At 38.5% G+C, this 135402-nt stretch overlaps 3 protein-coding genes across 9 annotated transcripts; all 3 read right to left on the bottom strand.

The window, feature by feature from the left end:
* Positions 1–7680: 7680 nt before the first annotated feature.
* MDM2 (MDM2 proto-oncogene) lies at positions 7681–32061 on the bottom strand. Of its 4 annotated transcripts, none has more exons than XM_059936444.1 (12): positions 31700–32061; positions 31129–31370; positions 30911–30995; positions 28126–28200; positions 25873–26006; positions 23793–23842; positions 20480–20547; positions 20256–20352; positions 16247–16407; positions 12391–12546; positions 11274–11351; positions 7681–9592 (listed from the first exon to the last, which is right to left on the bottom strand). In XM_059936444.1, the coding sequence occupies exons 3-12, from the start codon at positions 30989–30991 to the stop codon at positions 9017–9019; spliced, it is 1476 nt and encodes a 491-aa protein (XP_059792427.1). In that variant the 5' UTR covers positions 30992–30995; positions 31129–31370; positions 31700–32061; the 3' UTR covers positions 7681–9016. The 4 variants fall into 4 exon arrangements, with proteins under 4 accessions (XP_059792427.1, XP_059792429.1, XP_059792430.1 ...); XM_059936446.1 differs by having other exon boundaries at positions 31129–31197; XM_059936447.1 differs by lacking the exon at positions 31129–31370 and having other exon boundaries at positions 30911–31046.
* Positions 32062–64853: 32792 nt separating this feature from the next.
* On the bottom strand, positions 64854–80778 carry SLC35E3 (solute carrier family 35 member E3). 2 transcript variants are annotated; one of them, XM_059934688.1, is made up of 5 exons: positions 80163–80778; positions 79215–79325; positions 75141–75299; positions 71391–71473; positions 64854–67064 (listed from the first exon to the last, which is right to left on the bottom strand). In XM_059934688.1, exons 1-5 carry the CDS (start codon positions 80562–80564, stop codon positions 66878–66880), a joined length of 942 nt encoding a protein of 313 aa, XP_059790671.1. In that variant the 5' UTR covers positions 80565–80778; the 3' UTR covers positions 64854–66877. The 2 variants fall into 2 exon arrangements, with proteins under 2 accessions (XP_059790671.1, XP_059790672.1); XM_059934689.1 differs by lacking the exon at positions 79215–79325.
* A 2264-nt stretch (positions 80779–83042) lies between these two features.
* Positions 83043–126257, bottom strand: NUP107 (nucleoporin 107). Of its 3 annotated transcripts, none has more exons than XM_059934686.1 (28): positions 126130–126257; positions 124301–124392; positions 123709–123795; positions 122932–123047; positions 119340–119484; positions 114747–114850; positions 112229–112356; positions 111487–111535; positions 108771–108842; positions 108282–108370; positions 106158–106236; positions 104290–104403; positions 100663–100753; positions 100438–100514; positions 98485–98544; positions 97285–97430; positions 97109–97157; positions 94421–94490; positions 93982–94100; positions 93230–93268; positions 92778–92928; positions 91920–92032; positions 90882–90984; positions 90264–90424; positions 89477–89602; positions 88976–89089; positions 83746–83913; positions 83043–83377 (listed from the first exon to the last, which is right to left on the bottom strand). In XM_059934686.1, exons 1-28 carry the CDS (start codon positions 126135–126137, stop codon positions 83270–83272), a joined length of 2778 nt encoding a protein of 925 aa, XP_059790669.1. In that variant the 5' UTR covers positions 126138–126257; the 3' UTR covers positions 83043–83269. The 3 variants fall into 3 exon arrangements, with proteins under 3 accessions (XP_059790669.1, XP_059790668.1, XP_059790670.1); XM_059934685.1 differs by having other exon boundaries at positions 122932–123050; positions 126130–126256; XM_059934687.1 differs by lacking the exons at positions 124301–124392; positions 126130–126257 and having other exon boundaries at positions 122932–123090; positions 123709–123780.
* Between the last annotated feature and the right edge of the window lie 9145 nt (positions 126258–135402).

Below are 135402 nucleotides of genomic sequence, written 5' to 3'. Positions count from 1 at the left end.
AACAATTAAGAAAATGGTCATAGGAACATACATATCAATAATTACCTTAAACGTGAATGGATTAAATGCTCCAACCAAAAGACACAGGCTTGCTGAATGGATACAAAAACAAGACCCCTCTATATGCTGTCTACAAGAGACCCACTTAAGACCTAGGGACACATACAGACTGAAAGTGAGGGGATGGAAAAAGATATTCCATGAAAATGGAAATCAAAGGAAAGCTGCAGTAACAATACTCATATCAGATAAAATAGACTTTAAAATAAAGAATGTTACTAGAGACAAGGAAGGACACTACATAATGATCAAGGGATCAATCCAAGAAGATATAACAATTATAAATATATATGCACCCAACACAGGAGCACCTCAATACATAAGGCAACTGCTAACAGCTATAAAAGAGGAAATCGACAGTAACACAATAATAGCGGGGGGCTTTAACACCTCACTTACACCAATGGACAGATCATCCAAACAGAAAATTAATAAGGAAAAACAAGCTTCAAATGACACAACAGACCAGATAGATTTAACTGATATTTATAGGACATTCCATCCAAAAACAGTAGATTTCACTCTCTTCTCAAGTGCGCATGGAACATTCTCCAGGATAGATCACAACTGGGTCACAAATCAAGCCTCAGTAAAGTTAAGAAAACTGAAATCATATCCAGCATCTTTTCTGACCACAACGCTATGAGATTAGAAATGAATTACAGGAGAAAAAACGTAACAAACACAAACACATGGAGGCTAAACAATACGTTACTAAATAACCAAGAGATCACTGAAGAAGTCAAAGAGGAAATCAAAAAATACCTAGAGACAAATGACAATGAAAACACGATGATCCAAAACCTCTGGGATACAGCAAAAGCAGTTCTAAGAGGGAACTTTATAGCCACACAAGCCAACCTCAAGAAACAAGAAAAATCTCAAATAAACAATCTAAAGTTACACCTAAAGGAACTAGAGAAAGAAGAACAAACAAAACCCAAGGTTAGCAGAAGGAAAGAAATCATAAAAATCAGAGCAGAAATAAATGAAATAGAATCAAAGAAAACAAGAGCAAAGATCAATAAAACTAAAAGCTGGTTCTTTGAGAAGATAAAATTGATAAACCATTAACCAGACTCATCAAGAAAAAGAGGGAGAGGACTCAAATCAAAAAAATTAGAAATGAAAAAGGAGAAGTTACAACAGACACCGCAGAAAATATAAAGCATCCTAAGAGACTATTACAAGCAACTCTATGCCAATTAAATGGACAACCTGGAAGAAATGGACAAATTCTTAGAAAGGTATAACCTTCCAAGACTGAACCAGGAAGAAATAGAAAATATGAACAGACCAACCACAAGTAATGAAAATGAAACTGCGACTAAAAATCTTCCAACAAACAAAAGTCCAGGACCAGATGGCTTCACAGGTGAATTCTATCAAACATTTAGAGAAGAGCTAACACCCATCCTTCTCAAACTCTTCCAAAAAATTGCAGAGGAAGGAACACTCCCAAACTCATTCTATGAGGCCACCATCACCCTGATACCAAAACCAGACAAAGATACTACAAAAAAAGAAAATTACAGACCAATATCACTGATAAATATAGATGCAAAAAACCTCAACAAAATACTAGCAAACAGAATCCAACAACACATTAAAAGGATCATACGCCATGATCAAGTGGGATTTATGCCAGGGATGCAAGGATTCAATATACGCAAATCAATCAATGTGATATACCATATTAACAAATTGAAGAAAAACTGTATGATCATCTCAATAGATGCAGAAAAAGCTTTTGACAAAATTCAACACCCATTTATGATAAAAACTCTCCAGAAAGTGGGCATAGAGGGAACCTACCCCAACATAATAAAGACCATATATGACAAACCCACAGCAAACATCATTCTCAATGGTGAAAAACTGAAAGCATTTCCTCTAACATCAGGAAAAAGACAAGGATGTCCACTCTCACCACTAGTATTCAACATAGTTCTGGAAGTCCTAGCCACGGCAATCAGAGAAGAAAAATAAATAAATGGAATACAAATTGGAAAAGAAGAAGTAAAACTGTCACTGTTTGCAGATGACATGATACTGTACATAGAGAATCCTAAAGATGCCACCAGAAAACTACTCGAGCTAATCAATGAATTTGGTAAAGTTGCAGGATACAAAATTAATGCACAGAAATCTCTTGCATTCCTATACACTAATGATGAAAAGTCTGAAAGAGAAATTAAGGAAACACTCCCATTTACCATTGCAACAAAAAGAATAAAATACCTAGGAATAAACCTACTTAGGGAGACAAAAGACCTGTATGCAGGAAACTATAAGACACTGATGAAATAAATTAAAGATGATACAAACAGATGGAGAGATATACCATGTTCTTGGACTGGAAGAATCAATATTGTGAAAATGACTATACCACCCAAAGCAATCTACAGATTCAATGCAATCCCTATCAAATTACCAATGACATTTTTTACGCAACTAGAACAAATCATCTTAAATTTGTCTGGAGACACAAAAGACCCCGAATAGCCAAAGCAGTCTTGAGGGGAAAAAATGGGAGATGGAGCAATCAGAATCCCTGAGTTCAGACTCTACTACAAAGCTACAGTAACCAAGGCAACATGGTACTGACACAAAATCAGAAATATAGATCAATGGAACAGGATAGAAAGCCCAGAGATAAACCCACACACCTATGGTCAACTAATCTATGACAAAGGAGACAAGGATATACAATGGAGAAGACAGTCTCTTCAATAAGTGGTGCTGGGAAAACTGGACAGCTACATGTTAAAGAATGAAATTAGAACACTCCCTAACACCATACACAAAAATAAACTCAAAATGGATTAGAGACCTAAATATAAGACCAGACACTACAAAACTCTTAGAGGAAAACACAGGAAGAACACTCTTTGACATAAATCACAGCAAGATCTTTTTTGATCCACCTCCTAGAGTAATGGAAATAAAAACAAAAATAAACAAATGGGGCCTAATGAAACTTCAAAGCTTTTGCAAAGCAAAGGAAACTACAAACAAGACGAAAAGACAACCCTCAGAATGGGAGAAAATATTTGCAAATGAATCATCAGACAAAGGATTAATCTCCAAAATATATAAACAGCACATGCAGCTCAATATTTAAAAAACAAACCACCCAATCCAAAAATGGGCAGAAGACCTAAATAGACATTTCTCCAAAGAAGACATACAGATGGCCAAGAAGCACATGAAAAGCTGCTCAACATCACTAATTATTAGAGAATTGCAAATCAAAACTACAATGAGGTATCACCTCACACCAGTTAGAATGGGCATCATCAGAAAATCTACAAACAACAAATGCTGGAGAGGGTGTGGAGAAAAGGGAAGCCTCTTGCACTGTTGGTGGGAATGTAAAGTGATACAGCCACTATGGAGAATAGTATGGAGGTTCCTTAAAAAAAAATAGAATTACCATATGACCCAGCAATCCCACTACTGGGCATATACCCAGAGAAAACCATATTTCAAAAAGACACATGCACCCCAATGTTCATTGCAGCACTATTTACAATAGCCAGGTCATGGAAGCAACCTAAATGCCCATCTACAGATGAACAGATAAAGGAGACGTGGTACATATATACGATGGAATATTACTCAGCCATAAAAAGGAATGAAATTGGGTCATTCATAGAGACGGGGATGAATCTAGAGACTGTCATACAGAGTGAAGTAAGTCAGAAAAACAAATATCATATATTAATGCATGTATGTGGAACCTAGAGAAATGGTACAGATGAACCAGTTTGCAGGGCAGAAATTGAGACACAGATGTAGAGAACAAACGTATGGACACCAAGGGGGGAAAGCTGCAGGGGGGTGGGGGTGGGGGTGTGATGAAATGCAAGATTGGAATTGACATATATACACTAATATGTATAAAATGGATAACTAATAAGAACCTGCTGTATAAAAAAATAAAATAAAATTCAAAAATTAAAAAAAAAAAAACTATAGGACATCGATGAAAGAAATTGAATATGACACAGACAGAAAGGTATGCTGTATTCATGGACTGGAAGAATTAACATTATTAAAATGACCATACTACCCAAGGAAATCTACATATCAATCTAATCCTTATCAAAATATCAATGGTATTTTTCACAGAACTAGAATTCTAAAATTTGTATGGAAACACACACACACACAAAACCCTGAATAGCCAAAACAATCTTTAGAAAAAAGAACAAAGCTGGAGGTCTCACGCTCCCTGGTTCAAACTATACTACAAAGCTAGTCATCAAAATAGTATGGTACTGCCACAAAAACAGACACATGGATCAATGGAACAGAATACAGAGTCCAGAAACAAACCCACACACTTATGGTCAATTAATCTGTGACAAAGGAGGCAAGAATATACAATGGGAAAAAGACAGCCTCTTCAATAAGTGGTGTTGAGAAATCGAGACAACTATATGCAAAAGAAACTGGACTAGGCTCTCACACTATTCACAAAAATAAATTCAAAATAGATTAAGGACTTAAATGTAAGACCTGAAACCATAAAACTTCTAGAAGAAAACAGGTAGTTTGCTGTTTGACATTGGTCTTAGTGATTATTATTTTTTTTTTTTTTTGGATATGTGTCCTCAGGCAAGGGAAACAAAAGCAAAAAATAAACAAATGGGACTACATCAAACTGAAAAGCTTTTGCACAGCTAAAGAAACTATCAACAAAATGAAAAGACAACCTACTGAATGGGAGAAGATACTTGCAAATGATATATTTGACACAGGATTAAAACCTAAAATATACTGGTATAAAGAAGTCATACAACTAAGCATCAAAAAGACAATCCTATTAAAAAATGGGCAGAAGACCTTAACAGATAATTCTCCAGAGAAGACATACAGATGGCCAACAGGTACATGAAAAGACGCTCAACATCCTTAATCATCAGGGAAAAACAAATCAAAATCACAATGAGATATGCCTCACACCTGTCAGAATGGCTATTATCAAGACAACAAATAAGTGTTGGTGAGGAATCCTAGTACACTGTTGATGGGCATGTAAATTGCTGCAGCCATTACAGAACACAGTATGGAGTTTCCTCAAAAAACTAAAAACAGAGCTACCATATGCTCCAGCAATCCCACTCCAGGGCATATATCTAGAAAAAACCAAAGGCACTAATTCAAAAATTTACATGCAGCAGGACTTCGCTGGTGGTCCAGTGGTTAAGACTCCGCACTTCCAACGCAGGGGTCACAGGTTCAATCCCTCGTCAGAGAACTAAAATCCCACATGCCTCGTGGTGCAGCCAAAAAAAAAAAAAAGTACATGCACCCCAACGTTCACGGCGGCACTGTTTACAACGGGAAATATATGGAAACAACCCAAGTGTCCATTAGCAAACAATGGGTAAAGAAGGTGTAGTATACACACACACACGGAATATTAGCCATAAAAAATAAAATCCTGCCATTTGCAACAACATGTATGGACCTAGAGAGTATTATGCTAAGTGAGAAGTCAGACAGAGAAAGAAAAACACTGTATGCTTTTACTTATAAGTAGAATCTATAAAACAAACACAACAAAACAGAAAGAGTTATAGATACAGAGAACAAACAGGTGGTTGCCAGAGAGAAGGGAGGTGAAAGGAGGAAAGAAGTAAGTGAGGGATATTAAGAGGTACAAACCTTCAGTTGCAAAGTATTTAAATGAGTCATGGTGTAAAATTTACACTGTGTGGATTATAGGCAATAACTATGTAATACCTTTGCATAGCAACATATCATAATGAGACTTACTGTGGTAATCATTTGAAAATGTATAGCAATACCAAACCACTCCTGTGTAACATGAACTAACATATTGATAGTACTGCAGGTCTTTATACTTACAAAAAAACCAAATAAATAGAAGAGATCAGGTTTTTGGTTACCAAAGGTGGGGAGTGGGGGGAGAGGGAAATGGATAAAGGCAATAAAACGGTACAAACTTCCAGTTATAAGTACTAAAGATATAATGTACAACATGATATATATAATTAACAGGTGGTATGTTATATATGAAAGTTAAGAGAATAAACCCTGAGTTGTCATCACAACAAAAATTTTGTCTTTAGTGTTGTATCTATGAAATAATGGATGTTCACTAAACTAATTGTAATAATCATTTCATGAATGTAAACAAGTCAAATTATGCTGTACACCTTAAAACTTATACAGTACTGTATGTCAATTACCTCAATAATACTGGAAGAAAAAACTCATTATTATGGGAAAATTGCCTATAAGATCCAATAATCACATTTTTTAAACAATTCTTAAACATTTAATCTTTTATTTGTAAATCAATAAAACGTATGCTACACCTAAAAATTTAGACAATCAAGACTGCATTAGTAATGCATATATATGGTGAATGAAACTCTATTTGCACCAATTTGAATGTTTTGTAAACAGCAGAATCACTGAATAATATACAGTTGCCCCTCAGTATCCATGGTGAATTGGTTCCAAGATGCCCCCCCCCGCACCCCGGGACACCAAAATCTTCGATGCTCAAGTCCCTTAGATAAAATGGTATGGTATTTGCATATAACCTATGCACATCCTCCCATATACTTTAAATCTCTAGATTTAAATACCTGACACAATGCAAATGCTATGTAGCTGCCAGTGCACAGCAAATTCAAGTGTTCTTTCTGAAACTTTCTGGAATCTTTTTCCTGAATATTTCCAAACCAATGGTTGGTTAAATCCATGGATGCTGAATCCACAGGTATGGAGGGCTGACTGTACAATGTTTATAATCTCATCTTTATTTCTCTGTCCTCAGAGAGGATCAATTCTACTTAGTTCTAGTTGAAGTATTATAAATCCCAAATTAATAAAGCTTTACTGTATTTGAGGACCACTCTTTGGCTAAGGTGCTGATCCTTCAGCCATTACTTACATATCCATACATGGGTAAGTCATATGTGTGTGTGGTTTTTGTTTTTAAAGTTTAATACAATGTTCTGTAACTGGCACACAAACTTGCTGTGCAAAATTATCCCTCAGTTCTATTCTAAACTCACAGCTCAGTTAATTTTATTGTCCTCACCTGAGTATGTACGACTGACATATATGGGAGAAATACACTGGGACCTTAAATCAAAGTTGTTATTTTCCACTATTTCGTTGAAGATTTAATATAAATCAAGATGTTAATCTATGCAGTTTGAGAGTTATTTCAGAATTTTATGTTCTGATCCTGTCATTCTTATAGGATGTCATTCTTATAATTTTTGGACAATTTAGAGAGAAGTTAGGACAATTTCAGCTAGTATAAAAACAAACAGTCCTTCTGTTTATTATATCCCTTACCATATCAAAGAGACTGGAGAATGAGAAATATGTAAGTGCTACTTACATAGCACCAAAACGATCTACCTATTTCTTTTATCTAGAAAGAATACAGTAAGTCCCCTGCAACAAACGAGTTCAGTTCCGACAGCCCGTTCCTAAGTCCAATCTGTTTGTAAGTCCAACAAAATTAGCCCTAACACAACTAACACAATCGGCTATATAGTACTGTACTGTAATAGGTTTATAATCTTTTCACACAAATAACACATAAAAAACAAACACAAAAAATAAAGAAAACATTTTTAATCTTACAGTACAGTACCTTGTAAAGTACAGTAGTACAGTACAACAGCTGGCATACAGGGGCTAGCATCAAGTGAACAGGCAAGAAGAGTTACTGACTGGAGGAGGGAGAGGAGGTGGGAGATGACAGAGCTGAAGGATTGTCAGCAACAGGAGATGAGGGCAAGCTGCAATTTCACTCACACCAGACGCTGATGGCACAGGTTCTGGTTCCTTGCTGGATTCAATTCTACCTACCCTCTTGAAAAAACGATCCCATGATGTCTGGGTAGTAGCTCTTTTTTTCTCCTCATAGGTAACACGGTAGCACTGGACTGCATTCTGAATGGCTGCTGCAACCTTCGTGTACCATTCTACGTTCGGGTCCTGTGCCTCAAAAACTAACAGTGCCTCCTCAAATAAAGAAAAAACCCTTGCCATTTTCTGCGTCGTGAATCTCTGTGGTTCTTCTGTTACTTCTTCCTCTTGTCACTCCACTCTCTCAATTATTTTCACTTTTGTTTCCATCAGCAGTACCAGCTACATCACTGCTGCTTTTATGCTTGCTTCCGGACATCCTGGGCTTGAAATAAAGATACTATACTACTGTACTCTATAAAGTACACAAAAGCACAACCATTTGTAGAGGATGCACGCACGTGACAATGTACTCCACTCACGTGACCTTTCGTGACTGGACATGCCAGCTCACGTTCACATCTTTGAAAGTTGGCAATTTGAAGGTTTGTATGTAGAGGACTTATATTTTAAGAGGCTCTGAAAGACTAGAGAAACTAAGGATTGGAAAGTTTAAGAGTATGTAAAATTTAAATATTAAATCTTTCACACGAACTTTTCCTCCTTACATGAAAGGTACTGAATAAGTTACATTTAAATGTCCTACTTATATATTTTTTAAAAGGTAAGATACTTCTCATTTAAGAGAAAGTGGAAATTATTTAAAATAATGAGCGGTAGGAATTTCCCTGACGGTACAGTGGTTAAGACTCTGCACTACCACTGCAGGGGGCGCGGGTTTGATCCCTGGTTGGGGAACTAAGATCCACATGTGGAGCAGTGCAGCCCAAAAAAAAAAAAGGGGTAGAGGGGCAAAGGATGAACTCTATATCCAATCCAAATTACATTAAAACCCAAATATAAAATATCAACAGAAGGGGCATTTTCCTAAAAGGAAGTAACTATTCACTACTGGGAGAAATCTACATGTAGTAAGATACTTTCTTGCTTTGATACAGCTAAAAAAATAAAAATAAATTTCATGTCTAAATTTTGGGGTTTATATAGTTAGAAATATATAATTCTACTTTTATAGGTAGTTCAACTAGGGGAAATAAGTTAGCACAATCATTTGAATTGGTTGTCTGCATACGGGGCAGGGCTTATTCCTTTTTTTTAGCTTCTTTGCACATGTAAAGCATGCCATAAGATGTCCTGTTTTGCCATGGACGATGCAACCGTTTTTAGGTCGACCTTGGCAAATCACACAAGGTTCAATGGCATTAAGAGGAAAACTAGATTCCACACTTTCTTCTTTGTCTTGTGTTTCTTCCCTCTCAAACTCTTTGACATCTTCTTGGCTACTATAAATGATACTATTAGAAGTTGATGGCTGAGAATAGTCCTCACTTTCTTGGGATAGGGAGGCTTGTGTGATCTTATCATCATTTTCCTCAACACATGATTCTTTGGAATCATTCACTGTAGATTTCTTACAGTCAGGGACATCAAAGCCCTCTTCTACTTGTGCTGAGTTTTCTAGTTTGGCTTTCTCAGACATTTTCCCTTTATCTTTCCCTTTATCTTCAGGAAGCCAATTTTCACGAAGGGCCCAACATCTGTTGCAATGAGGTGGAAGGGGAGGATTCATTTCACTGCATGAAGTACACTTCCAATAGTCCTTCAAGGAAACAAGACAGTTAGCTTCTGTAACCCTTCAATAACCAGTCACAGCAACGCTAGCAACTTGTTCAATATGTCTAAGGTAAAATGTATCATACAGCTCAATTTTCAGCATTCCATGTCTTATATAAAGCACTCAACAGTCTTTCCTCAAGCATGAGCTTGTAAATACATTTTTTTCCCAGCCAAACTATGCTAAGAATTCTAAAATGAAAAACGTATTCACCATGACCTTAACCATGTACCTGTAAAGTTATCTGTTCAAGGACAGCGTTGGTTCATTTCACTGAAGCAAGTGCTATGGGATCTTCTCTGTAATGAGGCCTGTACCCACTCCACTGCCTTAAAGGCTCAAACCTGATACGGTGCCCAGTCCACCAAATCAATCTAGACAAAACTATCAACAAGTCTGCCATTGACTAAGACTCTCTTAGAAGTGCTCTAAAACCAGGGCTCAACTGGGTGTTCCCTAACTTCACCCACAAAGGAAATGCTAAAACATTCTTTTCAGCAATCACGGCCAGCTAAACTCTGCCATCCTTGTCACTATCCAAAATGTATGCCCCTTACTTGTCTATCCTTTTCTGTGTTCTCGTCTCTGTAACTGCTCATTGCTTCATCCTTATTCCAACTTATTTCCCAAACCTTTCCACCCACTATGCAATCTGGATAACAAACTCCCCCACATTCCAAGCCTCTTTACTGAACATATCCTTATCTCCCTGCCTTACGAGAAGCATGGTTTTTGCCTGAGGACACTGTACATGTAAAACTTGCCATAAGAGGTCCTTCCAAACTTGCCATGAATAATGTAACCATTTTTAAGTTGCCTGACAAATGACATAAGATATTAGCAATAAGGGTGGAAACTATTCATTCTCCCACAATGGTTCTCTCAAGTTGTAAAAGCAGGTTATCTACTAAATGATAAAACCAAAGACAAAGGTCTTGTAATACGGGAAGAAAGTGCTTCAAGAGTCCGATAAATTACAAGATCTATGTCTAAAACATTTCACTCAGCCTGACATCAAATGACTCAACTAGTTACTTGAATTATTTTCTAATATAGCAAAATATTTTCCTAAGATTTTACAATTTCTCCTCCTTTTTAGTATTTGGATAATTAATAATTGTTTCTATCTCAGAAAGAGAAAAATGAGATTTCCTATCCAAATATAACAAAAGGCAGTATTAAGAACAAAAATTAAAGCAATGATATTTAGTTAAAAAAACACACATCCAATACCTGAGGAACCCTGTGAAGCATGCAATGTAAATGTTTAAGTCCAGATTTCTTTAATAGAAAATCCCACCACATTTTCTAATACAAATCAATATGATATTCATATTTGATAAGATTGGCAAAATGTTGGTAACTGTTAGACCTGAGTGATAAGTACAATGGAGATACATTATACTATTCTCTATGCTGTACATACCCAAAATTTTCCATAATGAAGTTCTTCAAAAGTTCAAATTCCAACACAAAAAAACTAAAAAGTATAGCAACAGATCCCAACCCAATAAAAGAACAAAAATATTTTAAATCATTAAAACTTAAAAAAAAAATGTTAACTTTATAAAAACTACCTCATGTCAAGTAGTAGACTAGACATATTTTTCTAATCTTGACTTCAATGTTATTGTTTGATTCCTTGAAAAAGTAAATGTATACTTACAGCTAAGGAAATTTCAGGATCTTCTTCAAATGAATCTGTATCACTCTCCCCTGCCTGATACACAGTAACTCGATATACCTAAGAAAAAGAAAAAGAAAAACAAACAAAAAAAAACCATTAGCATCAATTCATCACCTTTTTTCTTCAACCAGTAAGGCTTCTTAGTGATAAGTCCTAAACAAACAACATGTACTCAGTCATCCCTCTGTATCTGTGGGCAGACTGGTTCCAGGACCCCCAAGGATACCTAAATCTGCAGATGCCCAAGTCCCTTATGTAAGATGGCATAGTATTCGCATACAATCTATGCACATCCTCCCCTACACTTCAAATCATCATAGATTACTTATAATACCTAATATAAGTGCCATGTGAAAAGCTGTAAATACAACGTAAATGCTATGTAAATAGTTGATGGCCCACAGCAAATTCAAGTTTTGCATTTTGGAACTTTCTGGAATTTTTTTTTTTTACTCCAGTATTTCCAATCTGCACTTGGTTGAATCCGCCAATGTGGAACTCGCAAATACCGAGGTCCAATTATGTTATATATGAGAAATCTGAGACAAAGGTCCCATGGAATGAGTGAATATAAAGGGGGAGAAATGGAGGACAGTAAAATCCTCACCCACTATGGTAAAAAGTCAACATACAGGGATGTTTAAAATGAATAAAGTAAAATATTCAGTACAAGCATTTTTGTTTTATAAATATGGAAGTATTAAATTACAGTGAAATAGCTAGAAATGTTGAAGCTGGTCACTTCCAGGAAACAGATCTGGTGATAGTATGTGACTTTTAACTGCATGTGTGTTTTACTTTTTTATAAATTAAAAATGAAAAAGGAGAATTGAATTAAATATTTTTAAAAACGAGTAGACTATTGTAAGAATGCTCATTAAGGCCTACTGAATTCTTGACATTAATTTTTAAAAATATAAATAAGACAACAAGGAATTACAAAGCCTCAAGTCCTCAAACCAATATTCTAGTTTGAATAAATCAAGAGTCAAAGATTGTGATGCGAAATCTGAATACATTATTATTTCAATCTCATCAGTCAACGAATATGGAAAGTATTTAAGAACTTTAAAATATAATCAGAAAAAAAAACTACCTCATCATCTTCATCTGAGAGTTCTTGTCCTTCTTCACTAAGGCTATAATCTTCTGAATCAAGAGACTCAACTTCAAATTCTACACTGAATTGATCTGAAACTGAATCCTGATCCAACCAATCACCTGAATGTTCACTTACACCAGCATCAAGATCCTAAAATCGAGGGGGAAAAAAAGTGACTTAATGTACATTACCTGTTGGCCTGTAACAGCTTAACTCTTCCCTGTGCACCTAATTCCCCCTCAGTTCCATCCTGCACACTGACACTAGGTTAAGCTTTTGGGTTATGATTAGATAAATATTTTCTCTGTTCAAAACCCCATTATATAAAAGAAAAGGCCAAATTCCCTTGGCATTCAAGGTACATACAGGAAGTCTATATTAACATTTTCATATTATATCCAACTAGACACCCCCCTACCCCCACTAAACAAGAACATTAACCAGATCTAAATTGTTTCCTAAACCAAACTTCAACTTCCACACCTTCCCTCTCTAGCTGGAATAACTTCACAGTTTTCAAATTCTGCTCATCCTTTTTTGCCAAAGCCTTTGTCAATACTATAACTAAAAGAGCACTCCCCACCTTTAATTATCTGTACTACTTATATTATTGAGTATTATATATTTCCACACACAAATTTCACAAAACATAATTTTGCACACATTTCTTATCTGAATTATACATACTGTAAGAGTTAAGACCATGTCTCAATCATCTTTATATCTTCCAACTGGTAGAATGCTAGTAGCTACAACACATACAATAATTATGATTTATGTTTAATGAACTTTGAGAATAATTTCTTTGGAAGAGCTTTGAGATATAATTTTTTAAATCTATTTTTAAAATTCTGTATTTGCTCATGTGATTCATTTTAAAACTGATTAATAGTATAAGAACCTAAGAGAACCTTCAGTCCCATAATATTTGCCATCAGTGGCTAAGGGTAGGAACATACACAAAGAAGAAGGCTAGAACCAGAAAAAGTACTTTGGTCTAGTAGTCAGGATACATACATTCTTATTCTAGATTTGCCACCAAAGTAACTTTCAACCTAGACATATTTAACTTGTAAAGGCCATAGCTATTTCATCTATGACACATGAGTTTGGATTAAATGATCTCTAATATTCCCATCATTTATAAAAACAAAAACAAGGTATTTATTTTACAACCACTGAGGTCAAAAGACTGTTTTAAACTGTGATGATAGGAAAGTAGTAGTAAAAGCAACATTCATTGAACTGCAGTTCTAATTCCTAAAAAAAAAGGCTCTATTAACAATCACATTAAATTCACAAGTCAAGCTAGAATACAATAACAGCTCTAATAACCTAAGAAACTGGACACTTCAATTAACTAGGCTTTAGTGTACTATGTTTAGAATAAGGGGGTAAAAATCACGATAAACATTAAGTCTCAGAAAGCATCTTCTATGGCAGGAGTCAGCAAACTGTGCCTCACCACCCATCTATTTTTATAAATAAAGTTTTCCTGAACACACCCGTGCCCGTTGTCTATTAGACTTGTTGTCTATGGCCGTTTTTGCCTCACAGCCGTAGAGCTGAGTACCTGAAACAGATACCATATGGCCTGCAAAGCCCCTAATAGTTATTATCCATCCCTTTACAGAAAAAGTTTGCCCACTCCTATTCTAGGGTTCTATGAAGAAAGCAAAATTAAAAGTAGTTTTCAGGACTTCCCTGGTGGTGCAGTGGTTAAGAATCCGCCTGCTAATGCAGGGGACACAGGTTCGAGCCCTGGTCCGGGAAGATCCCACATGCTGCAGAGTAACTACGCCTGTGCGCCACAACTACTGAGCCTGCGCTCCAGAGCCCGTGAGCCACAACTACTGAAGCCTGCGCACCTAGAGCCTGTGCTCCACAACAAGAGAAGCCATGGCAACGAGAAGCCCGCGCACAGCCCCAGCTCGCTGCAACTAGAGAAAGGCCTCGCATAGCAGTGAAGACCCAACGCAGACAAAAATAAACAAATTTAAAAAAAAAGTTTTAGCTAATGTTCAAAAAAGAAAAACCTAAAAACTTTTAAATACTGTATATTTAAAAAGTATCAGACAGGCTTGATCTGGAAAGATCTTAAAATCCCTGTTTTTCTGAATTCCAACTGTGACAATTACTAGTTATGTGATCTTAAACAAGTTATTTGAAACACCCAAGTCTTAGTTTTCCCATCTATAAATGGAGTTTGAGGCTGCTGAGGTGATAAAATATGTTAATTGCCTGGTATAGAGCCTAGAATATAGCCTTAGTTCTCCCAATGTATTAAACCCAAAAGAAAGAAAAGATGGGAGGCAAATGCACTTTCCTGTAACTCCCTTCACAAATTGGTGAATGACAAGACCAAATAATGTGACGTAAGCTAAAATGAAGGAAAAAAATTAGCCTTACCAAAAGCTTTCACAACTAGGGACTTTGCCTGAAAAACAACAGATCTTTAATAGAGAGGATTTTTAGAAGAGAGCGTAGAATAGGACTAACAAAAAGAAATACCCTCTATACTGCTTTGATAACAAGGCAGTGTCCCAGGTAGAAAGAACAAGGACTTTTAATACCATTTAGCTAGAATTCTGAAACAACTTTAACAAAGACCATAAGTTTAAATGGTGCATAGTCGTTGTATTAAAACCATTCGTAAGGAATAAAATTATCCAAACATGAAGTTGGTGACACATCAAGTTTTATTTAATTGGATTCAATTTTTAGATCACACATATTTGCTCTCAAGAACCTGTATATTTTTCATAGCATTTATTCACTGTTTTAATTATTTGTTTGATTGCTGATGACCTATCTCCCAATGAGGGCAGGGATCATAACTACCTTGACCACCACTGTATCTCCAGTGCCAAATGGAACCTGGCATAGAAAAGACACAAATATCTACTGAATGAAGAACTTGCTCTTGGAGGAGCTCACCATGCCATCTAGTGGCCTACATGAGTAACAGCTCTATTAAATACTAACTCTAGAAGGCGCCTCTGCATCCATAAAATCACTGCTTTGGAAGAAAAAAAATGTAAAGATAATAAAGAATACATAAAAAGAATATGGTTACTATCACAATTGGTTCAATCCTTTACATCTTCTAGAGAACTATAAAATAATCACTAATATCCAGAATAATCACCATGAGATGTTGCCATATTACAATAAAGATCCCAATTTTAATAACATTTTAAAGACAAATGTGTAATGACAAGAAAGAAAACATTCCATTTGTCAAGCATTCTTGTTAGCAAAAACTTCTTTATAAAACTTCCTTCAGTGATATCTCTTAAGAATGTTAATGCTGGCTAATACTTTGGAATATTGTATCAATGATCAAAAAGTACTGATACTTTCCCATCATGCATGCAATAATATACCAATATTTCAGTCTTATTAAAAAGACCTTCCCTGATGTCTAGACCTACGTATGGCAAATGTGGAGATCAGGCTATGTTCACTTACTTGCTGAGAGCTGTAATAAGATATTTTTACTCTAAATATGCGAGACAAAATTGCTTAGAATCTTAAGGTATCTTTGGTGCAGTGGCCCACAAAGGTTCTCCAATACGTAGGGTGACATTAATAACTAACATTGGTACTAATTTTACCAGCACACTCCAGTGCAACTCCATTATCTTCCACCCTTCTCCCCAAACCCGGGGTTGGGAGTGGGGAAGATCTATACAGTTTCATTTGAAAGAAAATTTTACCAAGTGTATAGCAGCAATCAAGCAGCAATCACATATCATACATATGCATTCTATCTGGATGCTTATTAGGACTGCCAGAACTAGACTTTAAAAATAAGAGAGTCCTGTTTTATTTAAAATGAGAGGATTACCGGATTTGACGGAGTCCCTGTCGATTCACTGCTACTGCTTCTTTCACAACATATCTCCCTTATTACACACAGAGCAAGGCTTTCATCAAAGGAAAGGGAAATATTATCAGATTTGTGGCGCTTTCTTTGTCGTTCACCAGGTAATTCATCTGAATTTTCTTCTGAATATGTAAAGAAAAACAAGTTAATTAAATTGCTATACTGTAATGTATTTAGAAATTGAGCTGTCTTAAGTTACCTATCTGTACTAAAATTGTTTCAGTGAAATTAAACAGAGAAAAATAGTGAATTACTGTTTCAAAAGTCAACACTCTTATTGGATCTGTCCAACTTAGAGTTACAGCAGAACACTACATTTTTAAAAGCTTTTTAAGCTTGTTTCAGAACTTTATCAACTCACAATTAATTTAATCCATCTAGACCTTTTATTAACCAGTCTACGATTTTTCTGTCAAAATCAAAATTTAGGATATAAGATTTCACTTTTTTTCCTGGAAAGAACCAAAACTGTTTAACTTACTTAGAAGGTATTCCTAATGTTTCAATTTCCTTAGTATCCAGTATTTTCAACAGGAATCAAAACCAGTTAAAACTGGTCCATTTTATTTTATTTATTTAGTTTGTGGCCACGCGGCATGAGGGATCTTAGTTCTCCAACCAGGGATCGAACCTGCACCCCCTGCGGAAGCACGGAGTCTTAACCAGTGGACGGCCAGGAAGTCCCTGGTCCATTTTATTTTAAATAAGAAATTATCTCTGACTTAAAGTGAGAATGTTACCAAATCTGTCAGGAACATAAATGAGAGTCCTACCTTACACCAGACATAAAAATAAATTCCAAGTGGATTAAAAACCAAACACAAGGAACAAAACCATCCAACTACTTATATAAGAGAATATACCAGGGTGGGAAAGTATGATGTGACACTACAAAGCCCTCAAGAAAAAGACTATCAAGATTAAGTTAGTTACTTAAGGCTTACATGGCAAAATAAAATACTATAAAAAAAAAGTTAAAAGGCAAATGTCAGACTAAAAAAAATCTGCAACATATAATAGAAAATGGTTAATATCCACTTTATACAAAGTCCTCCTACCAACCAAGTAAAAGACAAACTTAATTTTAAAAAAAGTCAAAGATATGAAAGGGCAATGCATAAAACACAAATGACTAATAAACACATGAAAAAATGGCTTACCTCCTAGTGATCAAGGAAATGCAAATTGAAATGAGATACCATGTTACTTACTTACACCCATGAGAATGACAAAACTTAAAATGAGAGACAGTCTCTATACACTACTGGTAAAAATGCAAAACAGTGTAACATTTTATGGGCAGTTTCTCTATCCTAGACAAATATCTGCATAATCATTTAAGGATTTATGAGCAAGGGTGCTCACTGCAGCCTTACATGTTAAGTATCTAATAGGGTTATGAGATTAAATATAATCCATATGCCTGAAACAGGTACAGCTCACACCTTTGCTCACTCCATTTCCCTCTCTTGACCTTCCTAGTCAGAAGTTATCTCTTCTTCCTCTGAATTCCCAAAACACGCTTATATCCTCTACTTTAATTTTGTATTTATCTCTACAAGATCACAAGTTCTTGATCTAAGTTACTAATGTTTGTATTCCCTATAAGAAAAGGTGATCTTGGTTGAAAGATGTGGGCTAGAAGGCCAAAACCATGCTGTTGATCTATATTTTTTAACTCTATTAATAACATTTGGGGCTTTTTTCTGATTATTAAAGTATTATATTACTCATAGTAGAACTCTCTAAAAAATAGAAAAAAATTTAAATGTAAATCATCTATAATATTACCATTGAGATAACTACTATTAACATTTTAGCATAATAATTTTCCAGCTGTCATTTAAAAAATTTATTTCCGTCTAAAAAACATATTTATATCACACTATATGTACAATTTGGGGTTGTTCTCTTTTTTTTTCCTTTGGCCATGCCACATGGCTTGCAAGATCTTAGTTCCCCACCCGGGGATCAAAACCAGGCCCCTGCAGTGAAAGCACTGAGTCCTAACCACTGGACTGCCAGGGAGTTCCCAGGGGTTGTTTTTTCTTAAACATTCTTTTACATTATTTTTAATGGCTGCAGAATATGGTATCCATAATATAGGTTCATCATAATTGAACCATTCAGTCCACAAATCTGAGCACCTTCTTTCTGTCTGGCACAGTGCTAGGCAGTGGGTATACAAAAATGAAGTCAGCCATCATCCCTACCACCAGAGGAAGTTTACGTTCAAACATCAAGGCAACCAAAATACGATCATTTACAAGCTATAATGAGTGCTATGAAGGAAACAAGCAGGGTGCTAAGGGAAAGAATAACAAGAGGGGATCCACTTTTCCGGGTGGTTAGGGACAGCCTCTCTGAGAAAGTAATAATTAAGCAAAAATAGAAAAATGAGGAGCTGGTCTTACAAGACTGAGGTAGAAGAACTTCTGGCAGAAAAAAACTGTGCAAACAGCCTTAAAGCAGGAAAGAATGCTGACTTGTTTGAGGAACCAATCAGTGCAGTTAAAACACAGTGAAGGTGGGGAAAAAGGCCAAAAACCAGATTAAAGGTAGATCAGGGCCTTGTAAGCCAACATGAAAGTGTGAGTTTTATTTGAAGGTCAATGGTAAATAAACAAAGTGGGGAAGTGACACAATCCAATTTACCTTTTATGATCCCTTTTGGTACTGCGATGAAGGACAGAAAGAGCAAGTAACTAGAAACAGAAAATCAGAAGCTGCTGCAGTGGTCTCAGTAAGAGATGACAATGGCCTGGACTAGAGTGATGACATTCTCTAGCATCATATATGTTTTCAACTATGAATAATGCTAAAATTAATATCTCTACATATAATCTTTGCATTTCTGATTATATCCTTAGGATAGATTCCTAGAAGTGGATTGCTGTGATAATGGTAAGAACGCCAAGCCTTTTTATAATTCATGAAGGTTAACCAATTTACACCAACTGATACACCAACAGTGCATCAGTGCCAACACAGTTAGCAAGGATAAGTTAAAAAAAAAAAAATCATCTTTCCTAATGTGAAAGACCAGAAAAGACACCTTTTTTGCATTTTTTTGTTACCTATAAACCTAAATCACTAAAATCCACTCCTCCTCATATTTATCAGTCATTTCTATTTACTATGAAAAAACTTTTTTTTGCAAGTTGGATTTTTAATACTTTTCTTATTGACTTTTGGAAACTTATAATAAGGATATTAACACTGTCAAATTTAAAGTAAATCTATTTCAATATGTTGTAATTTTTTTCATTTATCTTTTAAACTCATCTATCTTTTAAACTCATTTAGTATTCATTTTGGCATAAGGCACAGATATAACTTGATTTTTATCCCCCCAAATAACCATTTGTTCTACTCCCATGTATTTACTCTGCACTTGCTGCCCTTTGCCCTCATGTACAAAACTCTACTCTGGGTTTATCTATTCTACTTCACTGATTTGCCAAACTCTTTTTTTTCACCTGAATCATACAGTTTTAGTTATCATAACTTTCATCAGGCAACCGCCTCCTCCTCTACTCTTTTCTCTGTTAAAAATGCTCTCAGCTATTTTCTTTACCTCGTCCTCATTTCTAAGATGCTATTTCTCTGTTTTTAAACTCATTGGTGTGTTTTATTTATTAGAAACAACAAATACTTTAACTGCTAAGGTGACTAAGAATGATGACTAAAATAGAGTTTATATCCTTGTCCTCTGTTATCGTGCACAGCAAAGAGCTGGCTAACTATAAAATCCAGCAGGACACAGTAAACTGTGCCTGCTGTAGTCAACCAGAAAAATGTTGCTAAGGAAGCAATTTGTAAACCAAATAAATCATATAAAAATAAGAAACTCAAATTCATTCATCTAAACCAAAAAAGCACAATTTCATTAAGCCTAAATGCACTAATTTCAGTAAAGAATGAACACTGAAAAGCTGTTTGAAAGTGCCAGTTAAATATTCATATATACCTGTCTCACTAACTGCTCTCCTTCTAGATGAGGTAGATGGTCTAGAAACCAAATCTGAAGATGAAGGTTTCTCTTCCTGTAGCTCTTGCACAAGGTCCTAAGCATTCAAGGGAGAAAAAACAAAAATAAACCCACAAACTTATAACACCAAGAAGCTAAAAATTCATTGTTTTAAACACTCCCAATTTTCAAGAAACATCAAAGTAGAATGAGTTCAAGATTACCTTTTGAACACTCCCACCTTCAAGGTGACACCTGTTTTCACTCACAGATGTGCCTGAATCTGATGGTTCTGACAGAAAAGAAAAACAAAGAATCACAAACTAGGAAAGCAAGGGTTATTCAATAGATGTTATCCAGAACAAACTCCTCATACAATTTAACCTTTTAACCAACACTGAACGTGTAGTCTCCCAAGTGCCATCCTTTGCTGAATACTAGAGATGTAAATAGATAATTCAATTTTAATATAGAAGATACATAAGAATAATTATAAAGTACAATAAAATAAGCACACTAAAAGAAGTATTATAAGATAAATTAATGGAGAAGACGAAGCAATGGTTATTTGGTAGAGATGCGGCAAGGTCTGAGTAACAAGCAATCAGGAGGGGTTTCATAGTAGAATATGTGGAAGTACGACTGGGAAAGGCTATTCCAGACTGAGGAAACACTGTGAAAAAAGCATTCAGAAGTGAACTACCAGTGTTTGTTGCAGGAACTACAGGTACTTCATTACTATGGGAATGTAAGCAGGATCATAAAGGATCCTGCCTGTCTTGCTAAACAGCACAAAGATATCAACAAGCAATACTCCTGCCACCAATCCCAAATCACTGCAACCTTCCCAGCTAATACTTCACATTCCTCCCTAAGGCACTGCTCCAGCCACGCACCATTAAAAAGGTTTAATCTAAGAGATAAAATTGATTTGCTAGTTCACAGCAAGTACTTTACACCCATCGAGAGATAAGGAACCCCTAAATGGTCACTATAAGCAGAAGAGTGACAACTCCCTCTGCCAAAATAGGAGAAAAAAGAGAACAGAGGCAGGGAAACCAGTATTAGCAACTGCAATAACACAAATGAAAAGCATTAAAGTCTAAACTAAGACAAGGAAAAAAGATCAATTCCAGAGAAATTAAAAAGGTAAAAACTGACAAAAACCTGGTGTCTGACATACAAGGCAAGGGAGAAAGGAGTCAAGAATTCCAAGATTCTACCTTGGGTGGATAAATGGGTAGTATCATTCAAACTTCAGATGATGAACAGATTTGGATGGGAAGATAACAAACTGAAAAGTGGATAAAACTTTCAGGTAGGTAGGTTTAGTCTGTATGTGGATGTACAGACTTGGAGCTCTAGTCAAAATTTCAGATGTGGGATATATACCATCACCTAAGATCATAATCAAATACCCTTTACTACTCCCTTGGAAACATTTTCGTCTTAACACTGAAGCCCGCTCTGAGTATTAACATTTTGAAATTATATGCATTATCATAAGAGTTTATTTATTTTTTATATTATGGGCAAGGTATTATACTGATTTAAGTTGTCCATATAAGTAGGTTATATTTTGTTTTAGTATAAGAGATGTTACAAAACAGATGTAATAAAAAGGAAGCACTAGGTGTGACAAGTTTGAGAACAATGATATAGGAGTTCTGAAGTTAATTATATTAAACTAAAACCTGAAACAAACTCAGAATGGAAATAACATAAGTAATCTACAGGTTACCATCTCATTAATATAATTTTCCTAGGAATCAACCAAGATTTAAATGAATGAATGAATACATCAGGGATAATAATACTTCAGAAAACTGAAAATACTACAACAGATACTGCAGTTGTTTATTTGCCTTCATTTGATTTCCTTTGATTTGATTGCCTTTTTTTGATTTTTTTTTTTTTGTAAAGGGCTTTGTAAAACAAAATGTCAAGTCACCAGCCTAATAATTACTTCTATTCTGGGATAAGACGGTGATGCCCTTTTCTGGGTCTTAAATCCTAACTTTGGAAGAATAAGTATTCAATTCAACAAATTTACTAAACATCGTATTAATAAACACTGTACTGTGTAATGCAGACTGCAAACCTGAATAGGACACACTTGTATAAGTAAGTGTAACAAAGTAATATAACAATAAAATCTAGATACGAAATAATGGGAGCACTAAGGAGTGGTCAGTTCGTTCTGTAAAGTAAACAAGCTTCTGAGAACAATTCTTAATTATAGATCAAGAATGGACTTCGGGCTTCCCTGGTGGCGCAGTGGTTAAGAACCCACCTGCCAATGCAGGGGACATGGGTTCAAGGCCTGGTCCGGGAAGATCCCACATGCTGCAGAGCAACTGAGCCCGTGTGCCATAACTGCTGAGCCTGCGCTCTGGAGTCCGCAAGCCACAACTACCGAAGCCCGCGCACCTAGAGCCCATGCTCCACCACAAGAGAAGCCACCGCAATGAGAAGGCCATGCACTGCAACGAAGAGTGGCCCCTGCTCACCGCAACTAGAGAAAGCCCGCGCACAGCAACAAAGACCCAACGCAACCAAAAATTAAAAAAAGAATGGCCTTTAAGAAGCCTGTGGTGCAACTACTGAAGCCTGCGTGTCTAGAGCCCATGCTCCGCAACAAGAGAAGCCACCACAATGAGAAGCCCGCACACCGCAACAAAGAGTAGCCCCTGCTCACTGCAACTAGAGAAAGCCCGCGCGCAGCATCAAAGACCCAATGCAACCAAAAATAAATAAATAAAGTAAAAAAAAAAAAAAAAGCCTGTAGTGCCAGCTCCTACCAGCACTCCCAAGCAAACTGTGTACACCTCTTCCCAACTGCATGTTTGTGGCTGAAAATGGTCATGGTGAGGGTATTTATATTATGGAAACCAGTAACCGCAAATCAAGTCTCTCCCCCTGGAGAGTGGATTGTTAAACATTTACCAGCATATCACTGTGTATGTTTAGGTGTATCATTATGGAATAAGAACCTAGCACTTTCATCAGATTATCAACAGGGTATGTTACCCAAAAATAACCAGTTAAGAACTACAAGTCTAAAGGAAGGGAAGTAAAATGGCACTTACCTGAACAAACTGGTAAACAAAGTTTTGTCTATTATAAAAAACACACAAGACAAGGACCCTTCCATTCAAATGGCCCTACCTAGGTATCTGTATTACTTCCCAAAGCCTTTGAAAACGTTTCAAGGTTTGCTCCTATCTCTACTATGCAGAAGATTTTGAAATTATCTACCTTTCAAAACAAATTCTAACCTGATATCCCAAGGCTTAAATTTATGTAATAGGATATTTAAATATCCACTGCAAATAAATGTGCATAAGAAACTTAGTATTCTGTTGTTTTAGCTCATATGTATTTCTTCCTGTTAAATTTATCATACCCTTACTATAATTAAATATACAATGAGAGCAACTTTTAAAGAAAATCACAATTATAAGATGTCTGCACATCCACAGAATGTCTTTAATATATTTTTACAGTACATGCTTATGGAATTCAAAATGAACTTACCCTGCTGATTGACTACCACCAAGTTTCTATAAATCATTGTATATATTTTCCTTGTAGAGAGAAAAAAAAAGAGATGTACATTTTAAAAATGTATTAAACTAGACTTAACAAGACTTTTAAATGCATATTAGTATAAACTATCGTGCTACAACCCAAAGTTTAAATCACTACATTCAAGTACTGATAAGCTTCTAGACACTAAAAACCACCATAATAATTATTGCACAGTGATTAAACACAGCCACTTTTAATAATCACTAAGGTCTCCCTAGTGCAAAGATTTCACATCTCCATTTCCTGAAACATGCCTTGTTGAGACTTTAGCAAAAGTCCCCAGAGAACTGGTGTGAACACACGAGGCAGGTTAACATACTTATTTTCAAACAGAAAAGAAATTATCTAGCTCCGGGCATAGACGAAGACTGCCTAAAAAAGTAGCAGGTTATGCAAAACCCATTATATAGGAACTTCATTATAGTTTTGACTTTTATCAACCTTAGACCAATCATCTAATGGATTTTCTTCCTTGATCTGAAAAGTTATTAAAAGATAGAGCAGTATACAGTCATTTAATACAGACTGAGTACCAGTCACTGTTCTAGAAATAGGGGAAAACAAAGAATGAAATAAAAACGAATCTCTGCCCTCCCGGAGCATAAGGAAACAATTCATTTATGCCAATACTCAATGAAGTCATGGTACATTTTTCTTTTTTATCAACTAATGACTTTAGAGAACATTTATTGGTCACAAGATATCATTTCTAACTCTCAAGGTTAAGGAGAAAGTGCCAATCCCAACTAATTTTTTTCATTCTTGGGACTGACGATACAGCTCCTTAAACTCACAAAAAAAATCGATATTCCTACTCATATCTTTTTCCCAAGTCAGTAGTTTCCCCAGTGTTGAACCTCTCAACACATTAGAATTCAAGTCAAAGATAATTTTAAATTTGTGCTTTCAGTATCAGAAATTACAGCTCCAAACATTATCAAGATTCAATACTCAGATGGTGCAAAATTATCAATATAGTTATTTCTTAAACTTATAAAATTAGAGCTTATATCCCAAGGCCAAGTATAAAATAACATAAATATTAAACAGATATCTGTCAATGGAAAGAAGCTTGTATATTAATTTAAAAGCAGGATGAAATTAAATATAGTATGTTCACAATGGGGTTAAAACACATCTGTGCATAATATATTGTAAAAACAACAAGTAAAAATACCTTTCAATGGCAAATTACACTCTTTTTTTCCCCTATCATTAGCTTTGTCTTTTCTTAATATTCAATAATGAATACATACATATAATAATAAAGTTATTTTAAAGTTATAAATATCCCACTTAATTATCTTTTTAGCTGTAATATTATTGAGCATTAAACACTAGTAGAATCTAGGTAAATGTTTCAGGTGAAAAGTATTCTTCTCATTAATTAAGATACACTACAAAGAGACTAACAAAATGAAACAAGGAATTCCACATGTAAAGTAAGAATGACTGAAAAAAAATGTCTTCAGTTCCTGGTAGAGTAATTCTAGAAATGTTATCTGGGTTAAATTCAGTTGATTAAGTGCCATAATGGCATATGAGAAAGAAAATGATCTCCAAAGTAACTAGGGCTCAAATTTAAGCCATTACCACAGGGTATTATAAAGACTGTCTTTGGAAGTGACTGCAATAATAATATTTTTTTAATATGCAGTTACTGTAGCTAATATTTAGATGCTTTCCATGTGCCAAACACTATGCTTTTTACACATTGCCTCTTTATAACCTCCACATAAGGTATTTATATTATTCCTACTTCATATTCAGGGGAAACTTAAGGCTTAAAGAGGGTAAGTCAATTTACCTAGTCTAACAGCTAGTAAATGACTAAGCTGGGTCTCAAACCCAGGCTTGTAAGATTCCAGAACTCAGGTTCTCAAGTAATATGCTATTTTACTAAGAAATTAAATTTCAGCATCTTTTATATATATTATAACAATTTTCTCTGACAAAAGGGAGTAAGGATGGAGGTGAACTGAAATGTTTGCCCAGCTGGCATTTTACAATAGACTAAAGAACTTACCTGTGCTCTTTCACAGAGAAGCTTGGCACTCCAAACAAATCCCCTAGAAGATCATTTGAACAATACACAATATGCTGTTGTTTCTCATCATATAATCGTTTAGTCATAATATACTGGCCAAGATAAAATATAACCTGAAATAGAAATACGATTTCTGAGCATTAAAGAAAATTAAATGTTAGTTTCAAATACATTCAATAACATCTCATTTATCTGAAGAGGGTTAAACAACCAGCAACCACATCAATAACCATCTAAATAACAACCATTTTGTACTCCTAAAAAAAAAAAAAAAAAGCTGATTTTATATATTTTTCTTTTAATTTGATCAAAGCAGAGACACTGCTTCTGATTTACTTAAACTTTAAAATGTGTCTTTTTTTTTTTTTTTTTTTTGGGCAGACTTTAACTTTGCCCAAATATCTAGGTACTACTTATTAGGAAGAAAGGAAAAGGCAGCAAAATGCAAAACCACTGATTACAATGAAAAGTTGCAGAATCAAAAACATCAACTAAAATATAGTAGTGACCTGGCGTCATTTAGTCAATAGTCCTGCACACCATATACCTCGACAACCTCTGAGGTCATCACAGATGAGAAGACAATGACCAATTACATCTACACAACAGTTTGGGAGAATTCAGTGAATGAAATAAACCCTTAAAGATATCATTATAATCTACACAATAATCAAAATAATGACCCTGAATCATGCACATACAGTTAAATTATATTTTGTGTGCTCCATTAAAACAAAGTAGGCAATACATTTTTAAGACATCCACATACAAACCTATTAACAACCACCTAAACACATATGGTGTTTTACAGTTTACAATGTACTTTTACAAGTACTGTCTCATTCTTCTGATTTTTCTTAGAATTGTTATCACCACATGAGAAATAAGAAACTGACTCGGTCTTCTGACTTCTAGCCCAGTGTGCTTTCTACTACCCCATACTAGCTTTCATTACTCTCCCACATACCACAGAACAAAGATTCTACAACTGAACACTGTGTCAGACAATATATACATCCCTGTTACACGATTTAATATAAGCATTCTAAGTCTTTATGATGACCTTGATCAATTTTCTCCTTATTTCTACCTACTATTAGTCATACTTTTTTGTTTCCTTAACTGGTTATATAATGATAATGTAAGGTTAAACCCAAGTTAACATCCCAAAAACATCATTTACCTTGACACTTCCCTGCAAGCACCGTCTACAGACTTAAATGGCTAAGCAGGCTTCAGACTTAAAGGAATATTCCTATGTGACTATGGATGGAAGAGATGGTAGACAGTGGAAAGGAAGAAGGAGGAGAACCTAGACTCTTTCTACCAAACATCCCATAAGGAAACTTCTGAATGTGGTTAAAAAAGAAAAGGGTCTGGAATCTTTTCCTGCCCACTATCCTGATGTAAGGTCCTTCAGTGTTTTAAGTAATCTGAGCCCCATAAACTAAGTGTGAGAGATGGGGAAGAGGCACATTTCATTCACATCGAAATTTTCCCCAAGATGGCCCATCTCTCAATGAACAGCATGCTTCTGTGCACAAATTTAAAGCTAGAGCACAATACATTGAAATGTATCCATTAAATAGAACATATGTTCACGAATCAGCTCACCTCTATCCCAGAAAGATCAGTACACTGTACTCATGTATCTCTAGTGCAGAAGTTCTTAACCTGGGATCCATGGATGCCCAATAAGTCCTTGGATAGAATTCAGGGGGTCCATTAATTTGGATGGGAAAAAAAATGTTTGTCTGTATTTTCACTAACTTTTAACTGAAATTTAGCTTGCCCTTCAATTATGAATATAGGCAACAAATCACAAAGTATTAACAATAACTGTGATTTTGTCACCAATAAAATCACAAGCGTTTTTCATATCATACATACTATGCTTGATGTAAACGTCTCAAAATATCAGTTATGCTCCTCACTACTTCCAAATTACATTTATTAGATCTGCTGCTAAATCTTAAGACTTTACCAGTGCGTCAAGTGGGTTCACAGCACAAAATGGCTAAGAACCCCTAAAGAGTTTCCCTTTGTCTGAGTTCCTGGCTGACAAATGAAATTCGAGTATAAACTGAATTTTCAGCTTCAAATTATAGTCCAAATGACCACAATACTTAATATTCCTGCTTACTGAAAATCCCTCTATATGGCCAATTTCTCCCCGTGGCTATATGTAACTAGTAAGACATTAAGTTATCTTTTTAACTTAGTTCAGCTTACCTCTTTCATAGTATAGGTGTCCTTCTGTGCACCAACAGACTTCAACAACTTCAAAAGCAATGGCTTTGGTCTAACCTATAAAGGACAAAGAGTTGCTATTATACTTCCAAATTATTCCAGAACTATAAGCCTGCAGGAAACTCATCCATAAAGAATTTCAATAAAGGTAGCAAACACAATGTTATCTCACAAGGTTAGAGACCTCAAAAACTAAGTCATAATGTTTTCACTAAATGTAATAGACTATGTAAACTGAATACCACAGACTGTGTTTGGGAAGAAAATGCTGGGATCTAATTATTATGCAAATAATCACAGAATCCTCAAGTATCATCAGTTGCCATCAAAAACAGTACCCATGCCAGGGCAGTGAAAATTATTCTTTTCCCTCCAGCTATTTCTATCATCTGCTTATTACCTTACAAACTCAATGGTAAATGGAATACCCCAATGAGCTTACTATAAGCTAAATTACAAAATACGAGAGAAAACAGTAAATCTTTACGGTGGGTGCTTTTACCAATCTTTTCTTTCTACAGATTAGGTTCCTGAAGGCTGGGGAACTTTAACCCAAGCTGACACGGATAATTAAGAACAGGTGTGGAGACTGCGACTCACATCCCTCAACTGCAAGCCAGCATTTTCTTCCTACTATAATATCATGCTGCCTTTTAGTTGGTCTACATTCTAAATATCTACTTGACAAACATTTATTGAGCTTCTGCCATGCACCAGACAGCACTGGATACTGCACACACACACAAATGACAAATAAGACATATGACCTGTATTGAAGGAGCCAGCCAACTAGATCAGGGTTCAATTTTTTTCTTTAAAGAGCCAGACAGTAAACAGTTTATAGCTTTTCTCACCAGATAGTATGACTCAGAAGCGTAAATTATATGTAAACCAATGGGTGTGGCTCCATTTCAGCAAAACTTTATTCACAAAAGTAGGCAGCAGGCCAAATTTGGCACATAGGCCGTAGTTTGCCTGCCTCTGACCTAGAGGCTTTGCAAGTTGTACTAAGAAAATAACTGGCAAGGGGGCAGGGATGTAATGTGTTTATGCTCTTTCTCCCTATCTGTTGCTGTATCAAAATCTTCAAAACTCAAGTATCTTTACAACTACACAGCCACCCCTATACAGACTGGTGCCTCCGCACTCCCTTCAATATACTCCCGTCTTGTCTAACTTTGCAATCTGACAGCAACCCAGTTGGGGATCTAACCCTCAAAACTAGATTTAAGAAAACTGCCTATTTCCAGTTAATCAACAGAATATTATTTAATAACTGAAAGTTATAAAATATACAATAAATGTATTGAATCATTAATTGTTCTGATCATATGTTTTTTCCTATGGGCTTACACATGCGCTTTACTCTCAGGCTATTTAAAGAATGAATTAGCCCAGAAAACAGAAAAAGTTACTTTTTTCCCTCCTAAAATTTTATATATATTAACTTCAAATTACATAAAACAACTCAAAGTAAAAGTCTCCAATGGAAAGCCATCAGCTTTTTGTTGACTAAAAAGACATCCATTAATAAGAAAACTACTATGAAAGACAATACCATTATTAATCTTACATTTAAGAACAGAAAGATAAATTCTAGATGAGAAAAATCTAGATGTAAAAATAAAAAATACTAGAAGAAAATACAGCAGTATATCTGTATAATCTTGGGATGGGAGAGTTCTTCCAAAACATGATATGAAATTCAAAAGCCAGCAAAAGTCAAACTTTACTTTATAAAAATGTTCTCAATGAGAAAAAGAACAAATAAGCAAAGTTAATTTTTAACATTTGTAAATGATAAAAATTAAATACACTTGAAACACAGAGAACTATTACAAATTGTTAAGAAAAATACAATAAGCCTAAAAGAAAAGTGTATAGATAAGACCAAGCAAACCTCAAAAGAAACAAATGACTTAACCAATGATGTGATGCCCAACTTCACCAAAGATTAGGGAAATACACATTTAAACAATAATATAATACCTTTTGCCAAAAAAGGGCAAAATAATAGTGATAATATTCAGTTTTGACAGAGAGGAAAACTATTACACATAACACTTGTGTTAGGATACATATGCAAAGCAGCACCATCTGTAATACTCAAAAACTAAAGGCAATTTTAGAAAACCTATCAGTAAAGGCGTAAATTTCTTAAATGGTACACTAATGCTGTGCATTACCATGCAGCTGTTAAAAAAGAATTCTGTAGGTTTTATTGATTGACATAGATGCTATTTGCTTAACATCTCTAGTATAATCCTATTTTAGTAAAACAAACTGAACCGCGACAGATTAAAACTCACATGTGCATATATATATGTGGGTATGCACACAGATAAAGATCTAAAAAGGAGAAATGGTCAAAACAGAAGACTGGAATTTTCAGTTTTTAGTTTATACTTTTCTGTAATGCCTAACATCTTTACAATAAGCATGAATTATTTCTGTGACTTCTACAAAAGTTAAATACTGACAGGTCAAAACAGAAAAAAAAAAAGTCATATAATAAACATAACTTCAGCATCCATACTTAAGAAGACAACGAAATTGACTTTTAATTCAGTGTGGTAAAAAGCTAAGAAAATAAATATTGATTCTTACAGTTAACTTTTGCTCCACAGTTATGCCTGAGTGGCAGGAATTTAAGCTATGTACTACAACTTCACTAAGAGCCATGCTATAACTGGGGTCTATGAAATCTAGTTGATCACCTCATAAAATAAATTTTTGTTAAAGTTACACCGGAGACAAAAATACCAACCAGGGTCTCTTGTTCCGAAGCTGGAATCTGTGAGGTGCTTACAGCACCATCAGTAGACACAGACATGTTGGTATTGCACATTTGCCTACGAGTACGAAAAGAAAACACACGATAAAAACTTGAAATACTGAAACACCTGTAAAAAAAAACAAAAACAAAAAAGGCAAATCATATAGAAATGAGATAAATAATGCTTTTATTAGCAAGTGGGTCCTCACCTGGATCAGCAGAAAATGCTACAGCTCGGTGACCACAGGCTCTCTCTCTCAAACAGCCAGTGAATACAGCTGGAGAAAGGCATGGTTTAAATAGCCCCAGCTGGAGACAAGTCAGGGCTTAGCTCCTTCTACTGCCGACGCGGAACGTGTCCGAACTTGACCAGCCCCACAGGAAAAGCTGAGTCAACCTGCCCCCAGTACCAGTCCAATCTCGCCCAGACGTAGCGCCCGGTAGATACAAGCTACCGAACAGGCACCTGTCATTATTTTGACGACACCCCCCCCGCCCCCTGCAGCGCCCCCCGCGCACTTGACCTTTACCCCCGTGCCCGCGGAACCCCCTCCCAAACCCCCGCCCGCTGGGAGCGCGGCCCCAAAAACCCGCCCTCCTCCCGAGCGACGACAACCTCGCCTCCTTCCAACAAAACCTCCACAGACCCATGTGCCCGGCGCCCCCCACCACGAAATGCACAAAGGCTGCGCGCGGGGCACAGGCGGGGGGCGACAGCGACTGGGGAGACCCAAGTCACAAAGCAAACCCAGAACTGCCCACGCGCTTCCAGGCCGATACCTGCTGCTCACTAATTGGGGTTTGCCGCGCCTGGAGTCGGAGTCGGCGGGGTGGGTGAGGGAGCTGTCCCTCGAGGCTCCCTAGTTCCCGTCACGGGGCGCGCGGAAGCCCGACGCCCTGAGCCTCGGCGACCATTCCACTCGCCGGGCCCAGGCCGCCGGGGCGCTCGAACGCACTAGGTCCGGAGGAGAAGGAGGTTCCTAGCGGCGAAAGCGGCAGGACCTCGGTCAGAGGGGTAAGAGCTACCCCTCAGGCTAGGCGTCTTGCTCCATTTTCCTTCCAGTCACACCGGGCCGCACAGGCCCCCAAAGATGCCGAGCTGGCCGAGGTGCGCCGGATGCGCGCCCCCTGCCGTCCGAGCGCAGCTCGCCGGAAGCCGCGGCCCATCCGGGCTTTTGCGCGCGCAATCCCCGCCGCCCCCGCCCATTGGGGGCGGGGCTGGGCCCGACAGCCTCGGCGAAGGGGGCGGTCCCGGAATTGGGCAAGCTGCCTCGGTCGGTGGGGAGGGGTTGCTGAGCGCGCGCGACCCGCCAGAGTCGGTTTCCCGTTTTCTCGGGGGGAGCTGAGCCCTGGTACTTCCCGCCGCCGCCTGGTTTGGTGCGCCAAGCTTGGGACTTCTTTGTCCCTTGGCGCTATTTTTGTATTTCTGTGTTTGCACCTCCCTACCGCAATGGAAACTCAGGCAAATACGTATCTAAGTGCCGCTACCAAAAAAGAAACCACAATTAACAGCTGTGCGATATATTAAGCCCGCACCGCCAGCCGCTGGAGTTGTTTTTGTAAAAAGTATGATTAAAAATAGCACAGTATGGGCTTGTTCAGGGATGCATACAGTATTCTAGTTGGAGGAATAAAAGGCTGGTGGTTACCGTTAGAGATGGGTGGGGTAAAGAACGGTTACTCTATGCTTTTAGAGTGTTTGGGTTTCTTTTGTTTATATGATGAATGTATTCATTCCCATTAAAAATATCTGTTTCTATATTAGGCATTCAGTACTGAAAGACTCACCTACTTGCCCCTTTTGGCACATAGGCATGGCAGTCTCAGATATGAGCCAGGACATGAGAATTGAGTTGGCTCACCCCAAAAAGCACAGTCATCGCAAAGAACAGCTTCTTTGGCAAGGAAGTGACTAGCTCCTTGTGAACGGGGAACTTTTTGATAAAGTTACATCTTTCCTTTCTCCCGCACCCTAGCCTACTAGAAAGCAATCTTCCTTAAACATAGTGGTCGCTCAATTAATTTAATTGCTAACATTATCTTCAGGGATTTGGTTTGGCTTTTTAAAAAAATCTCCTCTTTGTCAAATCAAATATAGTGAGGTTTCTGGTTGTAAAAGCGTGTGCTTGACACAGGATAAAAGAAAATCTCAAGAGATGGAGAAAATAGCATAAAAAGATAAATTATATGGCATTTGTTAATGCCAAGTGAAGGAACGGGTATGTGCTACAAGAGTTCAAAGACAGGATTGCTCAGTGAATACCCAGGTGGTTCAAAAAGGCCTCAGACACGTTTAGATATATCTTGTGGCTTGAAGGATGGTAAGACTTAAATTAAGACAGAGGAGAATATTCCAGGCACAAGAAAAATATTCTCCAGAAAGCCCAGAAGTGAAAATGTTGTTTTGTTTCTGGTTTTTTTTTTTTTTTGGCCGTGCCTCGCAGCACGTGGGATCTCAGTTCCCCGGCCTTGGATCGAACCTGCGCCCCCTGCAGTGGAAGCGTGGAGTCTTAACCGCTGGACCGCCAGGGAAGTCCTCAGAAGTGAAAATGTAAAGGACCATTTGAGAAACAATAAGTTTGACTTACAACCAAGGAAAAGAAAAACCAAGAAAAAAAAATTTTCAGAATTTGGAGGTTCCTTAAATGTCAAGCAAAGGAATTTGGGCTTTGGACAGGGTAGGCAGTGGTCAGGGGGGAAGAACGTAAACAAGTGAGTTGCTTCAAACTGTTTTTAACAGCACCACCATGACCAAATTCATGAATAGCCTGGCCAGCCTCCTCTGGACCAACTTTCCCCCTTCTCTTTGGCCCTGTGTTCTGAAAAAATCCTCCTGGCAGAATTAGTAGAGCAGAAACAAAAGGGCAGAACTGATAGGATTAGTCTTTTTCTAATAATGGAACCAAAAAAGAAGGGCAGAAATGAAGTGAGAGGATTTGGAGTGTTGGGGGAAGAGATGAATGAGGCAAGGATTCTATCTTTCAAGGAATTGATATTGAAATTTTACCGAGTGTACCAAGCACTCCCCAAGGCCCCTATTGGTGAACAAGATGGTCATATCACCTGCCATCATAGAACTTAGCAGGATGACTCTGAATTTCCACCCAAAGAGAATAATGATACTGCTGACCAAAAGTCTAGAGGAAATGAAGTTGAGTTGTTGAGTTTTAGATGATGTACCACAGAATGAAGAGTTCAGTGGTAGAAAATGTAGAACTGAAGCTCAGGCTGGCGACAGAGCTATCAAGGTGATGGTTGGCTCCACACTTAAGACCTGATGAGTTCCCCAAAGGAGAGAAGAGACTAGATTGGGATAAGGCAGCAGGGGAACAAACAGCAGAGAATGAGAGGAATGACCAGAAAGCCAACCAACACAGGACCGTATGGTGGCGTCTTAAAACCAGAGGAGCCGGGGCTTCCCTGGTGGCGCAGTGGTTGAGAATCTGCCTGCCAATGCAGGGAACACGGGTTCGAGCCCTGGTCTGGGAAGATCCCACATGCCGCGGAGCAACTGGGCCCGTGAGCCACAATTACTGAGCCTGCGCGTCTGGAGCCTGTGCTCCGCAACAAGAGAGGCCGCGATGGTGAGAGGCCCGCGCACCGCGATGAAGAGTGGTCCCCACTTGCCGCGCAACTAGAGAAAGCCCTCGCACAGAAACGAAGACTCAACACAGTCATAAATAAATAAATAAAAGAACGTGAATTTCTAAAACAAAAAACCAGAGGAGCCAAGTAATAGTACTGAATACTGCAGAAATCAAAGAAAACGAAGAATGAGAAAACACACTGGATCTGCTCACTCTAAAAACAGTTCCTGTTGTTTGTGACTTTACCGTTATGAAAAAATGCAGACCAGCTGCTGCTGTTTCCCTGCATTCCACTGTTGTCCTATGTCACTCTGCCCTTGCTGTGCTTCCTGGAGGCTTCTCTGGGGGCATCTTCTGCTTAATATTTCGTAGCATTGTTCTTGACACCCTCCTTTGTTCTAAGAGATGGAGATACCTTGAGCATCTTTATGTTCTTGGCACCTAAACTCTGCAGACACATGCACAATAGACTTCTATGCTGGTCCAAGAACCATTTCATACTTGCATTTATTAATGACAACTGACTAATCTTTAAAGAATGGTAGAAAATAAACAAGATTATCTCAGAAACAATGTTTAGAATGCTAAAAGTTTTGCAGTATTTATGAGACCGTCTAAAATTACAGAATTAGTTCAAATGCCTCATGTATTTGCAGACATCTGGAGATAGTGTTATTTAAAAAGCAAAAACCCAGCAAATGGTGGCTATAAATACAGGGTTTTTATTTCTATTTGGAGAATTAATCAACTAACTTTTTGTTTATTTTGGCAAGATTCAAGTATGCAGAAATATTCACAAAACAATTAATATCCAATGTAACCACTGCCTATAATACACATTTGTCATTTCTGCTTTGGATATATTTTAAAAAGGGAACATAAAAAAAGTTGAAATTCCCCTATTCTCATTCCTAATCCCATTCCCCTCCCTCTCTTGAGACAATAATAATTATCAACTTGATGTTTATCTACTGAGTCCACGTTTTTATACATTGCCTCTATAAACAGCACAATAGACCATATACACATACATATAAAAGGAATTGCTGGCCCATAGGGTATTAATCTTTATGGTAAGTTTCAATATCTAACAGGGAAAGCTGTCCTTATCTTTTTCACTATTGTTTTGGCTCTTCTTGAATGTCACTTTTAGAATCAGTTTGTCTAATTCATAAAAAAGAATCTTACTGGGATTTTGATTCAAATTGCATTGGATTAATAGATTAAATTGACATCTTTTCAGTTTGGATTCTTCCCAAATGAGAACATATCGTATTGTTCCTTTTTTTTCACGTCTCCCTTTTACATCCTTTAATAAGGTTTTAACATTTTCTCCCTAGGTCTCTAGTATCTTTGGCTATTTTTTCTGAGGTAATTTATAACTTTTATTGCTATTATAAATTATATCTTTTTTCTGTTTTATTTCTAGTTGGTTATTTTTGACATATGGGACAATTATTGATTTTTGTATTTTGATCTTAGAGCCAGCAACACTGCTGCATTTTGTTTTATAAATATAACTAGCTTTTCAGTAGATGCTTTTGAATTTTCTATGTAAATAATAATCTCATCTGTAAAAATCAATTTGTCTCTTCCTTTCTTATGTATATGTGTGTGTGTGTGTATATTATATATATATATATATATATATATATATATATATATATATATATATATATGCAGTTGTTTTTTTGTTTTTTGTTTTGCCAGGCCGCGTGGCTTGCAGATCTTAGTTCCCCGACCAGGGATCAAACCTGGGCCCTGGGCAGTGAAAGCACAGAGTCCTAACCCCTGGACCACCAGGGAATTCCCTTATTTTCTTGTCTTAAAATCATTATAAAAATTATTTCTTCAGGGAATAGTAGCAATGAAAGTGGGCATCCTTGTCTTATGCTGGACTTCAATAAAAAATGCTTTTAAAGTTTGATGTTTGCTGTAAGTTTTAGGTAGTTGCCCTTTATTACACTATAAAACTTTCCTTCTATTCACGGATTTTTTAATTTTTAAAATATATGAATAAGTGTTCAGTTTTATCAAATACTTCTTTATGCATCTGGAGATGATCAAGTGTTTTTCTCCTCAGTCTGTTAATATGGTAAGATTATAGTGATAGATCTGATAATATTGAATCATCCTTGTATTTACTCAGATAAACTCTACTTAGTTATTAGTTACTTAGGGCTTTTTTTCTCTTTTTTAAAGACACTGATGAATTAAATTTGTAACAAGAATTGTGCAACAGGATAATATGGAGCATAACTGATGTCCTGTCCTCAGAGGTTACCAGAGTCTACAGTCCTTAGAGGATTTCAGTGGGGATATTGTACTGTTGAGGACAGTTACTCAGTTCTCCAAGACTAAGTTCAAATTAGGCCCAGTTCTTGACTTGAGACTCTGGTTCCCACAGGGACAATACAGGTTCAGCCAGTTTAATAACTTTTACCATTGAGAGTTTAAAGGGAGGACCAGGAAAAAATAGGTCACCTTTTGGAGGAACAGAGAGTTTATAACATCCCATACCCCCAACTAAATCTGAAACTTGTGATCATATCTTGTCTGGAAGTTGATGAACCGCTCAACTGGCAGAAGAGACATAGTGAGTTTGAGTAGCATCCTCTGCCTTGATGTGGAAAGTTTGCAGGAGTTTCTCACAGGTCAGTGGTCCCTAAGAAGATGGCAGGGGTGTTAGGAGTTTTACTGGTAGCCCCTAAAATGGACACTGCCTTGTAATAGAACCCTGGCAGCAAAAGACTGTAGGATATGTATGGTGGAATGTGCTCAGTTGGGGCAAAAGAAATTGAACTTCATTCAGATCCCCCTTGTCCAATTTCCTGCCAGGACCAAGCCATAGGACCCCTTTGGAGAACTAGCTTTTGGACACCTGCCACATGGAGGGAACTGATGTCCAACTGGTATTAAACAGGAATCCAGGACAACCAACAGAAAGGGGACAGAAATATCTCCATCATTTAGCTGGGATTGTTCATATAAAGGAACCATGATTATGTACAACTCATATAAGGGAAACAAACTTCAAGGGCAATCATTTTCCCCTCCTTCCACCTTCCCAACCCAATACCAAAGGAGTAATGTAGTGGTTCTCTATTGCTGTGTAACAAATCACCACAAACACAGTGGCTTAAAGTAACACAAATGTATTAGCTCTCAGATCTATGTATCAGAAGTCCAAGTGAACTCAGCTGGGTTTCTCTGCTCCAGGTCTCACAAAGTCGAACTCAAGATTGGCCAGCTTGAGCTCTCATCTGGAGGCTCTAGAAAAGAACCTGCTTTCTAGCTCATTCAGATTTGGGCCCATATTCAGATTGTGTTGATTATAGAACCACGGCCCCCTTTTCCTTGCTGACAGTCAGTGGGGGCCACTCTTGGCTCCTGAAGGCTGCCTGCATTCCTTGACACATGGCTCCCTTCATCTTAAAGGTGGCAACAGTATGTTGAGTCGCCCTTATAGAGGCATATCTCATTTTATTGTGCTTCGCTTTATTGCATTTCACAGATGTTGCCTTTTTTTGGTTACAAATCAAAGGTTTGTGGCAATCCTGCATTGAGCAAGTCTATCAGCACCATTTTTCCCACAGCATTTGCTCACTTCATGTCTGGATGTCATGTTTTGGTAATTCTGGCACTATGTCAAACTTTTTCATTATTATTATATATGTTATGGTGACCTGTGATGAGTAATCTTTGATGTTAATATTGTCATTGTTTTGGGGCGCCACGAACCGCACCCATATAAGAAGGCAAACTCAATCGATAAATGTTGTGTGTGTTTTGACTTCTCCACCAACCAGCCATCCTCCTTTCTCTCTCCCTCTCCTTGGGCCTCCCTATTTCCTGGGACACAACAGTATTGTAATTAGGGCAATTAATAACCCTACGATGGCCTCTAAGTGTTCAAATGAAAGGAAGAGTCGCATGTCTCTCACTTTAAATCAAATGCTAAGATTAAGATTAGCGAGGAAGGCATGTCAAAAGCCAAGATAGGCCAAAAGCTAGACCTCTTGCACCGATCAGTTAGCCAAGTTGTGAATGCAAAGTAAAAGTTCTCGAAGGAAATTAAAAGTGCTACTCCAGTGAACACACAAACTATAAGAAAGCAAAACAGCCTTACTGCTGATATGGAGAAAGTTGTAGTGGTCTAGAAAGAAGATCAAACCAGGCCACAATATTCCCTTAAGCCAAAGACTAATCCAGAGCAAAGCCCTAACCCTCTTCAATTCTATGAAGGCTGAGAGAGGTAAAGAAGTTGCAGGAGGAAAGTCTGAGGCTGGCAGAGGTTGGTTCCTGAGGTTAAAGGAAAGAAGCTGTCTCCATAACATCAAAGCGCAAGGTGAAGCAGCAAGTGCTGATGTAGATGCTGCAGCAAGTTATCTAGAAGATCTAACTAAGATCATTAATGAAGGTGGCTACACTAAACAACAGATTTTCAGTACAGATGAAACAGCCTTCTACTGGAAGAAGATGCCATCTAGGACTTTCATAGCTAAAGAGGAGAATTCAATGCCTGGCTTCAGAGCTTCAAAGGACAGGCTGAACCTCTTGCTAGGACTTAATGCAGCTGGTGACTTGAAGTTGAAGCCAGTGCTTATTTACCATTCTGAAAATCCTAGGGCCCTTCAGAATTATGCTAAATCTACTCTGCCTGTGCTCTAGAAATGGAACAACAGTGCCTGGATGACATCACATTTGTTTACAACATGGTTTACTGAATATTTTAAGCCACTGCTGAGACCTGCTGCTCAGAGAAAAAGATTCCTTTCCAAACATTATCGCTCACTGACAATGCACTTCATCACCGAAGAGCTCTGATGGAGATGTACAAGGAGATTCATGTTGTTATCATGCCTGCTAACCCAACATCCATTCTGCAGTCCATGGATCAAGGAGTCATTTTGACTTTCAAGTCTTATTATTTAAGAACTACATTTCATAAGGCTTTAGCTGCTATAGATAGTGATTCCTCACAATGAATCTGGGCAAAGCCAACTGAAAATCTTTTGGAAAGAATTCGCCATTCTAGATGCCATTAAGAACATTCATGATTCATGAGACAAGGTCAAAATACCAACATTAACAGGAGTTTGAAAGAAGTTGATTCCAACTCTCATGGATGACTTTGAGGGGTTCAAGACTTCAGTGGAAGAAGTAACTGCAGATGTGGTGGAAAAAGCAAGAGAACTGGAATTAGAAGTGGAGCCTGAAGATGTGACTGCATTGCTGCAATCTCATGCTAAAACTTGAACAGATGAGGAGTTGCTTCTTATGGATCAACAGAGAGTGGTTTCTTGAGATGGAGTGTATTCCTGGTGAAGTTGCTGTGAAGATCATTGAAATGACAACAAAGGATTTAGAAAACGCTATCAAACAGCATTGCGTGCTGCAGAGAAATCGTTCATGAAGAGAAGAGTCACCAATGTGGTAAACCTCACTGTGGTCGTATTTTAAGAAACTGCCACAGCCATCCTAAACTTCAGCAACCTGACCCGTCAGCAGCCATCAACATTGAGTCAAGACCCTCCACCAGCAAAAAGACTACAAGTCATTGAAGTATTACATGATGGTTAGCAGTTTTTAGGAATAAAGTATTTTTAAATTAAGGTTTGTACATTGATTTTTAGACATAATGCTACTGCACACTTAATACACTACAGTATAGTGTAAACATAATGTTTATACTCAGTGGGAAACTAAAACATTTGTGTGACTCACTTTAATGCAATATTCACTTCTCTGCAGTGCTCTGGAACTGAACCCACAATGTCTCCAAGGTGTGCCTGTACTGTGAATCTCTGACTCACCCCTCTGCTACCAGCCAGAGAAAACTCTGAGCTTACAGGCCCCTATGGGACTTCCCTGGTGGCACAGTGGTTAAGAATCCGCCTGCCAATGCGGGGACACGGGTTTGATCCCTGGTCCGGGGAGATCCCACATGCCGCAGAGCAACTAAGCCCGTGTGCCACAACTACTGAGCCTGCGCTCTAGAGCCCGTGAGCCACAACTACTGAGCCCACATGCCGCAACTACTGAAGACCACGCGCCTAGAGCCCGTGGTTGGCAACAAGAGAAGCCACTGCAATGAGAAGCCTGAGCACTGCAACAAAGAGTAGCCTCCACTCGCCGCAACTAGAGAAAGCCCACACGCAGCAACCCAACACAGCCAAAAATAAAATTAAGAAAAAAAAAAAAGAAAAGGCTCCTATGATTAGAATTGGCCAACCCAGACAATCTCCTTTTTGCCATGTGATGTAACATAATCATGGCCCTGCTGACAACTTGATTTCAGACTTCTGGCCTCCAGAACCCTGAGACAATAAATTTCTGTTGTGCTGAGACCATCTAATTTGTGGCACTTTGCTAAGACAGCCAGAGCAAACTAATATAGTTAGTTTCCAAGACTTACCACTCAGAATTATGACTAACGTAATTTTGTATTGAGTGAAAAATTATGGTACAACTCAGAACTGGAAAATCTGGCTTAGGCAGAGATAGGTGTCTTTGAATGACAGGTCCACACGGACTTCAAATTAAAATCTCACAAAAGTAGTACTGCCTTGCAGGACTGTGGAGTAGTCTTTGATGGCATTAGAATCATCCTCCCAGGGCAAGTTGGGGTGGTGGTTGCCGTGCTCAGTGGATGCCTTGAGTGGGTCAGAGAATTCCTGCCCTGGAGGTCAGCAGTCTCTGCTTGACTACTCCCTTTAAACTGTTGCTGGTCGCTGAGGTGTTTGGCATTGTCTAGCATCTACAGCTGGCTCCAGATGATTCTACTGTTGATGCTCAAAGTGGTTCAAAAGACACTGTGCCGGGCTTCCCTGGTGGCGCAGTGGTTGAGAGTCTGCCTGCTAATGCAGGGGACACGGGTTCGAGCCCTGGTCTGGGAAGATCCCACATGCCGCGGAGCAACTAGGCCCGTGAGCCACAACTACTGAGCCTGCGCGTCTGGAGCCTGTGCTCCGCAACAAGAGAGGCCGCGATAGTGAAGAGGCCCGTGCACCGTGATGAAGAGGGGCCCCCGCTTGCCGCAACTAGAGGAAGCCCTCGCACAGAAACGAAGACCCAACACAGCCAAAAATAAATATAAAAATAAATAAATAAATAAAAGAGTCTTCCCTAAATTAAAAAAAAAAAAAAAAAGAAAAGCAGCTTCATTATAAAAAAAAAAAAAAAAAAAAAGACACTGTGCTTTCTCCATGATGAGGAGCTGCCTCATAGGCACCTGGTCCTTCAAGTTTTTCCTCATGTGGCCAAACCTAGAAGGGGAAGCCAACTTCTATTTGTCTAGCTCCTAATTCAGGTCACCCTAACACTTGTGGGCTTCTTTGTTTTTAATGCCATGATATTTTTTGTTTCTTGATTGTGAGCCAACACTATCACTTACATAGATTATGTCAGACATTTTGGGTCAAACTGTTCCCTAGAACCCAAAATAAACAGCAGAAAGTTAAACAGAAAAAGCACAAATGACCCATCTTGCAGTACATGCTCAACAGAGGATAGCTCAGGATACTCATTGGCTGAGAGTCTTGGCAGCATAGTACACTTACTCTCATTGGCTGGAGCAAACAGGACAACTGCCTGACCAACTCTAATTGGCTGTGACCGTAGATGGCACTGAAAGGATGAGGGAAATAGATCTGTAAACAATATTGTAATGGATTATTATATAACTAATGAGGTTGAAAATTTAGCTCACCACAGCTCAGACAGGCAAATAAAAAATAACACTTTAATTTTGTCTACAATTATTTCTGAGGCTGTACTTGGAATATAATAGGAAAATTAATTAAATGTCCAATATTATTTAAATCTGGTTATTCAAATCATTTGAACAGTGTCCAGTCTCTTTTATTTTACTATTTTTAAAGGTAAGTCATAATTATTTTTTTTATTATTGAAGTATAGTTGATTTACAATGTTGTGTTAGTTTCAGGTGTGCAGCAAAAGTAATTCAGTTACACATACATATATATCTTTTTTTTCATATTCTTTTCCCTTATAGGTTATTACAAAATATTGAGTATGGTTCCCTGTGCTCTACAGTAGGTCCTTGTTCGTTATCTCTTTTATATATAGTTGTGTGTAATCCCCAACTCCTCATTTATCCTCCCCCACTTCCCCTTTTGGTAACCATAAGTTTGTTTTCTATGTCTGTGGGTCTATTTCTGTTTTGTATATAAGTTCATTTGTATATATACATATTTTAGATTCCACATATAAGCGATATCATATGATATTTGTCTTTGTCTGACTTACTTCACTTAATACGATAATCTCTAGTTCCATCCATGTTGCTGCAGTGTCCAGTCTCTTTTAAATAGAAATGTTCATAGGAGCTTGTGGTATTTAACAGTTTATCCTAAGAGTTTCAATAATTAGTCATGCAATAAATAGTCTGGTTTTAAAAAATAAATAGGTAGGTAGATAGATAAATAGAAATGCTCATCTTTCTTTTAGATTTCCCTCATCCCTTGCTTTCCTAAGTTGGTATGCTAGTATTGGGGTGGGAGTGGAGGTGGTCCTGGCATGTGTTGTTCTGTGTCAATTCTGCTCACATCTGTTGCTTTCCAGCTGGCTGATGTCCTTTGACCACCTGGTTACTCCACAGTCTGTTAGCTTCTGATGCCACAATCTAGAGCTTATAGCCCCAACCCTACTAATAAAGTCTAATCCTATTCCCTTGCTCTGTGAGCCTCTTGGCTTTAGCACTTACTCACTGCTTAGATTTGGGGGCTCCCTGTTTATTTCTGGTACAAAAGAAAACATCTCTTTCTTGATTTCAAGTTATGCTATATATGTACTTGTGTGTATTTAAATTTATATTTATATGTATTTAAATTTTATTTGATGTTTTATGCAGCATCTCTAAGTGTTTAAAGGGAGTATACATATTTCATCTACAGCCGTTATTAATCAGAAAACAGACTAAATTTTTAAAAATAAAATTAAAATAAGTAATACACAAATTATCTTTGTTAAAAAAGGGGGCATCATTATAGATCAGAGCAAATCCCCGTCAAGTCCCACCCACACTCCTGTCCCTCATAGAAATAGATCTGTAACTTGCTTTTCTACCCAACTGCATGCTGTGGAGAGGTATCCAGGTTGGCACAGACCTACCATACCCTTTAACTGTCTCAAACCACCACATACACAGTTTTGAGTGTATACGTTATTAGCCATTCTTCTATTCATGATTCAGTGTTTCCTGTTTCTCCATATGAGGAACTCTGCAATGGACATGCTTGTACATGTTTTCTTGTGCACAAGTGCCAGTGTTTTTCAAAAGTAGAGACGAATATCTGGAATGGCTGGCTCACAGCATATGTATGTTTTTATTTTATTCAATATTGCCAAAGTTCCCTGTTCAACGTGGCTCTGTCAGTTTTATATTCCCATTAGCAGTGTGTATGTATGTCTTCTCACACCCGTGTCAACCCGTTTTATTAATGGATTTAATTTTTGACAGTATAATGGTTGAAAATTATCTCAATATTCTAAATATAATCAAATTTTCTTGATAATTGGTGACATTCAGATTCTTTTTATATGCCCATTGGCCAATTGTATTTATTTTTCTATAAATAACTTATCCTATGATTTTTTTCCATGTTCCCATTGGTTTATTTGAGTTTTCCATTTTTGTAGGTGTGTCTTATGGTTCACAAACTAATCTTTTCTGCATTATATGTATGGCAAATATTATCTCCTAATCTGTCGCTTGTCTCTGAACTACACTTAAACATATTGGACATATTATTGAAGGCTTATGACGCCTTTTGTAGTAGAGAACTTTTACATTCTGTTCAAATTTATCCGTCTTGATGCAGTCAAACATATCAATTTATTCCTTTACGTCTTTTGCATTTAGGGCCTAGTTTAAAACGACTTCTAGTTTCCCAGCCATAAACGTATTCCCCTACGTTTTCTTCTGATATATTTAGGGTTTTGCTTCTTTACGTTTGGGTCTTTAGTCCCTCTAGAATTTATTTTCATGAATGGTGTTAGGTAGAGAATCTAACTTTATCAAAACAAATGATCAACTGTCCCAAAGCCATTTACTGAGTTGTTACAACTTCCCCACTGAAACTGCCTCCATCTTTATTGTACATACCATTCTAACTTGGGTGAAATAGCCATCTGCAGGCATAACCCACACTATGAAAAGGCTTACACGTCGGCTGCTGAAACTAGGCAAATACACCAGACTTATCTAAGAGAGCAGGATGTGTCCTTAAAATGAGAATAGTAACTTAGTTATTTCAGAGCCTCTCTGGAATAATACAGTTGTCCCTTGAACTCCACGGGGGATGGGATCCAGGACAGCCCCACACCAAAATCCATGGATGCTCAAGTCCCTTATATAAAATTCTGTATTTGCATATAATCTATGTGCATCCTCCCACATAACTTTAAATCAGCTCTATATTACTTGTAATACTTAATACAATATAAATTATGTGTAAATAGTTGTACATACCATCTGATTGCTATGTAAAAAGTTGCCAGTGCACGGCAAATTCAAGTTTTGCTGTTTGGAACTTTCTGGAATTTTTGTCCCCAAATATTTTCCATCTGAGGTTGGTTGAATCCCCGGATGCAGAACCTGTGAATACGGAGGGCCAACTCTATATAGTAAAGGAGGGTTACATTTATATACAGGAAGCATATAAAAAAGAGAAATAAATAGTAAGAATTTGATCAATTCACTAGAGAAATACATAAAATTTTCCAGGCCTTTCCATAGTTTGAAAGAAATAGCTTTCTACCTTAGTCTACTCCCTTCTCTCTGATTATATGCCCATTAAACTTTCAACTAGCTTCTCCAGTTTCATAGGTACCTTGATGCAAAAGGAGGGGAAGCCCATAAAGAAGATATGAGTAAATCTATCTTTCTTAACTGAAAAATTGATACTCTGTTGTACAAATCAGTCCTTTAAGAGACTTTAATTGTGTAGTTTAAACAGGTCAAGCCATACAGTTTTCTGGAATTCTAATTCTGTGGTTTTATCTCCAGTGCTTGCATAGTGTCTGGTATACAGAAAATACTCAGTACATTTTTTGAATGAATGGATGGCTAAAACCATTGTTTGGTTAGGTTAACAGTTGAAATACTATGAATCATAGTCGTTTCCCCCCCTAGTATTACTGTGTAAATGATTTCTTTCTGCAGTAGAATACAGGCCTGCAGCTTGAAGTAGAGCTCATCACATTCAAGGCAGATCGCAAATACCTCATTCATATTTACTCACTCATACAATAAAAATTAACTAAGTACCGATTAACCACGGTGCTAATCTCTGGGGAATACAATTAAAAAACCAAAAAACAAAAAACACCACAGTTCTTGTATTTAACCAGAGTGGAAGGTAGAGGGAACTGCAATTGCAAGTAGTTGAAGTTCTAAGCAGCAGATTGAACACAGTGGGGAAACCAAGCTATCTGCACTCAGAAATGAGAGAAGACTAGCAGTCATTAACTGGAGAGGACCATGGACCTCCAGGGTCCCACTCATTCAGCTTAGGTTCATGTGTCAAGTACAAAGTTAAAAACTCCAGGCCTTTCCAGAAGACTGGGGAATCACACAGATTAGGGGACCAAGAACTGTTGGACATTTAGGTGCTTTCCAATTTTTTGCTATTATCAATAGTTCTGTGATAAACTTCCCTAGACAAAAATCCTTGTGCACATCTTAACTTCCTGCAAGTGGATTCTTTGGGTCAAAGAAAGGCTATGTCAATTTACAGTTTTATGAGCGATATAAGAGGGTACTTGTTTTCCCATACCCTTGATTACTAAATTTGGAAAGATATGGAGTTCTAGGTCTCTATGAAAATGAAAACAAAATGTTTGCCAATTTTATATGTTGACAATTTCCATTTAACTTTTCATTTCAGAACTATTTTCATCAGTTAAAAAAACTTGTGTGGTGTTTATAGAAAAAGGAATTCACTTTACATTATATTACAATGATTGCTGGAGTCTTGTTCGTTTGTATTAAAATTCCTAAGTTGATGGGACTTCCCTGGCGGTCCAGTGGTTAAGACTCCATGCTTCCAATGCAGGGGGCGTGGGTTCAATCCCTGGTCAGGGAACTAAGATCCCACATGCCACTCAACCGGCCAAGAGAAAAAAAAAAAAAAATTCCTGAGTCAAATCAGAAGTGCGCTTTAACTTGTGGGTTTAAGGCAGAGGTGTCTTAGAAGGAAAAAAGACGGAAAAGGTTAAGACAAAAATGTAAGACGATAGGAAATGGAGACAAAAAGAGCAAAAGTGAGAAAGGAAAATGATGGAGACATGAGAGGGCCCGACTCCTGCCACCATGTGCCCTGCTTGTACTAGCCCACTTTCTTGTGTAGTTGCCCTGTCTGATGTTTTCGGTTCGAACATTGAGCAACTACAGCATCCTTTATCATTAGAGGAGGAAATGAAAGAGCAAGCATAATTACAGGCTGAGGAGTAATTACTGGGGCCAAAATGAGAAATCAGCACAGAATGTTTCTTTAAAGGGAAAATCCACATGTTGCAACTTGCTAAGTCATCAGGATTCTAGGGCTCTGACCCTCTGACGTTAGTCGTTCCTTCCTTTTCAACGGTTCCCTCCCTAGTTTTCTAACTGGTCATTATGTCGTTAATAAACACAGCAGGGCCCTTCAAATCTCTCTGAAAAGTCTGAGAATGAATTCAAATTCTAATAAGCAGCATTTCTGAATGTTGAAAAATAAATCAGTTGACTACTTATTTTATTTCTTTCTTCCTCTTAGGATTTTCCCCCTTTAAGGGAATTCACTGAACTAAAATTTAAAACTTTGAAGAGGCTTTGGTTTTAAGATGACAGAAGAGGAAGTTTCTTTATAAATAAGTTTAAGGTTTAGAAAACCAACGGTAGCAATGGCTCCCTCTAACGACCAGAAAATGCTACAAACTAACCGTGGTTTTGTTTTCAACCTTAGAGGCTGTCATTTCTTCTAAAAATCTTGGTCAGGCTGTTTTCTATCTTTCATCACCTTACTTAAAGTGTCCTCATCACTTTTAAGTTATTTAGAGACATAAATCTAAATACGTCACATAAAAATAGGAAAAGGGACTTCGCTGGTGGCACAGTGGTTAAGAATCTGCCTGCCAGTGCAGGGGACACGGGTTCGAGCCCTGGTCTGGGAAGATCTCACATACCGCGGAGCAACTAAGCCCGTGAGCCACCACTACTGAGCCCGACGTGCCACAACTACTGAAGCCCGTGCGCCTAGAGCCCGTGCTTGGCAACAAGAGAAGCCAGCACAATGAGAAGCCCGTGCACCACAACGAAGAGTAGCCCCTGCTCGCCACAACTAGAGAAAGCCCGTGTGCAGCAACGAAGACCCAATGCAGCCAAAAATAAATAAATAAATAAATAAAAATAGGAACAAAAATTAACAATTTCAAAAAGTACATTTCTGACTATTTTTTTAAAGTAGGGCTGGGGTAGGGGGATTGGGGAGACGTTGGTCAAAGGGTAAAAACCTGAAGTTAGAAGATGAGTAGGTTCCGGGGATCTAATGCACAGCACTGTGATTATAGTTAACAATATTGTAGTATATATTTCAAAGCTGCTAAGAGACTGGATCATAAAAGTTCTCACCACAAAAAAGAAGTGATGATTATGTGAGGTGATGGAGGTATTAGCTAATGCTATGGTGGCAATCATACTGCAATATATGTATCAAATCACATGTTGTACCTTAAACTGACACAGTTTTATATGTCAATTATATCTAAATAAAAATAAAAAATAAAAGCAAGTTAAAAAAAAAACCCAAAACAAAAAAAAAACAACAAACAAGATAGACCAATGGATATCTATTTAACAGAGTATTCCATCACTGAAAACTTTACAAACAGTAAGTGCTGGAGAGGGTGTAGAGAAAATGGAACCCTCCTGCACTGTTGGTGGGAATGTAAATTGGTACAACCACTATAGAGAACAGAATGGAGGTTCCTTAAAAAACTAAAAATAGTAGCAATCCCACTCCTGGACATGTATCTGGAGAAAACCATAATTCGAAAAGATATATGCACCACAATGTTCCTTGCAGCACTATTTACAATAGCCAAGACATGGAAGCAACCTAAGTGTCCATCGACAGAGGAATGGATAAAGATGTGGTACATATATCCATATACGATGGAATATTACTCAGCCATGAAAAAAGAATGAAATAATGCCATTTACAGCAACAGGGATGGACCTAGAGATGATCATACTAACTGAAGTAAGTCAGACAGAGAAAGACATACATCATATGATACTCATATGTGGAATCTAATATTTTTTTAAAAAGATACAAATGAACTTATTCACAAAACAGAAACAGACTCACAGACACAGAAAACAAACTTAACGGTTACCAAAGGGGAAACGTTGTGGGGGTGATAAATCAGGAGGTGGGGATGAACACACGCACACCACTATATATAAGACACATAACCCACGAGAATCTACTGCATAGCACAGGGAACTCTGCTCAGTACTCTGTAATGACCTATGTGGGAAAAGAATCTGAGAAAGAATGAAAATATGTATGTGTAGAACTGAATCACTTTGCTGTACACCTGAAACTAACACAACATTGTAAATCAACTATACTCCGATAAAATTTAAAAAGAAAACAGAGTATTGTAAACCTAAAGAAATAGGAATCCAGTTCAAGAGGCAAAGCGTCTATTCGGGATCAAAGAATTGCAATTTGGGGTACACAGATTTAGATAGAAACCCAAATAGGGTCTTGATTGCTGGAGAAGGGCTCAGAGTTTTTACGGGGAAAAGAAGAAGATGGGGTAAGTTGTTTTTTAAGAGGAGTTCGTTGGTGCAAGATGAGGTAATCGATCAGGTGAAGTGTTCATTGGTAAAAGATGAGGAAAAGCTAGCGGTCTCTAGGTCAAAGTCCATTGATATGTCCTGGTCCTTTCAGCAGAATATTCTCATTTCTTTGCTGACTTCTTGGATTGTTGGCAGTTTGGTCCAGTTCAGAAGTCAGAAAACAGGACATGCAAGGCTGTTCCTCTGGAATACCTGCTCCAGCTCTATTTTAAATGGCTCCACTTATATCATCTTCTGCGGTATCACTTTACTTGATTCGTGATATGTTTCTACATCAGTGGATGTTTAAAAACATTTATTTCTAAAATTTCAGTAAAGCCGATATGACTTCAATTGTGGAAACAAATCCCTTAAAATTTAAACACCAATTTTTAAAAAAGTAGATTCCTTATCACAATTTAAAATAAATAAATAAGGTTAAAAAAAAAAAAAAAAAAAAGGAAAGTAGGATCTAGATCAGAACTGTGTCCGGCATAGTCATTTAGCAATAATGTGGAAAGGAAAGCGTCCGTGACCAGCTGTGTCAGGAGTCTCTTGCATTGCCACCGCAACCTTCTCAGCCAGGTATCAAAATATTTTAAGCAGGAATTTGGCTGTGGTCCTTAACTCATTTTTTAAAAACAAATATTTATACAGTACAAGATGTCTGAAAGACAGCCTGATCAAAACACAAAGTCCCCGCCTTTTTGGAGCTTGCAGGGCAGTGAAGGAGAAAGGCTAGAAACAAACAAGTAAATATATAATTGCAAATTGGGATGAAGATTTGGAAGAAAAAGAACTAGGTTCTTAAAAGAGAGACTAACAGAGGGGCATCTGGACGTAGATGTAGACACAGCCTTCCTGAGATCTGCATTAGGGGAAGCTATCTAAGCAGAGGGTGGGGAGAGCTTTGCAGGAGACAGAAACTCTGACAGAGACACCATGAGTAATGATCATTTGATTAGTCAGAGAGCTGCAGCGTTTGGGGACATGTTAATATTTTCTTGTTCATATATGTGTCACTGCACAACAGTTTAGTATTTTGCATAGGGCTGTGTTCTCTGGACTTTAGATTGACAGCTCTGTGATGAAAGGGAATGTCTTCCATTTCTTTCTACTTTCCTGGGTTTAGCACAGTGTGCTGCACGCAAAGGACTCTTGACTCATGCTACCCACCGAATAAAGGACTATTTCTTTGAGTCTGCCTAGTTGGGAAAGTCCCCTTGGTTAGACTGCTTCACCCATGGATTTTGCATTCCTAGCATGTAACAGAGTGTCTGCCATAATCAGTGCTCAATAAATATTTGTGGAATAGTGAATAAAAGACCAAGTGGCTGAATAAATTTTCCACTACATTCAAATGTGTATTTCCATGTGTCCAGTGAAACCACTCATTTAGTCATTCAGTCATTAAATGAATAATCAATGAACAGGGCGTGCCAGGCATTGTGCCAGGGCTGGGGGTACAAAAGTGAGCAGAAACAGACAAGACCTTGCCCTCGTGGAGCTTACAGTCTACATATTACAAAAGTCAGAGGTAGAAAATTAATCAAGCATGTATTGTATTTTCTTTATCGTCAGGAGAGACTAGGCACAGTGTCACACCTTGATTTAGCCACATAATTTCCAGAAGCCCAGAGCAGGGCTCCTTGGTGAGTTGAAGCCAGAGTCTACTATTCAGGCTAAGGTACAGATGGTGAAACCCTGGACTGGGGTTGGCCTCTTATAAGAAACACAGTTCTGTTGCAATCCAGAGGACAGACTGCCCACAACCAGGGAGTAAGTCTGATTTCAAGTGACAGTGACTTTTGGAGCCAGGTTCCATCCTTCGCCCAGTGCCTGCAGATTGGGGTGGTGATGAACTGAGAAGAAGCAAAGCAGAGAAGATTCCACAAAGAGAGGATTAAAGAGATGCCACGGGTCAGCATCATCTCAAGAATGTGACATGGGTGGTCTCACTGCCCTTGTTTGCAGGAAGGTTGCCCTTTCCCATCAAAGCTGACAGTTAGGTCCCCTTACTGAGGGCTGGGGTGGGGGTGAGGGAGTGGAGGGGTATCTCAGGCCAGGTTGGCTCCTAGAGAGGAAATTACAACCTTCCTGCTTCTCTGCATAGATTTGGCCGTAGGACGCCATCCTTTTGTAACCTCCCTATCAGACCAACACGGAGGTTAGACTAGTCGCTCAACAACCAACCTGCAAGAGGAACTTGTGGTGAGTAGACTGCTCAGCTTCAAAGCTCACTGCTCTTTGTTTATATCGCATTTAGAGTAAAACAAGCTTCATAAAGAATCAATGTATCTCAGACTGCTCACATTGAGAGAGAAAAAAAAATTTTTTAATTTATTTATTTATTTTTGGCTGCGTTGGGTCTTCGTTGCTGCGCACGGGCTTTCTCTGGTTGCGGTGAGTGGGGGCTACTCTTCGTTGCGGTGTGCGGCCTTCTCATTGCGGTGGCTTTTCTTGTTGCGGAGCACGGGCTCTAGGCGCGCGGGCCTCAGTAGTTGTGGCACACGGGCTCAGTAGTTGTGACTCGCAGGCTCTAGAGCACAAGCTCAGTAGTTGTGGCGCACGGGCTTAGTTGCTCCGCGGCATGTGGGATCTTCCCGGACCAGGGCTCGAACCCGTGTCCCCTGCATTGGCAGGCGGATTCTTAACCACTGCGCCACCAGGGAAGTCTGAGAGAGAAACTTTTCAGGAGAATTATTCAGAGAAACTCCTTTCACTGAGCTGATGGCTACTGTTCCTTCCTCAAATGATAGATTCCTGTCTGTGACTTGATAGCTTCTAGTTCTCCAGACCCAAAGTAAAGAGGGATACATCAGATATACTACACACACACACACACACACACACACACACACACACACTATGCGTTTATGTGCACTAACAAGAAAGTTTTCCCTATTGAGTGATTATTTTCTAAAAAAGAGGCTCTAAAGATTTACGAGTATAGGTTCCATGGCCATACCGCCTGGTGTTCTAGCTCGACACCAACTCTCCCATTCTCTGCATGCCTCAGTTTCCTCATCTATAGAATGGGGATAACAGGATTATTGCAAGGATTAAATAAGTTAATACATATACTGTTATTATTGTTAATGATAAAAACATGGAAATCCCCCCCTAAAGGAATTTTAAGGGCCATAAAAAATAGTGCTGTTATCCAGTCCTGACTGCCTTCTTTCTTGTCTCTCTCAAATGCTAAGCTCTTTCCTGCCTCAGAGCTTTGGCCCTTGCTGTATCATCTTAGAAACCTCTTCCCCAGCCTTGTGCATGGCAGACCCCCTCATCCTTGAGCTCTGGGCTCAGATGTCACCTCCTCAGAGGGGCCTTCTTAAAAGCAGCCCCTCCTCCATCCCTCGAGACTGTCTATCACAGTCTCCTTTTTTTTTTTTTTTTTTGGCTGTACTGCAAGGCATGCGGGATCTTAGCTCCCCGACCAGGGATCGAACCCGTGCTCCACTGCAGTGGAAGCGCAGAGTCCTAACCACTGGACTGCCAGGGAAGTCCCCTACATTCTCCTTGTTTATGCTCTTCACAGAGTCGATTATGCTCTGAAGTCACCCTGTTTACTTCTCTATTTGTCGATTGTCTTCCATCACTGGAACTTAAGCTCCACAGGGGCAGTGACGTTGTTGTCTTGTTTGCCATGACATCATGAAGGCCTCAGGCAGCGGTTCTCAAAGTATGGTCCATGGACCCCCTGGAAGGGTCTTGTAAGGTCAAAAGTCTCTTCGTAATAATAGTTAAGACTTCCTTTGCTTTTTCACCGTGTTGACTTTTGCCCTGATGGTGCAAAGGCAATGGTGGGTAAAACTGTTGGCCCCTTGGCATGAAGTCAAGGTCGTGGCACCAGCTGTACTAGCAGTCATTACATTCTTCTTCACCTCCATGTACTCACAGGAAAAAAAAAGCCAGTTTCACTTAGAAGTCACTTAAGAATGTCCTCGAAGAAGCAGTCAAAATTATTCATTTTATTTAGTCATTTCCCTTGAGTACGTGACTTTTCAGGATTCTGTATGATAAAATGAGAAGTACACATAAAACACTGGCTGTACACTGAAGTACGTACATTGGTTATTTTCAGGAAGAACTCATGCCTGATTGAGTTATGAGCTGGAGTAAAGTGCTTTTTTCATGGACATAATTTTCAGTAGATAGAACAACAATAAATCATGGACAGGAACACGGAACTAAAGATGTGGTTTTGAGAATTACCAGCTTAGAACTGATAGTGAAAGATAATGTCTAATAAGTATCTGACACTGGTTTACCCACTGGTTGACAGACAAGTTTTCTGCTCTCAAGGAGCTTTTTTTTTTTTTTTTAAATTTTTAAATTTTTTTATTTTTGTCTGTGTTGGGTCTTTGTTGCTGCATGCAGGCTTTCTCTAGTTGCGGTGAGCAGGAGCTACTCTTCTTTGCAGTGTGCGGGCTTCTCGTTGCAGTGGCTTCGCTTGTTGCGGAGCACGGGCTCTAGGCATGTGGGCTTCAGTAGTTGTGGCACACGGGCTCAGTAGTTGTGGCTCACGGGCTTAGTTGCTCCGCGGCATGTGGGATCTTCCCAGACCAGGGCTCGAACCCGTGTCCCCTGCATTGGCAGGCGGATGCTTAACCACTGCGCCACCAGGGAAGCCCCTCTCCAGGAGCTTCTAAGAGAATAAAGAAAGAGGTCAGGATGGAGGTTTGCTGAATATTCAAAGCTAGGGGCAAGGAAGTAAAAGAGAAGTCAACAGGAACCCACTTAGGAAATGCATTAGTTAAAGAAACATTTCTGCAAGCAGTATTGCTTATTAGCAAAGCAGAGCGGTTACGGGCTACATGCCAAAATGTTGAGACAATCCTCTGATAACTGTAACTGTAATGGTTTTATCCAGCAAAATGAGATTCTACTCACACTAATACTACTTTAAAGGATCTTGCTTTTCTTCCTTTAATAGAGAATCCTTGCTCGCCCAGAGAATTCTCAACACGAGAACATCCTGAATTAATGGGCAAGTGTCAATACCACAGGTATCCCTAATTACGAACACTTTGTCAGATTCACAATAAGAATGACGATTAATTTCTCATCCCTGTGTCACATACATCGTCGTATTCATTCCAAAAGTGATTTAAGTAGATGTATAACTGATTCGCTTTGCTGTACAGCAGAAACTAACACAACATTGTAAATCAACTATACTCCAATAAAAGTGAATTTTTTAAAAAGTGACTTACATTTATAGTGCAATCACAAATCTTATTCTTTCAAAAATAATCCTCTTAATAAACTCAATTTGCATTTTTCTTCCCCAAAGACATTGGCCACAACCGGAGTTTAAACAAGACTTTCTCCCGTCGTCCGTGTTGTGACTGTGCATGCATTCTGGGTTAGCCCAGAGCCTGAGGCTGTTGAGCCTGAATCAGTGCCCTACGAGGCAGATGCTGGAGAAGACAAGTCTCATTTTCATAGGCTGAGGGCAGCAAACTGCATTCCTTCAACCTCAAGTGTCATGGAGAAAACTCTTCCAATTAGAAAAGAAGGCTCCCGGAAAAGCATATGGAACATTTTTAATTTTAATTAAAATTTTAGAAATTATGCATTGAGATTTTAAAGTAAAATTTTAGAACTAATTTAAATAGAAGTGGGGAGGGTGGGAGGGAGGGAGATGCAAGAGGGAATATGGGAACATATGTATATGTATAACTGATTCACTTTGTTATCAAGCAGAAACTAACACACCATTGTGAAGCAATTATACTCCAATAAACATGTTTAAAAAATAAATAAATAAATAAATAGAAGGAGTAACAGATCTAGGACAACCAGCTGTTCCGCATTAGGAATAATATTAGAAATTGGGGCCAGAGAAGTGGCCCAAAATGTCCCTCTTGGTCACTCCATGTTTAGCAGCAACACATATTTATTTATTAATCACATGTATGTATGTATTCATTCATTCATTCTTTTAATCTTCCTGAGAAGTTCTGCAAATGGCTTCACCATTTCCCTCCTCCTGAGCTGTTTTCCTCACACTTTGCTTACATCCTTTCTGGTTCCAGCCACATATCTTGGGTCAGAGAGTCCACTCCTAAGACTTCTAATCTCACCTGTAGTGACTTCCAAAGCCTCCTTGAAGCCACAAGATCACCTGGTTCAACACCTGTACCTTGAAATCTGATCATTCAAGATTCCAGTCCAGGGGGACTTCCCTGGTGGCACAGTGGTTAAGACTCTGTGCTCCCAATGCAGGGGGCCTGGTTAGGGAACTAGATCCCCATGCATGCTGCAACTAAGAGTTCACGGCACGACTAAGGAGCCCACGAGTGCAACTAAGGAGCCTGCCTGCCAACAACTAACGAGCCCATGTGCTGCAACTAAGGAGCCCGCGAGCCGCAACTAAGAGCTGGGGCAACCAAATAAATAAAATAAATATATAAAAAAAGATTCTAGTCCATTCTCAGCATTAAGTATCCCAAAACAATAAAAGGTGCCTTAAATTGTTTGTTTGTTTTTGTTTATTTATTTTTAGGCCATGCAACACGGCTTGTGGGATCTTAGTTCCCTGACCAGGGACTGAACCACTGGGCCACCAGGGAATTCCCTGTTTTTATTATTTTAATAAATGCACACAAGACAAAAAACTCTTCAACCTACCAACCATTTATAATACCATCTCTGTTAATCTTTACTGTTAAAGGTTCCACAAGCACTTGAAAAGAATGTGTGTCCTCTGCTTGTTGAGAAAAGGGTCCTCATGAAACCTGTTAGACAACTTCACTCTCAGGCCACTTGCTCTATCCACTTCTGACAGAGGTGTGTTAAAAATCTCGATTATCCTTTTAATTTTATTATTGCTTGTTATGTTGTTCATGATTGTTTTCTCTCTGTTACACTTTTCCTTTGCTTTTTTTTCCCCCGTCTTTTCCAACTTTCTGTTGAAGAGATGCAAGGGACGATCTGGATGCTTGTTCCAAACTCCTGCTCTGATGGGAAAAAACCCAGTCACTTCTGGCACAAATGTACTTTTTGAAAGTGGAGAAATAGATTTAGCCCCTCATGCACTCTCCTGCTTTGCCTACGCGAAGTCCAGAAGTTTGTCAAAGGATGAGTCCTCATCCTTCACCTGTCACCTCTGTGTTTCTGGCCCTTCCTGAATGGGAGAATGGAATACAGGAGCAACGAAAGACAGCGAGACCCGGAGGGTGAGGCAGAGCACAAGCAGCTCCTGCAGTTTTTGGTGGACAATTCAACCTTGGATTTTAGGGATAGCTCTTCCATTCCTCCTTCTCTCTCCCTCTCTCTGCTTTCCTTCCTCTAAGGTAACATTGAGGTTTAGGGGGAATTCTTCAGGGAATTAATAAAAGCTGCTGTAGGGAAATGCATTCATTCGTCAAGTATTTAAGTGCCTGCATTTGTATAGATCAATGAATAAAACAGACCCCTATCTTTGTAAAGCTTACACTCTGGTGTGGGGACGGACAGTAAACCATAAATATATGACTATGTTAAAATGGTACAGTATAAAGTTACAAGTTCTATGGAAAAAAGAAAAAAGTATAGGGCAGGGTAAGGAGAGTCCAGATTGCTGGGAGTGAGGGTGAGGCAGGCCTCGTGGAAAACGCGAGGCTTTTGAGGAAAGACTAGAAGGAAGTGAGTTAGCCACACAGACAACAAAGAAAGGGCTTCCCAGGCAGAGCTGGAGCAAACGCCCCAAGCTGTGAGTGCGCCTGCAGCGTGCAGGGGCAGAGTGTGAGGGCCGATGGCGGGGGCAGAGGAGGGGCTGAAGGGTGAGAGGAGATGAGGTCACACGCTACATAGCCCTGAGGCCGCTCTGAGGATATGGATTTTTGAGTAAAATGGGGGCATCACTGCTGGGTTTCAAGCAAAGGGGGGACACGACAGGATCGCTCTGGCTGCTGTATCGTGAACTGTGGGGAGTTAGGGTAAAAGCGGGGAGATCCTTTAGGAGGCCATTGCAGTATAAGTGGAAATGGATGAAGAGGTTGGATTCTGGATATGTTTGGAAGGTAGAGCCAACCAGCCTGCCAGACTGGGCAAGAAGGTAAGAAAAAGAGAAATGTCAAGAATGACTCTGAGATTTTTCATCCGAGCAAACGGTAAGGGGATGTTGCAGGAGGAGTGGGTTTGGGGTGGGGGAAGATCAGTCTGGTTTTGGGTGTGTCGGTTTGAGATATCTATTGGACTGCCCAGAGTCTATTGGACTGCGGAGATGTTGAGGAGGTCATCGGACTAACGAGTTGTATATGAGATGCCCCAAACTTTCCACCTCACATGCTCTCCTTGTCCCTCCACTAAACTCCAAGCCTCCAGTGGGCAGGGGAGGTCTGGGAATTCAAAGCCCCTAAGAGAAGACCTGCGGTCAGCCAAGTAACTGAGAGGCCAGGCTTTAATCACAAAGCCCCTCATAATCAACTCACCTCATGGCCCAAACTCCGGCCATCTCCTTCGTATTCTCCCCACATGGGCGGAGGCAGTCCTGCACGAACTGTTTGAAGACGAGTTTTTTACTTTCAGTCCATTGCAGAGTGATACTTTTGTAAAAGACAAAATCAAATGCCTGGCTATCATAGCAGTACCCAACTGCTACAGAAGTTTCTCAACACTGATTCTCAATTTCTGTACGTACTTTGTTTGAACAGGTAACAAACTGCTCATGGGCTGGCACTGGTCCACAGACCATACCTTGAATGGCACTGGCCTAGAGGGCTTTTATGGCCTGCATGATCCAGGAGTAGTTCATAAACCCTGTGATGGTCATTCTTTGAGTGAACTTCATTTCTAGCAGGTTCTAGATGTTCATCTTGACTTCCTGATTTCTCTGACCCCTTAGGGCAGGGAAATTCAGACTGTCCCACTTGGATGTGCATCTTCACACCAGGGAAAAGGGGGAGACCAAGGTTGGGTTAGAATGGAGATAAACATGACAACATTCAGGAACCCATGAGGAGAGGCCATACTTCTCCACAGCCACACAGCGCTGTGTCAGGGGAAGAGTGGACAGAAGTTCTAGCTCATAGTTTCCTCGGCAAAATCCCTGAGTTTCAGAACAGCATTGAGCTTTTTCGAGGTGTAAGAAATTCACAGGCTTGACACCCCTGTGAGGAATGCTGTTTGAGTACAAGCGCTGGATGTCCTCAAGATGTTCTTTGATTACAGAAGAATGGTCCTCTGTTTGGCTGAATTCTCCATGACAAACATTCTGTGATAATAAGCAGACATTTCCTTTCAGCACACAGGTCCTCACCAATGTCCACAGTCCTGTGTGTGAGCACTGGGAGACCTTCTAGTGAAGTTCCCTCTTCCTATGGTTTTATGGAGGCCCTGGACCATTATTAGAGTGAGTTTTTCCTAGGTCCTCTTATTGAATATCTGTAGAACCTTCATATTGATGCCCGGCTCCAAGATCTAGGCATGACCTTGTAGTCATTGGTGATACTGCTTCCTTCATCTACCAACTTAACTTGAAGAACTGGGGGAAGTAGTGGGGATGAGGTAGTGACTGAATAGGTGTAAGGTTGCTGGGGCAAGGGGAGCATTGGGTAATTGGGGATGACCAAAGTCAGGGAGCACAAAGAGGATGGTGGAGGGCAAGGTAGGCCACCTCCCACTTGGTTGGAAAGTTTGTTCCTGGTTGGAACTGGTTCACTCACCCCAAGCCAGCAATAGCCCCATGTTTGGACCCCATTCGTGAGTCCCCAGGTCCATCAGATCATTCCCTCTCTTCCATCCACCTCACTCGCTGGGGTTTGGTGCTCTATGGAATGCAAGGATGGCTGGGGTCAGGCTAGCCACTAGCCTATCTTCACTTTTAACCAGTTACATTTACTTATTGCTTCCTGGATTGTAAAATCTATCAGATAGATCAAGTCCTCCATTTTTACCCCTTTTTACCCTCAAAAGTTCACTGGCATAATTTTAGCTGCAAGTATCAATTAAAAGTGGCTTAGGGCTTCCCTGGTGGTGCAGTGGTTGAGAATCCACTTGCCAATACAAGGGACACGGGTTCGAGCCCTGGTCTGGGAAGATCCCACATGCCGCGGAGCAACTGGGCCCGTGAGCCACAACTACTGAGCCTGCACGTCTGGAGCCTGTGCTCCGCAACAAGAGAGGCCGCGATAGTGAGAGGCCCGCGCACCGCGATGAAGAGTGGCCCCCGCTCGCCGCAACTAGAGAAAGCCCTCGCACAGAAATGAAGACCCAACACAGCCAAAATAAATAAATAAATGAATAAATTAAAAAAAAAAAGTGGCTTACACAAATCAGGGTTTATTTCCATCTAGAATAAGAAGACTGGAGATAGGCAGCTGATGGCATTGCTTAAGCAGCTCAGCACTTCTGGATCAGGTTCTTTCACCGCTCCTTTACCAATCAGCACAATTCTAGATATCCATGTTCTGTGGATGTGGCAACATGGTAATAAGAGAATTTAGCATGTCTAGCCTCTAGAGGGTAGGTGAACAAAAACAGGGATAGGTATTTGGTTAGGAAACCAACTGTGTCTTCCATAGCATTTTTGCCTACTTTTCTCTGTATAATGTTTTGGTAAATTGTATAAAGCATTCCGATTCTAACAAATATGGCTAAGGCGTCACTCCATAATTCTCTAAGAACTCCAGTCCCAAGGTTAGTCTTGCTTCCAAACTCCAGGCAGAGATAAACCTGGAGAGTCTGCTCATTCCTGTGGTAAACTGCAGCTCTGGATATCCCAGGAGATCTCAACAGACTCATTGATTTTGAGCCTCCCATCTCTTGGGTTAAGGCCCACCCATCACTCTCCTGCACTGAACTGCTGTCTCTAATTTTAAACTGAGAAAACAGGAATTGAGAAAACAGGAAACTGACTTTTTGGGGGTAGTGTAAGAACGAACAGGAAAAAAATGAAGACATTTGGTTGATACAGATCATTTGATTTTAAAAGGAAAAATAATCTCACGTAGGTAACAAAATAATTCAAAATTTAGAAGTGAATATGAATCTAAAACTGCTCTTAAGAAATAAAGTCCTATTTATTTATTTATTAAAAAAATTTTTTTTGACTGTGCTGTGTGGTAATTGTGGTATGGGTATTTCCTAACCAAATACCTATTCCTGTTTTTGTTCCCTGACCAGGGATCGAACCCGTGCCCCCTGCAGTGGAAGCATGGAGTCCTAACCACTAGCCTGCCAGGGAATTCCGATAAAGTTCTTTTTAAAAAAGGCATAGTCCTGGTTGGTTAAATAACTATGCAGGCTTGTTCTTGTGGTATACCTAGTATTTATGAGATATTTTTAGTTAAATAGAAAAATGTGAATTACTATGGTTTGGGTGATGTTCTGTTTTCCAAATTAAAAACAGTATAGCAAAAAACATCCTCCAAATACCCATAAATAATTAGTTGAATTGGCAATAATTCACCTCCCAGTGATCTCATGTGAAGTGTAAAGCAGACTGGATAAATCAAACGAAACCATGTCTTCTAATGTAACAAATATGAAAATTAATGTTTTGCATAGACTTTTTTTTTTTTTACAGTTTTTTGTTGTTTTTTTTTTTTTTAATTTTTTTTTAAATTTTATTTATTTATTTATGGCTGTGTTGGGTCTTCGTTTCTGTGCGAGGGCTTTCTCTAATTGCGGCAAGTGGGGGCCACTCTTCATCGCGGTGCGCGGGCCTCTCACTATCGCGGCCTCTCTCGTTGTGGAGCACAGGCTCCAGACGCGCAGGCTCAGTAATTGTGGCTCACGGGCCTATTTGCTCTACGGCATGTGGGATCTTCCCAGACCAGGGCTCGAACCCGTGTCCCCTGCGTTGGCAGGCAGATTCTCAACCACTGCGCCACCAGGGAAGCCCTGCATAGACTTTTAAAAAACAATATATGAGTAATGAAGTGCATATGAACAAGAAAACAGTTCTCATAAGGACCAAACAAAATCTTTCTCATTAATTTAATCTAATATGCTCTCAATGTAAGTGAATGAGAAATTACAATTTTAATCTGAAAAAGCAGAATCAGGGGATTCTGAAGATGGAGGGTCCCTTGGAAATCACCTGGATCCAAGCCCTCATTTTATAAATGAAGAAACTGAGACCTAAGAGGCAAGGGAGTTGTCCAAAGCCAAAGGCCACCCTGGTCAAAAAGGCAGAGTCTGGACTGGAGGCCATGATCCTGATGTCTAAGCCAGCCCTGCTCCCAAACAGACTGGCCTTTCTCTTGGCAGGTTTCTTTCCCCTCTGTGAACCTCAGCAGTGATAGAGACAAGAAAATGCGTAACTGATCACCCCTTAGTGGGCTTGCAAGATTGTTTTTTTCAAGGTATGCTGGTGGTTCGCAAAAGTTAACTGTTGATTTTATTAATAGCAACCCACATTTCAAGTATATTCAGGAGCCAAAAACAAAACTCCTTTTCAGAGTAAAAGATCATCCCTGTTACAGAAGTATGTGCACTTCTTCCAGGGTTACACAGGGATATTTTGTGCTTTACAATTTTAATCCTGTAATAATAAATTAGCATTATGAAAAAAGTCGTAGACTCACACACAAAAAGCCCCCATTCATGTCAAGCAACATTCAATATTGCTTGAAATATTGCAGTTCTGCAATAGCAACAGAATTGTCTATACCCTGGGATCCATTTCCTTAACTCTCATACACTGACCACTCAGCTTTCTCCAACCCACTTTTTGCCTCCATCACGCCACTGAAACAGCCTTACTAAGGTCCACAGTAAACTGTCAATAAATACAGTGGTTATTTTTCTGTGTATGTCTATCCTGACCTCTCAACAAAACTGTCACCTTTGGCCATCCTCTCTCCCATTATATCATCATCCTTGTTTTCCTCCTACCTCTTTGACTCTTCCTTTTCAGTTTCCTTTGCAGAATTACCTACCACTGCCAGTATATGCTGGAGTTCCTGAAGGCTCAGTTGTAGACTTTTTGCATTATACTGTCTTCCTAGGTAAGCTCATCCTGGTCTATGCTTTCATCCTCATCAGGCATACTCCAGTAACTACCCGTTTATCTCCACTCCAACCAAAACTCTCCTGTCCCCAATAAGACATACAGATGGCTAATAGGCACATGAAAAGATGTTCAATATTGCTAATTAATAGAGAAACGCAAATCAAAACAATGAGATATCACCTCACACCTGTCAGAATAACCATCATCGAAAAGTCTACAAATAACAAGTATTGATGAGGATGTGGAGAAAAGGGAACCCTTGTACACTGTTGATGGGACTGTAAATTGGTGCAGCCACTATAGAAAACAGTATGCTTCCTCAAAAAACTAAAAATAGAACTCCCACAGGATCCAGCAATTCCACGCCTGGGTACAAACATATCCAGAAAAAAATGAAAACTCTAATCTGAAAAGATCCACAAACCCCAATGTTCATAGCAGTACTATTTACAACAGCCAAGATATGGAAGCAACCTAAGTGTCCATCGACAGATGAATGGATAAAGATGTGGTGCGTGTGTATACACAGACACACACACACACACACATATATACAGAAAATGGAATATTAGCCATAAAAAAGAATGAAATTCTGCCATTTGTAGCAACGTGGATGGACCTAGAGAATATTATGCTTAGTGAAATAAGTCAGAAAAAAAGAAGAATGTATATAGCAAAACAGAAACAGACTCACAGATATAGAAAACAAACTAGTGTTTACCAGTGGGGAGAGGGAAGGGGGGAGGAGCTCCTTAGGGTTATGGGATTAAAAGAAACAAACTACTATGTATAAAATAGATAAGCAACAAGGGTATATTGTATAGCACAGGGAATTATAGCTATTACCTTGTAATAAATTTTAATGGAATATAATCTGTAAAAATACTGAATCACCAAGCTGTAAACCTGAAACTAATATTGTAAATCAACTATACCTCAATTAAAAAGAAAACACTCCTGACTTCTAGACCTGTATATCTGATTACTTGATTAATAATTTTAATTGGATTTCTCAAAGATGCCTCAAAATCGAGACGGCTATGTATGAACTCGGGCTCCATCCTCCCCACCCCAACCGTCTTCTCGCGTTTCCTACCTCAGAGAGTGGCGCCATCCTCTATCGAGCTGCCCAAATCAAACACGTGTGATTCTTGACTTGATCCCCTCCATATCCAATCCATCTCAAGTCTACTTGATCCCATCTACTAAATCCCCTTCATCTACCAACTTCGTCATCTCACCACCACCCCTTCAAGCGATCACGTCTCCTAGCATCTCTCTGGTTCTCTTCCAACTGTTTCAAAACGAAGGGGTCGACCGTGGTGACGTTCAGAACACTCCCTTCTTGCTCTTACTTGATGCCTAACAACGCCTACAAGGTCCTCTATGGTCCGAGGCTGGCCTCCCTTTCCAGTCTCGTGTCATACCACATCTCCCCTTCCCTGAATGTAGCCGCTACGCTCCATCGTTTTTGCAGTTCTTTAAACTCATCATAAACTCCTCCAACCAATGGGCCTTTGTATGTGCTATTCCCTTTTATCAGAATGCAATCCCCCTCTCTTTGCTTAGCTAACTTCTATATGCCCATCAGATTTCAGTTCAGTTGTCCTTTCCTTGTGGACACCTTTGCTGACAGCCAATCCTGGGCCAGATTCTTTTGTTATATGCTCCAGAGAACCATGTCCCTTTGAGTTTGTAATAATAAACTCACATTTTAATTTAATTAATGTCTATCTTTTCTGGTAGACCAATGTTTCTTAAGATCACAGGGAACACAGGAGTGTCTTTGCACAGTGCCTAGCACAGTATTTGGCACAAAATATATGTTCAATAAAACTCTGTTGAATGAATGAAATGATCATTGTATTCCTGACGTTAGCAAGTATAATCCAGTTCAAGTTTGGAAACAGAAATGCAAAACAGAATCTATCTAATAAATCTGGTCTTCATTCGTTTAATCAGACTTTCTCCTTTGGCCATAATCATTCACCCAACAACTATTCACCGATGGGGTCAATGTGGAGTGCTCGATTAGTGCTGTTGCTTTTAAGTAGATTTTTTTTAGAAAAGATGACCACTGATTTGAAACTAGCAAGATTTAAAAAGTATTTTTAAAAATGCAACAGGAAAAAGCTTGCTTCATTTCATAGGAAAAGATTTCTCCTTTATGTTATTTTAAAAGGGAGATGAGGATCTTGTTTCATTAGATGCTGCATATTTGGGAGCTGGACAGGCCACTGTTACCCCTGCATATACACAGATGCCATCCTTCTTCTGCCAGTTCTAACGTGCAACTTGAAAGTAAAAACATCAGGTTCTCTTTATTTATAACAGGCAACAGCTGAAGCCCAGTCATCGAGTATACAATAAAAAACAAGTGCAGTTACATCCGTAACAAAAGGACAGCCAGCATGTTTTCTTCCATAGCACTGCATTTCTGGTTTGTCTCTATGGTTGGTCCTTATGGTCTGGTACATTTTTTCCCCAGGAATTTCCTTTTCAATGGGAAGATGGTCTTCAGGGCAAAAAATGTTTATCAGACTCTAGTTCCAGGAGTACATATTTTATTCACTTATAAATACATACCCCTCCATGCTATCTTGTTCCAACCTTCCTTGCATTCCTATTGACATCAGTCATTTATTATAACTCTCCAACATTTATTATAAATCCCCTCCCCAAGTTGTATTTACAGTTAAGAAGAATTTGTACATGGCACAAATCAACTCAGCTGTTAGTGCACAGAAGTCGCATAATCCTCTGAAATGCTGAAATACTTTTCTCCAGCTTTTGGGAAATAACTATATGTTAATTTAAACATACACAGAGAACATTTCTTAGACAAACGTAACTCCTGAGGTTCATCTGGCAAGACAATCTGCTTTGTATTTCTTAGCACAATAAAATGTATCTTTGGAAACGGAGAAGAACCAAAAGTATTTAAAACAAAAACAGAAAACCACACATAAAAATCACACAACAGATTGACTGATACATTGAAATTCTGTCAAAATAAGATTTTCAGTGAGGCTTTTCATTTCAAACAGGCCAGGAAAAAAATAATCCTAAAAGGCATATTTTATACATGTGGTTCTTCGTCCTCCTAAGTGTTGTGTTCTCACTTGAAGTTTCTAAACAATGTTTAGAAAAAGAATTATTTATTACAAGAGGGATTACCTGTTTCAGTCAATTTATTGTGAGAGGTTATCAACAACTGCTTTGAATTCTCAAATGTCAAACGTTGGAAGGCAGAAATAGACTTTGCAATTAAATATGTGGCACAATTATTTCCTTAAGTATCATGTATTTCCCCTATAACATTTTTTTAAATTATCCCTTTAAAAAACTCATGGAACTTGTTAAATATTGACTGTTTCTCTACTTCTCTTTCAAATCTTTCCTCGTATCTTCATCAAGCTTCTGCTTAGTCTTTGATAACATTTGCCTTGACTTGCTGCTCAAGAATTTTCCTCAGCCCCCTTAGAAAGGCTGACATAGTTCACTCCAAATCCTTCAGCGCCAAAGAAAGCTCGACGGATGCCTCACACGTGGCGGGTAGGGAATGACAGCAGGAAGGTAGTCTTAAGAAATTACCAACATGAAATGCTCAAAGAGGCCAGAAGAACAGTCACCAGGATAAGAAGAAACCTGCTCAATTCCTCCTGTAGTCTTTTCTTTGAGCCATTTAAACATGGAGCTATTTTGTTTTTTAACTTCATGTATAGTTTCTAGAGTTCACTGAGAGCTCAAAACAAGAGAATACCTACAGAAACTGTATTTTTTTTTAATAACATCTAACTTCTTACATCAATTTTCTACTAGAGAAATGGTACTTTTAGAACCGGATTTTGGCTTATGGTCCCCTTTACTACACTTTGCTTTCTAGAAATGTTATTTCATATCTATAAATGAAAAAAGCAGGAAGTTATACTAAACAACTAAAATATCAATAGAAATGCTAGCTTTAAATTCTGACTTGAATACTTTGGCCTAAATTATAACAGAGCTCACATTGGGGACCACCTACGAGCAAGTAGAGGAGTCCTATGTGTCCTTCCTTAAAAACCACTACACGTTTGTAGTACAGTGATCTGAATTCCTTTGTCACCATTACAGAACTTTAATTTCATGTACTTCATTTGATATAACCAAACATTCTGTATACTTCATAGAATCATCTTTGAAAAGAAGCATGAGCCATGTTTTAGAGAATTACGTTTTTTAAAAAAGGTACTCTAAAAGAGAAAGTCATATTTATTTTACTTTATTTTTATTTAAAAATTTTTTTAATTTTTGGCTGTGCCACATGGCTTGTGTGATCTTAGTTCCCTGACCAGGGATCAAACCTGCACCCTTGGCAGTGAAAGCGTGGAGTCCCAACCACTGGACCACCAGGTAAGTCCCAAGAGAGTCAGATTTATGAATAAAATTTCCTTTGCTTAACTTCTTTCAAACCATCATTTAATGCATTTTGCAATATAATTTTTGTTTCATCTTTGAAAGTAACTTGCACACTTAATACTTTTTTTTTATCTTCTTCAGGCGACTTTCTTTTCTCTACGAAAACCTAATTAAGGACGTTGCACCAATTTACTCTTACTTCCTTCCTGTTCACTGAGTTTAAAATGGGTATAGGCAAGAATGCCAAATAGTGTACATAACATGCCAAGACCCTGATTAATGGACAATGGGTCCTTAAATAAAACATATCCTCCAAATAAAGTAATGCAGAACTTGAAGTGTCCAAACATGTTATAGCTGAGGTTTTTGGATAAGGATAAAAAAGAACAAGCTAGATGTTATATTCTCACACACACACACACACACACACACACACACACACACACACGAAGCAAAGGCTTCCTGTGCCTGGAGAGAAGTGCACGAAATGCAGACTAAACAGCGGCCCCACCCCTGCCCCCATCGCCCCCTCTCCCACCCCGTCTAAAGAACGGGAACTTCAGTGAAGTGCTGGCTTGATCCTAGCTTCTTCAGGCAGGTTTTAGCAATTAATCAGTGACAGGAGACTGCCTCAACTCTCCCTGTTGACCTCTCCAAAGAAGAGAAAAAGGGCTGCAGTACAAGGGTGGGGAAGGGATTCAGAACAAGGTACAGAGAAGGTCTTCTGTAGAGCAATTTGTGATGCTGTTTCATGGCGCCATTTCTAAACTTCCCTTGGCAAATAAGGTGAGACGTGAAAGGCGCCAGATGGCTGACGCAAGGTCAACACAGCCAGTGTGCTTAAGTTTAGGAGGGAATCGGGGACACAGGATGGAACACCACTGAGCACCAATACATGCCAGGCACTATGCCAGGTGCATATATAACACCATTTTATTTAAGCATCACATTTCCCTTCACTGTGGTATCACTCCTCCCATCTACAACTGTAGAGGCTTGAGGATTTTAGGTAACTTAGATCGCAGAGTTAGTAAGTGGCAGAGCCAGAGGTCAAACATAGATGGGTCTATTTAACTCCAAAGTCCATGTTTGAGACGAGTAGACTGCCAGTAACTTGCTGCTGGATTAGGGTGTTTCCAAATCACTGTTCATTTAAAAGACAAACTAAAGACACACAAATGGTTCCTTTATAAATTATTCTCTTCCCGTATTTTAAATAGTTTTTTATATATGGATTAGTACTTTATTATTTTTCAGATGTCTGATATGTACCCACCTACTCTTCCTAAAAACAATACTAGAAAGAGCGACCACTCTGTGCCTCAGCATCATTGTGAGGATTAACTCAGCTAATGTGCGCGAGGCTTCGAGCACCCAGTAAGCACCCTATGGGTCAGCTATCAACAGCAGTACTTAGGCATAATAAACATCTGCCAGGTGCTGGACACATTCTCTCAAGCACTCACCCAACTTTGTAGGTACCACAACCCCCGTTTCATAAGTGATGAGAGTGAGACCCGAGATCTCCCACAACTCACGCAGGCCCACAGGCAGCGGCGGGGCCGGGCTGGCACACCTGGACCTGTCCGACCTCAAAGCCCAGGCTCCCTCCTCTGTTCTGAGCCCAACTAAGCAGCTTGGAAGTTGCTTCCGAGCAGGAGAGCAGGGGCTGAGTCACCAGGGTACCTGTGCTGGCCTGACCCAATAGGGGTAATTTTCCTGCGGGATGGAGGACCTTCCCCAGGAGGTTAATTATAACCGTAATAAACCAGGCTTCGTTCTCAATTACGAGCTATCTTCAAGTGAACCGGCTCCCACACTTCAGCATTTCCTTACTCCTCAGCCTCGCTTTGAAGTGGTCATGATCTGTTAAAAATATTTATACGAGAGGAAAGGCAAATTTAAAGAAATTCTTCAATGAATCCTTTTGTAAATTAGAAAAATAAAACAAAACGGGAGCAATCTATACCCGACATCTCCAATTCCTCTCTCTAATTCTCCACTCTGCTCCGCTCAGCTTCCACCTGGACACGCTGAGTTCTCGTCAAGATCGCCAGTGCCCTCCACCGCACCACACCCCTTCCTCCATGCACTTCCAGCCTTCCTCGAGCTTGACCTGTCAGCGGCCTTGGACACAGCGGACTCCCCTTCCTCCTCACTTGGTTTCTACACCCTGTCCTCCTTCCTTCCACCTTGATTGCTCCTTCTCTGCCCCTTCCGCCCGGCTCCTGTCATCTCTCCAAACTCTAAACACCGAGGTGACCCAGGACTCGGGCTGTGGGCGCCTCTTTTTCTTTCACTTGTTTCCTTGGTAATCTCAGCCAGGCTCACTGCTTCAAACCACATCTACACACTACTGACTCTCTCCGGAATACCTCCAGCCGAGACCTCGACCTTGAACTCAGGCTCGTTTTACCCAAAACTGAGCACTTGGTCTTCCTCCCCACCCCCAAACCTCCTGGGGGCTGTCCTATTTCAGTCCATGGCAACTCCACCCTGCCGGGTGCTCAGGCCCAAACCGGGTGGCAACCTTCTTTCCTCTCTCATTCTCCACATCCAGTCTGCCAATAAAACCTGCTGGCTCTACTTGAAAATATATCCAGAACCCAATCACTTCTCACTATGTCCACTGCGACTGTCCTGGTACCAAACCACCATGGCTTCCTGATGGCTTCCCTTCTTCTCTTGCCGCTTTCAGTACAGTGGTTCCCAACCAGCGGTGATTTTGTCACCTGGGCAAGGTCTGGACACATGTTCGGTTTTCATAATTGGGGAAAGGGATGCTACTGGCATCTAGTGGGCAGAGGCCAGAGATGCTGCTAAACATCCTCCAGTGGACAGGAGAGGCCTGTCCACTGGACCAAAAAGGCCAATAGCACTGGAGTTGAAAAGCCCCCCCGGTCTGTTCTCAACACAGTAGCCGAGAAGGATCTTATTAGAACAGACATAAAATCATGGCATTTCTCTGCTCAAAACTCCAACGCCATCCTCTCTCACTTGGTGTAGGAGTCCTCGTGTGAAAGTTCTGCTCAGTCAGGCCCCCTGTTACTCTTCAGGGACAAAGAACCCACCCTTTGTTCTTCCTGCTCCAGCCACACAGGCTTCTTGTTCCTTCCAGCCTCTCACCTGCTGTTCCCTCTGCCTGGAATGCTACCCACCTTGCTCTGCACAGAGCAACCTCACTTCCTTCAGGTCTTTACTCAAAAGTACCCGTCTTGCTGAGGCCTTCCCGACTACCCTCCGTAAAACTGCATCCCTGCCCCCAACATGTCACATCCCCTTTCCTGCTTAACCTTTTTCTCCTTATCACTTAACACAATCTAGCCCTGTATATGCCCATTTCTTACTTTTCTTGTATATAGCCTGTCTTCCTCCCCAGAACTTAAGCCTGTGAGAGCAAAGATTTTTGTCTCTTTGGTTCACTACTATATCTCCAGTGCCTGACAGACAGTAGATATTCAGTATGTGAATATTTATTAAGTCAAAGAACAGTTTATAGCGGGCATTCAATAAGTATTTGTTGAATGAATGAATGGATGTTCTTAATCAGGGCACATACTTGGATGCCTTGATTTGGCAGCATGGTGCATAAATCCTGGGGCTAGACTACCTGGGCTCAAATCTGGACACCACACTTCTCAGCTGGGTAACTCCAAGTGAGTTATTCAACCTCTCTGTGCCTCTATTTCCTCTTCTGTAGAATAAAATGATAGAATTTATCTCTTCGAGCTGCTGTAAAAACTAAATGCTTAATACACACAAGATGTTTGGAACAGTGCCTGACACAAAATAAACATTTATTAAGTGTTGTTTATTTTTTAATTTTTAAAAAATATTTATTTATTTATTTGGTTGCACCGGCACCTTATTTGCGGCACGTGGGCTTCTTAGTTGTGGCATGCAAACTCTTAGTTGCGGCATGTGGGACCTAGTTCCTGGACCAAGGATCGAACCCGGGCCCCCTGCATCGGGAGCACAGAGTCATAACCACTGCGCCACCAGGGAAGTCCCCAAGTGTTGGTTTTTTAAAAAAAAATTATTATTATTATCACTGTTATTTACTGATAGTTGGCAAATACGCTGCTTTTTTACTTTGTTGACATCTTGGTCTTCACTCATTAAAAGCAAAATGTTAAAAATGGGCAGTTGAGTTTGATTCAGACATTCAAGTCATGACTCCACTTCTTGATTTGAAGTAATATTGAGAAAAGCAGGCACACCCATAGCCAGATAAGTACAAAAACAAGCTCAAAAGTCAGAGTAACTGGTCTGAAATTATTTTCTGTTATTTTGATTAACCACACCTTTACCTTATTATTATTGAACTATCGATAACTGAAAAGTGATGGAAAACATAAGTATCCACCCCATTATTCACTCAACAAATATTTATTTAACCCTACTATGCACAAGGAATGGTGCTCTATGTTAATTCTGATAAGGGAAAAGGTCACCTATTCCTTAAGAAAATTCAAAAGCATTTATCATACAGAAAGCTAACCCATTTCCCCAGTTCATAGTTCTTTAAATTTCCACAGACTCTAGTAAGAGACTAAAAATAACTCACTCTACTCAATTCAGGCATGCAATAGAAAGTGTGAGACTCAAATAAGGAAATCAATGTGACAGAGTTTTGGAGAATATAAAAGACTACGCATTTGTAAGTTGTTAGGAAAAGGATACGTGACTGGTGAAGTGTTCCCAATGATCCAATAAATCGATAAGTTCACCATGAAAGCTATTACTCCAGAGAGCAGGACCATCAGCTACAAATAAACCAGAAGAATCATTAATGCAAAGCAGCTGCCATCATTGCAATCATCAAGTGAAAATACATTTCATCAGGCACTTCTATCAACCATTAAAAACAAGATTTTTAAAAAGAGAGAATCAAGTTGGGAGACAGCAAGAACTGAGGGTTAAAGAGCAGAATGAGTAGTATGCACAAATGTAATTTTGTCTACAAAATGCAATGGAAAATTCTCCAACAATATCCTGCCTCTGCATGTAAATCTCCAGATTCATTTTTCTTATCTATCCAAAGAAAAATTAGTCTGTAATAATTTCTTACTATTAAAGTAATATATATTCATTACAGAAAAACCAGACAATAAAGATGAGCAAGAAGAATATAAAGAATTCTTTTTTTCCTTCTAGTTGTATTGAGATATAATTGACATACAGCTCTGTGTAAGTTGAAGGTGTGCAGCATCATGATTTAATTTACACACATTATGAAATGATTATCACAGCAAGTTTAGAGAACATCCATCATCTCACGTGCATACAAAATTAAATAATAGAAAAAGAAATAGAAAAAAAGGTTTTTTCCTTGTGAAGAGAACTCATAAGGAATTCTTTAAATCCCAACCACTCACCACTATTAATACGTTGGTATATATCCTTCCAGATCTTTTTTCCACTGAATTGTTCATATTTATTCTTATTTAAATTCAGTCAGTAGACATTCATTAGGTATCTACAAAACTAGGCCAGGCCTTGTAAGGAACACAATGGGTTCCTGCCCTCAAAGATCTTAGAAACCGCTTGAGGACATGATAAAAATCTTGATAATCATAGCTTATACTTATATAGTACTTATTATGCACCAAGAATTGTTCTAAATATTTTACATAAATTAACTCATTTAATCATTGCAAACAGCCATGAGGGAGTAAAATATCTTCCCTTTTTACAGACAAGAAAACAGAGCACAGAGAGGTAAAGCAACTTGCCTAAGACACACAGCCAGTAAGTAGAAGGGCCAAGGTACTGGAGTCCCTGCTGCTAACCTGCTCTGCTATGCTATCTCTTAACCACATGAAAGAGACAGTGCAATACTGATGATGAACAGCTGAAGATGAACAGCTCAGGCAAGAAAAGAAAATGAGTCCTGAGCTCTACCTCATTAATAGGCAAACAGACGATAGGTTCTGTAGGACTCTCTAGACAGGAGATGTCCTTCTGGGCTGCGATAGCAAGAAAAGTCTTTGGATTTCAAATGCATGTTTTGATTACAGAAAGAAATAACGGGGGCAGGAAACAGTATGGGTCAAAGCATGGAGGCATGAAAGCCCAGGTGTGTGCATGGGATGGTGAGTAAACCGACTCGGCTGAGATGGGGGACCAAAGCGGCTGTACCACTGTAGACACACACACAACATTCTGTACAAACGTAACCCACAATTTCATTTTAAAAGTTATAAAACCATTTTCTATTTCTGAAATAAGAGAATCTAGAGAAAATATTAGTTATAATTTGAATTAGTAAGAAGTTTAAATTCCAAAGAAAATGTCATATTTGAAGATTCTTTCTGTCCCATGTGGGTTTTCTCAGTTTTTAAATCAGTGCAGTCAGAAGAAGACCAGGGGAATTGGATTTGCAGCCTATTTAGGTAGAAATAGTAACACCTTATTTGTTTTACAACAGTGAGTTCCATTAAATCTTCAACTAAGAGAAATTTGCTCCTTAAAGATTTTAAAAACTGTTTCTAGAAATGTGTCCTTGTTAATTTTATTGAGCTCACAGGATGTCACATGCCAATTTCTTGATGACCTGGCACATCATTAAAAACACAATGACATGCTCTACTTTGAGGCAATGATGCCCTCTAGGGACAAGAAGGAATGCAGGTGACTTTCCCTTATTCAATGGCCTCAGACTGCTGTGCTCTTGTTTCTTTGACCTTTTTTATGGCCTTTCTGCTGAGGTCCTCGTTTTCACATCTGTCAGAGGGCCAGTCACATAAAGCCTCTCCCCTTCTAGTCTAAGGTGCTCAAGCTGCAGTGGTTGATAGGCAAGATGACCAAGATGGGTAACTTTTGTAAAAGCAAGAGAAGATATTACCTGAGAGATGGTCCAGTGATTTCCACCTTGGGAAAAAAGCGCAAATGCTAAAGTATATGAATTCGAAACAACTATCAATCTGCTCACAGGCAGCCTCGCAGGGTGGTTAAGAATGTGGACTTTGGATCTGGAATGCATGGATTCAAAGTCTGGCTCTGCTGTGGACCTTGAGTCAGTTACTTAACGCTTTGTCTCTCAGTTTCCTCATCAGTAAACATCTAATAAAGTTGTTATGAGGATCAAATAAGTTAATATTTGCAAAGAGCTTAGAATAGTGCCTGGAGCAGAGTAAGGGCGATGCAATTTGGATAAATCAACACCACCAGCAGAAAAGACGTTCCCATTGATTGCGTTAAAAGTATGGGAAGCAGAAGTTCCTTTCCTAAATAGGGGGATTATACTTTCTAACTTTATTAAAAAAATGTCCCCAAAGTACAGGTCCCTTTGATCTGGCAATTCCACTCTAGGACTCTATCCCATAGAATAAAAAGCAACAGTTCATGAGGACACATGTACAGGATGTTTACTGTAATACTGTTCATAGTGGTTAAGAACTGGAACTATTATACAGGTACTGAAAGAATGATTTGAAGGGATTTGCATGGGACACTGTTAAGTGAGAAAAGCAAGATACAGAAAATCATGTGTAATATGATCCCACTTCTGTAAAAAAACCAATGTGTAATTTATGTGTACATACGTGCATGTGTGCCTGTGTATGTTGTATGTGTTTACATGTGGGTATGCACAGCACGGAGAAAAACATGGAAGAACAAACACTAGAGTGTTAACATGACTTATTTCAAGGGGCAGGGGTGAGGTAATGGGATGTTGATGTGTGTATGGGTAGGAGGGCTGAGGAAAAGGAATCCATGATAAAAGCTGCATATATAGGGAATTCCCTGGCAGTCCAGTGGTTAGGACTCCACGCTTCCACTGCAGGGGGCACGGGTTTGATCCCTGGTAGGGGAACTAACATCCCACATGCCATGTGGCGCAGCCAAAAAAAACCTCCCAAAAACCCAGCATATATAATACGGTTACATACATATGAAATTAAACATACACACACATGCGTGTGTCTGTGTATATGAAAGAGATCCATGAAATGATCATCACCAAAACGGTAACAGTGTTTATCTTAATGTGGCAGGATTCGGGGGGATCTTCACTTTATAATTTTATGTATGTTCAAAAATGCATACAATGAGCATGTACTACTTATACTATTACAAGAAAATCAACCAAGTTATATTTTCATTATTTAAAAAAAAAAAAAATGCCCGAAGTATTGGTGGGTAATAGCCTGGCGGGCTCAGCACAGTAACCAGACATCAGAAGACCTGAATTCTAGTCCTGGTTTGGCCACTGACTGGCAATTTAACCCTAAGCAAGTCCTTCAATCTTTCTGTGCCTCAGTTTCTCCATCTAATGAATAATCCTTACCTTGCCTCCCTTAAAGGGTGATTATAAAGACTAAATGTGAGAATGGATCTGAGCTAGTGCTCTGAAAACTAAATATTGCATTAATAATGGAGAAATTATTATCATCTTGTTTCTTAGACACCAAAACAATTAGAACTTACCAAAGCAGAGACTGACCAGGGACCAAATATTCCTCCTTCTGCGAACACCGGCTCAAAGAAGGGCACGGCGACCAGCAACATGGCAGATGACATCGGGGCCTGGTAGTACAGCAGCTGCATCGAGTTTACTTGCAATTCATGCTGTTTGGCTCCTACCCACTGAAAATTAGGAGAGAGAACGAGTCAGGCAGAAAAAAATAGCATCACTCAACAAACAAAAGATGCAACTCTAGCCACAAACGTGGGAATGTGAGGCAGGGCAGGGCGAAGAGGAAATGTCTAATGAGTCTACAAGGTTTCAAAGATCAATAATATATATGTATATCCTTTAAGCTCCCTGGATGAAAGGAGCTTTATAAATTCAATGTCTGATAATCTATTTTCTTCTCAATTATAAAGGAGAAAAAAAATCCTCCCTTCCCTCCTGATCCGAGTAGATGGGGAAAGTCAATGCATACCAGGGCCCACAAGCATCAGCGATCGTGGGAAAATTCGGCAGGAATGGAAATTTCTAAGCAGGCTAATATTTATAAGCAGGATAAGCAGGAATACAGATGCAGTGTCAGACTTCATTTCTTTCTAAAAATGGCCCCCAAAACGAAGACTGGGGGGCAGGGCGGACTCTAATTACAGATTAGACAGAAACCTCAGTTATCCCAGGTGGCTGCCAGTATGTGTGGCCAGAAAGGTATGTGAGGTCTTTTCATTCACTTCAGAAAACCCAATCGATGGTAGAAGGAACATTCCTCTTTATGGCTGACGTTTCTGTGGGTAATCCCACACCAATACTCCTCAATAAACTAGATAATCACAAACTTTAAAAGACTATCCTTCTGTAGAACCAACACCCCAAAGCCTCAAATCCCATCAGTTCTCAAAATGCTTCACAAAGATAACTGAAAAGGAGGCTTTAGAGAAAGCTTGATCGGACTGTCTGAATAAGATCTGGCAGGAACAGCCAGGCTTTTGAATAACTGCTCCTACATAATCCTTTTTCCTGTAGGTCCGGGTATCCTGTTACATAAACGCTAAGTCTATAGAAATTCACCAAGACAAAAATAGAAGAGCAAGAAATCTGAAGCATACTCCTGTCAGCCTTAATAAGAGTCTGCTGTGAACATGAAGGACAAAGAATTGATTCTTTTGCTTGGGACACCGCAGTAAGCAAAAATGAATGCAGAGGGTATGTGCACAGCCCTGTGTTGCTCCAGCAGCCTCTCTGGGCAGCTGTGTGTCTCTGACACAGGACAGACAGCCTGGAATGGTGGTGACTCTCAGGCCTCCACCTGCCCTCACTGCCGTGAAGCCTGGCTTCCGCCCACCAACCCTCTCATGAAACTGCTCCCCAAAAGGGCACCTTCACCTCTAGTGGCCACACCGAAGGACTGCCCTCGGTCCCCTTCCGGCCGGAGCCCTCTGCAGAACCTGCAGATTTCTCTTGGAAGAACTTGACTTCTGGTTTGCGCTGCTTCCTCACTCACCTGTTCCTTCACTTACTATCTGTAAGGGAGATGTCTGGCTTTCCTCTTTCATCTCCCTGACTGATCTTTTACTATCCGCTGACATCTACAGCTCTGACCTCCTTCCTTGAGCATCCTTCAAGTCCCACCTTCAACAGCTTACTGGCCATCTTCAGTCAGATCACCTAAAGGAGCTTGTTTGAGATTAAGCTGATTACTTCCTTCTCCAAATTAGCTCCTCCTGTGTTGGTCCAATAATTAATGACATAATCTCCTCCAAGGATCAGACTCCTTATTTTCCTCATTCTCACATTCAGTTAGGTCCTACTAATTCTTTCTCCAAAAGGTCTCTGAAGTCTGTTTTTCCTTTCCACGTCCAGTACCACTGTCCTTGTTCAGGTCCCTCCTGTCTTCCCCTTAAACCATGGAGCACTTCCTGACTGCTCTGCCTGTCACCCTGTCGTCCCTCTTATTCATCCCTCACTGCCACCAGAGTGAAGTTTCTAAAACACAGGGAATGATCAAGTCACTGCCCATCTGAACTCCTCTCCTGGTACCTGTAGGATAAAGGGCACACTTCCTCAGCATAACACTCAAAACTCTGCCATCTGGTCTCACCCACCCCTCAGCCTTGTCTTTCCACCACGCAACTGGAGTCCGGTCCCACCAAACAAATCAAGTTCTCCAAAAATGCTCTGTACTTTCACACATCATTGCAAAGAAAGACCTCTGCTCTATTTCTTTGCTAAGCGAATTCCTGTGCATTCTTCAATTTAAATTGTTAACCTTCCCATAAAGTCTTACCTCACTACCGCCCTCTTGCAGAACTACCACTTCTTCCCTGGTGTTCCTCAGAACTTGCCTCATACTCTGAGCTATACTACTTGTCATCAGCTGTCTCCATGTGTTTCTGCAATGCTGGATTATAGCTGCCCTTTATCTTTATATCAAGGTCGAGCATAAAGCAGAAGAAATGTCTGCTGAATGAATGAAGGACTCAACCATCTTTCTACAACTAAAACTAATAGCTGGTCATTCATCTCTTAATTCCTTTTAATGCCCTAGCAGTATAAGAAGAAATAACTTAGAAATTATACCAGGTTACAATGGGAAAATACAACTTTCCTTAAAATGAATTTTGGGAGGGAATACACCTATTCTGTACCAGTACTTTTACCATTTACTGATAATCAAAAACTCTGCCCATGACTTAGTCTACAATCATTCCTCGGTCAATCTCATTTCAAATATCTACCTGAGAGATACACAATCCTTTGATTCCACCCTATAGCAATTTTGAAACTTGTGTGAACAAAATGGTCATATTGGCGCGGACAGTGAGTGCTCTGAATTGAAGTGATGTGTAAGGAATACAAGAAATTCTAACGTTCAACAAATAAAATTTCTTGCTATATCTAATAAATAATTAATCCATACTGGGTCAAAAATAAAGTCCATTTAACAAAAAAGAGAAATAGGAATGTTTACTTACTGTATCTAATTAAAAACTTTAAATTTAAACTCACTGAAGTATGCCCAAATGCAATTTTCTTAAAGCACAAACCTGAGCTTCCTCTGATTTCTCTCTGCAGTAAAAGACAGAATATCTTGAGGCCAAGTGACAAGATTCAGCGGGTTCTCCACCCGCTCATGTCACTGCTCTCTTTCATTTAAACTGCTTCTCTGCCACTAAGAAATGTATTCAACCCCAGAATTTTCACATAACGATGTTTCTGAAATGACCAGTACTAGAAAATTTAAGATGCTAAGGCTGTATTATTAAACTCCTAGCATTCATAACAAGAATGCCTTAGTTTATAACCAGTGGATGTTTATGAAAAAAGTAAAATTGGTCACACATTTTGGCTCTGATTCCCCATATGCAGGCACTGGAAACCAGAATTTCCAGTCCAAGGTTTTCAGTACAGAGGAAACACTGTTTCACTGTACCCTTCGCCATTCACTATTCTTTTCCCCACTACATAAGAAACAAACAAAAATACTTGTTGAGATTTTATGGTAATGAAGTAAGTGAATCCATGAACAAATGTCAAATAAATGGCCGTTACAGGCAAGGCACCGCGCTAGTGCAAGAAGTGAAATACCCATTGCTATAAAATATTGACGGAGAAAAATGATTAGAATATACAAGCTGTAACAGCAGCATATCTTCTGAGGCAAAGATTTATAAATCTCAAATTTTCCTTTCCTGTTCAAATTTCTGCACCTGTACTCACTCCTTCACAGTAATGTCATAATTAAAGAGTAAATGGTAAATACAACCAATGGACTCAATCCTCAAGTAAAAAGTCTTACTATTCATTTTGTAAAGATTTCCCAGAAAATAATATATATACCATCACCCCAAACTCAGACTGTTAAGCATGGGTAATATACACTTACAAACAGGTAGGGAGGTACTTGGTGAGCATCATACACCCAAGTTTCTCTGTCTCCTTTCTTCTCTTCACCTTGAGTCAGACAATTTATGCAATTATGCTTTCTTCCCAACAGTCTATTGTCTCTATACTGTATTGTCTAAACCTTGGGGCACAGCTTCAAAATTTATGAAATCTGCTAAAAAGGGCACATAAAGAAAAAAAAAATTACCAACCACTTGATAAAGGGATGTAACTAAAACACCAAGAGCAGCAAACACCGTTCCAAGGAAATTAAACTTCACATCGTAATAAGAATTTAGGATTACACCTACAGTTATAGGAATCTGTAAAGAAAAAGAGGTAAACGTTGTTCAGATTAAATTTATGAGACATAAAATTAGTATTCCTTTCACAGTGTCTTGAAAGGTTAATCATAAAAACATCATTAGGAAACAATGAACCTCTATAAATATTTTTTCCATTTAAAAAAAACGGACTGGTAATCCTGTTTCTTCAAAATGAAATATGATAATTCTATATTTATGCTCACATTTAATTCTATTTAAAATTCTGGGTAAAATGAGTCGATGCATTACACTTTGCAAGAAAATACCACATGCGTGCACATAGTAGTAAATGGACCCCAAAACCAGTGTCTAAACAATATATAAACATAAACATATAACAAAAGCATTAAGATTTTAAATGCTGTAAGTTATGAAGTGCTAAGATTATTTTAGTCTATCTTATTTAAAGACGCTGAAGCCTCTGCAGTATGTCGCCGAAAACATATCCTGAGACTTAACATTTTACGTTTATCATAAACGTTTTTCAGTTTTTCAGTTTGAGCTTTTGCACTTAATCCCATACAGATTTGCATCACCCAACACAGCTTTCTTTTCTTACCGATCATAGCATTTAAGGATTTCCATCAAACAGTAGTTATTAAAACTCACATAAGCACACTCTACTGGGCTAAAAGCCCAATAGAGCGCCAAGATGGCTTTTTTTCACCTTCCCCAAATAAGCCTGAAGTTCACTTGCTCACAAAGGACTCGTGTGGATTTCCAGATCACAGGAAAGAGCGTGGCGCAAGGTTAACCATTCAAATTTCCCGGGGAGAAAGACTGTCCAGGAGGTGGGTTGTTAGAGGTGCGCCTCGCCCAGCTGAAGCTACTCACCAGCGTGAGCTGTAATTTGGTGGAGAAGGTTTTCTTATAGCAGAAGGTCTGGATGACTATGATCACCGGCGTGGTCATGGCCTTGGCCAGCTGATAGGTGCCTATGGTGTTGTTCTGCAGAGATAAGTTGGTGAAGACCACGAAGCCACAGAAGCTGAGGGCCAGGAGGAGGAGCTTGGAAGGCGGCAGACTTTTGGGGGCAAACATGTCCAGTTTCTGGCAGACGTACAAGCCCAGCCAAGTTACCACGAAGTGCACCAGGGTCAGGCTCATGTTGGGGAAGCCGTAGTGGACATAGATCCATTTGTTGAGGAACACGATGCAGATGGACACCAGTAGGTTGAGCAGGAGCCCGGCGGCGATGCGCCCGCTGCCTCGTACTCTGTCCGCCAGCGCTGCCATGACCCCCGCAGAGCGGGGGCCCTTCACCCTCGGAAAGGGGCGCCCGGCCTATCTCCAGCTGCCCTTTGCCTCCTCCTCCGTCGCCGCGTCCTCGCAGCCCCCGGCTTTACGGTCCGGCCGGGGAGAGGCATGCAACCTCTGGGTCCCAGGCAAGCAGCAGCCTCAGCGGATCACACATGCTCTGCCACCGCCCATTCAGCCGGCGACTACGCGGCAGCACGTCCCGCGCGCTCCGCCCCCTTCCGCCCGCGGCCACGTGACTCGGGGAGCCCACGCTTCCGCCCTTGAACAGTTCAGGAAGCGGCCTCTACCTGCGCAGGCGCGTTGAGCTCTGGGTGCGGAGAGCTGCGTCCTTGGTCCACTACCTCCTGGGTTACCTAAACCTGGCTGCGCCAATCTGGGACCCGTTTCTTATTTGGTATTTTCTGTGTCTGTTGAGTCGACTTGCTAGGTATTGTTGGTGCTGAGCAAATTTAGCCCTCGCCAGACAGGGGAAAGCATTACTTCTTGAAACCATATTTTTAGACATTTTATTTTAAAACTCCAAACATACAGAAGAGTAGACAGTATGATGAACCCTCATATACTCATCATGGTTAGTAAACTATTCAGATTTTTTTTTTTGAATCAATGTTTGGTTTTTCATCGTCCTAGAAAAGTGTCCATTTTACTTAGATGTTCTAATATACTTGGTCAGAGTTGTATATGGTATTCTACCATATTTTCAATTTATTTCATCTGTTGTTACATCACTTTACTTATTCTAAACATTATGCATTTGAGTGAAACTTCTGGGTTAAAGGGTAGATGGTTGTTTATAATAGAATATTTGAAAAGGCCAATAAAATAGACAGTTATCCACAAGAATAGAAATAGTCAAAACTTTCCCCAAAGATTGTACCATTTTACATTCCCCAGCAATGTGTCCCAGTCACAGTTGCTCCACATCCTCCCAAACATTTGGTTGTTAGTCTTTGATTTTAGCCATTCTGATGGATGTATAGTGGTATCTCATGGTTTTAATTTGCATTCACCATTGACTTGAGCACTTTTCACAGGCACATGGTTAGGTATGTTTTCCTTTAAGAATCATCTGTTGTACTATTTTGTCCACTTTAAAAAATTTTTTTGGCCTTTTTATTATTGAGTTGTAAGAGTTCTTTTTTTTTTAATTTTTTTTAAAATTTATTTATTTATTTATGGCTGTGTTGGGTCTTCGATTCTGTGCAAGGGCCTTCCCCAGCCGCGGCAAGCGGGGGCCACTCCTCATCGCGGTGCGCGGGCCTCTCACTGTCGCGGCCTCTCTTGTTGCGGAGCACAGGCTCCAGATGCGCAGGCTCAGTAGTTGTGGCTCACGGGCCCAGCTGCTCCACGGCTTGTGGGATCTTCCCAGACCAGGGTTCGAACCCGTGTCCCCTGCATTGGCAGGCAGACTCCCAACCACTGCGCCACCAGGGAAGCCCTGTAAGAGTTCTTTATATATGCTGGACATGAGTTTTTTTGGTCAGTTATCGTCCTGCAAATATTTTCTCCCAGTCTGTGGCTTACTTATTTTCTTAATGTCTTTGAAGAGCAGAGTTTTATATTTTGATGGTCTAAGTAATCAATTTTTTCCTTTATGGTAATTGCTTTCTGTCTCTTGTATAGGAAATCTTTACCTACCCTTGGGTCCCAAAGATTTTCTCTATTTTTCTTAAAGGTTTTACGGTTTTAGCGTTTATATTCAGGTTTATAATCCATTTACATCATGTTTTCTCTTAGAGTCACATTCTCTCTTTAGGTCATCTCCCATTTATAACTCCTACACTCTAGTCAATTCAACATAAATGCTGATTCATAAACATGCATTTACCATTTGTAGGCCTTGCTCATACCGATTTCCCAATCTGTAGTGCCCTACCCTTCTTGTGCTTTTATCTCTGTCTTTGCAAATTCAGTGCATTGCCCAGACCCCAGCTCAAATGCTACTTCCTCAGAAACCTCTTAGCTGGAAATAGTTTCTTCCTGCTTGGATTACTTGTATTTTAAAATGGCATTTAAAAATATATTTATTGTATTTCCCCTGCTGGAAGGGCTAGATGAGATCTTACTCACTGTGTATTCCCCAGTTTATTCACTGCTTGCTGTGTGCCAGATACTATTCTAAGTCTTCACATGCTCCAACTTATTTTAGAGCAGGTTTGCTGAATGAAAGTTAATAAATAAATGAGAAATGTCTTCAAAATAAAGGAAACAATAGCATATTATTATTTTAGAAAACATTCTTGCTATGTTCATCTAATTAACTGTAATATTTAAAAAACACCAAATTTTATGATGAGGACTTATATACCTGGCTTAAAAATGTATCTACTTTCCATCCTCTTTATTTTAAGATTTCAGAGTACTTATGATCACAGGGAAAAAGTAGGATAACAGGAAATTTAATTTCTTATTACATAATAGAGGGACGTTCCTGGAATTCATACGAACAGAAAATTTTAGTTTTTATATAGTTTTATTAATAAACACAGGGAATTATATAATACATTAAATTTTCAAAGTGTCACCATAATATTCTTAAAAGTACAAAATTCAATGCCTAAATTTCATAAACATTTTCCCCATAAGGCAAAAGAAAAAACCCAGTAATTACAAATATATATATTTTACAGAAAAACTTCCATTTATCATGGAAATTATTGAGATTACAAACAGCAGACGAATTATGACTGAATTTCATATCCTAATGGATCAAGTCCCTGGTCTAGGAGCATTAGAGAGGATTCTCTTAACTTCTGTAGCAATTTCCTTAGTTCTTCCTTAGAAAACACCTGATTTTTAAAAAAGAGAAAAATGTTAAGAATGAGAACAAAAAAGAGTGTGAATTTACAGTCACCTAATCAACCTGATTAGCTTAATGCAAGAAGAAATTCCTCTTTAAGATTTATGTAGCCAGAGGCCAGTATATTAGGATAGCCCAGGACTTCAAAGCTACTTCTCTGGACCAGTCTATATACTTCTAACTGCTTAGAAATGTATACATATTTTGGATAAAAAAGCACAAACATTAAAACTGGATCCCTACTTTAAGAAAATCTAAGAACATCTAAAGAACATAAACACATCTCACAAACTTAAATATTATTACAGAGGTTATCAAATCACTAAAATTTAAAAGTGCAAATGCTCTAGAACTTACCAGATACAGCTTGTGGCGCTCAGAGGATACCATATCCGCTAACTGCAGGCATTCCTGATACTGACCAGTACTATGCAATATGGTGTGAAGCAGAAAACACAACATTGGCAGACAAAGCTTTCTCAGTAAAACCATTTGATATGTTCTTTCATGGTCTTCCTCAGCATCCTACAGACAGACATCAAGTAGTCATTCTAACAACTTTAAGCTAAATACTCTTACAAAAAAGTCAATGAATCAAACCAAAAAGCAACAGGTAAAAGCTAAAGTGTTTCTGTAAAGCTTATCATGCTAATTAAAAATAAAACAAGGCAGGGTTTCTATCATGGTATCTTCAGAGGAGTCAGAAGTCTGATAATGAAAACAGAATGCTTCTGAGTTTGTACTACATCTTAAGTAAAAACATGCATAAAAGGAAAAACAGAGACTAGAGCAAAAATCAGAACAGAAAATAACAACCGTTCCCCTGGATATATACAGAAGGAAATACAGACAGATACCAGGAGGACTGAGAGGGCTTTTCATACCAACAGCAGTGACTCCTGATGGGAAGAAGGATCAGGATGAGGGGAGAGGGGCACAGGGAGGACAACTTCATTGCACATATTTTGTTTCTTTAAACAGAGAATGAATTTATGATGTCTTTGTATAATTTATTAAAAATAGAAAAATTAAAAGAATCTGAAGATTTGCATGGGACAGAACTAACAGATACATGAGGAAAACACTGTAGAGAAAACAGTGAGCATTTCTTTATAACCATACAGGGATCTTTCTAAAAAATTTTGTGGGTACTAAGAGTGCAGAAAAAAGAACAGATCTTTTATGCCCACTACATTTTCTTATAAAAAACTGAAAACTAAAATAATTAAAATAATAAAAAGGTACCCAACTACAATAGAATTTCTGAAATAATCTTAAAAATTAGAAGGAAATCCATAGGACTCATAGTGTAAAACAAAACCGAAAACAGGACAAGCAAAAATACCAACTGGTCCTTTGAAAAGCCTAATAAGACACCTAATTAATTAAAAATTTTTTCCTTATGACAATTATATTAACCACTAAAAATCTCTTCATGTGCGAGACTATAATATTAAATTGCTAAAACATTTTCAAAGGTAGATGTAAGTGGAGGTGTGAAGCAACAGAATGTAATCTGGAAATTATACCAAGGAATAATTGTACTAAATCTGACATAGGTCAGGTTTCCACACATATGAAAAATTAGTGTCAATCTTTTTGTCCTGTTTTGAGATATAGATACATAGAAGCAAATATTAAAACGCATGCTTTGTATTTTCTTAGCTTTAAAAGGGAAAGCACCTTCATTTATTTTCTCAAATAGGAACTTACCACCTTCAGAGGAGGATTTAAAACACCTCAAGGTCTTACTCATAATTCATATTAGTGAATCCTACTAGGGGTAGTAAGAATAAGAAGACTGCTTCTTTCTGGGTCACTCCATTTGTACTCCAATGTACTCTTTCCCCCTATGCTAAAGAAGCAAAGTACCCCTGGCCCCTAGACTCCTTTCCACCTGCTTATTGATAACCTCGTTTCATAGGATGGATTCTAGCACCTGCCTCTCCGAAATCCTGTTGCTTCCAAATATCAGGGTGTGATCTCTTCTGCTGACTACAGGCGATTTCCATACCAGTGGGTTGGCTGCTATCAACCATCAACCAACCAGAATCATGCCTGATGGGCCCAGCAATTTGCCACAAGGAAAAGGGAATAAATTGCTCTGCTATAACCTATGATATTTTTCTCATCTGAATAAAAAATCCTGTAAATTTGAAAAATTTGAAAAATCCTGTAAATATATAAAACAAAAAGATTCTTTCCATCAGGGACATGTAGTGCTTTATATGTGAGAAAAGCTCATTAACTGATATGTGTTGATGTGTTTATGTACATATATGTGCATATATGTATATGTCCTACTTAGGATAGGGGGTTTGGGGGTGGGGCAGGGTCTCTAAAGAGAGATGACGCTGGAGCAGACTGCTGAAGGACGTAAGGAAGCCATCCATGCAGATATCTGGGGGGAAGAGCACTCTAGGCAGAAGAACGGCAAAGAGGCCAGAAGGCCAGAACAAAGTGAGGGGAGAGCAATGGATGCAAGACTGGGGAGGCAGTCAAGGCCCAGCGGATGTGTGATCTTGTAGGTCAAGAAAAGAACTCTGGGTTTTATTCAAAGTGTAACGAGAAGCCATCAGAAGGGTCTGAGTAGGAGAGTCATACCTCTTTGATTTTAAAAGGATTACTAGCTGAACTATATGAGGAAGGGACTGCGTAAGGAAGAGTGGAAGCAAGGGAAAGACAGTTGAGGCTTCAACTAGAATGTGGTTGAGGCAGAGGTGGCGAAAAGTAGGTAAAGATGAGCTGCCTCCTCCATTCCCCCTGCCGTCCCTGTGTGCCACCAGCCTCCAACACGAATGGGCCCGTTCTGCAGTTATGTAAAAAGTGAGGTACAGATGTAAGAGTCAGCATATAAGGCCGGGGCTTTGTTGAACAGCTGTGCCTTGCACGTGGTGCTAGCCAGGTGAGTGAGTGGGGGCTGAAATCTAATCCATGCTCCAGTCTACAGGTCATGTGCACTTGGCATGGAATCTATCTGTGTAAGAGAATGGATACCATTTCCTAATTTTTATACAAGTGATATAAGTGCTATCAGGAGCCCTGAATAATTTCCTGCTTTGCTGAGTATGTAAGAGTATTAAGCTAAACTCAACTCAAAATATCATTATTTATCATTTGATTGTTCAAGAAATCTCTTCTTGTTTGGATTAGATTTGAAGAAGTGATTGAGACTGAATATTGATTTTTAAATGTTTGGTAAAACAAAATGGTATCATTCATAGCCTTCCACTCCTACTCTATTTTTAAAACACTCCAGAGTGTCTGTTTTGTGACTTTCACTATTTTTTTTTTAATTTATTTATTTGGTTGCTCCGGGTCTTAGTTGCAGCAGGCGGGCTCCTTAGTTGTGGCATGTGAACTCTTCGTTGTGGCATGCATGTGGGATCTAGTTCCCTGACCAGGGATCGAACCTGGGCCCCCTGCATTGGAAGCGCGGAGTCTCAACCACTGCACCACCAGGGAAGTCCCTAATCTAAGATTAATTATTAGAATAACAAAGATTTATGTATAAATAAGGCATCAAGTCTTTTCAAACCTTAAATACCATTTAATTAGCATTTTGCAACACTAAAATTTTATCTTCATGAGCAGCAGCATGAAGTAGAAGAGAAAACCCAAGGAACCTGCTAAAGGTTCAAAACTATTTATGAAGCCAGCAGAGTTACTCTATCAGGAATAGTAGCAAATAGGGGCTCAAATCTAGCCTCCTGTCCCTAATGTTTTTGCTTCTGGTCAAAAAAGGGAAGCCAGAGGAACTAGAAAAATGTAGTAGCAAAAACCAAACCAAAACAAACAATAAAAAAGGAGTGATGATCGCTTCTCAGCCTTTTGGCTAAGATCAAGTGTAAAAAAGGAGTGACTATACTAAGATTCAGGGAATGCAGAAGGAAAGATACCAAACATACTCCTGTGATTTTTCTGTTCAAAATAATATACCTAATATCCAAGAATCCAGCATTTACAATCCTTGGACAGATCATCAGGTCTGCAGAGGTAAAACTGAGTTACTCCCTGTTTCTGTCATGCCCCATGAGCAAGCCTCAATGCCTTTCCCTCACACCATTATTACCTGCAGCATCCTTCCTTTCTCCCACCTCAGCTCATCCAAATTTACCCAATTTGTTCAAGGTTCAGTAAAATGCTACACCTTTCAAGCATTCTGTCCAGATCTCTTCCAGGTAGCAGGAACCTTTTCTTTTCCTAAACTCACAAAATGCTTCATCTGTGCTTTTCTTATGGCACTTAGTACTTCTGTAACTGGTTTCTCAACCCAGGCTACACATTAAAGCTCTCCAGGTAATTAAAAAAAAAGAAAAAGCCAGCCAGCCCTATCTGAGACCAATTAACCCAGAATCTCTGGAAGTGGAACCCGGTATTTTTTTTTAGTATTTAAAAATATATTTTATTTGAAAATCATTTCAAACAAACTAAATTACAACAATAGTACAAAGAATATCTCAATACCCTCACCCTTTGTTCAGTCTTTGCCCTGTTTGCTTTATGATTTGCATCTGTATGTGTATCTATAAATACACATTTTTTTAACCCTTTGAGGGCAAGCCACATAATCATGTTCCCTTACCTCTAAATACTTCAGTGTTTACTTCCTAATAAAGAGAAGTTTTTCTAATATAATCACAATGCAGTTAACGACGTCAGGAAATTTAACAGTGACGTAATACCTTAACATCACTGACTCAACACTCTCCTTTATAGCATCTTTCTTCCTCCAATGCAGGAGCCAGTTTAGGATCACGTACTACATTTAATTGTTATGTCTTTTCAGGACTCTTTAAAAAAATTTTTTTTTAATACAATTTTTAAAGGCAACATTCCATTTATAGATATTACAAAATACTGGCTATATTCCCCATACTGTACAATATGTCCTTGTAGCCTATCTTACACCCAATAGTTCCTACCTCCCCCACCCCGCAACCCCTATGTTGCCCCTCCCTCCCCGCTCCCCACTAGTGGTAACCACTAGTGGAACCAAACCAGTATTTTTTAAAAGTTCTCCAGATCATTTAAATAGACAGCTCAGAGGTGAAAACCACTGCTTTATATATGTCTTACTCATTCTACTAGACTTATCTTCATATCCATAAATTGAGTTGAATACATATATAATTAATTTTTAGGTCCAGAACTTTAAAAAATTAGATTTGGGACTTCCCTGGTGGCACAGTGGTTAAGACTCCACGCTCCCAATACAGGGGGCCTGGGTTCGATTCCTGGTCAGGGAACTAGATCCCCCATGCATGCTGCAACTAGGAGTTCACATGCTGCAACTAAGGAGCCCACCTGCTGCAACTAAGACCCAGCACAATCAAATAAATACATAAATAAATATTTTTTTAAAAATTAGATTTTACTATCCTGAGTGAACATATTAAATATGGAAAAATAGTTTACCCAAGAGTCAAACATTCCTATATTCCCTAACTAGTATTTCAGGTTAAATTATGGGATGTTTAGTTATAAGTACAAAGGTTATATAAGATCTGTAGCTGCTCCTATTCAAAAAACTTTTAAAAAAAGACATTGTTTTTGCTTTTAGCTATAAACAATGCACACAGCTTACCTCTCTAACATCCACCATCCACCCTCCATCAACAAACAACAAGACATTGTACATTTTCTCCTTCACATCAGCAGTTAGAGCATCCAAATGCCCTTTCCAAATACCATAATCCATCTGCAAAACAAACATAAGATAGATATATAACAGACTATAATGTATCTGTAAAGTACAGACAGGAATATACATATATGGAACATCATTCTAAATAGTTGACATTCAGTAAGCCAAATATAAATACAAACATCGATGGATTGCAGTTCAATAAAACACTAAAATGTTAACCATGTAAATGAGCACTATTGTCACCTGAAGGTATGTTTCATGTTTGGTTAATTATCTACAGAAAAGTAACTAAAGGGATGGCTTTTTTTCAAAGTAGAACAGTAATAAGGAAGATCACTTGTTATAATAGGAATATAACTGCTGAAAAAATGATCTCTTTAAATATATGACATGTATTTTTGAGATGCAATAGACATGTCTCATCTACATTCAACTTACTTCATATTTCTTTTCTTTGTGTTCATGAGCCACTTTCTCAGTAAAAGTTGCTTGAGGTGTCAAAGTAGGTTTTTGTGGAGCTGAATTCATATGCTTAAACCACTCATTAAAGGTTTCATGGGCTTCCTAAAATGCAAAATAAAATAGAGAAATACAAAAAAAAAAACTGTTCACATATGTTCAACAAAGTTTTTGAAAATTTGCTTCTTAGAAATAATTTTTCAGTAGCAAGAAATAAAATCGTTTAATATTTCTTTTTTATCCAAAAAAAAAAAAATCATGGTAAGTGTTTTGTTTGTGATGTTCACATGTTTACTTGTCTGTCTTCTTGACGAGGCTATTAGCTTCTAGAGGGCAAGGATAGAAAGACATCCAGAATTAGTCCTAGAACCTAGCCAATCACTTCATTATTTGTTGAATGAATTTTGAATGAGTATGTTGTTATTTTAGTCACAATACAGAATATCTTGCTTTTTTCAGTTATTGCCAAAAGCAGAAATGTTAAAGTTGAGGGAAGCATTCAAAGAATCTTAAGAAAACATACGTTTCAGACATCACACACACTATCTACCATGTGAAATGTTCTTAGTTGGTTAGCACTGATTAGAGGCTCATGCAAATGAAGATCAGGTCTTGTCTTCAAAGTTCTTATGGATCAGTCAGTCCCACAGTCGCAAGGGAGCTAAGATAATAAGTCAATCACCACTTCTGGAAAAACAGTTCAAGGTCTGAGAGTGAATCAGGAAAGTCATCATAAAGAAAGGTTTTGTGGTTTTTACAATCTCACCAAGTAAGCTCTAATGCACAAATGTTCTCGGATAGCGTTATCATCTTCAGCAGGAAGTGGGCTATCCATTCCTTGTTCCTCCCACTGGTTATAGATTTCTGCTATTGAATCCTGAGGAATTTTCACAAATACTTCTTTTGCAGCTTCGTGCTTTTTTGATGCTGTGAAAAACATATACAGTTTTTCAATACATATGGATTTCTGTGTCATGGTTTCTAAAGGAATCAAATTATTGGTTTGCAACTTTCACAGCTACCTGTAACCATTTCAGGTCTCAAGGTACTTCTGTTAAAGGTCTGGGTGATCTCTCTACTTAATGGCTGGGCTTTTCCTTATTTCAATGTAACAGTCACAAAAGGATTCATTAAATGCAGTTACTTTTACATACTTTTCTGTGTCTTAAAAAAAAGCAATTCAATTTTTTCAAAGCCTTGAGATTATATGCAAAATTGAGTAGGACATGAAAAGTCACTATTAAATATGTTTTGTTTCATAATACCAGCCATAACAGTGGCTGTTTTGTACCTTACCCTACTGGAAGGGTTGGAAAAACAAACAACAAAGTTCTAAAACAGAACAAAAACTTTAAAAAAAAAAGAATATAAAAATACAGCATACCCAAGAATTTCCTCATTATGGCATTGCCTTGTTTTAGTGCTTCCGCCCTCTGTGATGGGTCAAATACCAACCAGTCAATTACATCGATTTTTAAACGGTCCTCCTATTCATTTAATTGGAAAAAAGAAATGTCAATTGTGTTTTTTCTAAGATATTCTGCAAATTAGTAGAACCAGCTTATGCCTGTACTTCTAGTGAATATTTTCCCTCAGGTTATACAAAATAATGAAAGAAAATAGCTTTTCTTAGTTTATTTTCACATTTAATAGGTCTCTATTAAATTATAGAAAAAACTTACTGGACTGTGAATCTGGAATTATATATGTGATGTCCCACCAACTTAATTACGTAATTCCTTTAAGTGCTACTCTAAAATTTTTTTCTTTCCTAGATAAAATTTTCTATTCTTTTCTGAAAACAGGAATAAGTAAGCTACATAAAAGTTAGTGATTGATCGGGACTTCCCTGGTGGTCCAGTGGTGAAGAATCCACCTTCCAATGCAGGAAACTAAGATCCCACATGCCGTGGAGCAACTAAGCCCACGTGCCTCAATGAGAGAGCCCGTGTGCCACAAACTACAGAGCCCATGAGCTCTGGAGCCCACATGGCATAAACAGAGAGAAAAAACCCACATGTCACAACTAGAGAGAAGGTCACGTGCCGAAACGACGGGCCCACCCGCCACAATGAAAAGATGCCGCAATGAAAAGATCCCGAGTGCCGCAACTAGGACCCGACTCAGCCAAAAAAAAAAAAAAAGTTAGTGACTGATCAAGTATCTAGAATAATCCGATGAGCAAAAATCCAATGCTCAGGTTTTTTCTATTAAAGTAACTTCCCTTAACATAATACTACTATTAAGCAATTCCTTACACAAGACCTTAAGTTTGCTGCCAATTTTTATAAACTTGGCTGACAAAGAAAAATTCTTAAAAAAAGAAAGAAGCCAGAGTATTTTAAGGTAGAAGTTCACAAAAGCATAACATGAGGGATTATCATGAGTTATATAACACACCTCTCTCTTCCCCTCATGTTACCTCAGTAGTGCCAGTATCTAGGGCTGGGGCCAGGTCATGATGACTGAATTCACCATTATCTTTCTTTCGAATATTCTCAACTACGGTTTTTGTTATAGTTGCAATATCCAAATCTGAAGAATTTTTTGAAGAAACAAAAACAAGAATTAATCGTTCACACTAATATCCTCTAAACAGTCACAATGATTTGGTAAATTTGGGATAACAATTCTTTAAAAATATATAAAGTATGAAAGACATTATAAAAGAAAATGCCAAAATTAAAAGATATTTTACACAAGTTACAGTATAGGTTATTTCATTCCTAAAACAGAATTTCACTGAAAACCTCATTCCTTTTTTACCTCGTAAGAGAAATAGGATTTAAAACTAGAAGGCTAGGACTTCCCTGGTGGCGCAGTGGTTGAGAAGCTGCCTGCCAATGCAGGGGACACGGGTTCAAGCCCTGGTCTGGGAAGATCCCACATGCCGTGGAGCAACTGGGCCCGTGAGCCACAATTACTGAGCCTGCGTGTCTGGAGCCTGTGCTCCGCAACAAGAGAGGCCGCGATAGTGAGAGGCCCGCACACCGTGATGAAGAGTGGCCCCCGCTTGCCGCAACTGGAGAGAGCCCTCGCACAGAAATGAGGACCCAACACAGCCATAAATAAATAAATAAATAAATAAAATTAAAAAAAAAAAAAAGACTCTAACTAGAGAATGCGTTTGAAGGCTCCTCTTTGAACTTGCAAAGTTTAGCTACTTAAACATATTATTCAATATGTAAAAAAAAAAAAAACTAGAAGGCTAAATGTTACTAAAGCCAAAATGATAATCTGCCTACAAAGCCCAGTAGATGAAGTTCTCAACCATTTTTACCTGCTTCTTTAGCCAGCTCCAGGCAATGGTGGCGCTGTTCAAATTCTGTAACACCTTCCAAAAATAATGCATACTGGGCAACAGCAAGGTCTTGAGGCAAATGACAGGTATAAAATGCTATGAGATTTGTATGTTTCTCATTTATTAAAAGCTAAAAAACAAAAAAAGGATCAAAGTATGTCAATAATAAAACAAGTTCTAGGATCAACAGTGCTTTTTAAAAAGTTCACTTCAAAATTTCAAATATATTTAGGAGAGATTCATACAGATATAGATCTGTGCTGCTAAACAGAATTTTAAATTCCAAAAGAAAGTATTTATGACAATTAAAAGACCTTTATGGTTTTGATGACTCTCCTGCCACTAGATATTAAAATATTATCATTCTGATTTTTGTTTTCATTAAAATGGTAAAAAAAAAAAGAATATAATTGTGGTTTCTCAAAGTTTACCTGTATGTATGTCTTTAAAACCTCAATGGAAACTTCTTCCTTCATAGGAAAAAAAGATATAATTATTAAATTATAAATACAACTGCTTATGTGTACCAGCAATATATCTAATAAAAATTCCACTATAATGATTTAATGACTTTTAATATTTACCACTGAGCAATAACTACATGCAATAACTAAGTGCTTAGCAAAGTTCATGTATTACCTTACCCTAACTCTTTGTGGGTAGTTACTATTATTGTTCACATTTTATAGAGGAAGAAACTAAGACCTAAGGAGGTTTTATTTACCCAGAATTACACAGCTAGAAGCTGCTGAGTAAGAATGTGAATCCAGGATTCTTACTCCAAAACCCAAGATTTCAACTACTGTATCATTCTGCCTTCTACATGTACTCTGACCAAAATGTTACCAATCATTTAGGACAGAAGAAAAAGAAAAAAGAAAACAAAGGTTTAAGATCTCAGAGAACTTAGTCTGGTTCAGTTAGCTTAGTTGGTTGATTTAGAGTTGGGTACTGATGAGGATTAAAGTTATAAACTGTCCAAAAACCAGGTAACCACCAGCATTCTGCAGCCACAGATTAGAACCCTAACAAGTAACCTGCAGTGAATTATCATCGAGTGACCATATGAGACTGTGGTCACCATTTCCAGAAAACAACAACCAAAAAGTAGCATGTTTTCCTGACAATAGGTGTATAAAGCATCAGTCTTGTAGAGAATGGTAAACAGCTCATTTTTATTTACTTTGGTCTGTAGTCCCAGAGTGCGGAAAAACAAAATGAGGTGAGTCATGAAGCGAAGGAGGTGTCCAGGTAGATTGCTTCTGCTTTTGGAAAGCCATTTGCTAAATTCCTCCATCAGACCTATAAGCCATCAAAGCAAAGATGCAACAATAGGGATAAAAATCAAAAGAAGAGATATAAACACTATCCAAGGACATTTATTGTATTCCTATACCACTACCAGTTCACTATCTCATTGTTAAGAACCATCATATAAAACAGACTCTGGATTAAATTCAAACTTTATTTTCTAAAAATTAAGTAAATAGTTGCATTCAGATAGGTTGATATTTATAGAGATGATAAAATGTGGTAACTCATATGCACTGTTTTGATAACTTTTTACAAAATTACTAAAGAAAACAAAGAACTCATACAAAGTGAAATAAAATATATCTTACCATCAATGTCTCCCAGGATAAGGAATTTTTGAACTATATGATAATGTTCTTGATTCTCTTCCAGAACTCTCTGAAAAAATTTTTACATTTTCCATAAATCTACTATGGTCATTCTGCAGTATGTACTCATTGGTAAGCTAAAAATGTCAACTTTTGAAGGAACATATACAAAGAAAAAGCTGGAAATGAAGGGTCTTAGGAGACCAAAATAAAGTAAAATATGAGAAAGATACTGCCCTTGGAATATATACTCAAGGCTGAACATTATCTCTGAAAGCAGAGAATTGCAATAAAACAATTTAATCTCTGTGAATGTTATGAAACTTTTTTTATATTTTACTACAGTTTTCCTTGGCAGTCCATGGTGAACCAGAAAAGAAGGGCACATGCGACCAAATCAAATAAACTGTAAGATTTCCTTCAACATAAACAGTGGTTCTTGAAAGCATTCTTTGGGTATTCTCTTCTGCAAATGGCACCAAAAGTAACAAAACCCATCAAAATAGCGATTACGCACTGAGCAGAAAAAATTTACAAGTAACCTGCTGTTGGATTTTTTTCTGAAGCAAATAATTCATATATTTTTGGTCAAATATATTTTGATTTTTATTTGTCTAGATTTTCTTCCAGCATTTTTTCTTTTTTACATTCAAATGTTTGCTCCCTCTGGAACTGATTTTAATACATGGCATGAAGCAGAGATCTAGCTTTGTTTTCTTCCAGATGGAAAGTCAATTATGTCCATACCATGTATGTAAATAAACCATCCCTCTTCCTCTGAAAGGAAACGTCATCTCTGTCATCTACATCTATTAAGTTCTCATATATATTTGAATCTAATACGGATTTTCATATTCCGATGATCTATTTATTCCTGTGATAATTCTATACTGTTTTATTATATCTTTATATTGTTTTATTATTGAGGAAGGCAAATACCCTATTAACTATTGTTCTTTTCTCGCCATACTCACTTATTCTTCTACTTGGAAATTTTCTGTTCAGAAATAATGCCCCAAAGCATTAGGTTTCAATGTTAATTTTGGAATGACTGATATTTATATCAAATCACCTCATCCAGGAATGTGGTATATCTATTTATTTGTGTCTTTCAATAGGATTCTATAGTTTTTTTTATGAAGGTCCTCAAACCCTTGGTTAATTTTATTCCTGGGTATCTTATAGTTTTGGTCAGTAATTTAAATGGGACTTTTGCAGGGAGCTAAATCCTTTTCTAACTAGCTGTAACAATTACAAAAAGGATATGATTTTTTTCATAACTTTGTCTTGAATTTAGATACTTTAAAAATTCTCTTATTAATTGTAGTAACTTACTGCATCTTGAGTTTCTAGATTTACACTCTCATCATATATATGTAAATGCTCCCCCGTTTCTAAATTTGTATCTATTCCTTGACTTTCTTGTTTTATTTTCATTCATTGGAACCTCCAAAACAACAGACTGGTAAAAAAAACACTTGATAGAGAAAGCATTACATTTTTTTTACTATACAAAAAGCTCTTATACAATAATAAAGAAAAGATAAAATCCAACAGAAAAATAGGTGAAAGCTCTAAATAGGAAATTCAAAAATGGTCAATAAACATAGGAAAATTTGCTCAGCCTTATGAATAGACAGAGAAATACGAGAAGAACAGTGAGTTTCTATTTCCCACCTAATCTGATGGATTGGCAAAAAATAAAAAAACTGTGATATCTGGGACTAGTGAGAATGCAGGGAAATGGCCACATTAATAAATTACTTGTAGGAGTATGAATTAATTGCTACAACAAGGGAATTAACTTAATATACATATACCCTTTAACCCAACATTCCTGCTGCTTTCAGGAAACTTGTAAGAAACAGGACTAGTAGACAAGCATAAAAAAATAAGAATAAATAAACAAGAATGTTCATTGCAGTGCTAGAAGCAACCGAAATATCACCAAAAGGGGAATGATTAAAAAAAAGGATACGTCATTCTATAGAACATTATATACCTATTAAAAATAATAAGTTAGGTTAAGTTAAATCTATATTCACTAACTCAAAGACAGTATCATTAAATGGGGGGAAAAAAAGCACCGTAGACTAATGTAGGTAGAATGATGTGAAAAACAACCTCAAAAACCAAAATCCTATACTGGAATATCTACATTATCTACATATATTTGTAAGATTATGGAGAAGGATATGTAGGATACATATCAATGTTTTATCATCTCAGTGAATGAGAATAACCATAAAGAGGTTGGGAGGAAGTTTTATAAAGGCCTTACTTACACACCTTTAGATTATTTTGTTTCAAGTACATACTTTGGTTATTTAAAAAAATTTTTAAGAATATTACTTTAAAAAATACTAGATTATTTTGAGATCTAGGAAAAGAAAGTCTTGTTAATTTTCCATTATATATTTTAATTTTTCAAAAAGAAAGGGATAAATTAGCTTACATGCATAACATATATTTAGATGAAACCAATCCTAAACCAAATAAACAGAAATGATGTATCATTTAAATATGCAGTTAAGTTTTTTCTTTTTAAAGAATATCTCTTATAAGAATAAGAGGTAAGGAAAGGAAAATATAACAAGATTTGACATACTTTTGTGCCTTTCAGCTACAGTGCACAACAATGTAACATTTAGTTTTGTATTCCAATTATCCTAAAATATTAATACTTACCTTTTTATCAGTAGCTTGAAGTTCTTCAAAAACCTTTTCTAAGGTCCAACTTTGAAAGAAAGAACAAGGAAAGGGATAAAATAACGCTAATAAATAATATGAACAAAGACTACAAAATAAAACTGCACAGAGAATACTACAAATCCTCATGATGAAAAACAAACCAACTCACTCACTTTGCTTCCAAATATTCTCTAGGGAGTTCTTCAGTTTCATCCAGAGTTATTACCGATGTCCGGATCTCCTGTTCTACCAGACTGTCCACCATCACCCGAAAGTAGGCCCACACTGTGTCTTCCCAGGTGTCACAGACAGGAAGCAGCTTTACCCCATTCCAAAACAGAAACATGCAGACATAGTCAACAAAAAAGAAAGGAAAAGCAGTTACACCCACTTATATGGACTATAAAGTCACTATAATGACATAAGACATTGTGGATTGTAAAATATCATACCAAAATAACCTCCTCCCTCCACCCCTCAAACCACATCTCCTTTTTTTTTTTTGGCCGCACTGCACAGCATGAGGTGAGGGATCTTAGTTCCCCAACCAGGGATTGAACCCATGCCCCCTGCAGTGGAAGCTCAGAGTCTTAACCAATGGACCGTCAGGGAAGTCCCTCAAACCACATCTTCTAAGAAGTCTGAACTATTATGATTTTTTCCATGATGAGTACACAATAGCATCAATGTTCCATGCTGATATAAGATGGTGTTTCAACTAATTATGGTAACATTCCTCAAAACAGCTGTAAAATGTAGGGGGTAGTAGGAGTTGTGAGAAGCGCACACACATGTGAGACAATTCAAACAGTCATTGTGCCTTTGTGGAATACTTCTGGATAAAGCTATGGGAACCATAAGTCATCAATAAATGTGTATTGGAATTAAATTTACAATTCTTAGAAACTGAAATCTGATTTCATGTATTAAAACATCATTTGGGGGACTTCCCTAGTGGTCCAGTGGCTAAGACTCCACGCTCCCAATGCAGGGGCCCCAGGTTTGATCCCTGGTCAGGGAACTCTATAGATCCCACAAGCTGCAACTTAGAGTTTGCATGCCGCAACTAAAGATCCCACATGTGGCAAAGAAGATCCCACGTGCCACAACTAAGACCCAGCGCAGCCAAATAAATAAATTAATTTAAAAAAAAAAAGTAAGATTAAAATAAATAAATAAATAAATAAAACATCATTTGGTGTATGAGATACATCACATTAAGTACCTCAAGTTACTATTCTATTTCATGATTATCTCTATCACTGCTATTATTAGTAGCTTAAGCTTATACGATTATTATATATGGTTATATATATGACATATATATATGATTTCATTCCATAGAAAAAAAATTATTAAAATAAATTGCATACCTGCTTCAGATTCCCACTTAAAGCTGCATAAATTGCTCTCTCATATCTATTAAAAAGCTCCTGAAATACAATGAATATAAATAAAATTGAACTACTGTTTTTCTTAGTATGTCAACTTTTTTCATAATCTGGAAATCTGTAGTGTCTTCTAAAATGAACTTATTTACTCACCTGACAGTTTCTAAACTTTAGTAAAAGATCTAGTTGGGGAATAAGAAGGAAGGACCCCTTAGTTTGATATAGCCAATGCTGAAATCTTCCTGAAAAGTCAAATATCTAAATTTCAAATACAGAGTGAAAGCAGATTCAAATCTAATGGATGCTTTGATTATTTATTACAGTCAAATTTTATTCCAGATAGAATCTGTATAGGTGTTTTCCCCTATTAAGTTTCTAAATACCTAATACTACCTGATACTGACCTAAGAACAACATCCAAACAAGGCACACTTGGAGCCTGTCACGCATCCGTTTGCATCAAATTCCTAAGTAGAATTAATTATATTCATCAAATTATCCCATTTTACTTCTGGATTCTATTAATGACATTTCCTGTTTTCTCATCATCCAAACAAGAGACTTCACAGACTCTCACTATACAACTGAGTCCTCCTCTGCGTTGTTTCCAGTTTCTGGTCCTGACCATTTTTGTTCCCTTCTTTTCTACTCTCCATATTAACCCAGGGCAGGCCCTTATTACTTAGTGTCTGAATAACTCTGACAGGCTCCTAACTAGTTTCTCAGTCTTTAATTCGTTCAATTTTAAGCCTATTTTCCACTGCCATGTTAATCTTCTTAAAGCACTGCTGTCATGTGCCCTCAAGGTTTTGATGGCTCACCACTATCTATGGTACAAAGTTCCCATTCCTTAGAGCAGCACTTGAGGACCACCACTGCCGGCTCCTAATTTACCTTTTTCAATCATCTTCCCATTACAGTCAGTTCTGCTACAAGGCTTGTTTTGAAAATGTGAATTTGTTCCAATGCAACTGATATATCAAGGAACGATTTGAACATAATATAAACTTCCCATTTCCTTATGCACAATTTTGTGCACAAGAAACATTAGCTGAATACAGAAAACAACACCTAACTGAACCAAGCCACTTGGAAATACACAAAACTGACACTCCTCAAACATCTACCAGCTCCCTGAGCTCTCCAGGTGTATGATAAGCTAAATCCATCCACATCAACTGTTACAATTTTGTTTCATTTCAGATAACCTCCTTCTATCACTTCTCAATAACTCACAAGCTGCAACCCTCTGACACCTCATTCCACAAGCAAACTCCAGTTCTTTTTCAAGGTAAACTGCCATATTTATTGCAGCGTTTATGTGTTTATTTAACAGTGTGACACTGTGCTGTTTTTATTAAGTTTTTAACTTTTTATGTGTCACTGGTGGTTTTTGAGTACTGTGCTCTTAATTCCATTTTCCCTAAAAGCCCTGTGGATTTTCTGCACAATTTGTCATGCGGTAGTGATTTTCAGGAATGCGTAGGTGGTGTCATGACAGAACTGACTGTATTTCCTCTTGTGAGCCTTCTGCTCCAACCTGCTAAACCTACCTTCCCTTGAGTTTTCCCAACCTAGGCATCCTACTTAGAATTCCTTCCTCTGCTTTTCATGCCCAACAACTCAAATCCTAGTAATTTTTAAAAGATCGATTCAATTCTCTCTCTTTGGAAGCCAGCTCAGTGCTTAATCTGTGACTTCATTTGCTACATTTTTTTGTATTTTTGCCTTATTTCAGTGCTTAATTCTTAGTACTCAGTGTGTCTGAATAACTCTGATTCGTAAAGCCTGCCCTGTTCTTCAATTTGATTGGAAGTTCTTCGAAAACAGGAACTTTAGTCTTAAACTACTCTCAACATTTCATAGCATCTTCAGCAGGCCTTCAGTGAACTAAGAGTAAAAATCAGTATCAGTAAATATTTTATTATATCTTACATCTTCTGCCATTCTCCAACAACTTATTTTCCAAATGCATCTATATGGATTCCCTTCAACATGTTCTAATTCTGTTCCTATAAAACAGTAAAAGAAATAAAGTTTATAGTTTAAAATGAGATCTCCTAATTTCAACAATTTCTAAAAACAAAAGCTATACTTCACAAAATTGCCATTTAGAGCTAAATATATCCCCAACTCTCAGAATAAAATCAATTAAAATACCTCCGTTAACATTGGGGTCATGATAGAGCTTCCAGCCTTCAAGTGTTGCAGCTCTCCATGCCTGACCACAGCGTTTGCAGAGTCGTTGTGCCTTCAGAAACAAGAAAGAGCGGTTGGTCATATAACCAATGCAGTACTGAAGAAGGACTTGTGCCTTAGAGAAAAGTACAAGCAATTTATGAGGATTAGATAACTTATGGCATAGATGTCACAAAGGATGGTGTAGACAGTCAGTAATGGCGTTTCACTTTAGCCATATGCATGTCTTTCTGTGGTCTCTGCCCGCCTGCCTGCCTGCCTTCCTTCCTTCCTTCCTCCCTCTCTCCCTCCCTCCATGTGGTCCCTCCGTCCCTCCCTCCCTCCCTTCCTTTCTTTCTTTCCCTAATAGTCCCTTTGCTCTTTGATTCTGGGCTTACCACTAGGTGTCCATGGTGCCCACAGGCATGTAATTCTGCTAGAGACAAGTGGGCTAAAGAGGCTGATGACCCCTGATTTATGTAAAAGTATTACAAAAACACTGTTAGTCTCTATAATGACAGGGTGCTATTGCTCATTCAGCCCATAAAGATGATATTTCTTCATGTTAAATGTGACCAATCAGATGAGCTTGACATACCAGTGAGATAGAAACATGTTTGTTGGTCCATCATCTCTTTAGGAACCATCTCTCCCCATTTAGTTCATATGGTTTGAGTAGGTCATATGATTCCATCTCTGAACTCAAGGATTAGGCATGTGATCTAACAAGAATCACTCCCAGGACTCTTGCCGGAGATGTTGGGAAAGAGAGACACTCCTTTTGCTGGGGTTGCTAGCTTGCAGGAGGATGTAAGGCTGGAGCTGCTGGTGGCCATCACTGACACAAATGGCTTCTTGAGAATGAAGCCACAGAGAGGAGTGTCAAGAGCCTGGGAGATACAGTATCCTAATGACATCTTCTAAGTCCCTGAATCTTGCTTTTACAACCAGATATAACCTTCTATACTTCTCTGTTCCATGAGACAATCAATCCCCCACCTGTAAGTAATTTGAGTTGGGCTTCTGTCATTTGAACCTACAGAATCTGATTAATACAACCAGTTAAGGGACTTCCCTAGTGGTCCAATGGTGAAGACTCCACACTCGCAATGCAGGGGGCCCAGGTTTGATCCCTGGTTAGGGAACTAGATCCCACATGCCGCAACTAAGAGCCCACATGCCGCGACTAAAAGATCTCACACGCCACGACGAAGATCCCGCATGCCGTGACTAAGACCCGGCACAGCCAAATAAATAAAAATAAATAAATAAATATTTTTTAAAAAATCGAACCAGTTAAAAAGTATCATACCCAAAACATCATTTTGGATTTATGACTTTTAAAAATTATGAAAGCTATGTAGCAACATGGAAAAATATTTTTAAAATATTTGATATGCTATCTAAAAAAGGCAGGACAAAATCTGAATGCAAAACCTTAAAAACATTTTTCTAAGTGAAATTAGCCAGACACAAAAGAACAAATATGGTATGATTCCACTTACATGAAATAGCTAGAATAGGCAAATGCATAGAGACAGAAAGTAGATTAGGTTACCAAATGCTGAGAGAAAGGGGAAATGGGGAATTACTGCATAATGGTTACGGAGTTTCTGCTTGGGGTGATGAAAAAGTTTTAGAAACATAGTGGTGATGGTTTCGCAACACTGTGAATGTAATTAACGTCACTGAAATTTACACTTGAAACTGGTTAAAATGACAAATTTTGTTATATATCTTTTATCACAATGAAAAAATCAATACTGTAATATACCAAAACTATCGACTTATTCACTTTAAATGGGTCAATTGTATGGCGTTTGAGTTGTATCTCAATAAAGATGTTAAAAAAAAAAAAACCCTGGAAGTATACTATGTTTACGATTATATTAAAAAGATGTACTAAAGAAAAAGGTTTGTCAGTAAATTTTAAAACCCCACTATCTGTGATTATGTAAAGGTAGTGGGACCTTGAGAGTTTTTATTTTTCAAGGCTTTCAATAATGTGATTATATTTTTGTTTTTAAAAATACATCCTTGTTTGCCATTGTGATTCCTAGTATCCTGCACATCACCTGGCAGAGTGGCTGGGACTCAAATATTTTCTGAACAAATGAGTACGTGTTACTTCTTTTCTTTCTTTCTTTCCTTTTTTTTTTTGGGCCGTGCCACCCACGTGGCTTGCAGGATCTTAGTTCCCCAGTCAGAGACTGAACCCAAACCCTCGGCAGTGAAAGCTCGGAGTCCTAACCACTGGACCGCCAGGGAATTCCCCTTCTTTCCTTAATTAAAAAATAAGAATGATGTTTAATAATCCAACACTTACTACTATAAAAATTACTTAATATATGCTAGTGGTTTGTAACACAGAAGAACAAACAACACTTTGAGCTAACATATTTCTATCTAAAGAACATCGCCGAGAGTACAGCAAAACAGGTACAACATAATATCTGAAGCTTGAAGCTCCTATGCATCAGACTACCTCATCTAAAAAGTCCACAAAGCCATCCAGTAAGCTGTCTAATCACATACTTCACATCTTACACACAAGACCTTAACTATCACAAAGGAGGTTACTTTTTTTTTTTAATATATTTATTTATTTGTTTTTATTTTTGGCTGTGTTGGGTCTTTGTTCTGTGCGCGGGCTTTCTCTAGTTGCAGCGAGTGGTGCGCAGGCTTCTCACTGTCGTGGCTTCTCTTGTTGCAGAGCACGGGCTCTAGAGAGCAGGCTCAGTAGTTGTGGCACACGGGCTTAGTTGCTCTGTGGCATGTGGGAATCTTCCCGGGCCAGGGATTGAACCCATGTCCCCTGCATTGGCAGGCAGATTCCCACCCACTGCACCACCAGGGAAGCCCAGGAGGTTACATTTTAAAGAGGTGTTAAAAGGAAGAAATTTGAGGGGATCATAGTCTTCAAATGCTAGACAGTGTCAACTAGAAGAGCAATTAGGGTCAGACTTATTCTTAACTCTTAAAAATCCAAACTAGAAATAGGGACTTCCCTAGTGGCGCAGTGGTTAGGAATCTGCCAACCAATGAAGGCGACACAGGTTCGAGCCCTGGTCCAGGAAGATCCCACATGCCACAGAGCAACTAAGCCCATGCACCACAACTACTGAGCCCGTGCACCTAGAGCCCGTGCTCCACAACAAGAGAAGCCACCATAATGAGAAGCCCGCGCACCGCAATGAAGAGTAGCCCCCACTCGCCGCAACTAGAGAAACCCCACGTGCAGCAATGAAGACCCAACGCAGCCATAAATAAATGTACTAAAAAAAAAAAAAAAGTCTTCATTGAATTTGTTAAAAAAAAAAATCCAAACTAGAAATAATGGGGCTATGCCTAGGGTATGCAGTACACTAATGGGAAGGCAAAGTTTGACTTCTTACAAAGAATTTTCTACCAGAGTTGTGTAAAATGAAGTGCACTGCTTTCTGAAGTAATGTGTTCTTTATCACTAGAAATGTTGGAACGGGAGTTAGATCCAGAAATACTGTGAAAAAGATTACTGCATTGAGGAGGCACTCTCAGTGGTCACAAAGATCCTTTCCAACTTACACTGTGACTTTTTGATATTGGACAAGCAGGGTATACATCATTTACCTCTTCTGTCATTCCAGCACGAATCAGAGTGAAAAGATATTTAAGTAATCTGACTTCATCTTCTCTATCCAGATCATCAAGGGGCATCTTCTGTCTTATGGGAGCATCAGGGTCCTACAAAAATTAATTAATTAATTAAATCATCAACTATAAATTCTTTATATGCACATACAATTTAAACATCATCAAGAGATGATACATGTCTCCTGAATTACATACTGAAATAAATTCACTGAATTTAGTTAAGTAACAAAGGGAATGAAAGTGTCACAAGTGTCCCAAATAGCCACATAGCTGTCTGCTGCCCATTCAAAACAGACTCTGTTGGCCCACAAAGGTGCATACTTCAGTTACGCAAGCTGGAAACAGCCCTAGCCCAGCCCAGCAGCTCCAGAAATTCTACTCATAATTCAAGCTGACTGGAGCTTTACCCTGTTGTAGCAACTACATGGCCCAGTTAATCCTAAACAGAATGAGGCCTAGATGGAGAATGAGCAGAGGAGAAACTGCAGGAATCACAATGCATTCTGTGACTAGAAGGTGTTTAGCTGGTTCTTTCTGAGAACATATGAGAAGAGAGCCCAGTATGGGACTAATGCTACACAAAGCACACCAACACCCAACAAAAGAAATTTTAAAACAGATTTCTAATAAATACCTCCACCCTCAGTTATTCCTACCAACTACCTTTCACAAATAAAAAGAAATGTGCCTTTGAACACTGGGGATAACATAGTGTCCTCACTTTTGCGGCAAAGAGCACACATGATCTACATCAGCGGTCCCCAACCTTTTTGGCACCAGGGACCGGTTTCGTGGAAGACAATTTTTCCACAGACGGCAGGGGGGGTGGGGAGGGGAGCTGGTTCAGGCAGTAATGGGAGCGATGGGGAGCGGCAGATGTAACTTCGCTCACTCGCCTGCTGCTCACCTCCTGTTGTGTGGCCCGCTTCCTAACAGGCTGCGGACGGGGGTTGGGGACCCCTGATCTACATGATGAATTTGAGATGAAAAGCTATCTTAATGTGACTTTAAAAGAGGAGTAATCCTTATTCCAAATGTTACTGAGTAATATCATTATCAATTCAAAAACTGGAAGGCATAATAGGTCAATTGGCTAGTTTCACAAATATTTTGCAGACAGATATAATCATTCAATTATGGAACATGGTTTCTTTCTGGCAAAAGGAAATCACCACTTTCCAGATGTTAAGGGTAAATGATTTTTAGTTGCTTGCTACAGGGGTAATTTTGCTACAATTTATTACAAGAACTTTCAGTAGTTTCCAAATAATTTTCATCAAAACACACTTTTGTTACCAAATGGAATTTTACCTATTTTTTCGACTGCTACTTACTTCTCTCACTCTTCACTATAAACATTTAATTCACATGCCTCCACCTATCACAAAGCTCTGTTCCTTCATTTCTACAATAATTAGACTCCCGTTCTTTTCAAATCCACTGTTACTCCTATAACTCATATCCTAGAATGACCCTTCTAACCTCAAGCTAATTCACAAAGCTTTATTTTTTTCCCCTGCTTTCTATATAAAAGAGCTTTCATAGGTCACCACCTTACAGCTGCAGAGTCAAACCTTGCTATAAAGTCAAAATTAATTTGTTTTAATGCTGGCAAATCAAGAACACTTTCTATACTTTCTTTTACAATTTACAATCTATAGGCCACAGATGGGTTCAAATATATGCCATCAAATTCAAACGCAACTTAGTACTTTTTAGAGTTAAATAGTATATGCAGCCCTTCAGGAAACTAAAACAATGATCCAAGAAAATAAAAATTCTCAGCCTTTAGGAATAAAAATCACTTAACTTTGAAGGCAACTTCCATTTCAAAGAACACTTACCAATTCAGTGACAAGAGGACGGACACTTCCTATGTAAGAAGAGAGTTGCCGCTGTTTCAAGGTATGCAGAGTATTTTCCCTTAAAGAATAAGTACAACTTTTTTTTAAACGAGGAATTTTAATAGGTCTACTTAAAAAAGTCAAGTCAAGGAAAGAAAGAGAGCACAAACTCAGAAAAAACATGCAAAACGCTAATATAAAAGGGCATTTTAGCTCAGATGACTAATGATGTTGAGCACTTTTTCATGCCTTATTGGCCATTCACCTATCTGCTTTTGTGAGGAATCTGCTCAAATCTTTGTCCTTTTTATCCAGCTGTCTTCTTGCTACTGAGTTGTAGTTCTTTATGAACTACAGGTTCTTTATGTTTCTTCCAGTCTGCGGATTGCCACCAATTCCTTTTCTCAATGATGTCTTTTAATGAGGTTTTAATTTCGATGAAGTCAAATCAATCTCTTTCTCCTGATTACTGCTTTCTGTGACAATCGCTTATTCTCCAAGTCACAAAAATGTCCTCTTATGTTTTCTTCTAAGAGCTTTACAGTTTTAGCTTTTACATTGGGGATTATGATCCATCTTGAATTAACTGTTGGGTACAGTGTGAGGGAGGCATCAAGGTTAATCCTTGTTCACATAGATATGCGGTTTTTTCCTGCATGGTTTGTTCAAAAGACATTCCTTTCCCCACTGAATTGCTTTGATGCCTCATTAAAAACCAAATGACCACAGAAGTGTGGCTCTGTTTTAGGATTCTCTATTCTCTTCTATTGATTGGCAAGAAAAGGAGACTAACTCATAAAAAACTTGTAAAAACCTTAACAGGACATATTAACTTAAAAATTTTTTTTTCTGAAAATGAAAATTTCTCTTTCTCTCAGAAAAACCACAACTAACCAAGATTTAAGATTTAAAAAAAAAAAATTGGGCTTCCATGGTGGCACAGTGGTTAAGAATTTGCCTGCCAATGCAGGGGACATGGGTTCGAGCCCTGGTCTGGGAAGATCCCACATGCCACAGAGCAGCTAAGCCCGTGAGCCACAACTACTGAGCCTGCACGTCTGGAGCCTGTGCTCCCAACAAGAGAGGCCGCGATAGTGAGAGGACCCCGCACCGCGATGAAGAGTGGCCCCCGCTCACCGCAACTGGAGAAAGCCCTCGCACAGAAACGAAGACCCAACACAGCCAAAAACAAATAAATTAATTAATTAATTTAAAAAAAATTTGGTAGCACTAATTTCCTAGTTAAGCCGAGAAAAAAAAATTGATTTATAGACTTGATACATATATAATGTTACTGAATTCAAAGGCAAACTGAACTTTTTCTTTAAGTCTTGAAATAAACTGTCCCTTTAACCTAGGGGTGCTTGCTTTCTGGTTTCAAGGTCTTACAATAATTTAGAAGCACTGAAGGATGCAGGGGAAAGAAATTAAAAAACAAAAACAAAAACACATACAAGTAGCTAGAAACATGGGAGAATTGTCTTCTTGATAATCAAATTATGATTATTAAGAAAATATGGCAAAGTGATTGTTTGAAAACGTGAATCAGACCATGTCATTCTTTTACTCTCAAGGCTTCCCATCACACTTAGAATAAAGTCCCAAACCCTTACCTTGGCTACCTGTAAAAGTCCTATATAAGCTGGCTCTCTTCAATCTCATTTCCTACCATTCTTTTCTTTGCTGTGTTCACACTGGCCTCCTTGTGCAAATGCTTTACCTTCTTAGAGTCTCTGTAGTTCCTGTTCTTGCCCTGAACACTTGTCCCTCAAATTTTTGCATGTCTGGCCTCCTTTATTTCTTAAAAACCTCTTATTCTTATTACCTGTTACTTCCTTAGAGAGGCCTTCCCTGGTCACCTCTTCTACTTAAAGTAACTCCCATTACCATCCTCTATCCATCAACTCTGATTCTTTTTTTTCTTTCAAAGCTCTTAGCACCCAATAGGACATATATTTATTTGCTGTCTAACTCTCCTATACAATTATAAATTCCACAAAGGCATGGTTTTTATCTGTTTTGCTCACAGACTGAGTTCAGTAAGAACTGAATAAATATTTGTTGAAAGATGAATAAACAAAATCAACATTAAATGACTTCAACAATAAAAGTTTAGTGACTTACCAATATACTGACTTTGCGTAAAACTCAATATTATCCGAAAAATCTCCAATCTCATCTTTGGCAATGCTCTCCAACCAATCTACCACCAGCTAGGAAAGGGGGGGAAAAGGAGTATTAACTATAAAATCTGTAAGTATTTTATTTGAAGTAGTATTACTCCTACCATTAATTTTTTAAAAAAGGGTTTCTAATTCAAAAATACCAAGTAACAATTTTTTCTATCACTGTTTTTACTTTTTAAAGATGTATAAATATTATGGTAAAAGATATTTTCTATAGGAATAATAGTTTTTAACAGGCTATTCCTGGAAATGGTGGGGCTATTATTTGAAAACAAAAAACAAGGTTCTTACTTCTTTTTAATTATAAATTAAAAGATCAAAAAGAAAAAAATTAAGAAAAAAGTTTGACTTAAAAAACTTCATTTCTTTTATGTCATTTACCTTTCTCCATATTTCACCAAAAAAAATGTAAAAATTCTAGTCATACCTGACTTTGTCGGACAAGTGAATCTCTCTGAAATAATGCTTCCACAACTGCTTTTTCACTGGCATTAAGAACCTATTAAAAAAAAAAAATGGTGGAAAGAAAGAAAAGAAGATCCTCAAGAACATTATTTCAACAGAAAGGTAAGAGAATCTGAAATAAGTATATTTAACCACCCATAACCATTTTAACATAGCAAATCTGTACATTCACCTTTGAAAAAATTTTATAAGTAAGTTTCAAACTGCTAGATCAATGTGCAGCTGCTCTTACTTGATATTTTAATTCTTGGTTATGCTTAAAATTTTTAAGTTCTATTTCCCCAGAGATGCTGTTTTCGGGAAAAATAAAACACAAAACAAAATGAAGCAAATCATAATAAAGGGTAGGATGCAGTCATGGGGCATATTAAGAAACTAACATTTAAAAACTTTAGGACTTCCCTGGTGGCGCAGTGGTTAAGAATCCACCTGCCAATGCAGTGGACATGGGTTCAAACCCTGGTCTGGGAAGATCCCACATGCCACAGAGCAACTAAGCTCGTGTGCCACAACTATTGAGCCTGTGCTCTAGAACCCGCAAGCCACAACTACTGAGCCCACGTGCCACGACTACTGAAGCCCACACGCCTAGAGCCCGTGCTCCACAACAAAAGAAGCCACCGCAATGAGGAGCCCGCGCACGGCAACAAAGAGTAGCCCCCACTCGTCGCAACTAGAGAAAGACTGCACGCAGCAACGAAGACCCAAAGCAAACAAAAATAAATTAATTAATTAATTAGAAAAACAAAAAACAAGGTAACTTCCTTCCAACTGGCAAAATCAAATGATTGATGGCAGAGTAAACATCTTCACACACTGTGAGAGTGTAAACTAGTACATTTCATCAGGAAGGCAACATGACAAACTCTATCAAACTTTGTCCCAACAATTCACTTCCAGAAATATAGGAAATACTCAAATATGTAGGTAAGTGTGAAGAATGTTCATTGCATTATTGATAACTATAGCAAAAATACTGGAAACAAATATGTCCAGCAGAATGTCTGAAAAAAATTATGGCACATTTATACTTTGGCATACTATGAAAAAATAAGGTAAACGTATACAAATTGACATGAAAAAAACTAAGAAATATTGATGAATAATAAAAAATTCTCAGTATAAGGTATAAATGAAATCATACTATATGGTAAAAAAGAAAAAAACACCAAACCAACCCCCCTCCCCCAAAAACTACATGTATGTATAGAGCAGGGAGACTAGATGAAGCTATTGCCATAATTCCTGCAAAAAATGATGAAGGCTTTGGCTTAAGTGGTGGCAACAGGAACAGAGATGAGAGTTCAGGGTCGGAACAGAAGAGCTAGAGTGAGCAAGATCTGATGATGGACTAAATTTTGAGATGAGGCAGAGAGCAGGGTCTAAACCCTGGCTACTCAGAGTGTGGCTTACAGACCAACAGCATCAGCACCACCTGCGAGCCTCTTAAAAATGCAGAACCTTAGGCCCCTCCCCAGACCTCCTGAACCACAATCTGCATTTTAACAAGATCCCCAGGTGACTCATGTGCACAGTAAAGTTTGAGAAGTGCTGGCTTAGGGAACACTTGGGTTCCTTGGAAAGTTGGCTATGGTGCCATCCACTGAAGGACCAAAGTGGGTTTGACTTTTGACAGGTTGGAGTTACAGTGCTTGAAAATTATTTTGCTTTAAAAGAAAGAAATACAGTTGACCCTTGAACAATGCAAGGGTTAGGGCACCGATCCTCCTTACACTCGAAAATCCAAATGTAACTTTACAGTTGGCTCTCTGTACTGCTCATTCCTCTGTAACCGAGGTTCTGTACCTGAGGATTCAACCAACTGCAGATCATGTAGTACTGCAGTATGTATTTAGTGAAAAAAATCTGTGTGTTAAGTGGACCCACACAGTTCAAACCCGTGTTGTTCAAATGTTAACTGTAGAAGGTGCTGACTTTTGAAGGGGGGCAACATGGCTGAGTTCCCCTGGGTCTGCTGGGAGGAAAAGAAAAATATGGAAAGACCATTTACAGAATGAGACAGAGCCTGGGGACTCATTCCCTTCAGGCTCTATCTTCTCTCTGCTTGGAGTCTCTAGGAGAGAACAAAATATATTCTAGCGCTGCAGAAGAGTTTGCACAATTTAACAACTTGACTAATACCTTTACTAGGACCCAAGTCACTGAATCCTGCAACACTTCACCCAGACTGCATTAAAAAAAGGCTTCTGCTGAATGGCCTGAGGGATAACTCCCTCAAATTTCCTAGGAGGTCAATGTTTGATTTCGAGGATAATGAGGCATAGCCTTCATTGTCTTGGAGGATCCTTTGTCTGAAGGAAGGCATCTCTAGAACACTGTGGTTGACCTTCCCAAGGTTCAACTAAACATTTCAAAATGACATTCTCAACTTGATCTTCAAAAAAAACCCCACAAAACTGTGTGTGTATATGTGTATAAAGATGCAGACAAAAATGTCTGGTAGAATACGTACTAAATTGTTAGAACAGTGAGAGGGATAAAAGAGAACTTTAAACTTTTACTCTATAATGTAGATTTTGATTATTGTATCTTTTATTTACTTGTAAAATTTTTAAAATGAAGAAACTCTAGATGGAGGGTCAAAAATCAAATTCTACTACTAAAAATATTTGAATTTTTAAGCATTTATAAAGGAAAAAATTTAATATAAAACTTACAGTAATTACAAACATACTTTCATCTTCTAATGCAGACTGTATTCTGTCTCTGGGGAAAAATAAAACAAAATGAAAAAGCCTTATTTCACATGAGTAAATGAAATCACCTTTTTAAGCTAGATACATGCAGAAACCTGCATTCCATCCACTGTAAACAAATGAGTTTCCAATTAACTTAGCCAACATGTTTTTAAAAGCAAAAATCAAGTAGTAAATGCCTTCTGAATCTAATACTGACATCTGAACAAAAATGATATTTACTGAAGATACAAACTGCAAAGTCTTTAATGGCTACCTGCTAAAGCATACACTTTTCAATATGTTTTCACAGGGCCAAAATGAAAAAATATAATTTTCTCTCAAGATTTTCTCATTAGGATGAGAAAGTAACAGAATGAGAGCCCAAACCAAGGAGCATCTGAGAGAAGAAAAATTTGGTTAACTTCTCTCAAACTTCCATATTACATAAAGTGTATCTGTCAGTTCTTTTTCTTAATCTATCCTCTTCTAAATATTGCCATATTTTTAGCACTTTCCTTAAATCTTTACACGTATCCAATTTTTGGTAGCTACCGGCTTTATGATTAATATTCCCCTTTCCTCGTTAACTCACTTCTGACAACTAAGGCATTAGAAATGGTAAGTATCACAAAATGACAGAACCTATTTCCAAACACATCTTACTCTAACTTCCAAGTTAATCTGCCAGTTTATTTCTCTTTGAAGTCCTACACAACTTTACCTATACAAAGAAGCCAGCAGCCTCCACGTGACCATCTCCTGTTGAAGAAGCCAGAGCATACTGGCTGTTTTTGAAAACTTTTGAAGTCCAGGTGTTGCTCGGCTCACTATTTTACTCAGTATATTCACCTGAATTAAAAATACAAATGTAGTAAGGTTTTCTATAATTTTGAGTCACAACTTTGTATCTTCAAGTACATAGTGCTAAAACTAATTATATATATTTTATATATGTACCTATTTATATTATAAATTTTTCCTGTCTATTGTCTTTTTTAAATTGAGTGTAATATAACATTCCCACTAGAAATGGCCTTAATTTGAAGTAAGGTGTGTTTATGTGGGTATATATGTAAAAGTTTAACAGACTCTAGACTTCAGATTCAACAATAACAGCCATGAGTACGTTTTTCTCCTTGTACATCAACCCAGAAGATAAGCTAAATCTAACCTACACCCAACAAAATCATAACATGAACCAACAGAGCAGCAATGAAAATTAAAAGTAAGGTATCCTCAAATTTTATCTGAAAAATTTATACCATATAAAAAAATCAAGAAAAATATTTTCCTAAGACTGGTACCAAAACATTGTTGTTTCTAACCAAACCTTAACCAAAATCCCTCCTTGCTGTAAAACAGTAGTCCTTAGCCATTTGAGGACTTTTTGTGGAAGTCTAATGAAAGATATGGATGTTCCTCATAGAAACACACACCAAATTATTTAATAGGAGGTTTAAGGACCCAGGGTAAAAGAAACCTTTCTCAAAGGTTATGAATATTACCTCCTTATCAAAGGCAATTAAGAGACAGGATTGGTCTCATTCAGAAAATGAAGAATCACTACCAAAACAACAGGTTTCCCCACCCTTTAAAAAGTATTCACAAAGTAATGTTACTTCTGTCTTAAGGCCAGTGTTTAATAAAAGTATTATCTGTATTTCTCATTCCTTTAATAAATTCTCTATTGGAATCCTAACTCCAGTGATTCACTAGGTGATTATTATTGCTTTTGTTATTTAATGAAGCTACTGCTTTTATAATGGAACAATTCAGAAATTGGTTATTGAACTAATATTAAATGCTCAAAAAATATTGGCTATTACTATTATTTCAATTATTCTTGAATGCAATAGTTTCTTGAAGTCCTTTCCTTTCCTTTAAAAGAGACTTAATTTTTTGAGCAGTTTTAGGTTCACAGCAAAACTAAGTAGGAAGTACAGCGAGTTCCCATTACTTTCTGCCCCCAAATACACACAACCTAACCCCCCACTATCAATATCCAGTACCAGAGTGGTACGTTTGTTACAGTCACTGAAGCTACACTGACATGTCATTACTACTGAAAGTCCATAGTTTACACAAGGGTTCACTCTTGGTGTTGTACATTCTATGGGTTTTGACAAATGTATAATGACATGTATCCCTCATAATAATATCACACAGAATAATGTCACTCCCCTAAAAATCCACTGTGCTCCACTTTCCATCCTTACCGCCCTTTGAACCCTGGCAACTGCTAATCTTTTTATTCTCTTTAAGTTTTCCCTTTTCCAGAGTATCGTATAGTTGCAATCACACCATATGTAGCCTTTGCATATTGGCTTCTTTCACTTAGTGATATGCATTTCGGGTTAATCCTCATCTCTTTATGGCTTGATAGCCCATTACTTTTAAGGGCTGTATAATATTCCACTGTCTGGATGAACCACAGTTGATTTACCCATTCACTTACTGAAGGCATCTTGATTGCTTCCAAATGTAGGCTATTATGAATAAAGCTGCTATAAACATCTATGTGCAGGCTTTTGTGTGGACATATATTTTAAACTCTTTTGGGTAAATACCAAAGAGTATGAATGTTAGATTATATGGTAAGAGTATGTTTAGTTTTGTAAGAAACTGAGACACTGTCTTCCAAAGTGGCTGTACCATTTTCCATTCCCACCAGCAATGAATGAGAATTCTTGTTCTACACCCTTGCCAGCATTTGGTTTTGTTAGTGTTTTGGATTTTGGTCATTCTAACAGGTGTATAGTGGCATCTTGTTGTTTTAATTTGCTATTCCCTAATGATATATGATGTGTTTTTTTTAATTTTTATTTTATATTGGAGTATAGTTGATTTACAATGCTGTGTTGACATATGATGTTAAGCATCTTTTCCCATACTTATTTGCCAGCTGTAGATCTTCTCTGGTGATGTGTCTGTTTACATGTTTTGTCCATTTCTCAGTTAGATTGTTCATTTTCTTACTGTTGAGTTTTAAGTTTTTTGTATATTTTGGGTTTTCCTTTTTCAAAGATGCAGAATCCTTTTGTCCTTAAAAGAAATATTATACGGACTCTCAAAGTGTAAAAAGCAGAGCTGCTCTGGCTGACCTCCTAACCATGCCACACTTGTCACTACACCCCAAGACATCCTCCTTAAATTTGGCATGGAAATTCACAAGTTGATGCTGTTCAAAAAAAACTTAAGAGTACTGAAGTCTGACCAGCAATGCAGTGAAATTAACTTACCTGACTAATACAAATGTTTTCATACTCTTCCACAAGGTCAAAAACTGTAGTTGAAGAGTGCTTCAAAAAAGACTGCAGGAAATCAGAAAACATACTCATGGATGCTAGAACACAATAAAAAGAAAAGGAACAGAAAGAGTTAAATGACATACTTCTAGGTAATTCTGTTTGTTTTAAAAACTTAGGGCTTCCTTGGTGGCGCAGTGGTTGAGAATCTGCCTGCCAATGCAGGGGACACGGGTTCGAGACCTGGTCTGGGAGGATCCCACATGCCGCGGAGCAGCTAGGCCCGTGAGCCACAACTACTGAGCCTGCGCGTCTGGAGTTTGTGCTCCGCAACAAGAGAGGCCGCGATAGTGAGAGGCCCGCGCACCGCGATGAAGAGTGGCCCCCACTTGCCACAACTAGAGAAAGCCCTCGCACAGAAACGGAGACCCAACACAGCCATAAATAAATAAATAATTAATTAAAAAAAAAAAAAAACTTAAAAACATAGCTACAGATCCTTTTTTTTAACTGCTGTATTTTTAAAAATATATAATTGTGGTAAAATACAGATAACAAAATTTACCATTTTAACCATTTTTAAGCGTACAGTTCAGTAGCAGTAAGTACATACACAGTGCTGTGTTACCATCATCACCATGGGACCACAGAACTCTGCATTTTGCAAAACTAAACTCAGGATAACCAAGGCAATCCTGAGAAAAAACAAAGCAGAAGGCATCACACTTCCTGATTTCAAACTACACTACAAAGCTATAGTATTCAAAACAGTACTGGCATAAAAATAGACACATAAACCAATGGAAAAGAATGGAGAGTCCAGAAATAAACTCCCACATATATGGTCAATTAATATTTGACAAGGGAGCCAAGAATGTTGAATGGGGAAAGGATAGTTTCTTTAATAAATGGTGCTGGAAAAACTGGATAACTGCATGCAGAAAAACAAACTCAGACCCCTATCTTAGACCACTCATAAAAATGAACTTGAAATGAATTAAAAACTTAAATAAGACCTGAAACTGTAAAACTCCTAGAAAAAAAATGTAGGGAAAAAGTTCCTTGACACTGGTCTTGGCAATACTTTTTGGATATGACACCAAAAGCACAAGCAATAAAAGCAAAAAATCAACAAGTGGGACTATATCAAACTAAAAGGCTCTATACAACTAAACAAACAATCAACAAAATGAAATGGCAACCTATGGAATGAGAGAAAATATTTGCAAACTATATATCTGATAAGAAGTTAACCTCCAAAATATATAAAGAATTCATAAAATTCAAAAACAAACAATCTGATTTAAAAATGGGCAGAGGAACTGAACAGACATTCCTCCAAAGACATATAAATGGCCAACAGGTACCTGAAAAGATGCTCAACATCGCTAATCATCAGGGAAATACAAATCAAAACTACAATGAGATATCACCTCATATCTGTTAGAATGGCTATCATCAATAACACAAGAAATAACAAGTGTTGGTGAAGATGTGGAGAAAAGGGAACCTTTGTGCACTATTGATGATAATGTAAACTGGTTCAGCCACTATGGAAAACAGTATGGAGGTTCCTCAAAAAATTAAAAATAGAACTACCATATGATCCAGCAATACCACTTCCGGGTATATATTCAAAGGAAATGAAAACAGGCTTTCAAAAAGGTATCTGTACTTCCACACTTACTGCAGCATTATTCATAATAGCCAAGACAGGGAAAAAACCCAAGTGTCCATCACCGGATAAATGGATAAAGAAGTGGTATATATATACAACAGAATATTATTCAGCCATGAGAAAGAAAGCGATCCTGCTATTTGTGACAGGATAGACCCTGGATAGACCCTGAAGGCATTAAGTAAGATAAATCTGACAGAGAGAGACAAATACTGTACTATATCACTCATGAGGAATCTAAAAAAGCCAAACTCATAAAAACAGAGAGTGGAATGGTGGTTTCCAGGGGCTAGAGGGTGGGGGAATTGAGAGATGTTGGTTAAAGGGTACAAATTTGCAGTTAGAAGATGAGTAAATTCTGGAAATCTAATGCACAGCATTGACTATAATCAATAAATCTGTATCACATAGTTGAAAGTTGCTAGGAGACTAGATCTTAAATATTCTCACCACAGAAATGATAATTATGTGATGTGAAAGTATGATGGAGGTGTTAGCTAACACTAATAATATGCAAGTGTATCAAAGCAATATGTTGTATACCTTAAACTTACAGAATGTTATGTCAATTATACCTCAAAAAAAAAAGAAAAAAAAAATCCTAAAACTATAACTCCCCATTCTCCCCTTTCCCTAGACTTTGGCAACCATTATTCTACTTTCTATGTCTATGAGTTTGACTACTCTAGGTGCCTCACATATGTGGAATCATACAGTATTTGTCCCTATGCCACTGGTTTATTTCATTTAGCATAATGTCTTCAAAGTATATTCATGTTGTAGCATGTGTTTGAATTATATGCCACTGTAAGTATATACCACATTTTGTTTATCCTTCATCCATCAATGGACATTTGGGTTGCTTCTACCTTTTAGCCATTATGAATAATGGGGCTATAAATGAGGGAACACAAATCTCTTTAAAATCCTGTTTTCACTTCTTTTGGGTATACACCCAGAGGCAGAATTGCTAAATCATATGGTAACTCTATTTTTAATTTTTTGAGGAACCACCAGTTTACCATTTCACATTCCCACCAACAATGTACAAGAGCTCCAATTTCTCAACATCCGTGCCAACATTTGTTATTTTCTGTTTGTTTGGGGTTTTTCTGTTTTTGTGGGGTTTTTTGACAGTAGCTATCCTAATGGGTTCAGGTGGTGTCTCGTGGTTTTGATTTGCTTTTCCTTAATGCAAATTATTACTTAATAATGCAACATTACTGATGTTGAGCAAATTTTCATGTGCTTATTGGCTACTTTTATATCTTCTTTGGAGAAATGTCTAAAAGTCCTCTGTCCATTTTCAATTGAGTTGTTTGTTTTCTGTTATTGTTGAGTTGTAGGAGTTCTTTCTACATACTGAATATTAATCTCTTATGAGATATATGATTTGCAAATATATTCTCCCACTCTGTGGGTTTCCTTTTCACTCTATTGTTCTTTTGACACATATTTTGATGTAGTCCAATTTATTTTGTCTTTTGTTACCTACAAGTCTTTTAAGATTCCAAAATGTATTATTCAGTAGTCTGTTGACCATTACTACAAAACCATGAGCCAAATTTTGAAACATCTGAATTGTATTTTAAGTACACCATAACAAAGTAGCTGAGAAAGTTATAATAGATACTAAAATGACATGTTTTACTCAGGGAAAATACATACACTCTACTACAATACTGTATAATATTTAAGGCCTCAGCCATGGTTCATACTAAAAATGAAATATTTTATAGATTAAGTACAAAGTACTTTTGAGTCACTCAATATCTGAGTACTTGCAACTGGCAAATACTACAAAGAAGCAGTGGTCACCACAGTGTTAAGAGAAGGGCTCTGGGACTTCCCTGGTGATGCAGTGGTTAAGAATCCACCTGCCAGTGCAGGGGACACAGGTTCGAGCCCTGGTCCGGGAAGATCCCACATGCCGCGGAGCAACTAAGCCCATGCGCCACAACGACTGAGCCTGCGCTCTAGAGCCCGCAAACCACAACTACTGAGCCCACGTGCTGCAACTACTGAAGCCTGCGCGCCTAAAGCCCGTGCTCCACGACAAGAGAAGCCACCGCAATGAGAAGCCCGCGCGCTGCAACAAAGAGTAGCCCCTGCTCGAAGTGACCAGAGAAACCTGCGCGCAGCAACGAAGACCCAACAAAGCCAAAAATAAATAAATAAATACATAAATTTATCAGGAAAAAAAGAGAGAGAGAGAAGGGCTCTGGAATCAAACTGCTTAGTTTCAAATCCTGGTGCCATCACTTCCTAGCCAGGTGAGCTCAAACAGGTTAATCTTTTTGAGCCGCAGTTTCATTTCCCTGAAAATGGAAACAGTTACTGTATCTATTCAATGGACCATGAAAGGAGTTAGTGTTCACACAGTGGTTAGCATACTGACTAGCACTCATATATGTTAGCTTATAATGATAAAATGAAGAAGAACCTATGTCATAATGTGCAGGTACAGAGACACTAAAAGCAAATTTTTTTTCCAAAAGGGAATGGTAATAGCCAATGTAAAGTTAGAATAGTCACAGTACTATTTGAAGAAACAGCACTAGCATCCAGGCCAAATAAAACACATCAACAATGTCAGATAAAAATTAAACCAAAAGAAAAAGAGAAGCTCTTTCAACAGCACAAATATGGAAAGAATAAAAATATTAGAGACTAGTCTAACAACCTAACACGCTACTACTTATACTGAAAGATTAAACGGCAAAATGCCGCTCCAGCTGAGAACTAACGTGAGGTTCTCAACCTTCTAGAGCTACTACATCAAATGTCGTAGCCATTACCATAACTAGTTGGCTTAACAAAAAATATTTTTTAATGATGTTCAGGAATAGGAGATAATTTCCTTGATCTTAGTAAAAGGACAAGCTACTGTGTTACAAACGAAGTTTTACCAGCTTCTCCAGGATCGTCCTCCCGTAACATAACAGCACTGAGAGTTACATCCTCTGTTACACTGTGGGGCTCTGTGTTTGTGAAGAGCCCTGCACGCTGTGATGAGAATGCAGCGGCCCAATTACTGTCATCCAGATTAGTTACCTGAAAAAATAAAAGGAAGATACAGAAAAGTAACGCGGTTATTGCTGCTGAGTGAATAAAGACTTTAATACTATTAAAATTTTTTAAAGACCATAGGTATGTGTTTTTCACTTTTAAAAGAGAGCCATGGGGCTTCCCTGGTGGCGCAGTGGTTGAGAGTCTGCCTGCTAATGCAGGGGACACGGGTTCGAGCCCTGGTCTGGGAAGATCCCACATGCCGCGGAGCAACTAGGCCCGTGAGCCACAACTACTGAGCCTGCGCGTCTGGAGCCTGTGCTCCGCAACAAGAGAGGCCGCGATAGTGAGAGGCCCGCGCACCGCGATGAAGAGTGGCCCCCACTTGCCACAACTAGAGAAAGCCCTCGCACAGAAACTAAGACCCAACACAGCCAAAACTAAAATAAATTAATTAAAAAATAAAGGGAAATAATTTAAAAAATAAAAAAATAAAAAAAAATAAAAGAGAGCCATGGGGCCATTTTATTAAGGAAATCATGGCTTTTTTTTTTGGCCATGCCATGAGGCATGTGGGATCTTAGTTCCCTGACCAGGGATTGAACCTGTGCCCCCTGCGTTGGGAGCTCGGAGTCTTAACCATTGGACCGCCAAGGAAGTCCTGGTGGGTTTTTTTTTAAAAAAAAGGCAGTATATTCCTTCTTTTTTTAAATATCTATTTATTTATTTATTTATTTTTGGCTGCGCTGGGTCTTCCTTGCTGCGCACAGGCTTTCTCTAGTTGCGGCGAGCGGGGGCTACTCTTCATTGTGGTGCGTGGGCTTCTCATTGTGGTGGCTTCTTTTGCTGCAGAGCACAGGCTCTAGGTGCACGGGCTTCAGTAGTTGTGGCATGCGGGCTCAGTAGTTGTGGCTCGCGGGCTTAGTTGCTCCACAGCATGTGGGATCTTCTGGGACCAGGGATCAAACCCATGTCCCCTGTACTGGCAGGCAGATTCTTAACCACTGCGCCACCAGGGAAGTTCCAGTCCCAGCTTTTTTGTTTTCTTCTTTGCACTACCCCATACTTTAAAATAAAAAGCCAATAAAGATTCCATTTTGTAATATTTAAGCTGATATTAATAAGTAAACTAATATCAGCTTTAGTCCTATTGCTCTAGGACTAGTTCAAATCAATTTTTTAATTTTGGGAAATAGTACAGGATGAATGACCCAGTTTCTACAACAAATAAATGGTAAAGAAAAAAAGAATGATGGAGGAACTTATAGATTAAAATACTTAAGAGACATACCAAGTAAATGCAATGTGTTGAGCTTGTTTGGATTCTGATTTGAACAAACCAACTTAAAAAGTCTGACACAACTGAAGAAGTATGAACACTTAATGAAATACGTATTGTAATGAAAAAAGTACACATAAAATGGCTATTTGAAATGATAAAGGACTTACTCTGTGTGTGTAGGGAGGGGTAAGACGTGTTAACAATATTGTACTTACGTTAAAGAAAGCATCCTTATGTCTCAGAGATACCTACTTAAGTATTTATGGATAAAATGGTATGAAATCTGGGAACTATAATGTGGGGGAAATGCTTGTGGGTGTAGATGAAACAAGATCAGCCATATGCTGATAACTGTTGAAAGTGGGCAATAAATACATGGAGGCTTACTCTACTATTGTATTTTTGGACATATTAAAAAATAGTAATAAAAATCTTTTTTAAATTTACCTTTACTTAAAATCCAGGCATGAGCAACAATAAAAATGTACCTTTAAATCAGTCTCCCCAAGGAAAAATGCTAAAGATGGGTGCTGGGGCCCTATATATTAGTGAGGTAGTAACTATGGGCTGAGGAGAGCTTAGCTTCAGCTACCGAAGACTGATTGATAGTTCACTCCCTTCTGGATACTCATCATCATTATTATAAAGATCAAACTGAAAACCTTACACAGCAGTGATATCTTGCATTCAGAAAAATACTTTGGTCCATAACCAAATCTTGGCAGGTAGACACATGGTAAAATCAACATAGCAAATACTGTACTTCCTTCAGGGCAATCTGTATATCTAAGACCACTTCTCACAGCTGATATCAAAATTGGCAAAACAGGGACTTCCCTGGTGGTTTAGTAGTAAAGAATCCGCCTTCCAATGCAGGGGATGCGGGTTTGATCCCGGTCAGGGAACTAAGATCCCACGTGCCACAGGGCAACTAAGCCCATGCACCACAACTATTGAGCTCTCGCGCCTCAACTAGAGAGCCCGCACGCCACCACTACAGAGCCCACGCACCCTGGAGCCCGCGCACCACAACTAGAGAGAGAAAACCCATGCGCCGTAACAAAGAGACCACGCGCCATAAAGAAAAGATCCCGCATGCCTCAACGAAAATCCCGTGCGCCCCAATTAAGACCCGAAACAGCCAAAACAATAAGGAAAATAAATATTACAAAATAAAATAAAATAGGCAAAACAAATCAAGACAGTATCTTTGACTACAAAGTAATTTCCAAACATTTTGTAATAATCAGTACATATTTACTCTATCCTAGCCTTTAAAAGAGTAACAATTTTACTATTAATCTTGCAGTTCTGAAGCAGTAAATAATAAAACTCATCTTCTTTTGCTTAAACCCAGAAGCAGTCAATTCACTCATGTTTTTAAGAAGAATAAGAATAAACATTGCCAAAATAAACCAGTTTCATAAGCAAAGTAAAACTGTTCAATGACTAGATCACTGTTAGATATTAACACTCTAAAAATTCATAAGACTGTAATAAATATTTCTAAGATCGATTTAACCTTCTAAGACAAGGAGAGGTTTAACATGCAAAACCTCTTTTTAATAAGCACAGAGCCAAATAAAGAGCCATTTTTATCTTGTTTTTGGAACTAAATGGGCCATAATACTCTACTACTCCAACAAAAGTCTTCCGTTTTCTTCTTCTCAGTTAGATACAATTCTTTCTTTTTCTATAGGGTATTTTAAGCCCCTAGGTCAAGTCATTCTGTATCACAGTTTATAAGACATTTCTTTTGCTATTTTAACTATTGTATCACAGTGATTCCTAAAGAGTGTCTCATCTACTTCTCCCAAAATTTTCTCTTATCTTTCCTTTAATGCTTTGTCCTTCTTCCTTATGACAGTCTTCATTGATTACTCCTGGCTTCCTTCTCTTCTATGCTTCTTGGGCTCAGCTTTTATACCAATAGCAACCAATCGGAATTGATTTATTCTCATCAGCAAACTGTCAGATTAACACATTTTGTCGGCAACTAACTGCCACTGGTGCCACAGCTTCCACCTATGACATGAGTATGTTTAAGGGTCTCAGTTTTCTGAAAGTCTTTCCAATCAAAAACTGATTTCAATTAACATAACCGGATTACTTTATGACAAATAAGACTTCAATTCTCATTAAAAGCTTTTTAGCTAAATATCTTACGTTAATAAAAAGGAAGAAAATTTCAGCCCCATCTTTCTACATACCATAGACAGATTTCCCAAGAACCCCGAAGACTGTGTAAGCCGAGGAGACCTCCCTCCAGTTCCAAGAATGCAGAAAACATCTGGCTGCCTTAGTAAGCTTCGGTTTGTTGGAGTAACTACTAGGAAGAGGTTAGTAAAAAGAATTCGAAATGCGTGAGCCTTGATCATGGAAGAAAACAAGCAAACAAACAATAAAGAATAATTTTCACTTTTCAATTATTTAGATTCTAACCAAATAAATACTTTCAATATTAACATTTCCATCATATGAAGATTCAACTTATTTTTCTAAATATGAACTTTTAGTACTACTGAGCCCACCAAGAAAAACTTTACTGCAAACAGAGATGCTTTCATTATAGCATAATTGAGCATAAAAAAAAGGGACACTAATGAGTCCATGAATTTGCCAAATTCTAATTTTATAAAGCATACTATAGTATAGAGGACATGGGCCCTGGAGTAAGCAGATTATGGTTTGAATTTTGGTTCCATTACTTACATACTTACCTAGCTATGTTATCTGCGTTAATCAACTTCTCTAAGTCTCACATTCGGTCTTGGCAAAATAGAGATAATACCTATGTCATAGTTAGTATGCATTTATGTAAAGAACAGTGACTTACACATGGTAAGAGTTCAACAAATAGTAACTGCAATCATTATTATTTGTTCTTAATTAAAGATAATTTATAAAATATAATATATATTACGGTATTAGTTGCTATTATTATTATCATTATTAAATGCTTTAAAAGCAAGAAAAAAAAATCTTACAAGGTTGTCGAAATGAGCTGGGAGTTCGGGGGATAACCTGGTCTCTTGGTGTAGTATTAGCAAAAATTTCATCTTGGGATGCCCGAACTACAGGAAAAGTTAAGAAAAGTTTTTCATGTAGAAAAGACACCATCAACCATATTTACACTATTCAAAATATGTGAATACATTTTTCAAGGGCAAGGTATTTTATGGCTACCATATTTTCTATGCAAAGAGTAAATAATTCCCTCTCCCCTTTAAATTCTCAGTTATCAGTCTTAGGTTGCTACACATTGAACTAAAAGTTGTTAGTCAGATTTCAAATAATAAAAAAAATCTAATCTCAGCAGAAGCTAACCACAGTATGATGGTTAGCAGTAAAATGGAACATCCTTATTTTCAGGGAAACATGAATCTCACTGAATTTCAGCATTATACTTACAAAAGAACACATCTGGGAAGTTAAAAAAAAAAAAAAAACTAAAACTAATGTCCATAGCATTTTATTATTATAGCTAGTGTTTAATATCTCTCATAAAAAGAAAAGTCTATAATCCTGATTCTAAACATGTTGCAATTTTTATAATCATGCTTAAAATGCAAAGGATACTTAAAACTCTCTTCTGAGCGCTCTGTTTTCGTGCAGTCCGAGTCACCTCTGCCTCCCGGATCACAGGAGATGACATCTCTCCAAAGTCACTCCTAAAATGGCATAATCAAGCTCATGTGAATGAAATGAGAATGTAGCATTTGCAAAAAAACTTTATCATCATGATTGGACCAAAGGATCCTAAGTCAGCCAAGATGCAGATCATCCCAGTAGCCAAGTCTTTGATATTTTTGTTGATAATGCCCCTCTGGCTCCAAATCCTGCTTATCCCTCAAAGTCCTGCTCAAATTTTACCTGCACAAAGACTTCTTTGACTTTCTAATACTTGTTATTTTCTCCTGTGGAATTACTTTAACACGTGGAATCTAAATCTATATTATAACACTGTTTTAGATAACTGCTTCATGAAGGTAAACCTTTCCTCTTTGGATTGAGGTCCCTAAAATTGCAGGAACTCTTAAAAGAATCTTCTGTAGTTTCCAAAATACTTCAAACCATGGATACTACTATTCAAGCTGGTGACTTGGGAGGCTAAGTAAAAAAGAAATCTAGTAAATTGGAGAGAAATGATCCTTCAAGTTTTTTCTCCCCAGACTACACTAAGGGTGTCTCCTGTCTCAGCACTACTGTAGTCACCATGCCCTTGTCATTCTCTGCCCAAAGTCTAGAAAATAAATTGTGTGAATTAAGAGGCCTGTATCTTAAGACAAGAATCTAATATTCATTTCCTCTACTTGAAAATCTTCAGATATCTATCTCTAGCCTACAGAATCAAGTCCAAATTTCCTAGCATGGTTTTTACAATCTGACCCCAGCTTACCAGTTCAGCCTTATATTCAGCCACAAACATCACTCCATACAAACATACACTGCATATGACCATTCAGCTACGCTTTCATATCCTTACACCTCTGTACATGTTGCTTCTTTTACAGAGGCCTACATTTGCCCCCTTGGTCTACCTGGTGAATACTTACTCATCAAACAGCCTCCTGGAGTCTAGAGACACACAGATCCAGGTTGGCAACTTGGTTCTTCTATTTGTAAGCTTCCTAACTAACCAAGTTCCTTAACCTTTTTTAGCCCCAATGTTAGGTGTAAAAAGAGGATCATAGTAGCTATCCTGACAGGATTGTTAGAAAAGTTAAATTAGCTAATAATATATTTAAAGCGTTTAAGTTACCAGTGTAGGCTACTGCTACTATTCAAACACCAACTAGAAAGTATTCTCCTTTGAGAGGTCTTCCTGATACCTCCCATGACAGGGAGACTTCATTGCTCCCCATTTCTTTTCCCACAGAGCAGTACAAAACACTTATCACTCCGTACTGCTCGGCTGTCTCCTCCACTACACATTCCCCCGAGGCCAAGAACCTTGAATAACTCATCTTTTACGCAGGTGCCTGGCATAAGCCAGGGTCATAGAAAGAATTCAATAACTATCTGGTGCTGGAACCTGTAATCAGAAAGTCTGGGCTGAGATCCCTGTTCCATCACTGACTGGCTCTGTGATCTCGGGCAGGTCACTCAGCATCTCGAATGCCGGGCCACCTCCTACCTCGCCCACCCCAGGAGCGAAAAATGTTGCGCGAAAGTAAGTAGGTGGCAGAGCCGCCGTGGGAACCAGGAGATCATCATTAGCCGTAACCCTTCCCGACCCAAGCGGCCTTTCTTCCATCAGCTGCAGTCTCCCAGCCCGGAAAAGGAGTCCTAGGGTCAGCACCCGGGCCCTCGTCGGCTTCCTCTGGGAGTCGGGTTTCACCTGTTTCGTTCCTCCAGCACCCTGGAGGGACAAGTGTCCGGGATCGGCCGTCACCACCAAAACTGACCTGTCCATGGCTATAGCCTTCTCCCACCGAGAACCTTGAAAACTCAGTCCCAGCCTAGCCGCCGCGTTTCAGCCTTCCCGCTCTCCGGAAGTAAACCCTTTGACCCGGAAGCAAACCCTTTGACCCGGAAGCACGTCCTCGCTAAGCCGCTGTAGAAAAAAGAGGCGAGGGGCGGGAGGGGAGAAGAAACAACGTTCCCATTCGGAGCATGCGCAGCTTCTTCCGCCTGCCGCCGCTTGTCCGGTCTGCGCAGGCGCAAAGGTGTGCCAGCGGTTGACGTCGCTGGGCGGGGCGGGGCAGGACCGGGGTGGGGAAGGGGGCGGGGCCTGACCGTTTCGCGTCGCTGTGCGGCCGCCACTTTGCTTGACTGGCATTTATGGGCGTGGTCCAGGCGCCGGGGTTATCCTGCTGGGATACTTGACGTATATTGATAGTCTAGAAAAATGTGAAGTCATTTCCTGGTATTTTCTGTCAGAAACAGCCTGGACCTGGAATTCTGACGTGCAATCTCTGCGCTACACCTCGGGGGTCCCTGTCTCTCTCTTACTGTACTCACCTTGTTTGAACTGTAGTGTAAACCTCCTACAGTTTTTGAAATTGTTTTCCATAATGGCTATTTGTTCTTTACTTGGTATTTTTCCCTATTAAGGAGAAAACGATCACCTGTCTTAAAAAAGCATAAAAGATGTTGGTATTGCCCTCTATTTCAAAGTGCAGGATAGGCAAAAAGTATATTCTGGCCCTGAAGGAATCAGTCGAAGTTTTGCCTTAGGCATTTACATTCCACTCTAATCCTGGGAAATGTTCTAGGAAGGCTTCTTCATACCTAATTCCCGCTGAGACGACGTGGGGTTTTGAAGAAACGTGGCTTTGGGCTCCATCTAGGCTTGAAACCTCTGCGCTGCAGATTCCTCATCTGTAGAACAGAGGTAACGCCTTTATCGCAGAGTTGTTGGGAGGATTAAAACGAGATGTCAAATGTGCATTGCACATGGTAGTCATCGAAATGTTAATCTTCTTCTCCTCCAATAACTACTTGGGTCTCACCCTAGTGCTCTCTCATTTTTCCCATATCCTAATTTTCTTGTACAAAAGAACGCTTTTCTCTTATGGAAAATGAAATGTGGTCTTAATGGTTTTTGTCAGTGCCAGAGGCAGGTTTATTCAAAGTATGAGCCAGTGTTTCAGGTTCTTGCCATGTGTCCCCAGGCAAGTGAATGCCAATGCGTTTTATTCATGTAATGTACTTGAAGTGATTGACCATAAGGCACACAATAAAAGTGAAGAGCAGCTTTGGGCAAAGGATTAGCTCGGTGTTCAGTTCATATGCAAAGAGGGAACACTTGTTAAAAAGTGCACTGGGGTTCACTTTTGAAACACTCGATTAGTAGGCATAAACACCATACTGAAACTGCACAACTCGGATGGGATTCGAACCCAGCCAAAACTCAGACTTGGACTTGAACCCACTTTTAATTGAAATCCCACACCTGGTCTCAGGACTTAATGAAGCTCAGGGTCTTTATGTCTCGTTACAGAAAGAATTCAGTGAGAGACAAAGTGATAGGTAAGAAGTGGATTTATTTAGAGAGATACACATTCCACAGACAGAATGCAGTCCATCTCAAAAGGCGAGAGTGAGCCCCGAAATATGGGGTGGTTAGTTTATGACTGGGTAACTTCATAGACTAACAAGTGGGAGGATTATTCCAACTATTTTGGGGAAGGGATGGGGATTTCCAGGAACTGGGCCCCGGCCCACTTTTTGGCCTTTTATGGTCGTCCTGGAAAATGTCATGGCGTCTGTGGGTGTGTCATTTAGATGCTAATGTATTACAATTACAATGAGTGTATAATGAGACTCAAGGTCTACTGGAAGTTGAATCTTATGCCATCTTGGACCTAGTTGGTTCTAACCAGTTTATGTCTTGTCCTCAATAGTTAGGCATTCTTTTAATGTGCCCTGCCCCCTTCCCTTCTGTTTCAGTTTTACGCCACTACATTTTGGGGTGGTTTGTTATGTAGCAATAGATAACTGGAACAAGTGGGATCAGACTATAACACTGTTTTATAATCTGCTTTTTCACTTAACAGTATGAACATTTTAATCATATCAAATATTTTTCATCTGCATCATTGTCAATTTAGCCAAATATTTTGAAAGAGGAAAATTTGTCTCTATTTACACTGACAATGCAACTTAACACAGTCTGACTTCAACCCTCACTGCTAAAATAAAACTGCTCCAAACAAGGTCACCAATGCTCTCTTTGTCAATAAAAGTTTGTTTTTCATCTCTCATCATCTTGGGTGCATTTGACACTGCAGACCACTCTCTTCTCTGCCACAGTCCTGTCCCTAGGTCTCATGACTTTCCTCATGAGCTTTTTTAAGTCTTCTCTGGCTTCTCTTGACTAGTTTCCTATGTGGGCTTTTGAAATCTGCCTTTCCCTTAAATGTTAATTCATTTTCTCCAGAATTCTGACCTAAGCTCTCTTTTCTTCAACTCTGCACTGTCCTCAGGCTTTTTTTTTTTTTTTTTTTGAATTATTTATGTATTTATATTTGGCTGTGTTGGGTCTTCGTTTCTGTGTGAGGGCTTTCTCTAGTTGTGGCAAGCGGGAGCCACTCTTCATCGCGGTGCGCGGGCCTCTCACCGTCGCGGCCTCTCTTGTTGTGGAGCACAGGCTCCAGACGCGCAGGCTCAGTAGTTGTGGCTCACGGGCCTAGTCGCTCCGCGGCATGTGGGATCTTCCCAGACCAGGGCTCGAACCCGTGTCCCCTGCATTGGCAGGCAGATTCTCAACCACTGCGCCACCAGGGAAGCCCTGTCCTCAGGCTTTAAACTACCAACTCTTTCCTCCCAGATTCCCAATCTATAGTTCTAGCCCATATCTTGCTTTTTGTATTCCAGACTCATACGTCCAATTGCTTACTGGGCATGTTCACTTTGAGGATACAGAGTATCTGAAATTTAACATGTTCTAATTCTAAAACAGCAGTTTTCTTCTTTGAGCTCAAAACATTGCAAACATGCTATTAAAATTTCATAATATTCTTTTTATCTAAAGAAGTAGAATTACAGTAAGATTAAGTAATTTACTTCAGGTCATGGGCTTGAACTAAATTGAATCACAAGCCAAAAGGATAGTAAATAACATGAATCATGAATTAAATACAAATACCAGATTTTGGGTGAACCAAAACCACATGTAGGTTTTAAGACCTAGCTTGGCTCAGGAGACAATATTGCCTGGCGGTTAAGAGCAGTCTTGGAAATCAGGTTTCCCAGGTTTAAATCTCAGTTCTGCAGTTTATCAGCTATTTAACTATTCTAAACCTCACGTCTATATAAATGAAAATATTCTCTTAGGGTAATTGTGAGGACTAAATACAAAAATAGCAATAGAGCAAAGTGGTCAAAAGCTCAGACTTGAGAGTTGGATTGACTTGGGTTACATCCTAGCTCCACCACCGCATACCAGCTACATGACCTTGGGTGCAAGTGTGTGCCTCAGTTTATTCTTTTTGGGTGTAATAATAGTATGAAATCATAAAGTTGTTAGGAGGATTTAGTGAGTTAATATGTGTAAAGCCTTAGAATAGTACCAGGCATTATATGTGTGGCATATTATACATGTTCAAAAATTATCAGTTCATTTTGCAACATCAAACTTAAGACATAGAGAAAGAGACATTAGTAACATAGATTGAACTGAACTAATTCCAATCCTTTTTTTTTGCCTCTGATGCAGAAGCATTTTTCCCTGTTTATATAAAGATCTCAAAATAACTAATACTTTATCTTGATAAATATAAATATAATTGCAAAGTCTCCTTTTGTTCTCCATATAAAGCAGTCCAGTGGTTATAATCCTGAAGAATCCTTTATTCAACCATTCACAAATAATTATCAAGTGTCAATTATGTACCAGGCACTGTGCTTGCAGCTGGGAGATATTGACTGGGGAAAAGGACATTTGCTGATTTAAAAAAAAAAAAAAAAATCATGTAAACTTACCTATTCAAATATACATAATTGATCATAAACTTGGAATACATAAATATTTTAGATTACCATTATAGTCACCAAATACAATTTGGCATTTTTTTTTTCCCCCCTTTGGTCGTGCTGTGGCTTGTGAGATCTTAATTCCCTGTGGAGTCCTAACCAATGGACCACCAGGGAATTCCCTGGCCATTATTTTCTTAAAATATTCTTACTTAAAACCTGTTATGAGGTAAAACTGTTAGATCTCGTAAATTGATATTAGGGCCTGATTGGCAATGTTTTATTCTTTTTTTTTCCTTTTTGATGTCGACCAGCTCTTTTAGCTCTTTTATTTATTTATTTTAAAAAATTGTGATGACATATATATCACATAAAATTTACCATTTTAGCCATTTCCACGTGTGCAGTTCAGTGGCATTAAATACATTTCACATTATTGTGCTAGGAAATATTTTAGTCTTAAACATAGAAACCAAATTATAAACCAAAATAAATCCAAAATTATTTTTTATTTAATTTGGCTTCCTGCTCAAGATGCATCAGATCTTGGTAGTCAGAATAAAATGCTGACACACATTTAATGCACAAGTAGCAGTGATATTGTAAAGCAGTTATACATCAGTGATGGGAAGGAAAACAGAGCTTTGAATGGATTTTAGGGGGAATCTGCAAGATATGAGTTTGGTCCGGAGAGAACAGGGAGCAAAAATAGAAAAATGTTAAATTTCAAGAAGAAGCAGCTCATGAATCAGGGGAGTAAAAAAATATTTAAGTGTGGAGCGTAAACCGTGTGTGCCCTCGAAGATACAGATGTGTTATCGGAACCTCACATATAGGAGAAACGCTAATGGAAGGACTCCCTGAGACACTGATAGGAGTCTAGGAAAGGATGTGGTCATGGTGGTGATAGCAGGAAGCTATTGATTGAGTACATTATGTCTTTTCCGATATGACATTTTTTGCCGGGGGTGGGGTGGGGGTAGTATCTGGTTTGAAGGAAAATGCTTTACCTTGAGGTCAAATGGGGTCAAAGTTTAAATACGGAGCCTAGTTGACCCTTGTGTGTCTATCTTGCCTGTAAAGCAGAGAGTGTAGTGTAGCGTAGTGGGTAGGGTCTTGTCAGTTCATATTTGATGAGTTATTTCACCTCTTTACACTTCAGTTTCCTCTTCTGCAAAACTGAGATAAGAGTATTGTCCTCAGAAGTTTGTACGCGTGATTAAATATTATTTATGTAGCAATTTGAGAGGTGGCACAGAACACAAAGACTCCTTGGGTTGAATCCTGGCTCCCCCACTTACTCAGTGGAGCCTTGAACAAACTACCTCTCTGCTTTTTTATAACATAAATGATAGTACTTACCTGAGAAATTTATCGTGAGGATTAAATGAGTTTACACAGACAAATCACTTAGAACAGCGTTTGGTCTATAATAATCAATAAACATAGACTAATATTATAATGCACCACGTATAGTAAATATTTAGTATGTGTTTGCTCTTTTGTTCAGCTCCAAGAAGGCAGGGACCGTATCTGTTTTATTCATCTCTACCTTTTGTCACTTTGTAGGTGCTCAAATTTTTTTGAATGAGTGGGTCATTTCCAATCAATACAACTGCATTCAATTCCTCAACAAATATTGTAATAAGAATATCTACATTTATATAATCAGACTGAATTTATTTTCATTTATATTATATTCTATCATATATAGATACCTCACAGTACTCTATACCAGTTCAAAAGAGTTCTTTGTCATCTTAGTCTTGTGGAGCTTAAAAACAGGAAGAACTCTTGAATAATTTATGTGTTATAGCTTCTCTTAATCCTTTCAAATTGTGTTCAATGTGAAGAGGAAAACAGAATGGTGAAATGTAAAACTTCATAATTTCAAGTTACTCTGTTATTGCTAAATTGTGATTTAAACAGTGATGTCTGGGAGATTTTTAACATGAAATCATAAATATGTTATTGCTTCTTAGAATTCTGACAGTAAGGGTGAGCTCAATACAGGTTTCACTGCAGCTTGTGCTTCTACTGTTGAAAGCATAGAGCAGTCAGTGACATTTTTAAGGTGGTAGTGAATTTGCTGACAAAAAGTTTGCCGGACAAATAAATCAATTGCAGTGACTCTTTACAGACATCTCAGGCGTCATCAATAGTGAACATGATATTGGGGGCGATCAAAAAACTAAAATCGTTAATCCCTGTTGATACAGGACATGCTCCAGCTAAACTACGAAACTATTATTGCAGCTTCTGCATTTTGCTTTGCTGTTTTCGCATACTTCTCTGCTTGGCATAGAAATTCTGTAAATCAAATACGCACTCACATTCCTGATGAATGATTTCTTAGGGCCTTTGAGACAGCATTGCTTTGTTCTGTTTTCTCTAAATAGCATGATTTATACTCTATTTAGCTTTTAATATGAAAAGAAGGTAGCTAGCATAAACCTTACCCCATAAATTCGACTGGCTAAAAAAAGTCACATTAAAAATTTTTTTTCGGGCTTCCCTGGTGGCGCAGTGGTTGAGAGTCTGCCTGCTAATGCAGGGGACACGGGTTCGAGCCCTGGTCTGGGAGGATCCCACATGCCGCGGAGCAACTAGGCCCGTGAGCCACAACTACTGAGCCTGCGCGTCTGGAGCCTGTGCTCCGCAACAAGAGAGGCCGCGATAGTGAGAGGCCCGCGCACTGCGATGAAGAGTGGCCCCCGCTTGCCACAACTAGAGAAAGCCCTAGCACAGAAACGAAGACCCAACATAGCAATCAATCAGTCAATCAATAAATAAATCTTTAAAAAAAAAAAAAAAATTTTTTTTCTTATAATGGTCTTACTTCTGACTGAGCCCTCATCCTCCCTGGTTTGGTGGGTTGAAGGCAGGAAATTCAACCTCACACATCACAGGGGTTCTTTCCTCTTCTCTAGGGTTTGCATAAGAATCCATGCGGTGGCTTCTATGGTGCTAAGAACACAGATAATGGCATTCAGCCTTCAGTCCACTTTACCAAATGCAGGTCATTGTCCAGATCTCTGTGTCTGACAGTCAGAAAGATGGGAGGCACGTGCTGCATACCCAGTGAGGTGGAAGAGGGTAGGGAGGGGTTAAAAGAACACAGCGAAAACTAACACATCATTATCTAAATGAAAACCTTTTGAGAAACAATGTAACAAGTAATTTAAAAACTTGAATGGATCCCATATATGTACAATTATCTTTTTCTATAAGTAAATATCCTCTAATTAGATGATCTATGAAAATGTATGCTATGAATCTATTCTTTAACAACAACACAATTTTCAAGAGGTTATTTATTTATTGGCCATGCTGTGTGGCATGCGGAATCTTAGTTCCCCAACCAGGGATTGAACCCGTGTCCCCTGCATTGGGAGTGCAGAGTCTTAACCACTGGACCACCAGGGAAGTCCCAAGGGGTTATTTTAATGATTGAAAATGTAGTATATTTAGTTTGTAAATCAAGAGCAGGCATGGACTTTCAAAATACTTTGAGGATATTTTGAGCTACAAACATATTGACATATAAGAGCCAACTATGCAGGTTCTATAAATAGAAGAGCATTTAAAAGCATAAAATGATAAAATGTAAGTATTGGCAGTGCACTATAATGCCAAGAAAACCTGGGTCTGTCTTGAACACTGCCCTTGAAACTTGTTAGGAAGCTGGAGTCTGTGCCACAAAAGGGCATTAGGTACGTCTGTGCTTAGAAATCTGTCCTGGCTTCCTATTTGCAATTTTTAAAAGATTGAGTTTAATCTTCAGGAAACTGCCTGCCATCCTTGGGGAGTCCTTCTGCTTCTTTGTCCTTCACAAGATCAACTGAAGTTCTTCAGCTGTGTAAGAAGACTGAATTTCAGGTAATAGAAGAAAGTTAAACTCCTTTTGCTTTTTGAATGATGACTTAATTTTTTCTGATTTAGCTATGAAGTTATGACTTAATTACTTAATTTTTTAAAAAATTATTTTTACTTAAAGATAGTATAAGAATGTTAGGGAAAAAGAAATAATTCAAAAGTCATCCATATTACTATGGCTAGGACAGTTATTTTTATTATTGCACATTATCCCCCATATGTTGATATTCATATTTTACATATAGCAATGAGATTCATATAGCTTTTAAAATTTATATTCCAGAAACTGTTATTTACTTGACACTGACAATGAGGAATTCTCTATGCCTTTGAGATCCTGTTTTGTTTTCCCACAGCTGTATTTTTGCTTTTCTTCCCCTACCTACTCAGATCCCCCTAACTCTAAATTCCTCAACCCTCCCCTCCTCTAAAACCATGTTAACAACCTGGAATGTATTTTTCAGTACCTTTTCCAGGCTCATGTAACACACACACATGTAACACAATCCTTCCATGTATTTTGCTTTGTTCACTTTAAATACCTCATAGAAATCCCTCTAAATCAACCATTAAAAATCAAACTTGGGGACTTCACTGGTGGCGCAGTGGTTAAGAATCTGCCTGCCAATGCAGGGAACACAGGTTCAAGCCCTGGTCCGCAAAGATCCCACATGCCACGGAGCAACTAAGCCTGTGCGCCACAACTGCTGAGCCTGCGCTCTAGAGCCTGTGAGCCACAACTACTGAGCCCACACACCGCAACTACTGAAGCCCGCGTGCCTAGAGCCCGTGCTCCACAACAAGAGAAGCCACCACAAAGAGAAGCCCACGCACCCCAACGAAGAGTAGCCCCTGCTCACCGCAACTAGAGAAAGCCTGGGTATAGCAACGAAGACCCAACGCAGCCAAAAATAATAAACAAATAAAATAAAATAAACTTTATAAAAAAAAAAATCAAACTTGGACTGCCCTCGTGGCGCAGTGGTTAAGAATCCTCCTGCCAATGCAGGGGACATGTGTTCAAGCCCTGGTCTGGGAAGATCCCACATGCCGCAGAGCAACTAAGCCTGTGCGCCGCAACTACTGAGCCTGCACTCTAGAGCCTGTGAGACACAACTACTGAGCCCGTGTGCCACAACTACTGAAGCCCACGTGCCTAGAGCCCGTGCTCCGCAACAAGAGAAGCCACTGCAATGAGAAGCCCTTGCACTGCAACAAAGAGTAGCCCCTGCTTGCAGCAACAAAGACCCAACGCAGCCAAAAATAAATAAATAAATATATTAATTAAAAAAAAAAAAATCAAACTCTTTTTTTTTTTTTTTTGGCTTGTAGGGTCTTAGTTCCCCGACCAGGGATTGAACTCTGGCCTTCTGCAGTGAGAGCGG

This window comes from Balaenoptera ricei, chromosome 10, assembly GCF_028023285.1.
Source record: "Balaenoptera ricei isolate mBalRic1 chromosome 10, mBalRic1.hap2, whole genome shotgun sequence".
Lineage (NCBI taxonomy): Eukaryota > Metazoa > Chordata > Mammalia > Artiodactyla > Balaenopteridae > Balaenoptera > Balaenoptera ricei.
The sequence above is the reverse complement of the archived record's forward strand: the minus strand, read 5'-3'. Positions and strand labels throughout refer to the sequence as shown.

Coding starts and splice junctions, on each gene's coding strand:
- MDM2 (XM_059936444.1), bottom strand. CDS start 30,991: ATGTGCAATACCAACATGTCTGTGTCTACTGATGGTGCTGTAAGCACC. Junction 26,007..28,125: donor ACACCTATACTATGAAAGAG/GTAAGCTGAACT, acceptor TTTCTATTTCAG/GTTATATTTTATCTTGGCCA. Junction 23,843..25,872: donor TTCTCTGTGAAAGAGCACAG/GTAAGTTCTTTA, acceptor TCTCTCTACAAG/GAAAATATATACAATGATTT.
- SLC35E3 (XM_059934688.1), bottom strand. CDS start 80,564: ATGGCAGCGCTGGCGGACAGAGTACGAGGCAGCGGGCGCATCGCCGCC. Junction 79,326..80,162: donor CCAAATTACAGCTCACGCTG/GTGAGTAGCTTC, acceptor TTTTCTTTACAG/ATTCCTATAACTGTAGGTGT. Junction 71,474..75,140: donor CCTGGTCAGTCTCTGCTTTG/GTAAGTTCTAAT, acceptor GTTTATTTGTAG/CTGATGGTCCTGCTCTCTGG.
- NUP107 (XM_059934685.1), bottom strand. Junction 98,545..100,437: donor GTTGGAGAATGGCAGAAGAT/GTAAGATATAAT, acceptor ATTGTATTTCAG/GAGCTTTTTAATAGATATGA. Junction 93,269..93,981: donor CTCTGGGACTACAGACCAAA/GTAAATAAAAAT, acceptor TTTCCTATGAAG/GAAGAAGTTTCCATTGAGGT.